At 41.0% G+C, this 114,859-nt stretch overlaps 2 protein-coding genes across 2 annotated transcripts; one reads left to right on the top strand and one right to left on the bottom strand.

Annotated features, from left to right (window-relative positions):
- The first annotated feature begins 660 nt into the window (after positions 1 to 660).
- SLC16A12 (solute carrier family 16 member 12) lies at positions 661 to 21,341 on the top strand. The gene is made up of 6 exons (XM_089507857.1): positions 661 to 851; positions 7,476 to 7,579; positions 8,703 to 8,846; positions 11,965 to 12,553; positions 15,249 to 15,508; positions 20,851 to 21,341. Exons 1-6 carry the CDS (start codon positions 742 to 744, stop codon positions 21,111 to 21,113), a joined length of 1,470 nt encoding a protein of 489 aa, XP_089363983.1. The 5' UTR covers positions 661 to 741; the 3' UTR covers positions 21,114 to 21,341.
- Positions 21,342 to 25,151: 3,810 nt separating this feature from the next.
- Positions 25,152 to 59,116, bottom strand: LOC149318703 (putative neutral ceramidase C). Its single transcript, XM_089510314.1, has 20 exons — positions 58,986 to 59,116; positions 54,284 to 54,354; positions 49,026 to 49,178; positions 48,310 to 48,486; positions 47,714 to 47,841; positions 42,968 to 43,045; positions 42,392 to 42,512; positions 41,060 to 41,185; positions 39,156 to 39,242; positions 37,169 to 37,273; positions 36,989 to 37,070; positions 35,232 to 35,347; positions 34,160 to 34,254; positions 33,142 to 33,181; positions 31,894 to 31,989; positions 31,510 to 31,605; positions 30,671 to 30,817; positions 29,543 to 29,602; positions 28,800 to 28,888; positions 25,152 to 27,646 (listed from the first exon to the last, which is right to left on the bottom strand). Exons 1-20 carry the CDS (start codon positions 59,104 to 59,106, stop codon positions 27,472 to 27,474), a joined length of 2,163 nt encoding a protein of 720 aa, XP_089366440.1. The 5' UTR covers positions 59,107 to 59,116; the 3' UTR covers positions 25,152 to 27,471.
- Positions 59,117 to 114,859: the final 55,743 nt, after the last annotated feature.

A 114,859-nucleotide genomic window follows, 5' to 3' on the forward strand; every position in this document is an offset into this window, starting at 1 on the left:
CAGATGATGCTGAAAGTAGCTTGCCCAAGTCTACCTAGGGTCGGGCAAGTAACTTCTTTGAACTACAACTCTCAGAGTCTACCAAGAACTAGAAGATTGTGGAAGCTGTACTCAAAAAAACCTGTAACTGATAACTGTTCTAAGCTCTGGTTTACAGCAGACCTTATTTTTTGAACAGTGTCCTGTGCATATCTCCTGTCTCTTATCTCCTCATAGGCTACACCAGTTTTTAAGGACTGATTACTTTCTTTGATATATTGAAACACAAGGGCTTTCAATTTTGTCTATTCTCTTTCATTTTGAATTGTTTGTTAGGTGATAGAGGATTTTAAAACTTTCTTATGGTATAAATTCTGCTAGTTATAAAGATTCAGTCTGTCCTTGGTGATGTGAATGCAAAACAAGATCAATGGAGGGACTGGATTAAATCAAAGAATATGGCCCATAGTCAGCTGTTCTGAACAATGCACAGAATTTGCATTCTGGAAGCCTTGAGGTTAAAAATAAAACTTAACTTTAAACAATAAAGCAGAGGCACCATTGAACTATTTGATAGTGACCTTTTGCAGAACAAAGAGCCATTTGCTTTGATATTTTTTCTCCTAATGCTTTTTTTATTTTCTTGTTTCAGATGTCAAATAATCCTTGCACCAGGTAACATTCCATGCATACCTTGCCTGTCAACTGGCATTGGTTTTACAGAGTGACTCTGGACCAAAAGAAAGTTTCCCCATCACAGCCATGGCTGCAGCAAGGAAAGGTTTAAGCGCTTCTCCTCCGGATGGTGGCTGGGGGTGGATGGTTGTGATTGGTTGCTTCCTTGTAACTATCTGCACTAGAGCTGTGACAAGGTAAAACCATTTTGTGTACAATTGTGTATGTCTGTGTGTGTGTAACAAAGTCATTAAAGAAAAGGTCTAATTTGGCTGTCTAATACTTGAACAGCAAGATTGCTTGGCTAAAGCCACACTCAAAATTTGTTATTGTGAAAAAAATCTGCACAATGCCTTTGAAAGCTGCAGAATTTCCTCTATTCGATGAAAAGTCTTTGGTGGGATTCCTTTGGGCTTGTATCAAAAAACGAGGTACCCCTCCAAGTTTGACACCACTAGGCATTCTTACCTGTTTCTTCTGGTGCATCATGGGACACGGAATGGACCTTCCTTTGCATTGGAGTGTGTCCAGAAGAGGGCGACCAGAATGGTGAAAGGTCTGGAAACCATGCCCTTAGGAGGAGCAACTTGGGGAATTGGGTATGCTTAGCCTGGAGAAGAGAAGGTTAAGAGGTGATATGATAGCCCTGTTTAAGAATTTGGGGAAGTGTCATATTGAGGATGGAGCAAGTTTGTATTCTGCAGCTTCAGAGAATAGGACTTGGAGCAATTGATTCAAGCTACAGGAAAAGAGATTCCATCTCAGCATTAGGAGGAACTTTTTGACAGTGAGAGATGTTCAACAGTAGAATACACTTCCTCGTAGAGTGGTGGAGTCTTCTTCTTTGGAGGTTTTTAAACAGAGGCTGGATGGCCATATGTTGGAAGTGCTTTGATTGTGATTTCCTTTATGACAGGGGGTTGGACTGGATGACCCTTGTGGTCTCTTCCAATTCTATGATTCTCTAAATCCAGGGTGGTACAGAGGGAAGAAGAAGACTTTCAGCAAAGTGTTTTCTCTCCAAATGATTTTAAAGGACATGAACAGTACATGAACATATGTAAATAAAGTGTGAATGTGCCTGTTCATAATAATATGTGAGCACACTTAATACTGCTGATTTAAGGAGCTGATTTTCAAGATGCTTCTTTGACACTGAACCCCTTTAAGGATTCATCTTGCCAAGAAGGTACTGCATGTCAATTTAGTAAGGTGTTATATGGCCTGTGTTGCCCTACATTTTGCAAGCTCCTGACGACTGGAGTGACCCCATTTATGTGTGTCACATTTATTGTGCAATCCCATTCACTCATAGTAACCTTTGCAAGAACTCTCCTTAAGGAGAGAGAAGAGTGACCCAAGAAGGCCCCTTCTCTCTATATAAACACTCTCCAAGTATCGTAAGCATTCAGAAAATATTTGATACTCTCTTCCTTCACAATAGAAAGAGAAAAATAGTAAGAGGCCAGTGTTCACTTTTAGTGTAGTTCTGTCTGGAGACAGAACTGTTCTACCCAAATTTGTACATCTGTTAAATTTTTCTTTAAAAAGAAAATTATATCAGGTGTTGTATGTAAAAAGCAACAATGTATACATGTAAAATGTTCATGTAGATCCCTTTTTCATTGCTGTTCTCAAAACTGTCTTGGGAAGTTCCCTCATGTCTAAAGGTAGTTCAGAGGTGGTGGTAAGGGGAGTATCAGCCAGGGATATTGTTGTTGCCTCCTGCATTGCATTGCAGATGCAATGCAACATGCATTACAACATGCAATGCAATCTGCAATGCAATGCAATCAAAAGTTTGACCTTCAAAGCACACTTCCAGTCTATAATTCTATCCCAGTAAAATATATATTTCTTCTCCTGATGATATGTCGACTTGAGGGAATTTCCTAGCACTTAAACCAAAATAAGGAAATATATTTGTTCAAGAAAATGGGACATTCATGCAGCTGTAACTGAGGAAGTATTTTAGTTTTTTCTAATTTAGAGTCACCTTGTAAATTTGGCCTGTGACATGATTTTCTCAATGATTTCTTCCTTTATTTATTAATTCTGTTCTCCACCTCAGATATCAACCTTTATTGATTCTGTGGGTTTCCACAATAGGTTGCTAGGGTTTCTGTGAGACAATAATACTTTTTCGAGCTATAGGTATAATAATTTTTATGTAGTGCCTCCCTGAGGCCTGAAACATTATTTCAAGGGGTTGCTTGAGGGTAAAAAGTTTAACAAACGCTGAACTAGATTGTCTGCCTTTCTTTAAAAAAAGTAAATTAGTCTTGCTAGAGAAAGTAGAATCTAGCTGGTGTGCAGTACATAACCTGATCATGATCTACTAATACTTGTGATTTAATCCATGAGAAGCAACTCTGCCCTTCTTCCTCACTGGTGTCTTCGTTGCTTGAAGACACTTTAAATCTATTTCTTGATAGTAATGGATTGTGCAGTTTGTTACTGATCTGCTGCAAACCAAAAGGGATCATACTCATCATATTTTAAGTAGGAAATACCATGAACCATTGCATCCCTTCTTCTCCACCCAGGCGTTGGCCCTACTTTGTAGGTGAGCGAGGTACCTGCCTTAGCTTGCTAATGCTGTCATGCCATAATGTTCAAGGACAGAGCTGTGTGTGTGTGCTTGCATGGCCTGGATGTTACAAAGCCTGTAAGTAGTGACCTTAGGTAAGTTACATGCTCTCAGCCCTAGGGGAAGACAATAGCAATCATTGAACAAATCTTGACAAGAAAACCCCATGATAGGTTCGCCTTAGGATTGCCATAAGACGGAAATTACTTGAAGGCACACAACAACAACAAAGCCTGCTGTGGTGCAGCTATCATACTGCATTTAGGTGCAGTGGAGGGCACTGCCCCATCATTAATTTGTTGTTTTGTGCCTTCAATTAATTTCCAGCTTAAGGTGAACTTGTCTCAGAGGAGTGGGGTTTTTTTTTGGGCAATATTTGTTCAGTGGGCATTGCCGTTGCCTTCCTCTGAGGTGGGATTTGCCTAAGGCCACCCAGTGGGTTTTCATGGCTGAGCGGGGATTTGAACTCTGATCTCTCAGATCCCTAGTCCAACACTCAAACCATTTCACACATCAATAATATTGAAGTAAAATTCATCTGTCAATTTGCTTCTGTGTGGAAGCATCTTATGCCTTGCGTCAGGTAGCAACATTTCTTGGAACAGCTTTGCCTACTATTTTTGGAACCAATTTATAAAAACTTTCCTCTCCCCCAATCCTCTGTTCTCACCCTACAACTGAATCTGAAATGGCACACACAGTTATTTGTTATCTGAACATCCTCCTGACAAGTGGTTGTTGGGGTTTATTTTTGTTAACCACAAAATCAGTGAGAAGGGCTAAATAAAAAAGGCAATCAACTTTTTTCAGCAGAAAGAACTCAACAGTATAAAAAGTCTCCTGTATAAAGAACAATTTTATTTTCAAATTGTGATTATTATTATTATTATTATTATTATTATTATTATTATTATTATTATTATTATTGCAGAAGGAGATTTAAAGCGACTTGGACAGAAAGACAGCCCCAACTTATTTTGCAGAGAGGAAAACTTTCCAGTGAATGTTGTATCGTGTTGTGGAAGAAACTCTTTCATTAAGCATGAGCAATTGGCCATTTGGAAGAGTAGATTTCTGCAACAGTTGCAGTTCTTCTAGGTGGAATCTTGTTTATTGGTCTAAAATGGAAAGAAACACGCATGGGACTCTACCTCTTTCAGATATGTGCTGGACAGAGTAGTGTAGACTGAAGACAGGCTATATTTTATTGATTGGTTTTATTTTATTTGTATCCCACAATTCAGTGAAAACACTACTGTACTTTCAAAACACTGAAAATTAAAGCCATTAAAACACTTAAAATACACATTACATACTGGAACAACAGTGCACCAAGTTGCACATTGCTTCACCCTGGTCAGCCAAGGCCTTTGCCTTCCGGCTCTCAAAGATGTCACAGAGGCGGGTTACAAACCGCCACTTACAACACGCTCCGTGTGTGCTAAGGTTAGGAAGGGGCGTGTAAGGGTTAGGAAGAGTCGCCCCTTCCTAACCGGCCCTGGCCCCAACACGTGCAGAGCGCGTCGTAAATGGTGGCACCCATCCACATGGGTGCCACCATTTTGATGTCCTGGACGCATAGCGTCCAGACGTTTTGCAGCGGAAGTGACGCCACGAGGGCGCACTTTGCCCATCGCGGCACCACTTCCGCATTTTGAAAAGAAGCGCCATTTTGGCGCTCCTTTTTCACTGCGCCGGGAAGCCTTGCGGTCTGGCCGCTGGGGCTTCCCTCCACAGCGAATGGCGGCGGCGGGGGAACGGCCGCTTGAGGGCGGTCTGTAACCCACCTAAATAGCCTAAATCCAATTGCTAATTCTAGCTATGATATGTCCATTAGATCACTGGGAATTTAGTAAGGCCACACTTAGGTACATTACATTGATGCATTGGAATCTGCAGTGAGGTGTAGAGGGACATATTATTGAACACTAAAGTCAGGATTGTCCATGCCATCCGTATTTCCTGTTTATCTGTATGGTTGTGAAAGCTGGACAATGAAGAAAGCTGATAGGAAGAAAATTGTCTCATTGGAAATGTGCTGGTAGAGAGTTCTGCAGGTAGCATGGATTGCCAAAATGACAAATAAATGGGTCCAAGAGCAAATCAAGGTTGAACTGTCCCTAGAAGTCAAGAAGAATAGCTGTCTTATTTTGAACATACCAATACATAACTTGCTAGAAAAGACAATGATGCTTGGTATGGTAGAAGGCTGCAGGGAAAGAGGAAGAATGCATTCCAGATGGATAGACTCAGGGGCTGTGCAGACTGCCCCTGAAGGGGCGTCCTGCAGCTGCCTCCATCTTCCCCAGATTGGGGCTGCAGCAACTGCATGCTGCAGCCCCAATGTGGCCTTTCCGATAGCGGCTCCTTTTTGTGCCCTGGAAAGGGCATGATAGCCGCAGCTTTGAGGCACTCCTTTGGCACTGCGTGATGCTACACGCCATGTGGAGTGGCATGCCACATCTCGCCACCATGGGGGCAGAGTTGGGGCATGTGTCGTATAGAGGCCATGCCCCAACTCCACCTCCAGGTCCACCTTAATGGCCGGTCTGCACTGCCCCTATATCAGGGAAGAAATGGCCCTAAATTTGCAAGACCTGAGCAGGGCTGTTGATAACAGGATGATGTGGAGGTCTTTCATTCATAGGGTCACCTTAAACTGAAGTCCACCTAATGACATTTAACCACAATAAAGTGAATCTACTCTAGTTGGTAGTTGGAAATGGATTTTGGATGGTGTTTCCTTGTTCTTCCAAACACATAACTGGCTTGTTTCCAGGCACAATCCAAAGTGCTAGTTATGATCTGTAAAACTCTAGTCCAGACTGTCTGAGGAATCATATTCTTCCTTATATGGGTGTTGACTATTTTGTAAGGAAAGGACTTTTAATCCTGTGCTATATTATGTTTATTTTGTGCATATTTAACAGATATATTATAACTTTTAAAACTTCTCTGTAAAGTTTAATTACATTTTAACATTAATTTTTGAGTCTCATCTCTGGGAAGAAGACAGGCAGTAAATAAGATCTAATAAAGTATATTAACAATGCACCTGAACTTAACACATGTCTGGAGTCTCTGCCCTTGAGCTTGCTTCCAGAAGCTTACACTTAGGGCTAAGATAGGGATTGTGAACCTTTCACCTTCTATGGGTTTTTGATTATATCTCCCACAATTAGTGAGCATACTAAGACAAAGCAATTGTGTTGTTAAAAACCAGAGAGAAATCCAGAGAGTAGCAGCTTTCTCTATACCTTACCATATGATATTGTTCTCTTCCCACAGCTGATAGTCACCAAAGTGAGTCTTTTCTCCTAACAAGGAAATCTGTTCAATAAAATACTTGCTTTGATGACCGTCTCCTGCAGGAAGAGAACTGAAGCACTGTGACGTTATATGGTAAGGCAGCAAGCCGTTACTCTCTGGCTCTGTTATGGCTTTGTTTTCTTGTGTGATAAGGCTTTCAGTAACTCTCACAACATGATAATATTCAAAGATATAGCTGTGTTAGTCTGTAGAATCAGTATGTAGTGAGATCTTGTAGCACCTTTGAGACTAAGTAAAGAAAGAAGTTCACAGTATGAGCTTTCCTGGACTGAAGTCTACTTCCTCAGATTCATTTGAGGAAGTAGACTTAAGTCTATGAATGCTCATGCTGCCAACTTCTTTCTTTAGTTAGGCCCTGTGCAGACCAGCCTTAAAGGCTGGCTTGGGAGCAGAGTCAGGGCATAGTGTCCACATGATACATGTCCCAACTCCGCCCCAGGGCAGCATGACACCATGCATTGCTCCACACAGCGTGCGGCATCACAGCACACTTCTGGCACAGCACTGAAGGAGCGGTGTAAAGCCGCAATGCTGCGGCTATCATGCCCTTTGGAGGGCGCAAAAAGAGCTGATTTTGTGGCTCCTTTTTGCGTCCTGCAAAGGCCAGATTGGGGCCGTGGCGTGTGGTTCCTGTGGCCCTGATGTGGCTGTAAAAGGGGACGCTGGAGGCTGCCCCTTAGGAGCTGTTTGCATAGCCCCTAAGTCTCAAAGGTGCCACAATAACATGATAATGTAGTGCTGTCTCCCTGAAGCAACATATCAGGCCTTGGATTCAGATATAGTCCAAGGCAATTCAGTAACTGAGGAGCAAAAATATTTATGTTGGACACTTCTTAAAAGACTCTCAGGAAAGTGTCTGTCATATCAATGGATCTATAGATCTAATGTCTTTCTTTTCCAGGTGTATTTCTATTTTTTTCGTAGAGTTCCAGACTTACTTTGCTCAAGATTATGCCCGGACAGCTTGGATCCATTCCATTGTAGACTGTGCTACAATGCTTTGTGGTGAGCATTCAAATCATTTGTATGTGTGAAACTGCTTTTAAGCTGTTGTTGTTGTTGTTGTGTATAAGTCATTTCCAGCTTATAGCAACCCTAAGGTGAACTTATCACTGGGTTTTCTTGGCAATATTTGTTTGGGGGAGGGGGGGAGTTGCCTTTACCTTCCTCCGAAGATGAATGAGTGTGATTTGCCCCAGGTCGCTCAGTGGGCTTCCATAGCCAAGCAGGACTTGAACCCTGATCTCCTAGTGTCCTAAAGTCCAGCGCTCAAACCACTGCACTACACTGGCTTTCAAGTTGTAATTGTATAATTTTTTAAAGAGAGCAAGTCTCTTTAAAATTGTTGGGACTTGCTTCTGATTAAGCATGTGCACAATATATTGTACATTTTCTTTTATATTGTACTACATAGTCACCATTAATCAGAACTTAATGGATATATCTTCTGGTTTTGGGTTGTCGGAAGCAATACTAGTCTGACCAAACCTCTTCTCCCAAACATTTGACTTAATTGCATGTCCCACAGTTTTGTTAGGTAAAGAGGTTTCTTGTGGAATATCTCTGGATGTGGGGAGTCCCTATCAGATCTTCATGTTGCTTCTGCTCTCATCTCTGATCAGTGAATGGAGATCACAGATAAGAGGCTCTTTAAAACTCAGAAATCCATTTCATGGAAACAAGCTCTGCCTTGTAGTTGCGGAAGCTACTGAATGGAACTTTACAAGGAAAGCGCTTATCATCAATTTACAAATGAGGGGTTTAAGGTTCTCACAGATTGTCAAATTAGGAACAGTGAATGACACTTCAGATATTTTGGACTACCACTCCCATTATCCTTTATGAGTGACCATGCTGGTCAGGGCTTCTGGGAGTTGAAGCCCCAAACATTTGGAGAAAATGGGTGCATCTAAATTTTAGCTGCCCATAGCTGGACCTTAATTGTGTGGTAAAGCAAGACTGAAAGATATATGGAGAATGGCAGAGTCCATTGCAGTATTCTGTGAATCCTCATTCTGAAATTTCAGAACAATCAGCATTTTCTTGTGGGGTATAGATACTTGTGGGTCAACTTGGCCATGTGAAAGTATACATATGCAATACCAATTTCTTTCATTTTCATTTTAAGCTCCACTTGGAAGTTTTATCAGCAATCATCTATCATGCCAAGTGGGCATCATGCTGGGAGGATTGCTTGCATCTGCGGGACTTATCTTGAGTTCTTTTGCCACGAGCCTGGAGCATCTTTATCTTTCTCTAGGAGTTCTTACAGGTAATAGTATCACTACTGGTGTTAACACTGTTGTTCTGTTCAACCAGTCTTCTCTAAGCATTACACATTCTGAAATGACCAAGTTCTTTGTCTATGTTTTGAGAAATAGGCCCCACTGAATTCAATAAAAATAAGTCATATATAAATAGGCATATGATTGTACAGTGAGCCTGCCATATTTGCTGGAGTTACAGGTGAAGGATCCCAGTGAATGTGGAAAACCTCAGATAAAAAACGCTCATCTTTTTACCTAAAAGAATACCTCTCTAGAATACCTCCAGGTCCTCCAGTACAACTCTGTGGTCAACATCTGCCTGAGGTTGATCATAGAATCATGCTGGAGGACCTACAAATGCCTAGAGAAGTGTTTTCTCTATTATTATTATTATTATTATTATTATTATTATTGTTAACCTTTATTTATAAAGTGCTGTAAATTTACACAGCGCTGTACATACAGTCTTTTTAATTAGATGGTTCCCTGCCCTCAGGCTTACAGTCTAAAAAGACACCACACAAAAGGAGAAGGGACTAGTGGTGGGGAAGGGGATGAGGTCCAGCAGTTCCTCTCTACCTCCAAGGCCTGGACCAAGGCAGGTGGACTGGAGGGAGGGCTTGGCTTCATAATGGATGGTTAATCTTCATCCAGGGAGGCAAGTGACAATTAAGCAATGCCTGGGAACGCTTCTCTGAACAGGATGGTCTTCAACTCCATTTTGAAGCTGGTTAAAGAAGTGATGGCTCTTGCTTGTGGGGGAAGAAGGTTCCAGGAGTGAGGGGCAGCAAGTGAAAAGGGGCGAATCTGGGATGGGGCAGAGCTGAGACAGCAGACCTTGACTACCAGAACGGAGGGTCCTAGTGGGAAGGTGAGGAGAAATAAGGTCTGATAAGTAAGGAGGGGCCAGTCCATGGAGGGCTTTAAACGTCGACAGCAGGAGCTTATACTGAATGCGGAAAGGGAGGGGGAGCCATGAAGGGATGCCAGCAAAGGAGAGATATGGTCAGAGCGGTGGGCAGATGTGATAATGCGTGCAGCTGAATGTTGGACAGAAATTAAAGGACGGAGGTGAGAAAGAAGAAGCCCTGCCAGAAGGATGTTACAGTAATCAAGTCGTGAGATCACTAAGGCATGGACCAGGATCTTGGCAGTAGAGGCGGAGAGAAATGGTCAGATTTTGGCAGTATTGTACAAAAAGAATCTACAAGCCTTGGCTGTGGTCTGGATCTGAGAGATACACGACAGAGAAGAATCAAAGATAAAACCAAGACTCTAGGAACCTCTAGGTTCTCCATGGTCAGCTGACAACTTCTGGCAAAGTTGTGTTGGAGGAACTAGAGATTCCTAGAGAGAACATGTTAATAAAAACCGCAAATAATCAAATCCGCAAAAGTCAAAGCTGCAAATTTGGAGAGCCAACTGTAGTCTTATTATGGCATGTCCCAGGCATATTAAGGCTGAATCTAGCATGAGGTTCACATACGTCAACTCACAGGAGTTCCTACCTTCTCCCCTTATCTTCAGCCCCTGGTCCCTCCCCAATACTGGCTGTGGAGGATTTCCCAAAACTCTGGAGTAGGTTGGTTGGGATTCTCCAACAATGCGAATAGGATGGCAGACTGCCAGCTGTCAAGTTGACTGAAGTAAACATTGGAGTGAGCGTCCACTTTTATTAAATTCACATAAGTGAAGAACAACTTTAAGGAAGAAGTTATAACAACAAATTATTTTCTTCTTCTTCTTCTTCTTCTTCTTCTTATTATTATTATTATTACTAGTGAAGCTTTGAGAATTTCCACAAATCACTTTTAGCCAATCACATTCATGGAGGAAATAATTATCTACTTAGTGATGCCCATTTGACTTTTCTATATAACTATGCAACAAAGTTTTCTATGTAACTTTGAGAAAATAAGGAAGGAAGATGGAGACTTGTTCAAAGCCATATACTGAAAAATGTATTTAAGGTGATGTTTGGAGGAACAAGGAAGGAAATATCTTGGACCATAGCCAACCCAAAGGAGATAACAGGAATAAAACTAAGATTAATTTTGGAAAACAATAATTCTGACTCAGAATCCTAAACTATTAAATTTGATTGCAGATTATTCAAAACTCAATAGATTGTTTACTTGGTTCATGTGACTGTTTAAATGTTGGTGTTTAAATCGGAGTTTTGACTAATGATTATATGTATTTTTGTACACTGAAACCAATTTTTCTCATGAATTCTCACTCACATTTTGAGGCCTGCAGATAGAATTCTGCCTCTGAAAATACTATTTTCATTTTTAGGCTATACTCACCTTTCTGTCTTGTGAAGTAGTTGTACCAGTAACCTTGCAAGTTTAAATGAAGTTACATATGAACTAGAATTCTCTGCTGATTGCATTGCCCTGATTCCTTTCCAGAGAATTTAGTCATCCCTTTAATAAAACAAAAACATTCTATTGTTGTTCTCTAGTTCATTTCCCAAAAGATGAGGGGTGGAAATGTTTATGCTGAAACTGCTGACTTATTAAAACTGGCATTGTAGCTATGGTGATGTGAGCTTAGTACTTAGACCCCTGCAGTTTCATAATAGTTTTGTAGACATGCCGCCAATAGATTGTTTGCTAAAGCAAAAAAGATCAATTTTTATAGCTTGCGTGTGCCAGAACATCAGATTCAGACTTAGTATCTGTATTTCATAAGTAAGAATCCAGTTATTCACTACATCACCAGAAAATGACCACAAAGGTTTCCTGAATGATAATTACTTAATAAACTCACTGGTCATTCTGGTTAGGGGATTCTGGGATCTATATTCCAAAACTTTTCGAAACAGTGATTCAAAAAACCCCTTTCCAAATGCAATAATTGCAATTAATGTGGAAGTGGGACAGAACAGTGTTAGGAATGAACCCATATAAAAGCATCACAAACTAGAAATGAACTATTCTATTCCTCCCTCCTAGTAGCTTTGATAGATCTCAGGTATTGAGAGTATGGCATTTTTCTCTCTCCATATGCTTTTGAAAGTGAATGTTACAATTCATATCATATTCTGCAAACTCTATTGATTTGCTGCTAACCTATATTTTGTGTGTGTGTGTGTGTGTGGTTTTGTCTCACTTCCAGGGTTGGGCTTTGCACTTTCTTATTCCCCAGCCATAGCAATGGTGGGCAACTATTTCAACAAGCGGAAAGCTCTAGCTTATGGGATTGCCATGTCAGGCAGTGGCATTGGTACCTTCATCCTCGCCCCTGTGGTCCAGCTTCTGATTGAACAGTTTTCCTGGCGTGGAGCCTTACTCATCCTTGGAGGCTTTGTTTTAAATCTCTGTGTTTGTGGTGCCTTGATGAGACCTGTTGCAGGGAAGGACCTCAAAAATGTTCCAGAATACTCTGAACAGGAGTTTGAGCCAGAAGGACAAAAGCAGGACTTCAAGAAGTGGTCTGTCTGCTCCCCTCTCATCAAAGTCTGGTCTCACAAATATCTATGCCCGTGTTCATGGCAAGAATACAACTTTCTACTGATGCCAGATTTTGTGGTGCTAGCAGGGTCTGTCTTATTTATGGCGTATGGCTGCAGCCCTCTCTTTGTTTACCTGGTGCCTTATGCGTTGAGAGTCGGAGTGAGTCACCAGCAGGCGGCTTTCCTCATGTCCATTCTTGGGGTCGTCGACATTATCGGCAACATCACTTTTGGGTGGCTCACGGACAGAAGGTAACACCTGAGTGCTGTGTAAAAAGGCAGGATAATGTGCAGGAGTGTATGGCTTGCAGACCCAGAGCTTGGAAGCAACATGTTACAAAATAAGGTAGTTACCTGTAATGAGGCACTCTTCTGGAAAATTAGGGTGTAACCAAGTTATATTTCAAAAGCAATGTAATGAGTTGGAATAAAGTTTTTGTACAGTCAGCTTTCCACATTTGCAGCTTTGACTTTTGCAGTTTTGAATATTCATGAATTTGATTAATATGCTCTCTCTAGGAATCTCTAAGTCTTCCAGTTTGACTCTTCTGGAAGCTGACCATAGATTCGCACTGGAGGACCTAGAGATTCCTAAAGAAAACACTTTTCTAGAACATGGCCACATAGCCTGAAAAACCCACAAAAAACTATGGATGCCGGCCATGAAAGCCTTCGACTTCACATTTTTCTAGTCATTTGTAGGGTCCTCCAGTACAATTCTCTGGACAGCATCTAGCAGATGTTGTCCTTCCAGTCACACTGGAAGTCCTAGAGATTCATAGAGAGGTGTTCTCTCAGGTTATTTGAGTTTTTCTAGTTACACTAGGATCCTGTGCAGTTTTTCCTCTTGCACTAGGTCCCCAACAAATGTGGAGGGCTCACTGTATAACTTGATTATACCTTGTTGCATTTGCATAACACTTATACAAATTTGTATAACTGGTATATTGGTATGATTTGTATAAAAAGTCACTTTTTACTTTTAAAGCTATTTTTTAGAGTCATTTTGAGAGTTTTCTCCCATTCCTCTTATTAAAGTTAGTTCCCCCCCAAAAAAAACCAGACAAAAAGTCAAAGAAAAGTAATAAGAAGTGTGACAATTTATCACAGTGAGTTATTTTTGAAAAATTATAACAAGTAGAAGCTGTTAATTAATTTTATGTGCTATAACAGGGATAAATTATTTTTAAAAACTATCTTTCCATGTAGACCTTTAGGAAAACACTTCCCCCCATTTTTTCAAGTAGGATTTTTAAAGAATTTGTAAAGGTATATCACTGGGCCTATTGACAGTACACAAAAATAGCACCATATTCCACTTTAACTGCCATGGCAACATCTTATGGAATCATGAAGTTTGTAGTCTGGTGAGGCACTAGAGCTTTCTTGCTGTCAGTTCTAAATTTGTTGTTGATGTTGTGTGCCTTCAAGTCATTTCTGGCATGGCAACCCTAAGGCGTTTTCTTGGCAAGATTTGTTCAGAGGAGGGTTGCCTTTGCCTTTTCCTGATGCTAAGAAGATGTGACTGTCCAAGGTCACCCAGTGGGTCTCGTGACTGACTTGGATGTACCTGGTCTTCAGAGTTTAGTCCAAGGCCCTTATCACATGAGCAAAATTTGAAGTTATCCCAGGGTCAATGTGAAAGCAATGTGAAGGCAATGGAAGGACAATCACGGGGTTTCAAGTTTGTTTATCACATGACGCCAAACACGATCAGGAGCCATCTTAAACACAATCAGGGGTCATTCCGGGGTCACTCCAGGGTTACGTAAAGTTTGAAGTTTGTTTATCACACAACACCAAACACAACCAGGAGCTATCCTAAACACAATTGGGGGTCATTCCAGGGTTAGGTAAATTCGGGGGGGGGGGGGAAGACCCTGGAATGACCCCCCGATTGTGTTTAAGATGGTTCCTGATTGAAACCCCCTGATTGGCCCTGTATTGCCTTCACATTGACCCTGGGATAACTTCAAATTTTGCTCGTGTGATAAGGGCCCAACACTCAAACTACTATATCCTCCCTAAACTGCTAATTCCAGGATGCCATAGGATGTTGCCAAGTCTGTTAAAGTGAAATATAGCACTGTAATTGTGTAGTGTGGCCCATTGTTGTTGATTCTGAGTCAGCTTAAAAGTAACAGATGATAAATATGAAATCTTCAGAAATCAAACATATATACACAACCCAGCAGTTTCCCCTTGAGTAGCAAAGCAGATAAGACAAAGAGAGAGAATCCACCAGGGAATCCTAACTGGAACCCTTACATCTATTGCCCCTCTAGAGATAGATGGTAGAGCTGATATTTTATTTTTAATGATGACAGCATTGCAGGTTGCATTTGGCCCTCAGTAAGCCACATTCAGCACATCTTTTCCATGTATTTCCCCACTCATGTTTTAACCAAATAAAACAATAAAAGAAAAGTAAATACAACCTTGTGGAAGCCAATAATGGAAGTGTGCAGGTGCAGACATTTGAGCAGTACTGCCACCACTGTTTTTGTACTGCCACTACCTTTAAAGTTTTAAAAGTTTATTAAACAATTTTGGATCAGCTACTTAGAAGATTGAGGAAGAAATTGGATCACTCCTTAATTTCTGAAAAGAGCAATTGGTTTCCAGGTCTATAAGGGAATCCTCTTGTGGTACTTTTGTCAGTCCTGCTTTTTCAATCTGACAGTGTAATGGGGAGGCTATGACTTCTTAAATGGAAAGGAAATATCCTCTTTGGGAGGCGGATACAAAACAAGGGTGCTCAGAGGTGCTTTTCTGTTCCACATCTTTTTAAAAGGGGTGGGAACCACCCTAAAAAGGAAGTTAAGGAAGCAAGGGTAGCTACCAGGTCAGCACTACCTGCAGGATGCTGATAACAAATGAAGAAGAATGAAGAGGAATCTATCATGACTCATTTTCTTTGTTTCCTATCTTCCTTAATGCCTTGCAGGTGTTTGAAAAAGTACCGTTACTTTTGCTACCTCTTTGCAGTAGGAATGGATGGCCTCTGCTGTCTTTTCCTTCCAGTTCTCCAAAACTTTCCACTCCTTGTGCCTTTTTCATTCACCTTTGGGTATTTTGATGGAGCCTATGTCACCTTAATCCCAGTGGTGACAGCGGATGTGGTGGGCACCTCTTCCTTATCATCAGCTCTTGGAATGGTGTACTTCCTCCATGCAATACCATACCTAATTAGCCCTCCTGTTGCAGGTCAGTTTTTGTATGAATCAATGTAATACACAAGGATGTTGACACAGAAATCTAATTTATGGCTTTTCCTGTTTCTTTCAAGTCTTTGCCAGTGTATGCTTATTTTTGTTGCTGTGTCCATTTGAATAATTTCTAACTTATGGTGACCCTAAAACAAACCTATCATGGAGTTATCTTGGCATGATTTGTTTGGGGGGAGGGTTGAACGAATGCTGATACAGAGGGTGAATAAATATAAGTAATTTAATTTTCTTTTTCTGTAAAAAAATCTATTGGTTTTTATTTAAATTGGATTTTAAAAAATTAGATTAAAAGAAATTGTAAATACCATATTTCCCTTTCTCTTGGTTAATACTAAGTAATATTAACCTGATTGGTTGATATTAAGTAGTCCGAATATAAGTTTGTTACCCACCTCCCCCCAGTTAACTTTTCAGCAAAATCAATGATTTCTAGCAGAGACATTCATTTCAAGGAGACTTTTTAGTGTATACGAAGAACTGATGTGATCATTTCTCATGCCTGGGCTGGAATTCTGTATCTAAGTAGCTGATATTAATTATCGTGGGTGCTTGGTATCCACTGGGGTTAGGCTCCAGGACCCCCCCCCCCCCCCATGGAAATCCAAATCTGTGGATGCTCAAGTTATATACAATGGCATAGTAAAATGGTGTCCCTTACATTAAATAGAAAAATCAAGGTTTGCTGTTTGGAATTTATATATTTTTGGAATTTTTTAAGCCGTGGATAGATGTACACATGGATAAAGAATCCTTGGCTATGGAAGGCTGACTCTATACTTTCTCCAGTATTTGGTTATTTTAGCTAGGGCGCATTCCGGACGGGCCCTAATGGGTGCCGTCATTACGCGCGAGGGGTGCACTTCCTGACGCGCCTTGCCCCTCGAACGTAACGAGGGTGACAAAATAGTGGCACCCTATACAGATGGGCGCCACCATTTTGACATGACGGATGCCTAGCGTCTGCACATCTCGGCGCCCTTGTGTGCCTTGCAAGGGCGCCATTGGTGCCTTGCGACATCACAACAGCTTTTTGCAGGTTCTTCTTGCTGCGCTGGGGAACTGCGTGGTTTGTCCGCTGCGATTCCCTCGCGCAGCAAACACGGGTGCCAGCAGACTGCCCTTTTGGGTGGTTTGTAAAGCGCCATGGGCTGCTAACAATTGCAGTTTAACAGTAGCTGGAGGGGTGTACAATTCCCATCCCACTTAGAAGAAGACGGAGAAGAGGGAAAATTAACAGGAGGCTCCTGCCAGCAGTTGTATATTAAGGTATGTCATTACTTGTCCACAATGAAAGGCTCAGTGTCAGCATTCATACTTTTAAAGTTGATGGTCCCAGTATCTCCAGATAAATGCCTGGAGAGTCACTGCCAATCATTGGTTTACGGATATATAAGAATATGAGCAAAGTCCTACTAGGATCAAACTAAAAGCTTGTCTAGTTCTTCATGGTATTTCTCATAGGAGGCAATGGAGAATCTGTTCTCAGTACATTCTGATACAGAATGATGTACTGGGTTTGAGTATTGGGCTATGACTAATTTTTACACAAAATTGTAGGCCATATTACATTTGAGGTGTCACAATGCGTTTTAAGCTATATATTTAAATACTGTAAAATTTAAAATGTATTTATTTATTAAATAAACACATTTTAAATTAAAGTTTTTGTAGTATAACAATCATGGGTTTATGCAACGAGAGGATGGAACACATTTATGAATGACTGCAAAATTGACAGGCCAGAAATTGACTCATTCATCCATCTCAGCTTGAGTGGAATGAATGAAAAGCCTCCTTTCTTTTACACCAAACACAAGGGGGCAGCATATCCTTTATAATTGGTACTGAAAACCAGGAGACTGTAGAAAGAGGAACTAGGAGAGAGCCAATGAAATATAGAAAGGTATTTGAAGTGTCTGAAAGAATCAATAGCCCCTATCTTTGCCTTCTTGTTACTGCCAAAGAATGCCTCTTGCGTTTTGTCTTGTTACTATAAAATCCTTAATGATCCCCCGTTATCCAGACTCACACAATGGACTGAATCCTGTTGGGGATTAATGTATATAAATATCCTAAAGCCACCAGATCCTGTCTGATCTTAGAAGTTAAGCTGGGTCAGCCATGGTTAGTAATTGGATGGGAGACCACCAAGAAATACTGTGTGCGGGAGGCTATATTTCAGAGGAAGAGGCAGGCCTTTCCTGAATAGACACCCGGCTACCAAAAGAAGACCCAACTAATTGACCTCTGATTGGCTACAGTTACTGTCTATCTGTTATTATTGCTACTGTTTTTAAGTATGCTTTAATTGTTATTGGTTTAATTTATTTTAAGGGGTGGGTGGATTTGGAGGGTTATATTATGGAATGTATATTGCTGTAAGCCACCCAGGTTGCATTGCGCAGAGGGGTGGGATAAAAATAAATTTTATTCATTTATTTATTATTAAGGCATATGCACACAGGTACTATGCAGTGAATCCCTTTCTGATCCTACCAAACTTCACTCAGTAGTAGCTGTTGGGATTGATGAGGTTCACTCAAGAAGCAACTGGCTGTCATTTCGGCCCCCTCCTGTGAGCTGTCTCAGGACCCTGTCACAATTCCTCTTCATGCCAGAGCTATCAGTCATCTCCTTACCAATTGACAGGGGAACAGACTCTCATTGGTTACAGCAACTGCTTCTCAGTAAGTGGAGACTTGGGAACTTTCACAGTACCTATGTGGCCTATAAACTAGGGGTACCTAGGGATTGTGAATATGAAACAGCCACAAGTGTGTAAATCTAGATAATAGATTTGTAGTTGGATTCCAACAGGATTCCAGCTAAAGTTTTCTGTGCCATAATGTCTAGACTTGCTGTGTACAATTGGCTCTCTACCCACAGATTCTGTATCCATGGATTCAACTATCTATTCTATGGCTTGAATTTGTGTGTGTATCCTAAAAGCAAATCTTGATTTTGCTATTTTATGTAAGGGACACCATTTTACTATTCCACTGTATATGATGGGACTTGAGCATCCACAGATTTTGATATCCACTGGGGGATCCTGGAATCAAACCCCAGCAGATAGCAAGGGCCCACTATATTATACTCGTGTGATAATAAAAAAAGAGCAACAGCAGCAATCCCTGCCAGCCCTCTTTAATGGGGCAACCCAAAATCTATGACAAGAAAGTCAGAATTATTTGACTCGTGTAATTTCATGGAAATTAAACAGATTAGCATAGTTTTATTTTATTTTGCTTATTTTGTATGCAAGTATACTCAAGTGTAATTCAGCCCTCGCGGCCTCTAGGTTTAAAGTTTTGGTATTGAAATCTCAGGACCCAGGATAGTCTGGCCTGACAACCCTAACTTGATCAGATGTACAGACTGATAGCCAGACTTTTAGATATTCATACAGTACATACAGTATGGGATTAAAGACAGAGGTGCAGTTTAAATATAAACAGTGACAATTACATTATTAATACAGACCTCTGTCATTTAGTAGAATGTTCCTGATAATAACACAAACATCCTGTCACTTACTAAGGGAATTAACATATACAATGTGATAAGATTCATATCTCTGGTAATAGACTTGAACTTCCTAATTAAGTGCATTTCACCTATCTCTTCCTCTAATTGACATTCCATTGGCCCACAATGAACATTTATAAAATTAATATCCTGGTACATTGAAGGATTTTTTTTGCATATTGTCATTTCTATCTAATATTAGATTTATATCCTTTTTTCCTTTCATGTAGAGACTGGGCTATTGGCTCTGTGTAGAATGCAGAAGGTCATTGCTGATGTAAGATGGTCCCATCCTGGGAGAGGGGGAGGATATAAATTCAATAAATGAATCTGGAAAATGTGCCCCTAATTTGTGGTTGATACTATTGGAGCCTATAATATTTCCATAGTAGATGTGGGTACAGAATTGGCATCCTGCATTTGTTGCAAGATATGGTTTCCCAACTTTGTGTAACTGTATATTTCTATCTGAAATTTTGGACAAATTCTGCATCTGATGAAGTGGACTAAAGTGCAGAAAACTCATGGTATTATGAATATGTTAGACTTTAAGATATGCAGGACTCTGTGCTGTAATATTGCAATGTATTGTATTGTAATGCAGTGGATTGACTAACTTGGCTACCCCCTTAGAAAGCATCACAGGTTTGTAGGGCTCCTCTGAGAGAATATGTTAGACATCATGTCCAGAATCATATAGATGAATACAGCTGCCTCTTGAGAATTTTTGACTCAAATAGAATGCACAGTGTGCTAGCAGACTTTTCTTAGATTTTCTAGTTAGATGAGCAATTTTGCATGCATGCACCTGTTAACAAGACTGTACTACTCAACAAGATTACATCAGTGTAATTCTAGGTTATGTATTTGTAACTGCCATAGAGAATTCTGACCATCATTTCCAAGATGTGGTTTTGCACAAATGGGATTATGCTGTTCAATACTGTTCTTTGGGATATTAGTAGTTGAATGATATCTGAGTATTCAAGAACTCAGATTTCTGAGTGCTATGAAACAAGAAGACAGGAAATGTCATCCTTATACAATTTGCAGTGAATTGTCAGTCAGTAAAATAGTACACAAAGGGATCTTGCACCGCCTTTGAGACTAATTAAAAGGTAGAAGTTAGTAGCATGAGCTTTTGTAGACTTGAGCTTACTTCCTCAAATGCTTGGTGCAATGGAAAGCCCAGGGACAAATCTGTATAGGGCTTTCCATTCCACCATATGCATCTGAGAAAATAGGCTCAAGTCTGTGAAAGCTCATGCTACTAACTTTGGCCTGGTACATACCGGCACATCGTACAGGCCTGAGCACGAAATTAGAGTTAGGTAGGGCTGGGTGTCCACATGCACCTAGCCTTACTATCAGCATGTGGATGCCATCTTGCCATGCCCCCATCCACACGGGGCGCATGACGATGACGTCCACATGGTGCATTGATCAAACGGCACCACGCCATGTGGACATCATGATCGCACATGAGCGCGCCATGTGCGCACATGGAGCGGGTTTTTTCTAGGCCTCCTGGAGGCCTCACTGCGTGTCTGCTATGGCCTCCATCCAGGGCAGAAAGGAGCGGTGTCTCGCCGCCCCTTTCTGCCAATCTGTACATCCCTTAGTCTCAAAGGTGTTGCAAGATCTCTTTGCATACTGATTTTCCAGAGGAACACAGCTACGTCTTTGAATCTGTAAAATAGCTTACCAGTGAGGGCGTGGAAGAATAAGTCCAGAGTAAGGCTGAGTGAAAAATCACATGGTATCTTAACAGAGATGTATGCTTTTCTCCAGGTTGGCTTGTGGATACAACGGGTAACTACACTGCATCATTCCTGCTCTGTGGATTTTCCATGATGTTTAGCTCAACGTTACTCTGCTGTGCAAGGCTAGCAAAGAAAGTCAAACGGACTCCCTGGAGGTCTCCTGGCAGAGATACTGATACCCAGCAACCAAGATGGACAAACGGAGCAATACTTTATTCTGTGACTGGAGAATTAGATCACAAAAATGTGGAACATCTGGGTAGTGAGGCAAACAGCGATAGCAAGAGATGACACCATACCAAGAATTCATCCACTTTAAACTTTTCCCAAGATAGATTTTGCTACATACACTATGCTATTAAAGATTCCTGCCCTAGTAGAAGAAATGATGGAAGTCTCCTACCTTCAACCAAACTATTTCAACAAATTGCTATCCTTAAAACAGGCTAGAAAAACTAATAAGGATAGAAGAAAAGAAAAAGGAGGAAGTTCCTTTTTTAAAAAATCAAAAAATATGTAATTAAGGTAACTTTCAGTACAGTTCTAGGAATCTGAACATGGATATACTCATAATCAAAAATAAGCTGTTTTCATGAAGAAGGAAAGCTGGATATTCATATAGACAATGAAACTGTTTTTAATATAATGTCAGTAGTCCAGTAAGTCTTTTAATGTTGCACTTGACTTCTCTTGCCTGGAATATCCTAACAGTGGATAAACATGTATATTTTATATGATCTTTGGTTAACTCAAAAAAGGGTCTTCATCATTTGCAAAGAGACTCTACTGAAGACCTGTTTTGTACTGTTGCTAATTTTATCTTAAATATCACAGAATCAGCTTTAATGATATGATGTACCTAGATTTGATAAACAACTAAGATATAACTTTGGAAGAATTTTGTTGTCAACTGCTCTTGAGTCAATTTTGACTCATGGCAACCCCATGGATGAAACATCTCCAGCAAAAGAATAATGACTCCCAGTTAATGTCCTCCAAAGCATCTAAAAAACAATTCATAGTATAAGAGCAATACAAAGGCTGTTCTCAGCTGAAAGATTTTAGAAATGAGATTTCTGTTTAAAATGCCAGTGTGTTTCAACAATGTTGAAGTAAGGATTTATGTGGCACAAAGGAAGTATAATGACAGTTTTCCCTAAACATGGAACAATCATAAACTTCTGCTACTTTATTTCAGTTGTAATTTGGTCTCGTACATCAAAGCTAGTAGTAGATGAATATTCTGAGTCATTCATGGGAGATTGTGCAATTCATAGAAGCATCCATCCAGTGGATGCATTCTTGTTGAGTGACCTCATGGGCAATTTATGGCAAGCTTCACATTCTTGCTTGGGAAATCTGGAACAGTAGGCATTTTTAAAGAGATAATCAGTAAATTTAATTGGCAAGGTGTATACCCTGTCTGCTTTTCTGAAAAGCTTACCAAATATTAACTGTTTCCAGTCATATTCTTCAGAAGTCAGTTTTTAGTGCAGATGTTTTTTCATATTTAATTCTGTTTGATACATTTTCATTAATATTCAGTCTATTTATATACCTCCCCTCTCAAGCAGAAAAAGTCTAATCCAACAATGACTTTGGAAATAAAACACTGGTCTTCTATACTATTTACACTACCAGCCTGGAAGGGAGTAAACTGCCTATCACTTGGTACCTGCAGACTTATCAACTTCTGAAGTTACTACAGAAGGAATTTACCTTTGTTGGAGAAAGCAGATATTGTAAATGCATCCTAGTGAACTGTAGGCAATTATACAATGTGTGCCAGGGTTTTGCTAATCCTAATCCTCTGCATTTGTTGGAAATGTGAAGTAGAAATAATGATGTTTCAATCTGAAGCTGGATTTTAGAAGAGAAGCTGTCTGGAACCCTGTATTCCAATTATAAATGTGTAATCTGGAGTTATGGACTCATGACTATGTGTAGTCATAGTCCTTCCATTGCCCCTAGTTTAGGGGCTACATGGGAACCATTAATGGCCACCAGTCTCCACTTACCAGGCAGCAGCTGCTGTGATTGATGGTGGTCCATTCCCCTGTTGCTTGGGAAGCAGTTGGCTGTTGTTCTAACCTCTCTGTCCCATGCAAACAATCTCCAGCGCAAGAGGTAATTGAGACAAAGATCCTATTTGGGACTATCACAATGGAATCACAGGAAGGTATGAAAATGGCAGCCAGCTGGTTTCCATGCAGCTGGGGAACAGACCTCCATTGATTGCAGAGGCTTCTGCCTGGTAGGTTGGGATGAACAATTTGAGTCAGAATTCAGGCCATAGCACTGTAACTACAGTACTTTTCTATAAATCAAGTCCACGCTGGATTCTGCTTGCCTTGTAATCTTACTTAAATGGTCAGTCAGTTGAGGAAGTAAATAGACAATTTTATTCAGCCCCATTTCTTGCTGAGTATCTCCAGGCATGCATAGGCCACTAGGATTCAGTTCACACATGTGCCTATCCAGGTAAGTGCTTGCTTGTGATGTAGGTGCAGTTGCCTAGCATGACCTCTCTATGCAGGTGTGGTAACTACAGACTTCTTTTAAGGGATGTAAATCTTTGACTCTTTCATTTTTGCATGTGAGGACAAATAATGATAATAGTTTCCTATCTATGATGGGAGAAAACCTTCACAGTATTTTCCCCATATTTGAATATCCTGAAGTGTTGTGGAGGAATTATTCTGTGCAGAAAAATGGGCAGAATTTCTGTGCAAAACACCCACTTTTTGTGCAGAAAAAAATGGTTTTCCTGTGCAGGAAACAGGGCTTTCTACTGAGAAAACTGAGTTTTTGTGCAAACATACTTTTTTTTTATGAAGAATTATTTTTGTGCATACTTTGGCATATTTGACTAGTGAGTGAAAATTGTGAAAATTCTCATGTTATTTTTCCTGACAGGGTTTCCTAATTATTAGGAAATCCATTTAATCAACCTAGTGGGGAAAAATAATGAAAATTCTTCCCGTTCCTATATCCCTCTTACCAATATGCCTTCCATGTGACAGGATTCAAACCAGAGCTTGGAAGTCGTGAGTAATGTAGCTACCAATAGTAAGTATTTTGTTTGTAACAAGGAAAGTGTAATTTGAAAAGGGAAAGAAGTGGGAAAGAAGTTACCTTTATGTTGCAATGAGCAATGTTTCTAGTTACTTTAAAAATAATTTAAGAGGTGTTGAAACAGATTTTTCTGAAATTTCATGCATTCCCGTATCAATCCTAAATACTATTTTAAAATAATAAATAACAAAGTGATGAGTAATGTGACAGATTTTGAATGTTGTCTGGAATAATCACAATGAAGTACCCTTTAAAAATACAGTGGACCCTTCCCATCCACAAGAGGTAAGTTCCACCGCACCCACAGATAAGAAAAAATGCAAATAGCTGTGCACCTATTATTTAATGTTGAAACTCCACAAGGCACCGAGAGCAGTCTTTGTGGTCCCCATTGCCCTTAGGTGTCAATTTTTTAAAACTTTTGTTTTTGTTCTCAAATGCCCTTTAGAGGGTGTGGGGACATTTTTGCCACGTCCCCCCCCCCCCCGGCTCTATTTTAGGCCTGGAAGAGGCCTTTAAAAAAAGAGAGAGAAAGTAAATAGGAAATGTTCCTAGGCTTAGTATGATCCAGGGGGGCTAAAACTATGGCAAAAATGCCCCCACACTCCTTAGAAGAGTTTGGAGGCATTTGAAAAATGGATTTCTGCTGGTGGGTAGGTGGCCAAAATACCCTAAAGCCAACAGATCTCATCTTACTTTGGAAGCTAAGCAGAGTCAGCTGTGGTTAGTATTTAAATAAGAGACTTCTAAACAATATCAGGTGCTGTGGGCTATATTTCAGATAAAGGAACTGGCAAATCCACCTCTGGGGATTCTTTGCCTGCTTGGGGTTGCCATAAGACAACAGGAAACTTGAAGGCACATACATACACAGTGCGGGAGATGTGACCCTCCACACTTTCCTGGAGGGCTAATATGGCCCCCTAGCCTCCCACGGTTGCCCACTCCTGGACTAAGCCTATCTGAAATTGAGTGTGAATGGTGCTATCACCTAATTTGAGGGGCAAAACCCTTGTTGTTGTTGTTGTTTAAATGCCAAACACTGATATTTCACATGTTCTTTGGACCTGTTACCATTTACCATTCCAGCACATTATTTAGCAGTCTCATCCTCCATAAACTTAAGAAGATCATTAGTCATTAGGATAGACTTCAGTGGTAATTTAATTGCAGAGTTAAAATTCTTTCATCAGCTTTAACACAAGCAAAGCCAAACTACCAATGATTTGACAGATGCAGTTTTCCATACATATCTTGTTTTATTCATTTTTCTATTACAGTGAATTACTGAGTAGCAATTAAGTGGGGTTATTTCCTGCAAGTCTTGGACAACAAAGAGATTCTCTCCTAGTTAGAGAGAAAGTTCCTTCTTCATAGTTTCCCAGACCTCACAACACACAAGCCTGTGGTTTCTGGGACTGGATAATGAAATCCTAATGCTGATTCAAGGATATAGCTTATTGTTTTTCCCCACAGTATATTTCTCCAGCATGTTTCACAGTATGTTCCCCCAGAAGCTTGCTAAATCTTAATGGGGTTGGGATGAAATCTGGGACAGCTAGAATGATCCAGGGTGCATGTAGTTGTTGTTAACTGCCAGTCAAGCCGACTTGGATTTATGGCGATTCCATGAAGATGAGACCTCTTTCACCCTATTATCAACAGCCCTGCTCAGGTTTCAAACTCAGAGCTATGGCTTCCTTGATTGAGTCTATCCATTTGTAATGTAGTCTTCCTCTTTTCCTACTGCCTTCTACTTTGCAAAACATTATTGTCTTTTCTAGTTAGTCATGTATTCCTAGGATATGTCCAAAGTACAACAGTTTCAGTTTAGTCATCTTGACTTCTAAGGAGAGTTCAGGCTTGATTTACTCTAGGACCCATTTAGTTATCTTTTTAGCAGACCACTGTATCCATAGAACTCCTCTCCAGCATCACATTCAAATTAGTTGACCCCCCCCCCCCATCTTCACTTTTCAGGTCTCGCAACCATACATAGAAATGGGAAATATGATGGGTTGAACAATCCTAACTTTGGTATTTAATGATAATATCTTTACCCTTCAGGATCTTGTCTAGTTCCTTCATAGCTGCCCTTCCAAGTCCTAGACTTTCCAGGGCACATGGTATTATTGTAAATGTATACAGTACTTCATTTTTGAGACAATGGGGTGAAGCAGACGGATGGATGGCTTGGAGTGGTCTCTGGCCATTCCAGCCCCAATTGGCCCTGATCAGCCTGGGACTATAGAGAACAGACTGCCCACTTTGAAAGCCAGCTGTTGCTGCGGTCCCAAACGAGCAGCCATCTAGGAGCAGTTTTTCAACACTCCTTTTGCTGGTGGCTTCAGGCCACCTTAGGTGTTCTCAGAGCAACTTCCAACTGAATCATATGCATGCCACACCCCCCATAGGGGCCGGAAGCCACTCCTTTTGGCCTGTCTGTTTTGGGCTTGGCACCATCTGATTTGACAACACTTTGCAAGTTTCAAAGATTGGTTTAGCTTTAGCAGTACAGATCTTTGTTTACCTACAGCTGCCATTCTTCATAAACCTGCTACCTTGTCTGCCTAACTAAATGAAATATCCTGGCTTGATCCCACCTCTAACCAACTTAAGACCCTGCTACTAGATTGGGTGAACATGGAAGTCTGTACAGCTTCTGATTTTCTACCCACCTTTACCAGTGAGCAAGGATGGAACAAGAACTTGGAACAGGCATCCTTTTTTCCTCATTGTCACAGGTTCGCTCACTGGTAGAAGTGGGGTAGAAACATTGTCTTTCTTGTGCCCATCAGAAGCTAAACAGATCTCCTTAGCCCAATCTGGCAACTGGCTTCTAAGGTGGACTTGGATGACACAGGTTTTCAGTAAGACTTCACAGCCTTATTGAATACAGACCAATTACAAATCTGTAGGTCTAGATTACAAATCCATTAACTGAAATACTGAATACCAGTCCAATCTGTAAGCAGTACTAACATCAATGACTCTCACCACATCACCAAAATACACTAACAATCTACTGTGGCAAATAGTTCCGCAAACAGAAACTGTAGACCTGCATGGGGTGAAATGCTAAACAAAGTAGGGAGTAATCTCCACTGGACACACTGAGACTTACTTCTGAATAGATACACATAGGTTGTCTACTAGACATGGATAGATATGCACTGTTAAAGCCTGCTATGAGTCACTCTTTGGAGTGGGAGAGCAGAGTCTTCATTTTAAAAACCCAAAGGCATGCACTTTTGCAGAGATGGAAGTCAGTTGTCCTTTAAATGTACCTCTGTGGGCAAGCAGCCAATGGGATGTACATTGCACTTGGCATCTGGCTCATGTCTACTGCACACTAGTGGGCCAGGTAGCAAAATGTGAGAACTGAAAGTACTATCACAGTAGTAGGCAGAGAGAATGATTTCTACTGGATTTCTCTTTGGCAGCATTTTTAAGTTGGAGTGAAACATGCCATAGACTGGTGCCAAGGTAGATGTGCTACATAATTATCTCCCATTCATTCAAAATTAAAAAAATTAAAAATTGAACAAAACCACAAATGCTACAATTTCACATTTCAGTCTGAAACTTCGAATTGTGAAGAAGAGCCACTGAATGCACGAATTGAGCCCAGTAATTCTTTGTTGTGGCCAAAATATTGTATTCTGTAGGTTCCTGATTCAGTGTTGTTTGGGATGTTCCATTCAACTATAGCTGTGCTGCGGCCGAAGTTGCCCTTTTGCCAGATAAACCTTGAGGGAGAAACAAATAACATGGATTAAACCAGTGAATCAGTAGTATGGAGAGTAAGCCGGCGAACTAATATGAGAGGAATCAGTGCTCTGACTCAGTTTGACATGGATACATGTAGATGTTAAAATATGAAAGATGACAGAATATTGATTTTTAAAAACTGGAAAATATATTAGGTGAAATCCCGAGGAGATCAAGAGAAAACGTGAGATTTATCACTTTCTTTCCAAAGTCCTAGCTCCAGGTCTGTGTGTAAACATATTAAACGAGGATGAGAAAATTCATAATTTCTTGGAGCCAATTTTTCTCTCCTCCAAGGACCTACCACAGACTGTACTCCACCACCAATATTTAGCAGAAAAATGGGAACATCCCAGTATAAACCATTTAGAATAAGCGAAAGATTAACAAGTAAAATGGGTTTTTCCAGTTTGCCACCAGAATTTTGCTGTAAACTGCTTACAAGCCATGGAAAGTAAAGAAAACGCTAGCCTTAGATGTGTTCCTGCTTTGCTGTTGAAATTTGGTGCCTTTTGGTAAACATTTCCCCCCTTCCCAAGGTCAGAAAGTGATTTTGAAATGGGATTCCACCATATTATAAGGAATAGGGAAAGGCATTCCCACTTAAAGATTGTGGCCAGAATTCTGTGACAGCTACCTAATGCATCATTAAATGTTGTTCTGATTGCCAGCAGATGCTTAGAAAAGTAGGTTGTGTGTGGGAGTTATGATAATGGCAACAGAGTCACCATCGTGAATAAGTAGCAACCATGAATACGAAACAATTATCTAAATTTACTGACCCATAATTCTTTTGTATTCATGATTGTGACTTAGTCACAACTGTGACACTATTGTCATGATTGTAACCGCCCGCTCCCAACCTATTTTACTGGGCATCAGCTATATAGGGAGAAGGACATCCATTCTGCTGACAATCAGAGCATCAGTGAAGTATGCTTCCACCAGGTTTGGGGGAGTCAGGCTAGGAGAGGTTACTTAGTTAATTATACTGAATTAGTTTATTTAACCACATAGGTGATACAGAATTCTGGGTCACAAATCCCAGTAAATCTTCTGGATAGTTCTGAAAAGAGGGTCATTGTTTTTGTTTTCTTAACAAACATCTGCAATATTGGTAGAATTGCTCACCTAGTGTCCCATGAGGCATCATCATACAGCACTTTCCAACTTTCAGAAGTATTGTCATATTTTTCTACTGTAAGGAAAGTGAAGGTAGTCTAGAAGGAAGTGTTCAAATAATTAGAGATTAAACAGATGCATTAAATAGATGCATTTAATAACAGTGACCTTCCTTGCCTCTATTGTGATGTGATTTTTAAAGAATTTGCTTTTGTAGATCAAGATCCTATTGGTTGTCATAGTGAGAGCAGACCTCTGAATCAGTTGCTGTATAGATATAAATTATACACACACACGTGTGCGCACACATATACATGTTATTGTTGTGCACCTTCAAATTGTTTTCCGGTTTATGGTGACCCTAAGGCGACCCTATTATGGGGTTTTCTTGGCAAGATTTGTTCAGAGGTGGTTTGCCATTGCCTTTCCCTGGGGCTGAGAGCATGTGACTTGCCCAAGGTCACCCAGTGGGTTTCATGGCTGAGCTGGGAATCGAACCCTGGTCTCCAGAGCCCTAATCCAATACTAAAACCACTAGGCCATGCTGGTTCTCTCATATACATAATTCCATTTAATTCAGTGGGTCTACTCTAACTAGGAACTAATACAATTTAGGCCATAATTTCCAGTCTTACACTGAGCTTCTGTTTCCTCCTCTCTACTCTCATGTTCATATTTCTTGCACTTCAGAACGCTACAAGTAAATGTGGGGGCCCTAAACTTTACAAATATTTGTTCTTTAACATTCTTACCATATTTTCGGCAGAATTCCTTGGATTTGCACCAACAAAATGCACTTGAGCAATCTCTCCCTGCAAGTGTGAGAGAATATATTATGTCAAAATACACTAGTTCCTGCATAAATACAAGCATGCAAATCATCAAATGTTGCTCCTACTCACACCTTATAAAATCAGGTATTTATCTTTTGGTTGAATTTGGTGACTTATGCCTGAGTGCCATTGTCATGTTAGCTCCATATCTACAAGGATAGTGATACCACCATACAAATACAAGTTCAGCTGGAAACATTATTCCTGTCAGCACCATCAACAGAACCCCCTTTTAATTTCAAGAAGGGTCTGTATTCTGGGGCAATTATGAGATCTTAAACAAAAATCTCCTTCCACATGACATCAGGAGTCAGCCACAGCCAAAACCACTCCACTAGATTCTGGGATTTACATAACACATACATGCACACATACAAACGCAGAGAGAGGGAGAGAGAGAGATTGAGAGAGAATTGTCAGGAGGGTGATGTCTGCAGCATGGAAGAATACATGGGATCTTTCCCAGTATATCACAGTGACCAGGTTGTTGCCTGAGAAGACCTCTTTCAGGATACTCCTTCTCTACTACACTGATTTTCCATGTTATCTCCTCACATATCCAGTCCATAGTTGCTTAATGGCTATATGACAATGAGCATTTGGAAAAAGAGTTTAGTAATACAGGTTGAGTTTAATTTATCTGAAATAAAAATCTAAAATGCTTCAAAATATAAAACTTTTCTCATGGGTAGCTGAGATAGCAACACCTTCGCTTTCTGATGGCTTAATGTATGCAAAGTTTCTTTCTTGCATAAAATTATTAACTATATTGCATAAAATTACCTTCACACTGTGTATAAGGTGCATATGAAACAAAATTATTTTTGTGTTTAGACCTGGGTCCCATCTCCAGGACACCTCATTATTTATGAAAAACTTGGAGGGGGGAGAATCAGAAATCCCAAACACTTCTGGTCCCAGGCATTTCAGATAAGATACTCAACCTGTCATATACTGGATGCCTTAAGAAACGGAACAAATTATCTCCTATTGAAAATGTAGAGCATGAAGTAGTATAGTATTATAAAGCAGCAACAGTATACCTACCACTCGGTATTTGGGCTGCACATCTTGCAGTACATCACCATACTTAGAACCCAACGGCTTTGCATCAATAATAAGAGGTAGGAAGTTCAGATTTGTTACATTGAAAATAGGTGGCGCTGGGATTTTTGGTAAGTCTCTCACTGTGCCCTGAAATAAATAGTATTCACTTTGAAATGAAAATGGTCAATTTCATCTTTATGTAATAGAGTAACAGGAAACAACTCCATGGCAGAACAAAACATGGGGGTACATATAACAGAATATGGGGGGGGGGGGAGGGAAGTTGGCTGTTCTGAGTTGGAAAACCCTCTGGAGCAGGTTTTCAGTGCAACTGGGGTCTAAAGGGGAAAGAGAAAAGGGATAAAGTCCCAATTGCTGCAGCATGCAGTGGAAGTATACTATTATCATCTGGCCTATAGCAACAATTCAAAATTATATTTGTTAAACCCACATAGTGTCTGCTTGCCAAAAAATGGCACTCAAGGCAGGGTGAATCAAAAAGAATGGTGCAAAAGTAAAGCTGTTCTTATTTGCTTTTGCACCATTCCTTTTTAATCATCTTGTACAATGAAAACATTAAAAATGTTTATGGCACAATTAAGACACATCAATAAGCACAATATACAAAACTTTCATAAAAATTCTTCTTAAATGCCAAAACATCATCTTAATAAAAATTGGAGGTTCTTCAGAAACCAAGGTTGCCTAATCACAATCATTCTACTATTTTTTGAAAGGGAATAGTAAGTAGCCACACTTCTGATTCCATTTAAATAGGAAGTCAGAAATCTCTTATGGGTCCCAGTTCTCAATTGTGCATCTGTACACCTTTTTATTACCTCAGCAACAGCCTTGGCCAGGCCTCGGAATAACTGAATATAAGCAGAAAGAGTGTGTGGTCCATAAATGGTGGATGCTCCTTCATATCGTTGGACCTATGGAGTGAAATACAGGAACATTTGAAGTATCCAGCATCAACTGGTCCAAACAGATTACTAGGCATTAGACTGACCATAGAGATGTCACAAACAGCACACATATACATAAAGCATTTTAGGCTTCCAAACTGACCCACATTTAGTCTTGGGAGCAGTTAATTATAATTTTTCACTTTCCAGAAAACCAAGTATTTTAGTAAGTATGTGACCGCAATGGAAAATTGACATTAAAAATGTATTGGATATTAAAAGTAACCTTTGGCTCAGTGCTGTTATTTTACGTACCTGATATTCTTCATAAGTAGTTATATAATGGGTATAAATGTTGCACAGCCCTGACAGTATAACATTCATTTCTGTTGTCCTGTGAGTTTCAAATTCCTAAGAAATGAGTATACAGTCAGTTAATCCAATCAGCATTTAGTAGAAATACCATTCCCAATTCAGAGTAAGCACAGTAGTTCTTCAGTCAATCATTTGGCGGGTTTGTATACAATTTCCATTTTGCCCCTATAGCATAACATTGTGTTCATATGCTGTCAACAATATGCATACTGTGTAATATAAAAAACATTGAACAATACACACACACACACACACACACACACACAACACAGGTGTAAAAGACTATTTACACACAAAATAAAAATTGAAAATCTGCTCCAAAATTAAAATTCTAAAATAATTGGAGAACAGAACATTTTGACCTGGTACCCAAAAGATGATAATGTGAGCATCAGGCAGGCCTCACCACAAAGGGCATTTCAGAGTGAGGAACCCCACTGAAAAGGTTGTCTCTCTGGTCATCTACTTCTCTCATGTTTCAAATTGTAGGGCTACCCAGAAGAAGGCCTCAAGTGATGACCTCTGTGGATGGCTGGATTAGTATGGGAGAAGGCAGACTTGTTCTGTGTATTGTGAAAGGGAGAGCTTGGAGAAGCTACTTTGTGGAGTAAGGTTCCCTGATGCCTACAGCAATGGGCCACATTAGCTGCAGAATTTTGGAAGTTGTAGTGCACAGAAGTCATGTTTCCATGGTCTGATTAAAACATGTAATAGAATAATAGGTTTCGGCATGCATTTCCTCTTCCCATTTATTCAACTAACAGAAACCCCCTTTGGATTTAACGTATCATGTTAACATACTTTCTGATGTTCACTCAAATTCCAAAGTATTAGGAACTGCTAAGATTATTTAGGCAATATTGATAGGATGTGGCAGTGGCATCACTACAGCAGTGACACTCTATGGGGAGGTGACACCACTGTTCCTCGAACACCTACTTTTTTGCAGAAAAGGGCTGTGGCCTTCACCTGCTTCCCTCTAAAATGCTTTAAAAGATGGTGGGAGTGGGCTGAAGCTCAGTTGTGCTTGTGTATGATGACCATCCCCATTCGGATTTGTTTTTCTGGGATGCTAGCAGTTTGACCATTTTCGGGTTGGTAGCACATAGGCCTTCATGTGATAACGTTCTAAGAGAACAACCCCTGTGTTCTAGTGATTCCCATCTAATTCTGGAGCTGCTAACTTACATTTTTTATTGCTTCACGTAGTCTTCGTCCAGCCATTGTCCTGAGAGCCAAAAGAAAAGAGAGAGTATTATTAGTACCTCCTTACAGTTTGATGAGCAATAGAAGTTCCTTCAATGCTATCAGGAGACCTTTTAGGTTTGTAGGTCACTAGTTTAACAGAAAGTCAAAGTCAGTCCTGCACATTACACAAAAAATTAGAAATGGCATATTTCCTCTGACCATGGTAAATCCTATTGAAGCAAACTAACAAGAACAGGATGGGGGACTATTTTCAGTGGAGCGAGCCAGATCCCCTCATAGCCTTTTGCAGTCTGGATGCCATAGGGGTATAGGCCCACTCCCCCGAGCACTGGATCCTTGGCCAAAGAACTAGTTGGAGCTCCTCCACCCAGTGCTTTGGATAGGAATAAACTTTGCTCTTTGTCATTGTTCCTTAGATAGGGAAGGCAGGAGTGGGTTCAATCTGCAATGCTGGCTTTGCACCTTGTGTTTCCACTGAAATGGGAGGGGGAGAGATGCACGAAGAAAACTGCATTATCTTTGTTATTGGTTGGAGAGAATGGTGGGGATTCTTCCCCTCCTCTTCTCACTTCACCCCACCCAGGTCGATGTGACCCAAATGCTCAATCCTGACCCTACATATACCACAAGTCTGCTCCTAATTAAATTAGGACACATTATAGTTCCAGTGTAGTTTGTAGGGTAGTTCAACAGAGCTTACTCCCAGAGAAGTGTTCACAGCTTTTCAGCCACAGTCATAACTAACTTTTGATGGGCTGGGCCCACTGTATCCTATGCGTGCTGTAAAGTAAAATAGGGACTAAATTGTCCTTCATTGACTAGTTTGGTGCTGGCCTGTTTTATTTCCCCAGTTCTCCTCTATACCATTCCCAAATGAGCAAATCCAGAGCAGTTCTAAAACTAGTCCTTTCCTTAATAAGCAGAAAATTCAGCACAAATAGACAAATGTATTTGTTTGTTTTGCAAAAATAAGTAAGTGCAGAAACGGAATACATACGTAAACTCTCCTGGAAGAGCCACTATTACCAAAGATCCAATGGTAACGATTTGAATATCAATTATTTCTGGATGCCATGGATAAGGTTTGGAAAGCTTAAGAAATTCAAGAAAGAAGGAAAGTCCTATTTTAGTCTTTTTTTTTAGTAGTAGTTTAAAAATATAGCCACGTTCTTCCTCATCAGTGTTCCCCAAGGAGCTTGTGACTGATTACAGTATTAAGGGAAAGTAATACAAGCATAATTTTAGTATTGCATTAGGACTCCAGCAGACCAGGGTTCAAATCCCTGCTCAGTCCTTGGGCGAGTTACATTCTCTCAGCCTCAGAGAAAGCCAATGGCAAACCCTCTCTGAACAAATCTTGCCAGGAAAACTCCATGATATGGATGCCTAAGGGTTGCCATTAGTAAAAAATGACTTGAAGATGTTCAACAACAATGATTAGAGGGTTATAAGGAGATGGCCTATCATCATGTAAGGCATGGGTAAAGGACTAGTGGCTTTGCAGATCCATCCATAACCACTGACTGCAGGCCATGCTGGCTGGGGCTGATGGGAGTTAGGATCCAACATCTGGAGGACCATAGTTGCTTACTTCTAATTTAAGGGCACACAAGAAAAAAAATAAACAAACCTCTGCATGATGACTACTGGAACACTCCAAATACACATTTTGCTTTCTGTTCAATAAATGCAACTATATATTGGGATCTAATTAAAAAGAAAGCATAGGCCTGTTACAGACTGCCAAAATAAAGCTGCTTCGGGTCTCTTTGGAGGTATGCTATTTAAATGATGCATGGGTCCTAAGAGTCCAGAGGTCGCGCCAAAGCCACACTCCACTCCTAAGCGCTGGAGTGCAGCTTTGGTGCAGCTTCAGGATTCTTAGGGTGCATGCATCATTTAAATAGCATACCTCCAAAGAGACCCGAAGCAGCTTTATTTTGGCAGTCTGTAACAGGCCATAAACTCCAAGTGTTCTTTGCCAGTTTGCTGACAGTCTACCAACAAGCAACCTCTCCATTAGAGCTGAAATGAATATACCCTTGGCAGTGAGAGTAAATGTTTCATACCTGTCCTGTCGGAAGGAGAATAGGTTTAGGTTTGTGGCATTCTTCTATTTCCTTAGATGGTTGAATCAGGAATGCATTACGAACAGCATCCCAGAATGGATCTCCTTCTATCATGCCTGTTGACAAATGCACATCAATAGAATGCTTCCTATCCTTTAGTATATGAGATGAAGTATTAATAGTGGGGAAAGCCTATGGTAGTTCTAGCAGATGGACACTTTAAAAATTCATATGCTAAAATCTTTAAATGAAATTTTGAATGAAGAATATGCCTTTAAAATCTGTTGCCTCAAAAACAGTAATACTGTCATGCTGAAGTCCCTTTGTCTTTGGGAAACATTTATAGTGGTAATTACTAGTTTATACTGTTGGTGAGTATTGATTTTTAAGCCAAAGAAGGTTATTAATGGACCATTGTTACTGGTTTTATCTTGTTTTTATTTTGTGTTGTTTTATTCATTGTTTAAATGTTATGGCCAGTGTTCTACATCAGCTATTTAATTAAGTAGCACTATTGTCACAATTATACCCCCAGCCTGTTTTCTTTTTGGCAATAGCAATAGCAGCTTCCTTTACTGTATATACTGCTTCATACAGCACTAAGCAGTCTCTAAGCGGTTTACAAATGTAAGCTAATTGCCCCCAACAAGCTGGGTACTCATTTTAGTGACCTTCTGCACCACAAGTTTCTTCAGCACCAATATCATTTGCCAACACCATGTTTGCCCTGCCTTGTGATTTATTTCCTTTATTTTTTTTAAAAAATCCATAATAGCACCATTAGAGCATGATGTCATAGAACTATTAAATTAATGACTTTAATAATTTACTAACAATTAAAAATATTTTAAAAACGTAACAATGTGGTGCACAGCACAGCAGGAAAGCAGCAGAGTGATCTTTGGAAACATCAGGTGCAGTAAACATGTCTGAATAGTGACTTCCAAATGTTAACAGTTATTGTGCCACAACAACAATCTATTTATATATTTTAAAAATAGGGGGAGCATCTCAAAAGGTTTTCAAGAACATAGAGCATATAATACAGGCAAAGAAGACTTCTCTTGGGAAGTCTTCTCCTCTCAGCTCAAGCAGTCATTTGAGACTTCCCTACTGGAAATTTCTTTGATAATCCACAAGGGAGGGCAACCAGACCACATCCACACCACATTCTTGCAATGAAGCAAAATGAGACAGGACTCTAACTTGCTTTTCACCATAGTGGGAAAGGAAGTTATTAATAGATTATTATCAGCATGAAAAAAAACCCCAAATTCCAAACAATATTGCAGCACAACAACACTGGGGACACAGCAACATTGTGTAATAAGGTTAAGGGAGAAGTGAGATTAATCCACTACTATAATTGTATGGCAGCAGTGTGTGATAAGCACCTTAGACCCAGAGAATCAAGAACCTGGGTCTGGTCTTAGGAAGAAGTAGCTGGAGGTCATACAACTGGTAATTAAGGCTACATCCGCACTGCACAAATAATCTGGTTTGACACCAGTTTAACTGTCATGGCTCAATGCTATGGAATTCTGGGAATTGTAGTCTGTTGTGCCAACAGACACTGGATTATTTCTGCCATGTGAATGCAGCCTGGAAGATATACTGAACTTGGATTTGTTTCCAGGTGTCCTCTTGGCATATGAATCACACCAGCAGATTTCAAGGTCAATATTGAAGATTAAATAATACATATATTCAACACTAACAATACCAAATATAACCTGGAAGTACTTATCTCCACTTGCCTTGAGTGAAATTGAACATCCCTGGCCCATCCATGGTGCCTGCAGCAAAGCTGTACCCCAAGGCTGGTTTGCATGTTTTACCCTTTAGGAAAGTATGTTGAAAAGTTAAGTTATGCATTTTATGTACACTACTTGTATGTTGTTATTCCTACCTAAAATACAGCATTGAATGTACTTTACCGTATGTGTAGCATTGAGTTGAACAGTAACATTAGTCATGTCCACCCACTGATGAGCTGAACTAATGGGACCATTTATCTCTTCATAGGCTGTGTTATATAGTTCCTGAAATGCAAATGATAGTCATTTGAAATGTAGCTTCAGTCTCATTCTTTCTATCTTCAGTGGCTCCATCACATCTGTCATGCCTTGTTCCCAGGTTTGGAATCTGACACAGACAGGGAAATGGACAGAGGTGTGTGACTCATTCAGACTCTGACACAGACAGTGAAGCAGAAGGTCAAGGGGATGTGTCTTGTGCAGGCTACGATTTAGACAGGGGAAGAGAAGGAGAGGGGAACATACCAGTGCTTGAGACAATAACCCTCTTCAGCAGCCGCAGCACATAGGCATGGACTTGATAATATGTACCGTAATGGAATGTAGAGGAGAGAAGGAAGGTTTGAGATGCTCAGAGCATTTATATAGGATATGCTTATTATTCAGGCAACAGCTGCAAGAGGCTGCCAATCCATAAATAATACAGTAACACCCTTGGGAGGCTGTTGCTGACAACCAACTATGTAGGAGGTAGCAACACTCTCGTCTCTTGATTCCTGGCTTGTGTTTTCGAAGAACCTTGGACTTTGCATAGTAAATTGACCACACTATCACATACTCCCTTGAACTTATGCTTTTGTGCTGACTTGGAATGCCTGAACACTGAGACTGACTAGTAAGTTTCCGTATACAGTGGACCCTTGTTATACGCTGTGGTTTGGTTCCAAGATCCCCTGTGTATAACAAAATCCGTGTATGCTCAAGTCCCATTAAATTTAATGACATAGCAAAATGATGTCCCTTATAAAAAATGGAATATCAAGGTAAATTTATACTTTGTTGGAACATTTTCAAACCGTGTATGCTGGAATCCGTGTATAAAAAATCCATGTATAAGAAGGGCCAACTGTACAAATGAGTCTGTTACTGTCTTGTCTCTAATGGCCTTTGCCAAGCACTTTGTACCTGGCTGGTCTCCAAGACAAGACACCATCTACTGTTGTTTAGGGCAGAAAAGGATGGAGAAACATGAAGCAATCTTGAGCTCCTGAGACCTTGGGGGCCCAGCAAGAGCTGGCTCAAGACAGTTCATTGTCTGAGGTGAAAGACAAGATGGCACCTTCCCCTGCCAACCATTCCATGTACAAAAGCTGGCCAGAGTGGCTGTGAAATCTAACTTCAGAAATGGTGACAACATAGAATGGATCCTCTGCTGCATCTACCAACAGGATAAATCAGAGGTTCTGGACAGCCCATATGGCACCCCTCAGTATCTGCTCTTCTATAGCTGCCTCATTCTGTTTCATGTTATAGCTGGCCCTGGTTCCAGACATGTTATTCATTTGGCACAGAGAAGGAACTGTCATCCATGGCAGCGTTTTTTGTTTTAGCCTCTCTTCTGACATTATCTTATATGCAGCCCATTTTCCTTAATAATCAGTAAGTGAAAGTTAGAAAATTGCCCACATAAGAAGTGGTACTGGAGGAAAAAAAGAAATCCAAGATAAACGTATCTCTTGCCAGTCTCAGGAATAGACTTACTTTTCTTTCTTAAATATCCATATTAATCCTTATTTATACAAATCATTTTTGGCAGCCTTTTAGGGTCAAGCCCTTGAGAAGCAGTTTTCACTATACAAAACACAAAATATAGTGTGCCCGAGAATCATGAACAATAGAATGAATCCATAGTGATAAAACAACAATGATAACTGAAGCAATGCTTAAATAATAGATAGATTGCTTCTGACTCAAGCTGGCATGGACTGGGAAAAGAAATCTAAAGAAATATATATGTATTCATTTATTTATTAGTGGGAACTAATATCCAGAACATTTTTTTCTTTATCAAATATCAAGATGAGCACTTGTTTAAAACAAAGAAACAACAATAAAAATACATCAAACCATTTGAATCTACTTATACAAGTGAAGTCAGAAATTGTACCTTTGCTTTCAAGTAGATGTTTCTCCCAATTATTTTGGTGCTCTCAAACATGTCTCTCCCAGGACCTTTAGCTATACACATCTGGGCCTGAGGTGAATGGTAGAAGAACAAATGAAAACGGGAAAGTAAGCAATTGGTTACAGTTACACACTTTAATAAAGAGAAGCAAAAGTGGCTATACTCAGTTTTTATGATGGCTGCCTCCTTTCTAATTCTATGAATTCTGTCCTATTTAAGAAATCTCACACATTTCCCGAACAACATCAACTTTCATGATGCTATAATAACATGAGAATTGGTCCTAAGAACAATTTTATTACATTCTGGCTCAAAGTAATAAAAATGCAATGAGAACATTTTGTAAGCTATGTTATTGTATGTCAGAACATGGAGAGGTTACATTTTATCCCCAGCCAGTCCAAAAATAATATGCTATATGATTTTTATTTATTTTTGGAAATAAAATAATGAATATTAATTTACAAGAAGCTCCTTCCCTCCCTTCTTACATCAAAATATACAATATATCTCCTGCCTATGATTCTTTACGCCTCCAGCTCCATCATTTCCACCATCTAAGGATCTTCTGCTCTCTTGAAAATGATATTCTTTCTTCCATAAAACTGGAACAGCGACTATCTACCAGAATACTTGCATGATGATTATTTCACTTCTGCTTCCTCCAAAACCATAAAGACTTCAGCAGCCTCTCCTAGCTTCATTGCCCTAGAACTGCATAACTGAAACAATGTCACATTCCTTCCATGCCCATCTCTATTTCATAGGGCTGTAATTCTTCACTAAGTTTCTTCTCAAAAGTAGCAACAAGTAATTTCAGCAATTTTTTTTTTCATTGTGAGAAAATCTTCAAAAGCTACACTGTTTTCAAAGGCTATTTGCAATTTGGAACTGATTCTGGGGAGGGGGGGGAATTCCATGTTATTTTGTACAGAAACCAATTTTCTGCAAAGCAAACAGCCCCTTTTGTCTGGAAAATAGTATTTCGGTGCAGAAATATTAATTCTGGAGCAGAGAATGGTTTTCTGTGCGGTAAATGTTATAATTCAGGATTTATTCTGTGTAAAATTCACACATGGCTGATTTGCAAAGCAAACTGCACAGGAATTAATATTTCTGCATTGAAATATTATTTTCCACACATAACAGACTGTTTCTGCACAGAAAATGCTGATTTCTGTGCAAAACAACCATGTGTGAATCTTGCAGAGAATAACTCCTGAACTGTGATGATTCTTGTCAGTCTGGGATTCTTCTTGTCACAGTTTCTCAGTACTCAAAAAACATGAATCTATACCAGTGGAAGAAAAGTGTGTGTGTGTGTTTGTGTGTGTGTGTGAGAGAGAGAGAGAGTGTGTGTGTATGCACATGCACAGAGGTACCATATATATCTGGGATATATACCAAATAAACTCTAAGTATACATCTGTCAAGTTTAAAATAGATTACAAAATTAATATAATTCTATTTTAAAGAATTAAAATCTACCTGTAACCAGGAGTAGCATATTTCTTAGGTATCCCATATCTTCTCTGGAGAGAAGACCAGAGACAGGCCTGAGAGATTCATTTTTTCACAGGGCCTCAGACATCTCCATATTCACAGTCCCTCTTCAGGGACCAGAATTTTTCAAATAGCAGAGCGGGAATGAGGGAGACAGACAGACAGAATATATTCCTTTCCCCTGCCATATATTGGGGAGGAAAGGTGAAGAGAGGTACAGGCTGAATGAGCACCATAGAATGGGAGAAGAGAAAAACCACTGATAAAAGTGGAAAAAGAAAAGCAGAATCCATGGATGTCTTCTTGGATGAGATGGAGGCAGTAGAATCCCTATGGTTTCAAAAGCACAGAGGTCAAACCTTTGATCTAGATGTAATACTTACCCCACCTATGGGACAGTAATTGTTAAGATTTTCACATGAATCCCCTGTGTTTATGCAGTGCGGACCCCTTACGTTGGGAGATACATCTCCTAAGTTAGAAGATGCAAAAGCTGCTACATATGGCCCCTGAAAGAGGAAGGCAGTCATGTCAGTGATATCACTAACTTTCTGTTCTAAACCTACTTCTCTGCCTCATGGAAAATGCTTGTAGATTTATGGATGTAAATTCATTATATACGCCTCACATAATATTAAAGTTATGGTGACAAATTCTGAAATGATAGTTCCTATAGCCATGCTGCCCAGGTAAGCCCAGCAACATATACATCTGCATTGCTCCATGTCAAAACATCATTTCAAGCAGCTTTCATGTTCATCGGCAGCATGTCTTTTGTAAACCTAATGGATTTTAATTGTCCATTTCAAGACCTAGCCATTCTAATATGTTCTGCATTACAACAGGGATAGCTCATAGCAATATATGGTTGCTGGGGACACTAATTTTGCCCTGTACAGCTACTGCAGCCAAGTGCATGGGGAGGCAGAAAGTAAGGAAAAATGATGCAGTTGTGCTTGCTAACCAAAGGTCCAAGCAGCTTAACTACATGGGTCCTGACTCTACAACATCACAGAAAAGCATATTTAACACACAGTCTCCCATCCGCCAGGGCAAATTTCAGCAAGAGATTATTTGAACAAGTGTCAGAAATCATTCTTTATCATCTTTCACTCATTGTGTGAAAAATGGCTTTTACCCCTCCTGTTTTCAAGCTAAATGATACTTGGGGCTGGGGTAGATTTTTAATGTAAACATTTAGGGCACTTAGCTAAAGCTAAGTGTTGCTATACTCCATTGATTTCAATGAGAGAGATGACATTTCTTTACAGTTTCAACCAGACGCATAGCACCAAAAATGTTTAGCTTTAGCTGGCTTGTAACCAATGGTTTTTTGTGGAGTTTTTTTTTTTTTTTTTGGGGGGGGGGGAGAATTTGGTCATAATTTTTGGGCTGGAATTCTGTTTGGGAGAAACAACAGAAAGAAAAAAAGTGGGAAATACCAAATGGTTCTCATGAGGGATTTTTTTTAAACAGCAGAGGATATGATGCCTACTACAATTACATGATGCTTAATTATTCCCTGCAGTTAGAAGTTACTATTTTGTAATGTATTGCTAACATCAGAAATACTGACAGCATGGGTTCAAACGGTGCAACATATTAAAGCAAGGCATTGGTAAAATCTTTGGGGGTTGGAGTAGATGGCTTGCATGGTCCCTTCCAACTCTCCAATTCTATGACATGTTAGGATGATTACCATAAATTGTTCACACCTTTCCTGTCAAGTATCCTTCATTCTTCTCTTGTTCAAAGAGATAAGCTGCATAACCAACATTGTCACTACTTGTAAGGCAATTGGTATTGTTCATACTGACTGGATGAACTGCAAACCAGCTAGTAAAAAGAATCAGAAGATAAAAATATGGGTTAGATTTCTACTTATCTGGGAGTTGCTGAATTCATTGGGGCCTACTTCTTAATAGACATATGTAAGTTAAGAATTTTAATGTTAAAATATAATCTTTTAAAGTGATCTAATTCATTTTTCCCACCAGAAATGATTCAGCTCAGTGCACCTTGAGTTTCATTTTAGAAGAAAAGGGAGACATCAGTCCAATCCAATCTAATTATTCTTTCTTCCATTTTGTGGTCCCTTCCCCATTCTACATCTCACTGCAAAAAAGCATACCCAAGTCTCAATTACCTCCTTTACTTGTATTTCCACACCCACTACAGTTCCATCTCTCTCATTTCCCGTACTTTTATTAAAACATGGAATGAAGAAATGCATTGTGAAATGGTGCATTCTTTTATCATCTTCTTTTCAGTGGCACTTTGAGAATCCTTACCTCAACATTCCTATTTCTTGACCACTATCAGCAACCATTTTTAGCAACACCATTTCTTTATCTGTGTTTGATGCATATCTGGACAATGAAGAAAAAAAGAGAAAGAAGCTTTCACACCTGGAATAATCAGTCAACTGGAGAGTTGTAAATAGATAAGACAGAAGGTGAGTTGCACTGGGAATGACCAATCAGAAAGTTCTCCAGTGCAAAGGCCCTTCACATTAGTAGGTGCTATGTGAGGGCATTAATGTAGTGTTGTGCACAGGGCCAGCATCAGAGATAGGAACTGGGTGGTTTGCAAATATCCATGGCCCAAGGACTACAAAATCCTTGAGTCTTTTGGACTTGCTTTTCCTCCTCCCTGCCACTGCTGCCTGTTCTCCTACCTAGGAACGTAAATATCTAACATATTTTGTCCTTGCAAGTGAAAACTAATAAACATATATTTCTAAGTATTTGGGGAAATTATTCTGTGCAGAAATACATATGGGTGGTTGCAACTGGTTTTGTTTTGTTTTGGTTTGGTTTTTTTGCATAAGAATTGTGGTTTCTGTGTGTGTGTGTGCAGTTGTCCTCACCACACTCTGGACAGCCACATGTGTTCTTATGCAAGATGGTTGGGTTTTTTTCCTCCTTTTTTGGCAGAAAACAGTTAACTATGCAAGAAAAATAGCTGCATGTTTTCTCTCTATGTGTATATGTGTGTGTGCACCCACAGGACTGTTGTTTTTATACTGAGAACAACAATTTCTTGCATAAACATCCATATAGCTATATGGAAACACTGTTTTTAACAAAATAATATGATTTTTTGCTCACATGCTTGTGTAGATCAGAAAATCATGATTGCTGACCGCATATATTTCTGCACAGATTAATTTGCCAATATACAAATACCAGGGGAAAACTGCACAAAAGTCTGTATAATTGTTTTTCATTCCTATGTTTACCATTCTCCAAATTAGCAATCAGCAAATGGACTGAGGAGAGAAATGACTTCTGTATGTCTTATTATCACCGAGCCGGGGGGGGGGGGAGGTCATCCTTGTCCCATCCCTTGCCTTGTCTTTCCTGTGTGATCAGGAAGAGATTTTCAGACATATCGTCATTATCCTGTTCTTAGCCCATTCTTCCTGTGCGACTGCGATAAGATTTTCATATGACTTTGCCCTTATCCCATCCTTCTCTTGTCCCTGAAGTGGCATGGCCCTGGCAGTTTTGTATTAATGAAAATTCCTGTTAATACAATGACGAGTGCCACTGACGGGAGAAGGATGGGATAAGCAGGGATGCGATAAGGACAGGTAAGGATGGGAACGATCCTTCCTGCCCTGTGTGATAATCTCCTTAGGGTCTCCAGCATATCCACAGGGATATGGTGCCTAACGGACCCCAAGGGAGAAGCAAATGATAGATAGTAACAAAACTGCAAACAAGAGCAGCAGGGACGTAGCCAAGGGGGGGTGTTCTTGGGGTCCGGACCCCCCCTTCCATTAGAAAAATGAATGGTGTGTGCTGCTGCGCCGCCACACTCAAGCCCCATTATAATGGTGGCACTTAGTCTGCACCCCCTCCCCCTTCCTAAAATCCTAGCTACGTCCCTGAGAGCAGGTTCAGGGAAGATAATCATGTCCAGTTTTCCCTCCCACCAAAGAACTAGCACTAGCTGAGCATTTACAAGACAGTGTCCTCTTGGATTGTGCCCAATAATATCAGTGACAGAATAGCACTAAAGGGTAAGAGTCAAAAACAATTCCTCAAGAAGTGCTTAAAAGTATTGAACTGCAGTACTGGTAATGGTAATGTAATCTATATGTTGTATATGGATTCAACAAAAGTAGAACAAAGTAAATGCAATTAATAAAATGCGAAACACAGAGAACATTATAATAAATGCCAACAACATGAAAGAATGATCTATATAAAATGCTTGATTAAATTAAATAACTAATTAAATAACATTATAAAATTTGACTAATAGCAATACGTTATGGCAGAGATGCTGACAGGATTTTTAGAAGCACTCATGTTTTGACTTGTCTTCTTCAAGGAAGGTGGAATTTCTTGGTAAACTGCAATCTAAATTGCTTTCTGTTACTAACAATCTCTTGTCATTAGTCCAATTTCAAGGTGGTATTTAATTAGTTGGTTCTCATTGGTCCTATATTGATCATTACTTGATGTTGTTGGCATTTATTGCCATGTTCTCTTGTAATGTTCTCTGTTGGACAATATCACATGGGAGGAATGTCTCTCAATTTCAAAAAAGAAAAAAGAAAAAAAGAAAGTAGGGCCAATTCGAAAATGAATGCTATTACGCAAATGGTTGTCAACACACAGAAGAACACAGCACCCACCCCAAAGCCAAAGTAGTGTGAATGCAAAAGAGGTTATCCTATGAGTATGTACCCTTCGTAGTCTAGAATTCGAATTAGCATCCCTGCACATGTGCAGTGAGGGCAGAATCAGATTGTGACTTTTTTGCACTTTTGGCAGGGTTTGCATCCGGTTCCCATGGTTTTGCCTTGTTTCTCGTTATTTGTTCATTCATTATCCCTTATTTCACGTTATTTGGGCAATTCACGTTATTTAGTCATTCATTATCCTTTATTTCATGTTATTTAGGCAATGCACTTTATTTGTGCATTCATTACCCCTCATTTCACGTTATGAAGGCAATTCACCAATTCAAAACCAGTCGAAAGCAACCTTGTACTTGGTTTGAGCACTGGATTACGATTCTAGAAGGGAGGGATCGAATCCCACTGGGTGACCTGGTGCAAGTCACACTCTCTCAGCCTCCCCAGAAAATGGCAATGGCAAGCCCCATATGAATAAATTTGTCAAGAAAACCCAAAAAGTGGGGTGGGGGTCTCCAGATGGTTGTGTGTGTGTGTGTGTCTGTGTGTGTGTGTGTGTGTGTGTGTGAGAGAGAGAGAGAGACTGTGTCTGTGCCTTTAAGTCTCCAGCTATGGGGGGAATGGGGGTGGGGAGAGAAGGAATCCCTCCCATTTGGAAGGACTTTGCTGCAGTCAGGTTGTGGGGGGCCTGGGTCCTCTCTGCCCTGTTGGGAGTCCCATTGAAGGCAATGGCACTTGGCACTGCCTCCTCGCCATGAGTCGGAGGAGGAAGGGAAATGGGGAGGGGAGAAATAACCCAGTGTGGCACCGCTTTAATTCTTTGTGGCTCAAAGCTATGGAATTCTGGGAGCTGGAGTTTGTTGTGAGCCCAGAGTGATGCCCCTGAGGAGAGGAAAACAGACCCCCATTCCCTAGGCTGCCTCACTCCATCATCCCCCAAAGGAAGAGGAATGAAGGAAGAACAACAACTCTTTCGGGCTAATAAAAAGGGGGGATTTTTCTTTCTTTTTGAAGCCCCCTGGCCTTGGAGGAAGGGAGGGAGGGAGGCAAAAAGGTCCCTGAGGGGCACAAGGGACCAGGAGCATGGCAAGTCCCAAGCCCACCATTTTGGGCAGAGAGAGCTTGCAGGACACCTCATGGAGAGCCACTCTTTCCTGTCAAAAACAGCTGCTTTTCTTCCTGGCTGCCGGGGAAGACCTAGGAGCCCCAGAAGCCAAAACAAAATGGAGGATCATGGGAACTGATGCAGGGGAATACTAGGAACACAGCAGACATGCATATCACACCAAAAGACATCACACTGAATGCGAAGTAGCCTGGGAATAGGATTTGTGAATTCCTTAGTTCACCAAATTTACTTAAGGGTGGATTGATGTGTGAGTGTGTTCGGAGTGCATTCAGAATGCGAGCGAATGAGTCTGATAACCTTTTGTGCAATAACGTGAATACGCATGATTGCGTTCAGGATGACACTGGATTATACTTCCAATTTCAGTCATGTGATATCCATTATTTCTTATTTGATAATTACATTTATGTTTTGTTAGATTTGTTGAATCCAAATACAGTATATTGATTTTTTGCATTCACCAGGGATGGGCAAAGTAATCCAGTGTCTGAAATCTAGTTGGGACTACCAACAGGATTCAGTTCGGAATCCCCCATTCCATGTGGAGATTGATTAAGATGGACGGGTGGGGGTTCTGGAAATTGTCCAAGCTATGATCCTCACCTCCCTCTCCAGAATAAGTGACTGGTGCACCAACAGCTTTTGAAGGAGTCTGGGCATGCAACCTCAGTTAATAAACTGGGTAGACTTATGCCCACAACATATGCTGTACAGTGAATTCCTCATTCACCTTCATCAGTGATTCCCAACCTTTCAGTCTCCACACATTTTGAACTTCAGCTGCTAGAATTTTCAAGCATAGACCATGCTGCCTGAGACATCCGGGAACTGAAGTCCAAAACACAGGAAAGACTGAAGGTTGAAAAAATAGACAAACAGAATTTGCACAACATTTGTAATTACTGACCTCAGGCAGCCTGCCTCAACCCAGTTACCTTCAGATGTGTTGGAGTGCAACTCTCATCATTCCCAGTGGTTACAAAATTAGGGAAGGCTGACCTAGAAACACACCTCTGGAAAGTTCATTGAATTAGGGGAAGTATAATTTTAAGATATAAAACCCAAACATTATGACTGCTAATGCCAAACAAGCATGAATTTCACCAGCTTTCACTGGTAAGATTAAAGTCATACTATTGTCACAGGACATATAGCAAGTAAACAAATAAAACATGGCTCATTAGGTAAGCACACTGTAAGCACATAAGTGAGTTGCTAAACTCTGTCTTTGTTGAATGAGAACATTTTCCTCTTTACCTGAGCCTTTCAGACTCTGGATTATTAAGATAAGATAAAGGACTTCTGTTGATCTGAGTGTTGTGGACCAAACCTTTATTGATCAAAATCCGCCCTTTAATCATATTTTGATGAGCCATTTCAATACTCTGAAAATTAGAAAATATTAATAGAATCAGCAGTTTCCAAACAACTTACATAAGCCTACTTATCTACAAAAATCTCTTTCAGAGAACTGAAGATATTTTCATTGCAACCCTAAGCATATCTATATGGATGCAAGGGTCACTACGTTCAGTGATACATGTTTTCAAATCCAATTAATTCAACTGTAGCCTTTTTTATCTATTCAGCATATTTCATGATAAGTAGATTAGAAGTACATTCATATTTTTAAGCATACCATTTTAAATCAGTCTTAATTCCTTAAAGAATGAATGCACTGCTTTGATGATCTCTTTTTAATTTACTGCTGAAAGTATATTCAAAGCTAAGGAACCACAAGATAATGTTACAAAATCTAAAAGCCACATTCATGTTAACTACCACACTGTTTTCCTATAATAGCAATAAACATAAGCAAGGCAGTTAAAGCAACAGGTTGAACTTGCTCTTACCTCTAGGATCCCATTGACAATGGCATTACGGGTTGGCTTTATAAACCCCTTACTTGTTATCATATAAATTGTGTATTGAAAGTAGCCTCCAGGTCCTGAATGGGTATGAGTTCCACTCAGTATAACATTATCTGGGCGGTAAAGATCTCCATACCTGTTTTTCAATTGCTGTATGACCTAAAAAGAAGAATCATGCCATTATTAGGGCTGCACAAGGTTATGACTTATCAGAGTGTCCCTTTTCATTGATGGGGAAAACTCATTAATAACCTCCCAATTGTGTTGTTGTTCCACAGGTGCAATACAATCAGCCTTTTCTGTCACATGCTTGCTGTCTGTGGATTGGAGCATGCGTGGATGGCCCTGCCTCATTCTCTCCAATAGTGGCACATGCACATGGCTGTGCCAACATGGCTGCACTCATGGTACTCCACCATTGAACATGATGGGACTTGAGGTCCCGTGGTTTTTGGCATATGTGGGGGGTCACCCCACGGATATGAAAGGCTGACTGTACATCACTTCTGTGGCATTTCTAATATTGGCAGTCGTGTAGTGTCAGTGTCTCCTCCTCCCCCATGTCCCTGTCCCCCTTCCCCCTAGCTATTCTCCTTGCTTTAAGTTAAACTGTATTAGCATAGCTCCTAAATTGTGTTAAAAATAAATAAATTTTATTACAAAATCAGAAAAAGGCACCTACTAGTTTTCCCACTTACCTCTAGTCTAACTCTTTGAGACATCATTCCAATTTCAGCCACAAGATGTACTATCCGCTGGGTTGAGTTACTGGGGTTTGCAATGATGAACGCTCTACAATACTGTCGTGAGATCATCCCCGCACCATTCTGGTCCATATTGGCATAGCCCATCTAAAGAGGAAGATGGTATTTCTTCAGCTACACATGAGGTACATTGCAGCCATAGTCATGTGTATTCAGAAGTAAGTCTCACTGAATTCAGTCAAGAAAATGAGGAACCTGTCTATTGTTGACATCTCTTTCACAAGGTTTAACACACAAATCTCGTCTGTTCACTTTCTACATAATACAGCTTGAGACTCCCTTATCCAAAATGCTTGGGACCAGAAGTGTTTTGGATTATGTTTTTTTTTTTTTTGAATTTTGGAATATTTGCATATACATAATAAGGTATCTTGCAGATGGGACCCAAGTCTAAACATGAAATTCATTTATGTTTCATATACACCTTATGAACATAACTTGAAGGTAATTTTATAGATAATATTCTTCATAATTTTGTGCATGAAATAAAGTTTGTGCACACTGAAGCACAGAAAGCAAAGGTGTCACTATTTAAGCCTGCAATATTAATGATTTTGGAGTATTTCAGATTTGGGAATTCTGGAAAAGGGATACTCAACCTGTAAATGCCTGCCTTTCTCAACTGAGTATCCTTCATACTACAAACAGTTAATTTAAAAATGACTACTGTATATACTCATGTACAAGTGGATATCATGTATAAGTCGAGGGAAGGTTTTAGGGCCAAAATCATGCATTTTGATATGACCTGTGGATGATTCGAGGGTAAAACTTAGGGGAGGAGAAGGTTTTGACATTGGATTCAGAAGGAAGGAACAGGAGGGAAATGTGGTGTTTGGTGGGAAGGGGAGAGAGAGAGAGGAAAAGGATGGGGAGAGAAAGTTTTAAGATTGGTTTCAGAAGGGAATCACCTCTTTCACATATGCTTATACACACACACACACTCCTGCCTTGGCAGCACTTTCATACATCACTGCCAAAGCATGGAGAGTGGGGAATTGGGCAGTGCTTCTTATAGCATCTTTCTAAGCTGTATTACTGTATTGACCCATATATAAATTGACCCAGGATTTTAGGGTCAGTTTTTGGGCATAATTTATTTTTGACATATGGTTTAGTATATATGGTAAATGTCATTATAATTTTTATTTTATTTTATTTTTTAAAAATACTTCTATCTCACTCTGTATCATGAGACCTCAGGGTAGCATACAACAAGAACAACAGAAACAGTTTTAATTAATTCATATAAAAACAACAGAATAATTTAAGTAAGATAAAAGCTTATAAAATAACTCCCCAGGTTAAAACAGCCGAAAAGGCTAAATTAGTTAAAACTATGTATATGCACACTTTTAAAGAGTAATAAGATTAAACTCCAAAGGCTTTCATGAGTAGCCATGTTTTAACACGGCACCTAAAAGAGATCAAAGTTGGCACCAACTGGGCTTCCAAGGGAACAGCATTCCATAAATGGGGTGTCACAGCAGAAAAGGCCATGTCACTGTGTGTTGTATTGTTCCCACTAGGTGGGAATAAGCTTTATTCCTGTTTTAGACTGCAGTTCCTAGAAGCCCCAATCATCATGAGCAATGGCCAGGAATTCTGGGGGTTAAAATCCAAAACAACTGGAGAACAAAAGGTGGAGAAACACGGCACTAACGGAAAACAAAGGAGGGTCCTACAAGAAGATCTGTTCTCAAACAAACAGATAGAGTGAGAGGTGCTCCTTCAGGTATCAAGATCCCAAGTCATTTAGGGCTTTGAAAGACGCCACCAATACCTTGAATTCAGATGGGAAGCAAACCGGATCTTACTGTACAAAAGGAGTGAAATTACTCCTTGTTATATTCCTATTAGAATGTAACTCAGTTGTGTATTAGGTATATCATCAGGGAATTGCTTACAAGAAACTTGTCAGGTGTAAATAGTTACTTCCAAACCAAAGATACCAGCTCTTCCTCCTTTTCACCTTTCCCTGCTCTTCTCTCTCTCTGGAATGATGCTGTGTCCTGGCTGGCAAACTTATGTTGAAAGAGGAGGGGTTAGCACAGAAGTTAATGAAACAGAAATTCCTCTTTGGCTCATAAATTGGGTTATAATGCTCAGCTGGCCTTGGAAATGGATTTTTCTGAGCTCTGCAAAGCTATGCCTGACCCAAAGCTTTTAGAGACTCCACCAGCATCTCTTACAGCAAATTAAGTCCTCTGACCTTAGCATATTTTTTAACATTGCACACCCTCTTTTCTCTTCTTTTAGAAAGACAATTCTGAAGGCTAGAATAAGTTATTCTTATTCTGTAGGAGTGTTTTACAAATAGCACCAATTGAAAAAAAAAAGATGAATGAGTCTTAGAGCAAATCAGGCCTGACCTATCACTAGAAGTGAAGATATTTAAACTAAGCTGGCCATTTGTAGTTTATTGTTAATGGCCCTCAAGTTGATCTTGACCCATGGAGACCCTGTGGATGAGACATCTCCAAGACCTCCTGTCCTCCACTCCCCTGATTAATTCCTGCAAATTCATGCCTGTGACCTCCTTAATAGAGTCCATCCATCTACCATGATGCCTTTCTCTTTTTCTACTTCCCTCCACCTTTCCTAGCATTATTGTTTTTCCCAGTGAGTTATGCCTTCTCATGATGTGTCCAAAGTATGACAGTCAAAGCTTTGTCACCTTGGCTTCTAGGGAGATTTCTGGCTTGATCTGCTCTAGGGCCCATTTGTCTGCCTTTTTGGCAGTCCATGGCATCCTCAGCGCTCTTATCCAGCACATTTTGAATGCAGTGATTTTCGTCCTATCTTCTTCCTTAACTGTCCAGCCCTCCCATCCATACAGGGTAATAGCAAATGCAATGGCTTATATGATTCCAATTTTTGTGCTCAGTTGTATATCTTTGCATTTTAGGATCTTTACTAGTTCTTTCATAGCCGTCCTCCCCATTCTTAATCTTCTTCTGATTTCCTGGCTGTAGTCCCTGTTCATATCACTGTTTTCTACTTTTTCATTGCCTGAGTTGTATTTGTCTAGATTCTCCATGGTCATTATTTTTAACTATCATACTTTTGATATATTATAGCATGCTTAACAGGAAAAGAGACTAATGCTTGATAAACTGGAAGGGAGTAGGAAAAGAGATGGATTGATTCAGTTAATAAAACTGCAGCCCTGTGTTTGCCATATCTAAACAAGGTAGTTGATGACTGGGCTTTTGGAGGTTGCTCATTCATAGGGTTGCCATTGTCAAAGCTGCCTTGATGACAAATAACAACAAAAGATAAGTGTTACAATAGATGGCTTCAAGGAGAAGCTGTTTAACGTCTTCAGTGATTTAGCTCTGACCATGTGTACATCTACACAGTATAAATAAAACATCTTGACACCACTTTAAGTACTATACCTTCATCCTATGGAATCCTGGGATTTGTAGTTTTACAAGGTCTTTATCCTACTTTCCACAGCATGCTGCTGTCTCACAAAATTATAAATCCCAGGATTCTGTGAGATGGAACCATGGCAGTTAAAATGGGGTCAAATTATATTATTTCTACAGAGTAGATGCACCCCATCTTTGATGTGAGAGAAGTGACTATGGAGGCATACAGATGGGAAAGGATTGCCTGTAGTTATTTCCAGAATATTAAAATGCACCAGGACAACAGTTTTCAGGCACACAAGAGAGAATCCATTTACTGAGAAGTAAGCTGCAGATGTGGACTTTAAAACATGAGCTCTGCATTCCCCACCTACTTGTGGAACCAGTTTAGATACCTTGCAAAACCAGTTTAAAGGTATTTAAAGTTTAAAGTGCACACTATTTAAATTTTAAATCCCTTTATCTCTAATCAGATATAAACATATAAGAAGAACAATGCTGGATAAGACTAAAAGTCTGTCTAGCCCACTATTATGTTCACACAGTTGCTAACCAGTTGTCTATGAGAGGCCCGCAAATGCAACATCGTGGAACAGCTTTCTTCAGCTTTGTGTGCCACAGCAACTGAATATTTAGACACATTCCATCTCAGGAGCTGGAAGGAATATATATCCATCCTGTCTGGTAGTAGCTTTTGATAACCTTGTCCTCCATGAATTTGTTCAATACCCTTTCAAAGCTGTCTAGAGCTGCTACCACTACAAAGCAGAATTAAAGCAGTTTATGCTTTAACTGTCATGGCTCCACCCTATGGAATCCCAGGATTTGTAATTTGTTGTGGTTTCACCCCTAAGGACCTTATTGCACTGCTTTAAAAAGATATTTACTGTTCCCAGATTGAAATCTAATTCAGGCTGCATCCAGGTCCTATCGCATGGCTTTTGTCTCCATCCAAGTACAGCCTGGCTGCAGCCTGGATCCCTTAATGCATTTTGGCAGCCATTTTTCAAAGTCAGATAATGGCTGCCAAAGCACGTTAAGGAATCCGGACTCCGGATGGTGGACCAGGATGCAGCCCGAATTAGAATTCAGTTTGGGAGCAGCAAGTCGCTTTTTAAAGTGATGTGATAAGCTCCTTAGGGGCAAAACAGAACAGCAAGAAGGGGGTGGCTTGAAGCCATCCCTTCTGAAGACAGATTGGGGCCACAGCAACCACACACCGTGGCCCCAATCTGTCTTGAAGTTGGCCCAAAAAGGAACAGCAAAGATCCACTCCTTTTTGGGCCATGGAAAAGCAGCCTTTAGCGGCTTCTCTACTCCGCCATAGCGGCTTCAAGACACTCTGGCAGCATACAGCATGTAAATGCCACAACACTAAAGCATTTTGAAGCTGCCCACATCTGTGCGGCCTCCGAGCTTCTGGTCAGTTTCAGGGCATCATCAAACTATGTAAACACCACATTCTGATCATGCCCTGAAGGCATCTTTTAAGGGCTGTCTGTTCCGGGGCTATTAAACAGTAATCTAATTACTCAACAGGAAGTAACAAAAAAAATTACCTACAAGGAATGTTGTTTTAACTGAGGTTACATTATTATTATTGTCTTATTCACCTGAAATAATTAATAGCAGATTTAATTTGACCACATACAGACATTTAAAAACGACAACAGAATGCAATTATATAACTGAATCAAGAAATACAATTCAGTTCAAATAACCTTGAACATAGCCTTTTACCAGTTAAATCAAAAGGATAATAAAGCCAGGAGATACAATGGCAAAAAGAAAGGATGCTAGTAGTCAGGTACTTACAAAAGGTACTTCTGCCACAGGGCCTGTGCAGTCTGCCCGGCCAACACCAATTAGGTAACCATCTAGAGAACCTACAAGAATAACACAAATTAGAAAGGATAAAAATGGAACAGTCTTTTCAACACTGGAACCCAGGAACAGTATTTCAGATATAACTAGTACAGGCTAGTTATGCATCTCATACTGCCAACTACTTTTTTTCAGTTTGTCATAAAGGTGCTACAAGATCCCTTTACATGCTGATTTTACAGACTAACATGGCTATATCTTTGAATAGTACAGGTTAGGTTCCTTCTCTCTGGTATCTAGCATTTTACATAGAAGGCTGATTTGTTTCCTTGTTTTTTTTTTTGGTGGAGAGAGGGTCATGGCTGAAGTGGTACAATCTAAACAAGGATTCAAAGACATAGCCATGTTAATTTGCAAAATCAGTATGAAAAGGGATCTTGTAGTACCTTTGAGACTAAGGCCTTATACAGATTGGTCTGAAAAGCCTGTCATGGGTGAGGTCAGGGTGCAGTGTCCTGACGACGTACACTCTTACTCAATCCCCAGGGTGCCATGATGTCATGTGCTGCTCCAGAAAGTGTGTGGCATCATACGCACCCCCGGCACTGCGTCTGGATGACACAGTGCTGAAGGAGTGCCATACAGCTGTGCTGCAGCTATGGCATCCTTTGGAGAGTGCAAAAAGGAGCCACTTTTTGCGGCTCCTTTTTGTGCCCTCAAAAGGCCAGATCAAGGCCATGGCGTGAGGTTGCCGCAGTCCAATCCAGCCAGGAAAGGGGTGGCATCCTGCCACCCCTTAGGGGTGGTCTGGAGAGCTCCTAACTGGAAAAAAAAGAAGCTGGTGGCATGAATCTATTTCTCCAGATGCATGGGGACAAGGTTCACTGGCCACCCACCCACCCACCTTCTGTCTGGACAGAATTAGTCCTAAGTATAAAACAATTAGCTATGAATATTTGTTAAATTTTGTAGCCACTTTGACTTTACCTGTTATAAACCAAATAGATTTTTGTACATATGCAGTAGTTTTTGACTGGATTTAAACCCATCATTCAACCATTCATTTTACAATGTTGGTAGCAGGGTTGCTGGAGAAAGCCAAATATTCTCCTGGATTAAGCGTAAACGGGAAATCTCCAGTTGCCTCCAGGGCACAGCACCTTCAAAGCAGTAAGTACTCATTTAGGTGGCTTTCAAAAGCAGTTATTGTTCATTGTCACAGTGTGATAATCCCCTTATCGTGCATTGTTTGGAAAATTAGAAGAGATATAGTGCTCATGTTTACATTATTACATGCAGGTTTAGGTTCTATAACAGCATCACTTAAGGATGGTGCAAGTCTCCTCTGAATAAATCCCTGGAGGAGATAATGGACTGAATGAAGAAAAGCCAGCTGACGCTGAATCAAGATAAGACAGAGATGCTTACTGTCAGTAGTCCTCTTAGTTCAGAGATGTGTCAGCTAGTCCCAGACTTGGATGCACTCCTCCCATCAATGCTTTTGGACCCATCACTCCAAATTACAGCCCAGACAGATGTACTGGCCAGAAATGCTTACTATCAGTTATGGCTGTTATGCTAATTGTGGCCTTTCCTATAGTTAGAAGACCTAAAGATGGTAGTGTATGTGCTGGTATCCTCAAGGGTGGAATTCTACAATGTGTTGTACATTGGGCTACCTCACTACTGAGGATGGAAATTTTGATAGGCATTGATCTACGAAATGATAGGCATTGATCTACACCTTTTTAATATATCTAAATTATAATCCCTGGCCTGCATCTTGATATAAAAAGTGCATCTTGACCTAAGTAGCCAAATGGCCCTAGCATGTGATCTCCCACTGAAACAAGGGAAGCCATGAGTTTTTGATATGTAAACGAATTTCCTTTCCCAGCTTGGATGAGATTATGCAAGGAGCTGCTAAGTGCTGTCAGGAAAGATGCTATCAAATGTCTTAAGGAAGTTTCTCTCTTTGTGATTGAGGGGGAACCATTTGAATCAAAGGAATGGCATTTGTAGCCATTCAGGTCCCTACTCTGGCAGAAACATTTGGGTTAGATCAAAACATTTGGTTAGGATGTGAAATACACTTCAAACAGTTTCCTTTGATTACCCTTTGTCTAGAGACCCTGTTAAACCCTTAAAAAGGTCTCCTAAATTTAGAGAGGGGCTGCGGCCAGCCACTCGCTCCGGCTAGCCATTCACTGGGGCCAGTTAGCCACCCGCTGGGGCCAGTCATTCACTGCTGGTACCTCTAGCTGCTGGTAGCCTCTCTCTGCTGCTGGCAGCACAGCTATCTATGTCAGTTTAAAAGTCAGTCTTTCTCTCTGACTTGTCTGCTTAACCAGACCTGCAAACCCACACACACAAATTGGAAGACAGAACTTCTACATAAGGTGAGTATTTCCATTAGACAGCCTAATACCTATTCTACATTTACTACGTTATTTCCTGAGTCTTGTATGAATGTGTGAGCGTATGTGCCTGTATGTTTGAATCCTTGTTTCCAATAAAAGAGACATTGATTGTACTTAGAGCCTCTGCCTCATTTCTGGATTTCTAGTTCCTGGTATAAAGAGGTGTGGTAACAGGCCTCCTCTTGTGACCTTGAGCTAATTAAATTCCCCATTGATAATTTGGTCACTGTTCACTGTTACAATTTACAGCCAGATTGGTTACTGGTACATATCGGATTGACCATATTATTGCTGTAGTTGTATGCCTTCAAGTCACTTTGGACTTATGACAATCCTAAGGTGACCCTATCACGAGGTTTTCTTGGCAAGTTCGAGTGATGAAGGGAGGCAATGACCTTTCTTGCTTGTCCAGAGGCTGCACCAGACCTGGAAAGGGCTGCTGGGTAACAGCAGCACCCAACTTCCACCAGAAGCTACAGCTCATAAGTGGCAGAGGAACCCTGGTTTGTATAGTGAGGGTGGCAGGGTAATAATAATAATAATAATTTTTATTTATAAACCGCTATTCCGTGTTGATCATAGTGGTATACAGGTAAAAATTGCAATATCAAATACAAAATACAGGATAAAAAATGCAATACATAAATAAAACTTCAATAAAGTATATGTCTTGGGATGGTCCCTTCTCTCTTCCTGCTTTCTTTTTTATCTTCCATTTGTCCCTCTGGACCACTTCACTTCCAAACTGCAGTCCAAGCTACAGTATCGGCTTTTAACCACTGCACCACCAGGACTTCTTATGACAGAGCAACTTCACTGGCATGATGCACCACTATGCCACAAATTGTGATGAGGCACAACAAGGCACTGCACAGATGTCCAGTTGTGCAACAGGGGCTCACATAGTCCAACATGACATGTTGTACATCACATTACACTGTACTTCAGGACATGTTGCAGGTTGGGAATCATTGGATATCAGAACATTTTGAGTATCCTACAAATTGTTCCAGCTCTGCTTGCACAATTTTCCTGATGGCATGGCTGTGTCCTTGCCCGCCTCCTGAGAATATAAATGTTCTAAAATGACACAGTTCAAATATATGTGATTGTAAGTTGTTTTACAATGAGGTAACTCCCCAGCAGGATGCCAGCTTTAGTTGTTTACAAAAGCCTTGAGGCCTAACTGGTTTTACACAAGCCTTCACATGTACACGTTTTAAAGTATTTTGACTGATTTTAATCTAATTTTAACTTTTAAAATTGTTTAATATGTTAATATGGTGACACAGTGGTTACATACCTGTACTGCAGCCACTCGCTCACAAAACACAAAATTGAGTTCGATATCAGCTAGGGGCTTGTTGGGGGCAATTATCTGACACATTGTAAACCGCTTAGGGGGTGCTTAAGTGCACTGATAAGTGAAATAGAAATAGTTATGGATGAGGAAATTTAATTTTATATTCATGACCACTAAAGGCAAAGGTTTCCTCTTTGACAAGGTGCTCAAGTTGTGCCCAACTGTAGGGGGTGGTGCTCATTTCGCCTTGAATCCCATTGTAGGAGAAAGGCGGGATATAAATCCTTGAAATGAAATTGAAATAAATCTCAGTTACTAAGCCAAAGAGCCAGCATTGTCAAAGATGATTCTGTGATCATGTGGCCAGCACATTCCTACCAAAGTGGTACAATACTTCTACTTGCACTTTTACATGCTTTTGAACTGCTAGTTTGTCAGAAGCTTGGATTAGTGACTGGAGCTCACTCTGTCATGCAGCACTTGGGTCTCGAACTTCTGACCTTGTAATTGTCAGAGTTACTGTCTTAACCGCTGAGGCACCACTTGATCACAATTTTGACATTATTGCCACAAAAGGGGAAAGTGTGGAAGGGAAGGGATAAGGGAGAAATTGGGAAAATTTAAAAGGAGCTGGAAAAGTGGGATAGCCAAGGATCAATCATGGGCATCCCTGCCAAAGTAGGGCAGTTAGAAGGTATCTGACTTAAAGCATTGTTAAGCAGCTGTTGTAAACTGCCTTGGTCTTCTGTTGGGAAGAAGATGGAATATAAATTAAACAAATAGCTCCACTAATCATCACTATCATCCCTGCTACATCTGAATCACCTATAAGGACTTCCATCTGCACACGTCTACTCAGAAGATGAACAACATTGTCTAGAATGGATAGTGCGCCCACATGCAGGTATGCACATTGGCAGGACTGCAGCCTTAGTTTTATAACAGAAATATGAGAAGACATAAGACTTACCAGCCTTGGTGCTATCAGGGAGAAAGAGGAGTAGCAAGACTGTCACAGCTCCTGCCACCAGCATCACAACAAGGAAGATGGCAATTGCTATTCTTACAGCAGTTGATAGAGCCTTACTCATTTGAGGCACAACACTACAAGAGAGGGAGAAAAGTAAGCTGTCGCAACCCAAGGAATATGATGATCTTTGCAGATTTGCTACTGTATTTGCATAAGCAAATTCCAAATGGTCACATTAAATTATGGGAAGTTTTAGGGACCATCTCCAAATCATGGTATCTGCCATACCAAAACAGTTATAGTACTATCTTTTTTTTTAAATTATTTTTTATTGGTAAAATGAAATTAATACATGTTATTATAATAAATTGATAAAATATTGATTAAATTCACCTTACAATAATATATAAAAAAGACTTTTACCTTATATTCCCCATACATATAATATATCCCTTTATATTCCATTCTTTACTACTTTATCTAACTTAAATTCATATTTCTTTTCATCATATCTTTTTCATAATTCCCCCCTTCCCCCAAGTGCTCCCCATCACCCGAGCCTGTCTTCTTATTACTCTATCTCCAGAATTGTAACTCTTCCTCTGGTGGTAAAACACCTCCTTCTTTTCCTAAAACTTTTTGTACAAATGTTTTCCATATTGCTTCGAAATCATTTCTCTTGATTATTCCTCTTCTAAACTTAATTTCACTAGTTAACTTATCATTAATTGCTATTTGCCAAATCTCTCTATACCAATGTTGTATTTGTAAATCTCCCTGATCTTTCCACTTTTTTGCTATCATTAATAAATTTGTAATTAGATCCTTTATAACTTGGGTGCAGTTAATTTTATCATATAAAGATAATAACGCTATCTTTGGACTAAATTCTAAATCAATTTTTGTTATTTCTTTTATCTCCTCAAATACAATTTGCCAAAATTTCCTTACGGTTCTACAACCCCACCACATATGCATATAAGTGCCTATCTCTTGACACCCTCTCCAACATAACCTTGAATAATTCTTATTTATATGACTTAACCTTACAGGCGTTAAATACCATTTCCAAATTATTTTGTAATAGTTCTCTTTTATTCGTATAAAATAAAATTTTAAATGGCGTTGGTTCCAAATTTTCCCCCATTCGTGGTCATTTATTTTTTGTACTAAATCATCCTCCCATGTTGTCTTTAAATAATCTTCTTTCTCATTATATTTTAATAATAATTTATATATTTCACTTGTGACCCCTTTCAAAGTTTCATTTGGCTCTATACTTTCTCTTTGCCTAATCAACTGTTCAAATTTTGTGTATTCTCTAATCTCTCCTATATTTTTCTCATACTTCTTTATCCATTGTTCCAATTGAATACAATTATACTAAGTTAATTTTGATCCTTGCAATTTCTCCTTTATTTTCCCTTTCTCCCTCATAGTCTTCATCCATTCTCTTATCCTATATATTTCTTGACCTTTTACTAATTTCCCTACTTCTTCCTTTAAATTTACTGGAAATTTTTTTTAGCATTATAACTGGTGTTAAAGGTGAAATAGCTGGCATTAGTTTTTCTTTATTTTTTTTCCAAATTTCTAATATATTCTTTAAAAAAGGGTTTTCTATTTCCTTCATTTCTTTCATAGTAAGTTCTTTAAAAAATATATTTTCCAATTTTTCCTCTATTCCTGTTGTTTCCATCTCTAACCAATCTAATTCCCCTTTCTCTATGATTCCATCTATAATATATCTTATTTGGTTTGCATTATAGTACAATTTTAAATTTGGGAGACCCAAACCTCCTTCTTTTTGGGGTTTGTACCAATATCTTTTATTAATCCTTGCTTTTTTATTCCCATTACAATAGTTATTCACTAATACTTGCCAATTTTTAATTTCAACCTCTGATATTTGTATTGGCAACATCCTAAACAAAAAATTAATCTTAGGCAGAATTTTCATTTTTATTAATGCGATTCTACCGAACCATAATAATTTTATATTTTTATATTCTTCTAATTTCCTTTTAATTTCTATTCTTAATTTTTTATAGTTCTGATCCTCTAATTTGTGTAGATTTTTTGTAATTTTTATTCCTAGATATTTAATTGTATCTTTTACCTTTATATCTATCTTTCCATCCTTTTAAAGTACTATCTACAACTCAACTTATTTGCTTGCACAGAAGTCCTTATTGATTGTCATTGAGATAACAGATCTGAGGGATAATCTTGCTATTGGCCAAACCGAGTCAGATACAGTAAATCAAAGATGACTGGAGGCTTATAACCTGCTGTTTAGCAGAGCTTAAAAGTTTTACTTTCCCAGAATCCTGCAGTCAGCAAGGCCAGCATAAGGGACATTAGAGTTATAGCCTGAACTTTTCTGGGTTGTTTTCAAGCTCCAGCTATTCTGAAGAATATTTGTTTGGAGAAGTGAGGGATAGTGTTTAAGCATTTTAAATGACCACAGGAAATTTGGGGAACGTATCTGAGTTTGGTCCTTTCAAGATGGTGCCAAAAGGGCAGGCTGAAAGCTTCCAATCATCTCTGGTTTATTGTTTTTCATCTGGATTTCCGATTTGGAGATGATCCCTAGAATTTTCAGTGTAGTAAACAACATACAATCCAGTGGTATCTCAGATTAACGATTTTATCATAGTATGACCTTTTCCTAGAATAAAGCTCAAATAGTCATCCAGAATGTCAGGTATATATTTAGTACACAGAGAATATGGAAGTACCGAGGTATTGGTAATTCTTACATTTCCCCAACAACTAAGACATAACTGTGTTACATTAAAATTAGAATACAGTGAGACTAACTTCAATGATTTGTGACCTCACAACCTCAAAGTGTTTTGTATCATAAGGCAGCAGTCTGTATCATTCTAGTGGTTTTAAGCAACTTTTTAATAACAAAAAAAGTAAAATACTGTAGTTACTTTATAAATCATAACTATAATATCAACTAAGGAGAGCAAGCATGGTATAGGGCCGTGATGGCAAACCCATGGCACGTGTGCCACATGTGGCACGTGGCGCGGTTTCGCCAGGCACAGGGGCGTGGGAGAAGGCGGAATGGGCGCGTGCCCGTTCCGCCTCCTCCCTGCCATTTTCGGGCCTCCCGCTGTCTCTCAGAGACAGCGGGAAGCCAGAAAATGGCACCTGGGAGGAGGAGACAGAGGCGCGTACGCGTCTGTCTCCTCCTCCCAGCCCTCTTCCCTCCCGGCTTGCCTTGGCTCGCTGGGAAAGGGCTCCCTTTCCCGGCTAGCGAAGGCCGAGGAGGAGGCAGCTGGGACACATGCCCAGCCGCCTCCTCCTCTTCCCAGCTTGGGAGGAAGCCTCGGCCTCCTCTCAGGCCGGGAAAGAGCGCGGGGGCCGCCTGGCATCGTGGCGATCGCCGTGGTGCCAAGGGGCCTCCCCCTCCTCCCGGCTTGGGAGGAAGCCTCAGCCTCCTCTCAGGCCGGGAAAGAGTGCAGGGGCCGCCTGGCATCGCGGCGATCGCCACGGTGCCAAGAGGCCTCCTCCTCCTCCCAGCTTGGGAGGAAGCCTCGGCCTGCTCCCTGGCCGGGAAAGAGCGCGGGGGCCCCCTGGCATCGCGGCGATTGCCGCGGTCTCAAGGGACCTCCCCCTCCTCCCGGCTTGGGAGGAAGCCTCGGCCTCCTCTCAGGCCGGGAAAGAGCGCGGGGGCCCCCTGGCATCGCAGCGATTGCTGTGGTGCCAAGCGGCCTCCTCCTCCTCCTGGCTTGCCTTGGCTCTCCGGGAAAGGGCTCCGCAGGGCCCTTTCCCGGCGAGCTAAGGATGAGGAGTAGGCGGCTGGGACACGTCCCAGCTGCCGCCTCCTCCTCCTCCCGGCTTGCCTTCGCTCGCCGGGAAAGGGCTCTGCGGAGCCCTTTCCTGGCGAGTCACGGAAGGGCGAGGGCCGTTTTGCCGGCCTCTGACGGCCCCAGGAGGGACCCTCAGGGGCCGGCAAACGGCGGGGGAGGAGCCAGAGGCTCCCTCCCTCTGAAAAGGGGGTGGAAGCCCCGCCCCCTGGAGGGCAGAAGACCCAGCCCAGCACCCACCCCCCATCCTGGGGGTAGAAGCCCCACCCCCGGCACGCGACCTCATAAAGGTTCGCCATCACTGGTATAGGGGTTTCAGCATTGAACTATGACTCTGGAGATCAGAGTTTGATTCTCCACTCAGCCATGGAAACTCAGGCGGTGACTCTTGGTGAGTCCCACACACACTCTCCACCCCAGAAAATCCTGTAATAGGCTCTCCTTAGTGTCACCATAAGTTGGAGAATACCTGAAGGCACACACAACAACAACATTAACTAATGTTGCTAATTGAGCCCTGGTGGCGCAGTGGTTAAATGCTTATACTGCAGCCATTCACTCAAAACCACAAGGTTGCGAGTTCAAGACCAGCAAAAGGGCCCAAGCTCGACTCAGGCTTGCATCCTTCCGAGGTCGCTAAAATGAGTACCCAGGCTGTTGGGGGCAAATTAGCTTACTTGCTAATTAGCTTACTTGCTGTTCACCGCTATGATCTTTGGAATAGCGGTATATAAATAAAACAAATTATTATTATTATTATTATTATTATTATTAATGCCTTGGGCTCTATCTTTTCATGCTACAATGATACATGTTTGAGGATGGGACTGTCGAATCTGTCAGAGGAAACTTAATGCAGAAATTTTTGACTGCACAATTACATTCTCAATAGGATGTATTTTCTAGAGACCTCTGAGTAAACAAGTATGTTGATTTGAAGATGGTGCTTAAAAACAACTAATATTTATGTATGATAAGCATTTTGGTTTGGAGATGGTTTCTTAACTGGTCCAATTATTTCCTATGGCCATTCCTATGGATCAAATTCATCTCAGTAGTATCCTCCTTTAATGTTTCCAAGGCTGGATAAGAAATGCTTATGCAAATACATATGGCCTTCATTCCAAAGCACATCCTGCTGGTGATGTTATAATCACCAGCAGTCAGGAACTGTATATTTGGGAGGATTGATAAGGCATGCTCAATCAATTAGGCAAGAGATAGCTAAGCACAATCAAATCTCACTTTATCCTTGAACTTATCAGATTCTGCATTTATTGCATTTCAGTTGCAAAGTTCAGTAATGTATAGATAACGATTGCCTTTATACTACAGAATTAATGGTGTACATGGCTTTAACCATAGCTCAATGCTATGGAATTCTGGGATTTGCAGTTTTGTGGGATATTTAGCCTTCTCTGGTGGCAGAACAAACTACAAATCCCAGAATCCCATAGGATGTAGCCATGACAGTTAAAGCAGTATCAAACTGCATTAACTCTGCCATGTGGCAGCAGCCACTGATAATTCTTCAGCTTATAATAAAACAGGAACAAATCATTTACTCTGGTTTTTCCTTACTTTTGCTCTTCCTACCCCAACATCTTAAAGCATTCAATAGGCCCTGCCTGTTTCCTTTTCCTTAATGCTGAGCATTCGTCAAGTACTGAGAAATTTCCAGAACAGTGGTTTCTGCTGCATGGCACAGAGCATTCAGCGTATGCCACTTATGGGGTGGGAAAAATTGCTTTCTTTATGAAGTTAAGTTTTGAGCAAACAAACAACAAACAGTGTAAGTATTGATGAGCTTGATCAATACTTTGGAGTCCTTGATAAAGAACAAGATGGAACCCATGCAGCCAATTCCACATAGAGAAGGCTTTGCTGATCCCGGCTAGGCTCTGAGGAGAGAGGCCATGGCTGCGGCTTCTCTCCTTGGAGCCCAGCTCAGCGGCAAGCCTTCTCGGAGGCAGAACCACACAGGGCCTAGCCAGTGGGCTGGGCTCCAGAGGAGGAATGTATGGCCGAAACCTCTGCTGTATTCCTATGGTGTTCAACTGCAATATGTCCTATTGGAATATGAGAATGGGCAAGATGGAGCAGAAGAAATGGGAGTAGAGGCAGAGATGTAGCAAGACACTCTTCATTGGAGGAAGCAGACACAAATATGCAGAAATGAGAAGGGCTGGTGGCAGCGGTTTTGTTGTGGGGAGGTAAATTGAGAGTGTTGCTCCCCACAAGAAGGTTTCCTTCTTCACCAGGGAAAATGTTCTCCTTTTGCACCCTTGGAAGCAGCAACCGAGCAGCTGGTCAGCAGCAACCAAGAAGCCTCTTGCTTGCTCCAACCTTTGCCATTACAAACAATCATAGACACTCTATGCTTCCTTGACTGCTGAGCTATTCCATTTTACTTTTAATCTAAACATCCACTAACTCTTAATTAACTTTATCTTAAACCATAAAATTAATTATTATTACATATGAACTTATGACTAATCAAATTTATTCTTTTTTTCTCTATATATTTTTCAACCTTTATAACCATTTCTATATCTTACTTAAAACTAAGCATGACTTAACTGATTTCCTTTAATTAATAATTTACCTTTATTCCTCTAATGAAACAATATAGACATCCAACCAAAGATCCCAATCTGTATAAAACTCCTTTAGTGAAATCTCTTTCAGCAAAGAAGTTAACTTATCCATTTCATAAAAGTCAAGTACTTTAAGCTTCCATTCTTCCACTTTAAGAATTTCTTCTTTCCTCCAGTATTTTGCAAATATTCTTGCAGCCACAATTGTATGGAATAATAATTTTCCCTATTTTTTTCCAGTGTTTGATTTTCAATTATGTTCAAAAGATACATTTTGAGGTCTGCCCGTTCTTTAAACTTAAATATTTTTTCATCTCAATATGAATATTCTTCCAAAACATTTTAGCTTTCTCACAGTTTCACCAACTGCAAATAAGAACCTACCTCTTTTTGACATTTCCAACATATGTTTTTATTATTTTAAAACATTTTTGACAATTTATAGGGGGTTAAGAACCACCTATATTGTGATTTATAAACATTTTCTTTTAAATCCACATTCAAGGTTTGTTTGATTCTAATTTTCCAAATTCTCTCCCATTATTCCAATCCAATAGGTTTGTTCAAATCCTTTGCCCATAATTTATCATAAACTCTTTAATTGTTTCTTCCTCTAATTCAAATTTCATTATTAATATATACAGTTTAGATATTTGTTTTTAGAACCTTTTATGATGTTTTCTAGCTCTGGCTCTACTAAACCAATTCCATTTATTTTATTATCCATCAGGAATCTTTCTTTTAATTGCCTGTAGGCAAACCAATTACAATTAAAACTTTCACTTATTAGCTCTTTTTTTGTTTTCATTTCCATTTTACCCTGATTCAATTTTGTAATTTCTGCATATATAAACCAGGAGTTCTTATGAAATTCCTCTGTCACATATAATGCTTTATTTGTGGATGCCCTTAGTGGCATTTTATATTTTATATTTTAGTCAAATTCATAAAAGTGACTTCATAATACAACCCCCCTCCCTTAATCTCACCCACTCCATTAGCCAATCCAGGGCACATGCATGATAATGCCATTTTAAATTGAGTAAAGCCAAACCACCTCTGTCTATTGAGTCTTGAAGAGCTTTCATTTTTATTCTGTTTTTTTTAATATTTCAAATAAATGCTGTTAAATTTCTGTCCCAATTTATAAACGACAAATCATTAGTAATTATAAGCAGATTTTGAAAAAGAAAGATCATTCTTGGTAATACTAACATCTTTATTGTAGCAATTTTTACCAACTAAGAAATATTTAAATTTTGCCATCGTTTCAAATCTAATTTAATGTTTTTCCAAATTTTCTTATAATTATTACTAAAAAGTTCCATATTTTTGAAGAGATAGTAATGCCCAAGTATTTCATGGATTTTTTTACTTGGAAACCTGTTTTTTCTTTCAATCTTTTAATTTCTTTTCCTGATAAATTCATAGTCAACATCGTTGTTTTATTTTTATTAATCTGATATCCTGCTACTTCTCCATATTTCTTGAATGTTTGCATCATATATTCACTATTCTAAATTGGGTTTGTTAAAGTCAAAACAAGATCATCAAAGTCATAAACAATTAAGTCATAAACATAAAGTCAAAACAATTAAGGCCCTTAATTTGTATACCTCTTTCTTCATTTTAAAACCTTCAATTAATTGATTGTCTCTAATATTTCCCAACAGAATCTCTAATGTTAGAATAAATAATAGAGGAGAGAAGGGACAGCCCTGTCTCATCCCCTTATATATTCTACACGTGTAACACCAATCTTGAGGCAATTACTTCTTGAAGCCAAAGAATTGTTCTGATGTCATCCTATGACATGCCAGAAAAAAAAACTTTAATAAGTTTTACTTTATAATTACATTAAAAGATGTGAACACCACTTTGAACAAGCCAGTGTTTGTTGGCATGTCTCATAGGCTATTAGACATCCCTTTCAATTACAGGTAGTATAATTGTTCAATGATAACATCACTGCTCCACAAAAGGCTGCAGGCCAGCCAGCTAACCCTATTGGATTTGCTCCATCAGTAAAATTGACAGCCTTGTGCCTAGAATGCTTCCCATCTAGTTTATCATCAAACCAGTGGCAAACCGGGGCGGGACCTCTGGGGTGGGACTTTGGTCTTGGACTTCCAGTGGAGTTTCTGGGGTGGGGGTGCCCGAAAAAGCCCCCCGTGGAGCTGGGGCACCAGAAAAAGCCCCTCCGTGGGACCTGGGCACTGGGGAAAGCCCCTCTGCAGGGCCTGAGGGCCTGAAAAGCCCTTCTGCGCAGACCAAACAGCATCCGTGGGGGGCAGGGAGCCGACATGTCATCCCCCTTCTTGGGTGTCGCCCCTCTTCTGGGGTGCAGTCCACACCCCCTGACCCCCCCCTCCCAGTGAAGCTACTGCTTCAAACCTTTTTTTGAAGAGGAAAATGCAGTGATTCAAGGCCCTTCCGTGTATGAAACAAGACATTAATGCTAAATTATTACTTAGTTAAATACACACTATTTTAATAAGCAGTATAATTTTACAGTGAGAAGCACATATAATGTGTGGAAAGGCAAACAAGTAACTTGCTTGGAATATATAAGAAGACCTGAAACAGCCTGCTCACTCATCTTTATACTTCTTAGACCTTGCCCTGAATTCCTCCAGGCTCCTGCACTGTAGCGTTGCCATGCAAAAATTAAAGCTAGTTCCTATATTCTGATTGTGATAAGACTGCACATCCAGGCAACAAGGAACACCTGCTTATATTTACTCTTCACTATAACTATTAAAGGTACACTAGCTCTCCAATTTTCAGTCTGGCAACCATATGTCTAGGATCCTGAAAGTCTAACCACCTACAGGGATTGGCTGAGCATACAGATAAAGATACTTTGAAGATGGCAAGAACAGTACATTCCTCCAAACAGAAACCAATTTAAGTTTGTCAGCTTGCTTATCTGTCAAGATCTTTGTTCACATCTATTCATTTGAATGAGGCTATTCCCTATTTTTTCACTACATTGTCTGTTCTCCTGTAGTAGTCTTGTCTGTTTTCTTGCCCCAGTTCTGGGATCATGGATAAAACCTATGAAGGACTTTGTGCTCTCACAGTTGGTGTTGTGCTTGGAGCAAAGGCATGCAGTCTCCACCTCCTCTTACAAACAACCTGATCTTCTACTTTGACATGTTGCTGTGGGATACAAGAGCTTTGCCACTGAACTAATAGAACTTTGGGCTGGTGAAAATGACTTTGCGGTATACAAGAAGTGGAAGTTGCAGCTGAGACTGAGGACACATAAATCAGGGCATTCTTACTGCCTCTCACCTTGCTCAGATATCACCTTTTCTCCCTGAGTTCAGTGGTGAGGTGTGATCAACCTAGACCAGTTGCTTTACAGAAACAGATAATGCTACTTGAAAGCTTTATGAAGAAGATAACAGAAGGAACATCTGGTCCTGTGACTATAAACAGAACCTTGTTAAGATCAAGGCCTTCACATGTCCCTTATGTTACCCGGGTGAAAGCCCACTAACATATGTTAAGAAAAATTGCAGCTTCAATTATTCCAGCGCCATCAACAGTGGTGTGTGGGTGATGGAAGTGGGTGATTGTGGCTTTGGAAAAACTGATGAAGACAAGTTTTGAGGCATGTGTTGTTGTTGTGTGTCTTCAAGTCATTTCCCAACGTATGGTGACCCTAAGGCAGCCCTATCACAGGATTTTCTTGGCAAAATTTGTTCAGAAGCAATTTACCCAAGCCTTCCATGAGGCAAAGAAAGTGGGACAGGTGTGACTTATGAGGCATGTGACAAGATGACATATCAGAAAAGGCAAGCATCACAACGGGACACAGTACAGGGATTTTTTTTAAAAAAATCCAAATTTGCAGCACAAGGAACCGAAGCTGGTAAAATAAATTTGTATCTTTTGTGAAGTGAGTTCTGTAATGTTTAGTTGCCTTGGGCAAAGTAAGCTGCTTTTATTTATTTTTTTCAAGGCTACAATGACACACAACATAAAGAGAAACCCAAACTTAGCAACACCAGGGACCAAAGCCGAGAGAAGACATAATTATCCCTCATATAAATGAGTTCTGTAATGTTAAGATGCCTTAACCAAAGCTAGCCAAGTTTTTATTTCGTTTGGTCTGGGATTTTTTTTTTTTTTTTTTTTTTTTTTTTGCAAGATCACAATACTGCACAGCTTATGGAATAAACCAAAAGTTGGCAACATAAAGAGCACAAGCCAGAGGAAATAAATTGCTAAACTGCAATGCATTCTGTAATTTGAGAAGGCATATTGGGCAAAGTGTTTGGGATTTTTTTTAATGTGAGATCAGAAAATTACATGACAATATGAGATCCTATGTGAACTGAATTTGGGGCCTTTGGATTGGTCAATTATCCCCACATGGTCATCCCTGGGGTCAAAGGGGATTAAAGGATCCACTTTTGTCCTTGGTCTTACTGCATAGCATGCATGACACATGTGTGTGCATACCCTCCACTTGTTCAAATTCAATAGGGAAAATCCTGTTTATTCCTCTTTCATCCCACTTTTTTCCATTGTTTTTAAAAGTCCCAATTTCACTTCCTGCCACTTTCCTCTTTTATCCTCATTTTACTTCCATTGCTGCAAACTCAAAAATGCAAAACTAGTTTGCATTCAATTAACTCAACAAGCAGGAGAAACAGGAGGAGGCAGAATCATATTCTTCCCAACAGGATCAGGCAAAAGCAAACTGCTGCTTGTGAGTTCTTCCTGTTTAATAATTTGCCATCTTGAAAACACTCTGATGGTAAAAACCGCCTTCTGATACTCAGGATTCTCTGAACAGTCTGGAATACATCTTTGGTCCAATCCACTCTGCAGAAATATTGGGAAAAGGAGTTTGCTGGTAACTAGGGTCCTGAAGGTTCTTTAGTTTTGAAGAATGTAAGCAAGTAAATAGTAGAGGTGAGAGAGGCAGCATCTACACTGTAGAAATAATCCGGTTGGACATCACTTTAACTGCCATGGCTTAACACTATGGAATTCTGGATATTGTAGCTTGTTGTGGCATGAGAGTGAAGCTCTGGTGCCCCTGGTTATTTCTGCAGTGCTGATGCAGCCAGAGTGATATAGTAGTTTGGGCATTGGACTGTGGCTCTGGACCTCATTCAGCCATGGAAACCCACTGGGTGACATTGGGCAAGTCACACTCTCTCACCCTTAGACAACAGCAAGAGCAAATCCCTCAGAATAAATTATAGTTCTTAAGGTCACTATATATTGAAGTGACTTGAAGGCACAATAAAACAAAAACATACCAAAACACACAACCACAACTGTAGAATACGTTTGAATCTCCAATCAGCCATAGAAACCCATTGGGTGACCTTGGACAAGTCATACTCTCTCACCCTCAGAGGAAGGCAAAAGCAAACCCCCGCTGTGCAAATCTTGCCAAGAAAGCAAACCCTATGACAGTGTCACCAAAATGACTTGAAGGCACACAACAGCAGCAACAAAGCGTAAATCTACAGCGCTATATAAATAAGATATAATAATAATAAAGTGAGGTGAAGAAGTAAACAGAAAGAGAAATATTAAGGCTGGATAAATTTTTCACAACCACAGTTGATGACAAGAACTCCATAAGCAATGGAAGCAATAGGCTTAGGAATGCATGAATATTTATTTATTTTTAAAAATTAAATAGTTAAATCTATTTAAAATTATTTTTGTCATTTGTAGTTTAGTTTTTAAGGGCTAAACCCTCTCAAGGCAGTGAAACCTCCCATGTCTTAAACTTTCAGGGCAGTTCGATGTAAATTCAGTGATACTGTTCTTCTAAACTATAGCTTCAGCAATGTAAACTCTACTGAAGATTACATCAAGTAATCTATTCTAATAACAACAATACTGGTTCAAGGACAGGCAATTGCAAAGATAAGATCCACACATCCACACTCATAGAAAACAGCACTACAGTATATTCTTGAAGGCAGACGTTGTTCATTAGAACAAGATGATTTTGATAATAACTTAAGCAATAACAGGCAGGATTTACTTGCAGTCATCCCCTTTAAGAGTAAAATATAACTACTAATAAATACAACATAAAACAGGAATTTGAACAATTCATTGTGTAAGAGTATATATGCTTTTTCCATCTCCCCCAATAATACAGGTAAACTAGCCTAGTGATATTAAAGACAATGTGACCTAGTAATTTGCATCCACCGTGTTCCATCAGACTCCAAATGGGAACCTTGTGTCCTCCCAGCCTTACTCGGTGATCCTGTTTGCACCCTGTGGGCAGGTGGGCAGAGATCCCTACCCTTGGGCAGTGCATCAGAGTCTCCTTGTCTGAAGCCTGGGCAATTTCCCAGTTTCCATGGGAAAGATGAGGAAATCATGCAAACCTACCTAACATACTTCCCTATCCGGTCCAATGGAGGAGTTACAAGTGCTCCCCCAGCACAGACTTTGGTCTTCTAGGCAAAATCCCAGTTTAGGAACTCTGGGTCTTGCTACCCCACAATGGATGGGAGAACCTCTCAGTGACTTGCACCCACATGCAGGGACGTAGCCGGGGGGGGGGAGTTCTTGGGGTCTGGACCCCCCTTCCTTTAGAAAAATGAATGGTGCGTGCTGCTGTGCCGCCGCACCCAAGCCCCAATATAATGGTGGCACTTAATCTGGACCCCCCCTTCCTAAAATCTTGGCTATGTCGCTACCACATGGATCCCACCTTTGTGGGATCCATGCCCCATCACCAAGCAAGGAAAACAGGTAGTGGTTTTTACATCTGTTGCCAGACAAGTTTTCTGATGCTTGGGTTCACATATCCCATGCTAGGCCAAACCTTTTTAGCTGTAACCAATAACACTGAGGGTTAAACATCCAGTTCCTTATTTTGTCTGAGTGCCTTAAGTCAGAAACTACTTCAAGGCATACCAGCACCACAACAAACAGCTAGCTAAACATGTACATAATAGTTAATCCAGAGCATGGAAAGTTATTCTTCAAAGATAATTAGTCTTCAAAAAGTAACCCTAACCTGTTATTCATTACAATGACTTTTTTAAAAAATTATAATAACATGTTACTTGCTGTGCTATTTGCTCCTTTTTCATTATATTCTGTTACCCCTAAATATGTGCTGTTCCTAAAGCCTAAGTAGGATGTACATTGTACAAATGAAGAGGAATTGTGCATTATGTTTAAAAAGGGTTTGAAGAAGTGTTATAATGGGAAGACAGCTGTACAATGGTATCAGAATCTGATATAAATGATATTAAAGCATTCTGGCAAAACATAACAAATCAAAATACCAAACTATACAGGGAGAGAAATCCAAGAATTTTCAAGAAAAGAAAGGACAAATTATGAATGTTGCTGCCACTTTTGGAAGTATGTTTATAGTTACTTTGATATAACAAAATAGGTCCTCTTGGACATGTATGGCCTCTATCTATAGATCAGGGATGGGCAACTGTGGAAGACTAGGAGTCCACATTAGCCCCTCAGCTAGGGTTGCCATAAGTCTGGACCTCCAAACCGGGACAAATGTAGGACAAATGTAGGACAAAATTTTCACATGTAGGGCACATTTTTTAAAAATGGAGGACACACGAAAGATATTGATGGTTTTTAAAAAATGTTAATATAAATTCATGTTTCTTAGGCATGATCAAAATGGAGGACATTTGGGCATTATTCCTAGACAGATGACAGAAATGTACTTTCCTTTTTGGCCAACCCCCCCTCCCCCCATGTCAAACAGCACATTTGGGCATTGAACATGGCTTTACTTAACATGGTCAATTCCATGGTCAGAAATACTAAAAGATAAAGGAGTTCAGGACGGATGGGACTTTCTCAAAAGGGAGATACTGAAGGCACAATTTCAAACAGTTCCAGTGAGAAAGAAAAACGGGAGGTGTCTCAAGAAACCAGGATGGATGACTAAGGAACTTTCAACGGAGCTAAGTTTGAAACGGAACATGTATAAGAAATGGAAAAAGGAGGAAATCACGAAAAAGGAATTCAAAGAAATAGCAGGCATGTGTAGGGGTAAAGTCAGAAAAGCTAAAGCGCAGAATGAACTCAGGCTTGCTAGAGAGGTTAAGAACAATAAAAAGGGCTTTTTTGGATATGTCCGCAGCAAGAGGAAGAAGAAGGAAACGGTAGGGTCACTGCGAGGAGAAGATGGCAAAATGCTAACAGGAGATAGAGAAAAGGCAGAATTACTCAACACCTTCTTTGCCTCAGTCTTCTCAGAAAAGGCAAAGGGTGCTCAACCTGAGGATAATGGAGCAGAGGACAGAATAGGGGAATTTCAGCACAGAATAAGTAAAGAGATAGTAGAGGAACACCTTGTTAATCTAAATGAATTTAAGTCTCCGGGACCAGATGAACTCCATCCAAGGGTATTAAAAGAACTGGCAAATGTAATATCAGAGCCATTGGCAATCATATTTGAAAACTCCTGGAGAACAGGAGAGATCCCAGCAGACTGGAGGAGGGCAAACGTTGTCCCCATCTTCAAAAAGGGGAAAAAAGAGGATCCCAACAATTATCGTCCAGTTAGTCTGACATCAGTACTAGGAAAGATTCTGGAGCAGATCATTAAACAGAGAGTCTGTGAACATCTAGAAGGCAATGCCATAATCACAAAAAGTCAACATGGGTTTCAGAGAAACAAGTCATGCCAGACAAATCTAATCTCTTTCTTTGACAAAATTACCAGCTTGGTAGATGAAGGGAATGCTGTGGATATAGTATATCTTGATTTCAGTAAGGCCTTTGACAAGGTTTCCCATGACATACTTGCAAACAAGCTTGTAAAATGTGGGCTAGACAAAGGAACTGTTAAATGGATCTGTAATTGGTTGACCGGCCGAACCCAAAGGGTGCTCAACAATGGCTCCTTTTCATCCTGGAGAGAATTGACCAGTGGGGTCCCACAGGGCTCTGTCCTGGGCCCAGTGCTATTCAACATCTTTATCAATGACCTGGATGACAGAATTGGGAGCATACTTATCAAATTTGCAGATGACACCAAATTAGGGGGGAATAGCTAATACCCCAGAGGACAGGATCAAGATTCAAAATGACCTGAATAGACTAGAAAGCTGGGCCAAAGCTAACAAAATGAAATTCAACACAGAGAAATGTAAGGTATTGCACTTAGGGCGGAAAAATAAAATGCACAGATATAGGATGGGTGACACCTGGCTGAATGAAACTACGTGTGAAAGGGATCTAGGAGTCCAAGTAGACCACAAGTTGAACATGAGTGAACAGTGTGATGCGGCAGCTAAAAAGGCCAATGCTATTTTAGGCTGCATCAATAGAAGTATAGTGTCTAGATCAAGAGAAGTAATAGTGCCACTGTATTCTGCTTTGGTCAGGCCCCACCTAGAATATTGTGTCCAGTTCTGGGCGCCACAATTCAGAAAGGACATTGAGAAACTGGAGCGTGTCCAAAGGAGGGCGACAAAAATGGTGAAGGGTCTGGAAACCATGCCCGATGAGGAATGACTTAGGGAGCTGGGGATGTTTAGCCTGGAGAAAAGAAGGTTAAGAGGTGATATGATAGCCCTGTTTAAATATTTGAAGGGATGTCATATTGAGGAGGGAGCAAGCTTGTTTTCTTCTGCTCCAGAGAACAAAACCCGGAACAATGGATGCAAGCTACAGGAAAAGAGATTCCACCTGAACATTAGGAGGAACTTCCTGACAGTAAGGGCTGTTCGACAGTGGAATGCACTCCCTCGGAGGGTGATAGAGTCTCCTTCCTTGGAGGTCTTTAAACAAAGGCTGGATGGCCATCTGTCAGGGATGCTTTGATTTGGATTTCCTGCATGGCAGGGGGTTGGACTGGATGGCCCTAGTGGTCTCTTCCAACTCTACGATTCTATGATTCTATGATTCTATGATTCTATGGCAATCTCTTGCATATTTCAGAGGCTTATTTGATAACCAAACTCTTTGGGTTTCACACTGAACATGCTATGCATACTGAATATGTCAAGGTGGTTTAACAAGAAGTGGGTTTGCCCTCGGATTCAACTGTACTTCTCAGAAGTGTGTACTTGGTCAAGGGACTTTGGTTTTCCCCCCACTGTGCATGAGTTTGTAAAAATCAGAGCAACTTACATTGGTCGTGCCTCAGAAGCTGGCTCATTTCATCATCATCATCATCATCATCATCATCATCATCATCATCATCACTATCCTCTTCCTCCTCCTCCTCTTCTTCCTCCTTGTCTTTCCTCCTTCCTCCCTCCTTCCTCCTTCCTTCCTCCTTCCTCCCTCCCTCCCCCTCCTTCCTCCCTCCTCCCTCCCTCCTCCTTCCTTCCTCCCTCCTCCCTCCCTCCTCCCTCCTCCTACTTCCTTCCTTCCTCCCTCCTCCTCCTCTGCCTCCCAGGCCCAAGCGGAGGAGGAGGTGGGTGGCTGCCTTGGCGCGCTCCCCCCTGCCTGCGCGCCAAGGCAGCAGGCAGGCAGCCACCCACCTCTGCCTCGCGCGCCTCCGTGCGACCGTGCTAGGCGCTTGCCTTGGGCCCGGCAGGCGGAGGCAGAGGCAGAAGAGGAGGCAGAGGTGCCTGCCTGGCTTGGTGCTCTCCGCCCGCCGCGCACCAAGGCAGCAGGCAGGCAGCCACCCACCTCTGCCTCCGCCTCCCGGGCCCAAGGAAGTGCCCAGTGCGGAGGCGCACGAGGCGGAGGAGATGGTGGGTGGCTGCCTGCCTGCTGCCTTGGCGCACGCGCAGGCGGGGAGCACCAAGCCAGGCAGGCACCTCTGCCTCCTCCTCCGCTTGGCGCGGCCTGGAACGGAGGAGGAGGAGGAGGTGCGCCTCCTGCGCGCCCCCTCCCCGCCTCCCTGCCACCTTCCCCCGCCTCCCCGCGCGGCCGTGCCAACCACCTCCTCCTCCATTCCAGGCCACGCAGCCGTGCGCAGGAGGCACACCGCCTCCTCCTTCACCTCCTCCTTCACTTCCTCCACGTGGCTGCGCGGCCTGGAACAGAGGAGGAGGAGGAGGTGGGTGGGGCGGCCGGGTGGGGAGGCGGGGGAAGGTGGGTTGGCGCTGCGTGGGCCCCGAACCAGGGGCTGGGGGCCAAACCGGACTGGGACTGGGCCCCCAAAAGCGGATTTGTCCCGGGGGCCGCCGGGATATGGCATCCCTACCCGCAGCAGACCTTGGCGGGTTGCACCCCTCAGCACATCTGCTGCCATTAAAAATATCAATTTTTTAGTTTTTTGTGGCGTTTTCAGACTATGTGGCCATGTTGTAGAAGAGTATCAAATTTTTGTTCCCTCCAAATGCCCACAAAACAGCCCTAGGGGCTTGCATGTGGCCTGTGGGCCACACTTTGCCCACAAAAAAAACCCAAAAACAACTCCTAGACTTCCACAGTTGCCTGTCCTTGCTCTATAGAAAGATGCCATACATGTGCAACAGGACTTACTTTGTTATACCTCTACTTCATAAAGCTTTTATTTGAAATCACAGAAACCAAAAACACAAGAATACCACAAAACCATTAAGCTAACAGAAAATCTACCCCCCACACACACACACACTGACACACACTGCTGCAACCTAGCCCAAAGGCAAGGGCACATGGGTCTTTGATGTTCTCAAAGGAAAACAGTTGAGCTTTTGCTCATATTTCATGGAATGTGGTAAGATGTGGTAAACTGTAAGGCCCAGTTACACTGAATACAAAACATGTGCTTTGAGCTCAATACTGCCATTCTTGGTCTGCTGCCAGGTTTTCCTGGTGGCCAGAGCACCTGTCACCACAAAAATAATTTTTTACCCACCTGCCCCCAAGGCTCAAGGCAGGGCACAACATAGATTAAAACACTATTTAAACACATAAATTAAAACACACAAACACAGGAGACAATACACGTTAAATAATCTAACATAACATTTAAAATTTAAATTTAAAAGTTTAAAATATACTGATTTAAAATATACCAATTTAAAATTGACTGGGTGGGCCTTCCAGATGTTTAATGCTGTTTTTAAATTCAGATAGCATGTTTACTATTGAATCTCTCCCAATAGGTCATTCCACAGTTTAGGGATGGCCAGTGAAAATATCCTCTTGATGACCATAACCAAGTTGAAATAAATGTGTCCCAGAGACCTGAGCACTCAAGGCAGATAGACAGGATGATACACAATCACAGTGGTCTCCACTCATAACTTTGCAATGAATGTGTTTGAGATCACTCAATTAGAGCCATAATAATGTCACAAGTACATATTCAGGAAGAAGACCCACTGTTTATGCTCAGGAGTGTGCAAATTATTTCAGCCTTAGGTGCCTCATATTATAGAACTGTGCTAATGTGTATTTAGTCGTTCAGGATTGAAGTATGCCATGAAGAAAACCCAAACACAATTTCTTTCTGTAAAGCAGGAAGTGATGTTTGGAATGGGAAGCCATCTGGCACGAGTGTGCACATGTGTGGGTTGGTATTGCTTTACTGTTTCCCAGCCACTCAAAACCTTTGATTAATTAGTCAATAACATTTAAGTTAAGCTTCCTGGGAACGGAAGAACTGGAATATGGCAACCCTACCCAAAAGTAATATGGTGATAAAAATATGGTTGCAAAATACACCACCATGCCACTTTGCAGCTAGGAGAGGAGACTGAAATGCTGATCCCCACTGCCATTTTTCCACATTCTTAATTTATTGCCTCCCAATAAAACGGGATGTTTACCAGGGTATCATGCTTGTGCCAGTGCATCATTTCAAATGTCTGACATAGAGCCGCTCATTACCATAACAATCTCCAGCATGATTGCTACTTCCTTGGGCGTTTGCTGGCCGGCCACAATCACAAGGGTGACAACTCCTGTCATCCTGAAGGAAGCTTTTTGCCCACACCTGGCTTCTGCTAAAGGACTGTAAAAAGGATTTTTCTCTCAAGGGTCAAGCCATTACCACCCAGGTCCAGTCAATCAGAGTTCTCCCCTGAAGTCTCACAGAACTAAATAAGTATAGCTAGACAGGGGACTGGTTTAATATCATAGAACATTGTGGAGATCTAGGGGTAGAAAGGATAAAAAAAATCAGCATTTAAGATCATAATCATAATTATAAAAATGAGGGAAGGAACAGAATAGTTGCATTCCAGCTAAAGCTCTGCCAGAATGTGTGGACAGGAGAAGCTCCTCTTCACCAGCAGAGGAATTCCTTTTTCCACTGTGAAGAGTGAAAATGGGAAAATTGGCTATGTCCCATGTTTTGTGCACGGTAGGGGTATCATTATGGGGTTGTGGACCACATCAGGTGACATCTTAAGGGGGGGAGGGTTACACCACTGCTCCCCAGACATCTGTTTTTTGGCAGCAACGGGCTGTGGCATACACCTGAGTCCCTTTAAAACATTTAATAGATAAAGTGAGTGGGGTGAGGCTCATTGGGAGGAGAAAGGAAAGGCCCAGGTTTAAATAATAAAATAAAATTACAATTTAATTTTTTTAATTTTAAAATAATTATTTTAAAATTTTCTTTAAAAACATCAAGTCTTACCAAATTTTCACTTTAATACCATGAAACTATGTACATGCAAATGCTAGTGCATATGGTATTGTAATTTAAAAGTATAATTTTAATTTTCCTAGTTGTTTTATGTCACAACTATTACATTCAGTGATATATGGGAATTCCAATTTATGAATAACCTTTGCACAAAAAACATTACTAAGAATTCTGTATGGTTTAGTATGAAAGGAGGGCATTCATGGTGGGGGTGACACCATGAGTTAAAGCACTAGGTGACACCAACCCTTGTAACACCACTGGTGTGTGGTGTTGTAGCTTTGAATCCAGCAGATCCAAAGCAAGCTGTTTTCTTTCCTGTCCTTGGCCTACCCAGTGTCAGGGTTTTCCATTGGCTTCTAGTTGTAACTGAAAATGGTAGCTGTCTGCCCGATTGATGGAGGGCTCTGGAGAAGACCTATTGATAGCCAATCCTTATCTCTGCCTGCCATCAATATCAGGTGGTCTTAATAAATGGTGCTTCTAATAAATGCCCAGGACTCTAAATATAGAGATACCCAGAAGCTTATCGCACACCTCCCCCCACATTATGGGAACTGGAAGGGACGCTTGGGGATGTGTGCAACCGTGAAAAATGGATTTTATTGCACAGCAACTCGTCCTCAAAAGAGCCCTATTCCATCCCCCAGCACCAAGCCGTCCCCATTCAGTGCTGAGGAGCATTAAATGTTCTGGTCAGAAGACTTCTGACCGAGGAAAATTGCGCCCCTCAGCACTGAATGGAGACGGCTTGGTGCCAGGGGATGGAACAGGGCCCTTTTGAAGATGATTTGTTGTGCGATAAAATGCAATTTTTGCAGGTTGCACGTGGCCCCGAGCGTCCCCTTCCAGTTCCCATAATGGGGGGGAGGTGTGCGATAAGCTCCCCAGTGTTATACTTTGAGTATTGTACTACAACACTTGAGACCAGAGTTTGATTCTCTGCTTGGACATGGAAACCGACTGAGTGACCTTGGCTGAGTCACACTCAGGCCCAGAAAACCCCATGACAAGGATACTGTAAGGTCACCATCAGCTTAAAAAAATGAAAGCACATAACATCAAATTGCTGAAAGGTACCAGATTCCATCAGGCTCAGACCTGGCTAGTACTATTGGCGGGGGGCTGCCCAAGGAATCAACAGGTGCTGTAGGCTATATTTCAGGGGAAGGAACTGGCAAAACCACCTCTGAGTTCTCTTCCTTACCTAAGAAGCTTTGTGGAGTTTCATAAATGTGCCATTGAAAATCTGACGCAAGCGAAGGAGCTGCAGTACCTTGCGAACTTTGAGACTAACACCGTTAATTCCTCTGATCCTGATCACAAATGCCAGTTTGGGTTCTGCAGGTACATAGTAATTGCCAGCTTTACGGGCCATGCAGGCCATGATAAGTTGACAGGTGACATGAAGGCACATACAGATACATACTTTTGAAACAAACATAAAAATTTGAGCTTTTGGATTCATAATATGGCTGAACTACAACTACTTTTGTGCAGGAATAAAAAAATATTAGAACTACCTAACCACAGTGATGCTTATCTTAATGGTCTGATTTTCAAATAATTGCATTATGTCATCTTTGGAGATCTGGAGTGGTTCTCTCCCTCTAAAGGGAATCCAAACTTTCTACTAGATATACTGAATTCATGTCTATAATATTCATTTTAAAGGACCTGATTTCATTGTTTAAAAAGAATTGAATCCCCCCCTCCCGCTTACTAAGAAATAAACCTGAAACAATTCTCAAATACAAATATTTTGGTGACTAATCATTCCCACAATTCTCCAGCCAGCAGGCTTATTGGAAAATGCTAATACAGTGTGCCCGTGCCATATGCAGGTGCGCCATATGTGGCTTTCAGCTTATGCTGAAGCCACCCCATGGGAAAAACAATGGAACGTGCAGCCATGGCACGCAGGCCGCATTGCATGCACATGCTCCACTGTTTTCAATGGGACTTAAGCATATGCGTTTTTCCCATATGGATGTGTGTGTGCGAAACGGATCCCCCACATAAAGAAAGAGCCACTTTAAAAATATTTTTCCTGCGTTCTCTTTACCCTCAACCTACTAAATTATCAGTTGAAAATAAACTGCTTGCGAAATACCTATTAGAATTTTCTTCAATGTATCATCACGAGCATTTATTTTTTGTTTTCTGTTTTATTCACAAGGGTTGACGAGGAACAAAGGCAGAATGAGGCAGAAAAGAGAAAGAGCAGAAAATAATGAAACAAAGGGATGCAATGAGGGGCTTGACTGCAAGAATAAAACCACAGTGTAAATAATAATCCTCTCTTATGTAAAATCATTTGGCTCTGATGGTCATATTTGGATTATCTTTTAGGAGATGTATGATGAAATATCAATAGGAAACTTGTGCCAGCCTTTAAAATAAATACTGGTTGCAAGAGGCTTTATAAATAACCATCCTAGGAATGGTTGTGTCATTCTGTCGCTCAGCATGCTTTCAGGACAGCCTAATCTCTCCATCTCCAGATTGTCACTGCAAAGATCACTCAAAGGCTTTCTTCCCTACTTTAACAACTTTTTTCGTCCCGGTTCAAGATGTCCAAATAGCATTTAGATTTAAATAGTAATCATATCCAGCACCTTCTTTGCTTCATATTATTTTTCTTCTTCCCCCACCACCCATAACAAGTTAAATTACAGTAGCTTTTCCAGGCATCTTTCCAGTTTAAATTAAAAGCAAAGCTGTGAATGAGGCATACTCACATATTGGTATATCCCCTTGAGTAGGTCGGTGCTCCTTGTGAGTTGCCTCCTGCCTTCTCATAAGTATTTGGCTGTTTGCTACTATAAGTAGCTATTACAAGGACTCTGACCCTCCCAGCAGTTTATGCCAAGTGGCCTTGTCCATGACTCATTGCTTCCCGGCACAGCATTCCAAAAGATTCAGGTTTTGCCCTCACTGAGGTGGTAAACCTGTGCCAGAAAAATTAAAGAGAGGCCCATCTACTAGAGACAGAGCTCTTCACACATCCTAAGGGCTCTCTAATCCAACCCTCTACCAGCTGAAGGAACCCAGTGCAAAAAAACAAAACATAACACATTTAAGAAGTGACTATTAATTTGTGTTTTAAAACCGCCATGGAAGGTTTTAAAATTCTCACCTCCACCTGATCTATCTCATGGGATTGTAGTGGGGAGAAAGTGGAAAAGACTAACTGTGTACAGTGGCTTAAATTCTTTGGGAGAAGGCAGCGTGTAAAGATAGCAATTTCAATGTAAATCTTAGGCTGCCTGCCCCAAGGGTGTTACAGTTTCATGATTCAGCACTGAGAAAATTTATAGCGAATGGAATAGGAAGCAAGACAAGGTAAGTATAGTTCCATTCAGTTCCTGTACTACTGGGTTAGGCAGGATCCCTCACAGCTGAACAGTGACCCTGGGTCTCTCTCTTTTTCTCTGTTTCTCACACAAGACACAGACACACACTCACAACCTGTCCTACTTCATTTCCATATCAAATCCCCCAGAACTCTGCACAGAAAATTAGATGTGAGTTCTAACCCAGCCTCTTTCTTTTTGACAGGAGAGGGTTAAAGGAGCCAGTTTCACATAACAAAAACAGAGGAGATAAATCATTCCCACTCCCACAAGAAGGGAGGCTTGCTGGCTTTCTCTTTCTCTTTTTTCTTTTCTTTTTGCAGATTTGTATTTAGAGCTGCTTATGTAGAAATAATTACTATAATTTAAAGAGCTATAGAATTATTTCCCCAGAACAGGGGAAACTGTGGGCAGGAGGCAAGGTTAACTTACTGCCCAGAAGCTTCCGGTGGAGTGGTAATTCCACAGCCCCAGCTTTGCCTTCATATGTTTTGTTAAACTGGATTTAGACAGAAAACTGTTCACTGTGTAAAGGAGGACCCATGGAGGGCTGCCAGAGTGAAAACTGGAGTGGGCTCCTATACCTTTAATGGCTGTGCAGAAGAGGGCATTTTATCATCTCAAGTAGATATGATGGCCAAGAGTGCTTGGTACCAACTTCGGTTGATATGCCAACTGCGTCCCTACCTGGACCAAAACGACCTTGAAGTAGTGGTACATGCATTGGTAATCTCTCATCTTGATTTCTGTAACACGCTCTACCTGGGGCTAACCTTGTACCAAGTTCGGAAGCTTCAATTGGTCCAAAATGTGGCAGCCACTTTGGTCACTGGTTCATCCAGGTTTGACCGGTTTTAAAATCTCTTCACTGGCTGCCAATTAGCTTCCGGGTGCAATACAAAGTGTTGGTCATTACCTTTAAAGCCCTACATGGCTTGGGTCCGAGTTACTTGCGGGAATGCCTCTCCATACATAATCCGCCACGTACTCTCAGAACAACTGGGAAGAATCTATTAGAACAGGGGTAGGCAACCTGCGGCCCGCAGGCCAGATGCGGCCTGGCAAGGCCTTGGGACCGGCCCCAGCCCGGTCCTGCCACCGATTGCCGCCAGGGCCTTTGGCCTCTTGCACGCAGGGGCAAGGGGGGCAATTGTCTATAGACGCCTCAGAAACATGCATTTATATTAACATTTTTTTAAAAATCAGCATTTTTTTTGCATGTCCTCCACTTTTTTAAAATAAGTGTCCACCATTTGAAAATGTTGTCCTACATTTGTCCCGGTTTATTTGTTTATTTAAATTTTCAAAAAAAAATATTTATTTATTTTTTGGCTTTGGCCCCCCAGTTGTCTGAGGGACAGCAACCTGGCCCCCGGCTCAAAAAGGTTGCCTACCCCTGTATTAGAACATCAACCAACCAGATTTGTAATGACTTCCCAAAGAGCTTTTACTGTGGCTGCTCCGAAATTATGGAATAGTTTCCCAGAAGAGATCTGTCTTATTGCCTCCCTGGAAACCTTCAAGAGGACCCTTAAGATGGGTAAGCTTCTGGCGAGCTTACCCATTTGGCCTCATGTAAGAAATACTGTTCCACTTTCTGATCACTGTATTATTTATTTATTTATGCTATGTATACCCCACCCTTCAGCCCTAAAGGCTATCAGAGCGGCTTACAATTATTAATTGTATTGCTGTATGATGATGAGCTAGTTTTAATGTAATTATTTTTATTGTATTTTATTTGATGTGTTCTTGTATGTATTTTATGGGTTGTAATCCAACCTTGATCCATTCGAGAGAGGTGGGAAATATAAATAAATTTATTGTTATTATTATTATTACGCAACCATTAGAGGCAGAGAAGCCCTCTCCAGTTTTCAGTTTGGTAATCCTGGACACTTAGATTTGAATAACCTGTTTGTTATTCCCATCTGGATCAGTCTCACTGAACCTACTGTTAAAATATGATAGAATTAAAAGATATAGCTGTGTTACTCTGTAAAATCAGTATGTAGAAGATCTTGTAGCACCTTTGAGACTAACTGAAAGAAAGAAATTGGCAGCATGAGCTTTTGTAGACTTCAGTCTACTCCTAGACTGAAAGCTACGAAAGCTCATGCTGCCAATTTCTTTCTTTCAGTTACTCTCAAAGGTGCTACAAGATCTTCTACATACTGATTTTACAGAGCGACGAGCGCGTACTAGGGTTATAAATGGGTGTCACTTCTTGACGCCCCTAACCCTAGTACGAATCGAGTCCATACAAAATGGCGGCGCCCGTTCCACATGGGGGCCACCATGACTACGTCAGCACTGCACCGCCTCCAAACGAGGCGGCACGGTTGTGACGTCGTCGCGCTGTGTGAGGGCGCCTAGAGCGCCCTTTCCGTGGCGCGAGGAGGAGCTCCGAAACAGAGGTTTCTCCTCCTCCCCGCCGCCATCGGGTGTCCTTGGGGCATGAAGCCCCAAGGACACCCCTTTCCAGGCCACGGGGAAGTGGCCTTTTGCCGCTTCCCCCGGCCTGGAAAGCGGCGGATCGGGACCTCAGAGGCTGCCATTGTGGCAGCTGAGGCCCCGATAGAGCAGGGAAAGGGCCGGTTACAGGCTTCCCCAAAGGGGTGGTCTGTAACATGCCTTAGTCTCAAAGGTGCTACAAGAGCTCTTTACATACTGTTTAAAGGTGAGTTAACATTTATATAAAATGCATTCATTCAGTGGGTTTATTCTAGTTTGGACAACATATAGGATTCAATAAGGAGTCAACGGTGTAGTTGTTTGAGTGTTCAACTGTGTTGGACTGTGAAGACCTGGGTTCGATTCTTGGCTCTGCAATGAAACCCACTGGGTGACCTTGGGCAATTCACATGCTCTCAGCCTCAAGGGAAGACAATGGTAAACTTCCTCTGAACAAATCTTAGCAAGAAAACCCCATGATAGGTTTACCTTAAAAAGATAAAGGTATCCCACTTCAGGGACGTAGCTAAGGGGGGGGGGTTTCTGGGGTCTGGACCCCCCCCCCTTAGCAGGAGGAGAGAAAAAGGCGCTCAGCCCCAAACAAACGCCAGGGAGTGCGCTACTTGCTCTCCTCTAGGCTTCAGGAGGAGCAGAAGTGGCTCCCTGGCGTTTGTTTGGGGCTGAGTCCAACAAGTGCCCTTTTCTCTCCTTCTGGCCCTGGCAAAGCCAGGAGGAGTGCCCTTTTGCAGGTCCTGAGGAGGAGGTGCCTGAGGAGGAAGCCCTGGAGGAGAGGGAGGGAGGGAGGAGAGGCTGCATCAGGCTGCATCCACACTAAAGAAATAACCAGGTTGGGCAGTGCTTTAACTCTTTTCTAGCTCATAGCTATGGAATTCTGGGAGTTAGAGTCTGTTCTGGGGTCCAGATATCAAGGTTGGCTCTTTTCTGGCTCCTGGCTATGGAATTCTGGGAGTTAGAGTATGTTCTGAGGTCCAGATATTGAGGCTTGGCTCTTTTCTGGCTCATGACTATGGAATTCTGGGAGTTAGAGTATGTTCTGGGGTCCAGATATCAAGGCTTGGCTCTTTTCTGGCTCCTGGCTATGGAATTCTGGGAGTTAGAGTATGTTTTGGGGTCCAGATATTGAGGCTTGGCTCTTTTCTTGCCTCCTTTTATAGGACACAGCCTACATTTCAGACTTCTGCCCAGAAGGAATTTCAAAAGTCCTCATTTTTTGTAAGGTGAGCAGATGTCCTCCTTTTCTAGGTCGTGTCCTATGTTTCAACCTTCTGGCCTGGATGAATGTAAAAATGTCTTCCATTTTTGGTAGGATAACACACGTCCTCCTTTATCCAGGATACGGCACACATTTCAGCCCAGGAGCAATGTCAAAACATCCTCCATTTTATCAGGTTGACCAGACATCCTCCTTTATCAAGGACACGTCCTACATTTCTGCCCAGGAGGAATTTCAAAACATCCTGGTTTGTTCAGAAGTGTGCCTTTGCCAGCCTTTCCTTGAGACTGAGAGACTGTGACTTACTTGCCTAGTGGGTTTTCTTGGTTTGTTCAGAATGTGCCTTTGCCAGCCTTTCCTTGAGGCTGAGAGTGTGTGACTTCCTTGCCTAGTGGGTTTGTTCATAGAGTCTGTGGTGACTTGGGTGTGTGCGAATGTGCGCCTTCAAGAGGTTTTCTTGGGAGGTTTGTTCAGAGAGGGTTTGACTTTGCCATCATCTGAGGCTGAGAGAGTGTGACTTGCCCAATGGTTTTCTTGGAAGATTTGTTCAAAGGAGATTTGCCTTCACCTTCCCTTAAGGCTGAGAGAGTGTGACAAGCGCTGTGATGTCCCTTGTGCGCCGCACCATTTGGACATGATGCATGAGCCACGTCATTGACATGTAAGATATTTAGCCTTCTCTGTTGGAGAGAATCAGATTTTCATTGAATCCTGGTCTCCAGCGTCATAGAATCGTAGAGTTGGAAGAGACTGCAAGGGCCACCCTTTATTCTGCCATGCAGGAACTCTCAATCAATCAAAACATCCCCATTGACAGATGGCCATCCAGCCTCTGCTTAAAGACAGCCCCCAAAGAAGGAGACTCCGCTGCACTCTGAGGAAGGAGTGTGGTCCACTGTTGAACAGCCCTTACTCTCAGGAAGTTCCTCCTAGTCTAACACACAAAGCTATTTCCCAACCTCCTATCCAGGAAGAATGTCAAAATGTTCTTCATTTTGAGCATGACTGAGAAACATGAATTTATATTGTTTTTTATTAATGTTTTTGGCTTTTAGTTGGGTGTGTTCTCCATTTTTGAACGTCCTACAATTTATCCTACATTTTATCGTGCATTATGTCCTACATTTTTCCTACACTTTGTGTTTGGGGGGGCTCTTAGCCTCTCAAAATGGTGGCACTTAGTCTGGACCCCCCCCCTTCCCAAAATCCTGGCTACGTCCCTGCCCACTTTGACAAGGTTGTCATGTCATCTCTGACCATAGGGGGTGGTATCTCCATTACTAAGCCAAAGAGCCAGTGTTGTCAATGACTACTCTGTGAGTCATGTGGTCAGAATGACTGCAGGGAATGCTGCTATCTTCCCACCAACGTGAGACGATAACAGCATTTATCTACTTGTATTTGCATACTTTCAAATGGCAAGATTGGCAGAAGCTGGGAATATTGATGGGAGCTCACCCCATCACACAGTGCTTGGGCTTCGAACTGCCAACTTGCCAATCTTGCAATCAACAGAGTCACCGTCTTCATTGCTGAGCCACCACATCCCCAGGAGATTTACCTTAGGGTCACCATAAAATGGAAGCGACTTAAAAGCAGATAACAACAACAACAGGCTTCAAGCCCATGTGTCCTACTTTACATCAGGCCATGGCCACTCTAGCTAGTATAGGCTGGAATGCTGTTGGTGTCGGAAGGCACCACAGTAGTGGTGGGGGAAGGCAGACAAATACTGTTAGTTCTGCAAAGGGATCTTATAGCACCTTTGAGACCAACTGTGCAAAAGATGTTCTTGCATAAGCTTTTGTAGACAGACTTGGTCTATTTCCTCAGATGCATGGAGTGAACTGGTGCTCAGGAAGGACCTTTATCATCAGATTGTATGAATAGCCACAGAAATGCAAAACTCGTGGGTATGGTGAAAAGGTGACAGATTCAACTTTAATTATGGTTAAGGATCCCTTTGCATATTGATATTCCAGACTAACATGACTATGTCTCTGAATTATACTGTAATTATTACTGCAGTGTGTTTTTGGCAATAGTTAACATCTTTCTTCACATCCATTCCTTCAGCATCAGGAGTCTCACCCCCATTCAGTTCTGCATCCACCTTCAGTCTAGAAGCAAGTAGGCTAGTTTAAGGGTTCCTTATCCTATTTCCTCAACTAAACAAGAAAGAATAATCCCTTTTCACCTTGATCTATCAGCCCTTCATTTTAGCTATCATTTCTGTTTTAATTTCCAACCAGGAAAATATGAGGTGCTTGTGTATGCTTGAATGACAGGCTGTGAGCAACTATGATCGGTACATAATATTTAATGGCATTACTGGGATCCTCCCTAGGACTACGTTTTGACATGGAAATCTCAGGGTGGGAATATTGTGAACTGTCAATCCCAGCCCAAACATATGGTGAACGTGAACATAGTGGGGCATTTGGGGTCAAAAAATGGTCCAGAGCAGCTAAACATTTCTCTCTACACTTGTATTTGCATGGTTTACTGCTTTAATAAGAACACACATGATCGATGTGGAGTTTTTTTCCAGGCTCTGTGTTGTTGCTGTGGTTTGTGGAAGGCTCATTTAATAGGGTTTTTTTTTTTCCTGCGTCATTCACTGCTGCTGCCAAGATTTGTGGAACAAGAAAGCTCATTCATTGTGGCTGTATCCTTCTACTCCGCCTTGCTCCAAATGGCAGAATGGTCTCATGGACATGCATCTCAGTGCTCTTCTTACACCATGGCATTTGGAGCTGAAAAACAACATAAGAGTTCTGTAGTGTAAATCTCTGTGGAGTTACATAATAATTGTGCTGCATATCCTTCGCTGTTGTTGTTGTGTGCCTTCAAGTCATTTCTGACATATGACAATCCTAAGGTGGGGTTTTCTTGGCAAGTTTCTTCAGAGAGTTTTATATTCCCCAGAGGCTGAGAGAGTGTGACTTACCCATGGTCACCCAGTGGGCTTCATGGCTGAGCAGGCAACTGAACCCTGGTCTCCAGAGCCATAGTCTAACACTCAAACTACTATGCCATGCTGGTTCTCATTCAGTACACCCCTTGTATTGAATTTCAATGTTATGCAACTGAATGAACCCTCAATTGCATTACCAAATGTGTAACCAATGCACTACCAAATTTGTGACTAAAGAATTACTACTGCCAATTTCAGCTTGGGCAGAGTGATATGTGTTGGCTGCAAAAGCACACACACACACGGAGAAGGACATCAAATGCACAACTCCAGTCTTGCAGCCTTGATCTGTATTTAGACATTGCCCCTTGGTCAAAAATGTCCAACCACTTCCATAAGAGAATTTATGCATGTATGAGACATCAAGAGGATTTTTGCGTTGGTATACCCGTGTTGGCTCAGATTCAACACACATACAAATATACTTTTACTGAGCCAGACAGCCTGCTGTCAGATGAGAATGGGTGGAGATTGGCATCGTGCTTTAAAGCTACCTCACATTCAAAAATCAAACTTTCTCTTCTTTCAAGTCTACTTACCCTGAGATTTGTCTCCCTGCCAAGAAACCTGGGAAATGTTCCTTTGGCAGCACACGTTTGTTTGCTTTTGTGTTTTATTAATTTTTGTGTCGTAATTTATAGCTCCTGTTTTATGATTCATCATTGTGAATAAACACTTCACTGTTTTACTGTTCATCCCCATAAATACTTTTCAGTGTAGGAAGATGGGATAAAAAAACTTTTTAAACAAATAATAATTTAATTATAATAAATAAACAATGTCTATTGAGTCAGGTAGTGCAGACTTGACTTGGTGCCCTACCCAGGCTTCCATGCTCTAGTTTCTACAGACTATGCCACTTGTAGTATCTGGACTAGTATATTTTTTTTATCCTGTCACTGCTTACATTTTATATTATTATTATTACATGTATTTCATATTTTATTCCCAAATCTGGTAGCTAGAAAATTTCATGCTCATATTCTATTGCTCAGCTAATAATTTATGGTCTCTTTTCACACCACACAATTATACCATTTTGATGCCACTTTAACAGCCATGTCTGCATCTCACAGAACCTTGTAGTTTCACAAGGCACTAGAGTTTTCTGGTAGATAATTCTTAGTACTTTAACATACCAAACTATAGATTCCAGGATTCCATAGCATGGAGCCATGGCACTTAAAGTAGTGGAAAATTAACAAAACTGTAGTGCGAATGAAATTTATATTTGTTGTGCATAATCCATTATTTTTTGTTTTGTTTTTGCTTCAATCTCTCATGTTACATGTTATTAATATACAGCTGGCCCTCTATATCCACAGATTGAATCATCCATGGCTTGAAAATTTTCTAAATTTCCCCCCGAAAAGGGAAAACTTGATTTTGCCATATTATATAAGGGACACAATTTTACTATGCCATTGCATATAATGAAACTTGAGCATCCACTGATTTTGGTATCTGTGTGTGTGTCCTAGAAAGAAATGCCAGTGGATACCAAGGGCCCACTGTATATTCAATATTTTTTTCCTTAACACCTATATTTCTTGGGTGAGCTTTTTGGTTTAAGATTATCACTATCCCCATCCTCCCCATGCACACATCAAGAAAGAGAAGACAGTCTTGTTCAAAAGCCTTCTATGAATTGCAAAAGCAATAAAGAGTCTTGTGGCATCTTACAGCCTAACAAGTTTTATTTGGCACAAGCTTCCATGGACTGCAGCAGACTTCATCAGACGCTTGGCATGCTGCCTCAGTTGGCTGATTTTGATACAGATGCTTGAGTGGGCAGATGAATGGGTTTGGGATGTAATGAGTGGGAAAGAATGACCTGAAATGCAACATTTTACAACTAGCGATTATTACCATAACAGTAGTTATTAACAAAATAATAGTGGAATGACATTACTGATATCTTTGCCTACTAAGGTTTCTAGTACCAACTCAGATGTACAGTTTGAATAGTTACTTGTCACCAGAGTAGATAAACTTGAGAATGATATCCTACACATGGTTATCATGTACAATTAAATTCAGGGTGGCTGGCTTGCAGGTGAATACGTAGAAGGATTGGGTTGTTCAGTTGCATTCCTATGCCCACAATAAGTTCCATCTAAAACAGTGTGGTTTATTTCCAAGCAAATATGTGCAGAATTGCTGTGGGAGTGTCCTGTGGTTTTGATGCCAGCGATAACTGATGTATTCTTAATTTGATTAAGCTGATAGGTTAGGAGTTGCCTTCTCACCTGACTTCCAAATAGGCGCAAAGGTACAAACTCAAAACATAATCTGCTTGATGAAAATAACTCTTATTAATTGTGCACTGGGTTTAGAAGGTTGGGACGGAACTCGAGTCAAAGAAACTCTCTCCGGGACAGGTGGAGCAGGGATGGGAGCCACGGTTGTCTCGGCCACCAAGGGGTGATCAGGATAGCATCTGAGCAGTCTGTTGTCATCTTGGACGCTACCCTGGTGATCAGTGGGAATGGAGGAAAGGCGTAAAGCATCTCTCCTGACCAAATGAAGAGGAACACATCTTTGAGGGAGTTGTTCCTGCGCGACCAGGAGCAGAACTGGGGACAGTGGCTGTTGAGAACGGTCGCGAAGAGGTCCGTCTGTGGAGTTCCCCACTGATTGAAGAGGTCGGGCATCATTTTGTGATGGAGCATCCACTTGTGGCAAGTGGTGGAAGACCTGCTGAGCTGGTTGGCCAGGTCGTTTTCCTCTCCTGGCAAGCACGCAGTGGCCCTTCAGGATCTCATCTTGCCCTGGTATCCTGTTTATGATAGTTCTTTCAGTACTGAGCAGGGGGCTGGCGGCAGCCAGAAGAAGAAGAGGATTGGGACGGGTAGCGCTGCCTCTGGTGCTCCTGTTGGTGGTAGTGGCGGTCTTATTGAACGGGATGTTGGCCCTGGCCATACCGCTGTTGCTGACCTCCAAACCGCTTTTGAAAGGTGGGCTGAGATGGCGTGGACATACCGTGTTTCTTTGCAGCTGCCTTCATGCAGTACTTGAAACTGAGGCATTCATCTGTCTCACGATTGAAAAGGCCGGCATCATCGAATGGCATGTCTTCAATGGTAGCCTTCACGTTTGGGTTCAAGTCTGAAGAACGAAGCCACAAGTGTCTCCTCAAAGCGATGGCAGCCGCCATAGGTTTAGCTGCACAGTCAGTGGAGTATCGGGCTGAGGTTATTAACCAGCCCCCAATAGAATGTGCCCCATGTGGATACCAAAATCTGTGGATGCTCAAGTCCAATTAAATACAAGACATAGTGAAATGGTGTCCCTTCTATAAAATGGCCAAAAAAGGCTTGTTTTTGGAATTTATATTATTTTTGAATATTTTTAATCCATGGATGATTGAATCCATGAATGGTTGAATCCATTGATGCAGAGGACCAACTGTACACTGCATTACCATAATTGCACGATTGAATTTAAATTAAAAATAAAAGTTTTAAAAAAAACAGAACAGCACACTGGACAAAAGCATAAGGCAGGAAGGTGAAGTTGCGTGAAGGCTGTGTGGAAGAGGGCGTGGGGGACCACAGATCACCAAAACAGCACCTTCCATGTTATTATAGAGGAGTGCGATCATGAATACTCCCAAACTGTTATGTTTCCACTTACCTGTAGATTGTTGTTGTTGCTATGTGCCTTCAAGTCTTTTCCAAGTATGGAGACCCTAAGGAAAACCATGAGGTTTTATTGGCAAGTTTCATCAGAGAGGGTTTGCCATTGCCTTCCTCTAATGCTGAGAAAGTGGGTTTACATGGCTGAGTTGGGATTCAAACCCTGGTCTGCAGAGTCCTGGTCCAATGCTCAAACCAAGACATCACACTGGCTCTCTAAAGCAATTATGGCAAGACAAAAGGCTGGTATAATAAAGATGTCAAGATCATGTAGCATCTTTAACCTGCTTCTTTGCTTAGAAGAGGCAGCAGTGATGACAATGCCACCTGAGAGAGTGAGAGAGCGCATTTCACTGCATGTACAGGGACAAAGTATGGTCCTCTGGCTATGCATGCCTCCCATGGCTGTTGTGTGTGGTCCTCAGCTCTTCTAGAATGCCTCAACCACCCTTTCTCAGTACAAAAAGAGGATGCATTGTCCTTTGTGGAAAACATAAGGAGCAACTATTCATCTTTTAATTAGGTTGCAGGACCTGCTGCACTGTTTAACATCCAAATATAATCATGTATTGAAACCACAAGCAGATGTCTGGCCACTTCTGCCTTTTAGGAACTTGTTTTTTGGGTACTGTGTGTGTGGGCCCTTCAGGGGTTCATGCTGCATTGTCCACTTCTGCTGTATACCAAAGTAGGCACTGGCAAATAGCAGTATTATTATTCTGCACCCCACAATCCCTTGAATATTTGATTTGATTGGTTGACATGGGGCTCTTAGTAAGGAATAATTTACTATTCTCCACTACAGGGTTGTTTCTGCCAGTCTGTCTTCAGGCCACAAGGAGGCTGGCTGGATCTGAGACACAAATGGGCACACCATAGCTGTGACTCACAGAAATTGTTGTCCAGAAATAGTCTAGCCTAGATCTTGTTTTATGAATGGGAAAGGAAATGATGTTGTCATGGGCAGTGGAGTAAACCTAACAGCATACAGCCCCATTAGGGAATCATTCATCAGCCATCCTGAGCCATTAATCTGCCCAGAGTTTAGGAGATTTGCTTTTTAATTTTTAATATTTTTTTTACAAATCATTTGTTTTGTAATTAAATTCAAAGCCTCCAAATTAATTTATTACTGTGAACATTAAATTTCAAAATACAGTCATTGCATTTGTTTTTACCCCCAAATTACTTTTTCACTAAAAACAACAACAACAAACACTTTAGGAATGGGAAAGGAATGGCATAAAATGTAGTTTGTGTGTGTGTGTGTGTGTGTGTGTGTGTGTGTAGATTGTTGGTTATTCCCACATGGAGTAGACTGATACAACCAATGGCTAATTGGTCATAAGTAAATCCCATTGATTCAATGAGTCTATTCTAGACAGGACTAACATCAGGATTTAGGACATGATTTTTATTAAAACACACTTATTACCAAAGAGAAAGCAAAGTAATAGCTATACCAGGATGAGCAAAGTGTGGCCCCCTAGGGCCATTATGATAACCAAGGGTAAGTTTTTGCTCTCAAATGTCATCTAGGGGACGTGAAGGCACTTTTTGCCACATTTTGCAGTTCTTTGGGCACTATTAGGCCTTTAAAAAAACAGGAAGCGAGTTTGGTCACTTTCTGTTGTTGTAAAAGGCCTATGTGTGCGCAAGCATGTGTGCATGCCTTCATGTCATCTGTCAACTTATGGTGATCGCATAAATTTCATAAGGTTTTCATAGTCAAGGGATACTCAGAAGTGGTTTCACCAGTTCCTTCCTCTGAAATATAGCCCATAGCACCTAGTACAATATTCTTTGGCAGTTTCCCATCCAAGCACCAACCAAGGCTGACCCTTCCAAGATCAAATAGAATCTGGTACCTTTAGAGTATTTAGGCCTTTAAAATGGTCTAGGGGAGCCTAAAAATAAGGCAAAATGTTCTTCAAACAACATAGAGGGAGTTGGGGGGCATTTGGAGGCCAGTTTCTTTTTGCAGAGGAGTGTGGTGTGGGAGGTGTGGACTTTCTAAGGTTTCATGAGGGAGATAATACAGCCCTTCACCTCCCACAGTTGGCCATAGCTGATCTACCATATCCCATCTTCCTATATCTTTACAGTCTCAAACATAGGAATGTTTTACATCCATGTGTTAAAGTTAAATTGGTTTCCATACCAGTGCTCAAGGCAGTGGGTGGTGATGGCTCTAGTGTCAGTAGGATGATGTGTCTGCTGTGAGCTAGTCTGAAGAGTAAAGGCATTGAAGTCCAGCACTTTAGATCTAGCATTAAATCTGAAATAAAACCAGGAGTGGATTCACCGCCTCCCAACTGACATGGGAGCCACCAGACACTCTCAGCTGATTATCCACCTGAAAGAAACACATGTTGTAACTGATGTGTTGAATCACACTGCTCATTCAGTTTCTTCTTATGTATTATCTGGGTACTTAGACAAATTTTGGTTTCATTGTTTATTTATTGGATGTATTTATATCCCATCTTATACCTAATAAGCCAAAACTGCTGTTGATGATACTCTTCCATCCTCACTTTTCTTCTTATGATCTTATTGCTTGGGCCTACTTACCTCGTCTGGCTTCAATTCTGGATCTGGGATGCCCCCGGATGTTATCATAGTTAAATTGCCATCAGTCTAGCCGGGATGTCGCTGCCCGGTTGCATCCCGGGTCGAAGCCTTGCTCAGCCAGCCAATTTTTCTAAGACTTCAAAAAAGTGCTCGCTGAGCAAGGGTTCAGCCTGGGATGCATCCGGATGGCATCATCCTGCCTAGATCAGTGGCATCTAGGAGCATCCTGGATCCAGGATGCCCAAGCAAATCCTTAGTGTTTGACTTTAGGTGACATTTATGAGGCTTCCTCTTGTTTAGAGACAACTACTGAAACATATTGGCTGAATGACTAATGTTATCAGAGATCGGCCTCATGTGTGTAGGTTGCTCCTACTGCTAGTTTCTGCCAGAGCTGGAGTTACCAGAATTGCCAAGGTAAGCTTGGCTGCTCCCGCAATTTCTGTCAGAGCAAAAATTGCATCACATTATGCTGTACAACCCACAATATAGGCTGTTCCATAAGTTACATATTTATCTTACACAGGGAACAGAGAAGCTATAAATAGGCAACAGAGCATTAATGTTCTCAGGTTTAAAATAGGATGCATACTGCTATAGGTCTCACAAGGGTGTGTGTGTATGTATACGTGTGCTTCCAAGTTGCTTGCTGACTTATAGTGCGCCCATGAATTTCACAGGGTTTTAAAGCAAGGAATACTCAGAGGTGGTTCTTTCAGTTCCTGCCTCTGAAATACATTATCCTATAGCACCTGGGACCCCTTGGCAGTCTCCCATCCAAATACTAACTAGGGCTGACCATGCTTAGCTTCCAAAATCAGGTGTAAATACTTGGCAGAATATCACTAATATGGGTGGGGGAAGAAAAGGAATGAGCAATCATATGATAGCAAAACCCATGGCTTCAGAAGCATCTGCAGCTGGAACTAATGTAAATGTTTTCTTTAAACATAGAAAAAACTGCTGGTGATGATGAGAATGGTTACCAGGAATACCAGTATACTTTTTGGAATTTAGAGAACATACTATAGAAAACGTGGTCACCCTATGCAATAATTGCAAGAAAACAGAAAGCTCACTGTGCTGTACCCTTTACCACTTCATAAACTGACTATTTCTACCCCACAAGCAGATAGTTTTCACAGTGCAGGAAAGTCAACATTGGAGGAAAGTTTGTAAAATTAATTTTTAAGAGGTACTGCTACTGCTGCACATCACAGTTTTGAATAGTACATCATTACTGTTGCTTATTGCAGTGCTGGAGATAATAGCCCAAATGCTATACAGAGAACAAAGCAAATAATACAATTCAAAGTCCTGGCTACAGCCTAGAACCAGGCTGAGCTCGGACTAGCTGACAGACTGTTATATCATCTGTGCATCATTGGTGACATTTGCGGCAGCCCAGCTTGGTAACTTTTTTAAAAAATTGATAGAAGATTTGATTCATTGGTTTGCAACTACAGTACTTGCCTCACTGAGCTGCCGATTGCTCAGCTTACTACCAAAATAATTGCAAATAGTTGCAAAATCAAAGAGTTGAATCTTCTATATGCACCCAAAGGTCACACCACAAGCACAAAGGCAGCACTGAGGGGGGGAATCAATTTTTTTCAAAAGAACCACCTAAAAACTATTGTCAGGAAAGAGCAGGATTTTTTTTATTTTGCGTTTGCCTTGCTTCATTGTGATTGAAACCGATCACAGTTGGATCAGAACCGGTTTCAAATGGGAACGATGGTCATATAATCCGATCAGCAATTTGTTTTAAATCATAATGGGAATGTGGCCGCCGTAAAATGGTTGGATTGCTATGAAGCTAGAATCTTGCTTGATGTTCTGTATAGGAAATGGGAATGAACACCTCTCCCTGAAACTGCACATTTTCCAACAGCATCTTGCTTAAAAAGTCACATCCGTTATATTATCTCTCCATGGGGAACAAAAACAGAGTAAGGCATTTTTAAGGTCAAAAGAAACTATCAAAATGAGTTTCCCCCCAAGGATAAAAATGGAGGTGGATACAGAGAGCTGTCCTTTTCTTCTCATTTCTTTTATAATTTTATTCATTTTCCAAGCACAATATCAATACAATTTTTTAAAAAATCCATGATCCTTCAGTACCATAATACTAAAATATCATGGTATCACAATATCTCAATAATCCAGTTCCTCAGTAAATAATAATCATAAATCATTTGTCTACTATTATTCATATCATTCATCATAGCTTACTATAACCTATTTTTAATTCTCTATCAACCATTTCCCTCTGTTATTAGCATTCTATTTCTTTATTCCTCTTTTATCAATACTTCTATCCATTCATGTTCAATTCGATTTCCTTGTTGGTTTATCTCCCTTATCTTTTCTTTATATCTTGTTTCCCCTTCTGATTCATCTTCCTTATATTTTCTTTTGCCTTCTTGCCTTTATTCCCTTCTGTTTCTGTCTTTCTTACTTAGATCCTGCTTTCCCCCCTCTTTCCATTCTTCATTTTTTTATCCCACTTAATTTCTCTCTCTTTATTCCTTTTACCCCATGGCTTTCCTTCACTCGCTCTTACCTTCTCCGACTTACTTCAACCTTTCTGTTAATAAACTATCATTCTTTCCTCCTTCAGAATTCTATGTATCATGAATGGATATATTTTCTAATCCTCATTTACAGTATTTCTATAATAGATTATACCCAGATCCTTTAATTTTCTATTATTGTTTTATCTTTCCCCCCTTTTAATGTATCATCCTCTAGGTTTACTATTTTTAATCAATGACTTGTAAATTGTATCATTTCGTTTCATTAATTATTTTATATCCTAGTTCCATATTTTATGTTAATTTCATCACTTTTCTCTGCTTGTCTATTTCCAATTTTATTTCTGTTCTCACTATAATTTATAACTATTAATCTGTCAATAAACCTTCTTCTAATGAGATTATTTGCCCCCATTCTGTTATACACTGTTTTATTGATTTTCCTTTTCTTTTATCTGTCAGGATGCCCATTTCTGCAATATCGTATAATTTTTTTTACCGGTCTTCTAATGTCCTTTTCCTTAAATCTGAGTTTTGGTATTCAAAAGTCCCTACACATCCCTCACTCCCAGTGATGGTGGGAATCATTCAGCCTGCTAGATGATGTTTGACTGCAGCTCCCAGCATTCTTCCCAGCTGTCAAAGTCCATTTTGCAGGATAAAGTGGAAGTTAACAGACATATCTGTGGCTGCATCTACACTGTAGAAATAATTCAGATTGACAACACTTTAAGTGCTGTAGCTCCATTCTATGGAATCCTAGGACTTGTAGTTTTACAAGATCTTTAGCCTGTTCTGCAAAAATCTGCTGGAGCCTCACAAAACTACAAATCTCAGGATTCTGTACAATAAAGACATGGAAGTTAAAAATGACGTCAAACTGCATTATTTCTACACTATGGATGCACCATGTGATTTCCATTCTAAGTTAGTGCATCTAGACTATAGAAATAATACAGTTCAACACCACTTTAAGTGGTGTAGCTCCATCCTGTGAAATCCTGGGATCTGCAATTTTACAAGTTCTTTAGTCATTTCGACCAAAGACTGCTTGTTCCTCACAAAACTAAACATCCTGGGATTCTGTAAGATGAAGCCATGAACGTTAAAGTGGTGTCAAGCTATATTATTTCCAAGGTGTAGATGCATGCTATAGCTGCCTCATACACCAGCGAAACCATATTTCTTCATTTTCCTCCCAATCTACTTATATCATCCTAGGAAAAAGGTGGGGCATACTTGCATACATACATACATTCTGGTTAGTAAGAAGTATTTTGGGCTTCTCATTGTGCTACACTCATGTGTGTATGTCTTCAAGTTGCCTGCTGATTTATGGAGACCCCATAAATTTCACAGGATTTTCTTGGGCAAGGAATCCTCAGAGGGGTTTGGCAGATCCTCTGAAATCTAGCCTATAGCACCTAGTATTAGTTGGTGGTCTCCCATCCAAGTAAGACCAGGTGGGATCTGGTGCCTTTGTCTGGTAGAGTGAAGGGAAGGGTAGGTGTCTACAAAGATATCAACCAATAGATATGCTAGGGTTTGCTTGCAGTTGAACAGGGACGTAGCTAGGATTTTAGGAAGGGGGGGGGGGTCCAGACTAAGTGCCACCATTATAATGGGGCTTGAGTGTGGCGGCGCAGCAGCACACACCATTCATTTTTCTAATGGAAGGGGGGGTCCGGACCCCAAGAACCTCCCCCCTTGGCTACGTCCCTGAGTTGAACACAATTCTCCTGTTCATGGGACTGAGTTGCAGCGCTTAAGTGTTGTTATTATAATTAGGGAAGAAGAAGGAAACCAAACTAGATTATTTGAGCTTTGATCTGACTGCCAATGGCTCTGGGATCCTTTGAATTTTTGGCTCCAGTTCTGCCTAGCATTTTGTTTGTCTTCGGCCAAGATGCATCTTAAGAAATCCACCATCACTTGACTTGTTTCCTAGGCCAGACCAGTGGCGTCACTAGGGTTGGCATCACCCAGTGCGGCAATTCATGGTGTCATCCATCCCATTGACCTCCTTCCATACTACACCATACCAAATCCTTAGTAATGCTTTTTGCACTAATGTTACTCACAAATTGTAATTCCTGTATATCACTCGCTGTAATGGCCATAATTGTGAGATAAACAACTAGCAAAATTAACAATTATACTTTTAAATTATCATACACACCGCCTAAATGTATTTATGTGTACATTGCTTCATGTTGTTAAAGTGAAAATTTGATAAGATGTGGTTTAAAAAAAAAAAGAAAATGTAAAAAGGCTTAAAAAGAATTTATTTTTTATTCTTTAAAAAACCTGGGGCCTCTCCTTTTTCTTCCCACTGAGCCTCACCAAACCCACACTATTTCTTCAGCGTTTTAAAGGGACGCAGGCAAACGCCACAGCCCATTTCTGTTTAAAGGCAGATATTGGGGAAGCAGTGGTGTCATCTCCCTTCGGGTGTCACCCAGGGCAATGCATACCCCCATCCCCCTAATGATACCCCTAACGATAATGGATAGTGATGTAGTCAAAGAAATAAATTAAAAGGTGTACTAGAGAACTAGCTCAGAGGGGGAGAGGAAGGCATACGTTATTAGGTAAAACTTGTAGTAAGATGTATACTTGATATAGATTACTACTTTATTTTTATGATATCTTAATCTTTTTTTTTGTATAGTGTTGAAGACGTTTTCTATAATTTTGTTGATAACTATTTTTAAATAATTTTTTTTTTAAATTGTATAGAAAAGAGAATTTCAGCCAGTGTTGCTTGTGTCATGGTTGTGTGATAAGGAATGCCTTCTGAAATTCTTTCTTCTGTGCAACCCTTAAAAGTACAGAACTCTCTCCTGTTTTCACACTGGCAATCCTAAAAAATAACATTTATGTAACTCTGTTTGCTCTATCTCCTGTCCTATCAATGGTTTAAAAAGCAAAACAAAAAACAATAAGAGCAGCAACAACAGGAAACCATAATTGTACAATTATACAATGATGCTTATGCCATGAAGACAAACACACCATGCCATTTCCACTGTTTTTTCTTTGCCTTTCTCTGAAAACTAGCATTTGCCCTTTTTTACACTTCTGTCTTCTTTCATTTGGCAAATGTTAGTAATTTTGGGAGAGACCATTGCAAAATATGTCTAGAACATCAATACAAAATATAAAACAGATTAAAATAAAAATAAATTAAAACAGTGCCTTTAAAAAACATCACGGGTTTTAAGCTGCTTCTGCATTAACAAGTTATCAGTGCAGACGATGGATTCAGTTTATCCAGTTCAGCCTGTTCTTTAATGTATGACTGTGGTTCTGATTTACAGTGCTCTGTTTTACTCATACCTCAAGAAACACATTCCATCCTTCTCATATGCTTAAGCATTGTGACAAACATGATTTAGGTTTCATATAGGTTTGCCTTGTTTTTGCCTCGCCTTGTAAGCGCTCATCCATTATATCATTTGGATTAAATACAGGCTATGTAAACAGAGTGAGCATGGCATAGTGGTTTGAGCATTGGACTATGACTGAAAACCAGGGTTGGATTGCTGCTTGGCCATGAAACCCACTGGGTGACCTTGGGCAAGTCACATGCTCTCAGCCTCAGGGGAAGGCAATGGCAAACATTATATGAACAAATCTTGCCACAAAAATCCCATGGTAGGGTCGGCATAAGTCTGAAATGACTTGAAAGCACATAACATGTAAACAGAAGAGCAGGTAACTGATAAAGTGGTTTTTTTTTCTATAACAAATGTTCAAAATTGGCCTTTCTGGAAGGTGATGTGAATCACAGTGCCTCAGATGGCAGAATAGTACAGTTGGTGAAAAGCTCTCATCAAATTTGGACTCCTCACTGCTGCCTCACTGGAGCAAAATCATAGTACAGCAGTTGATCTGTAGTGAATTGTTGTGTATGTTGTGTGCCTTCAAGTTGTTTCCGACTTACCGCGGCCGTAATGCAAACCTATCATTGGGTTTTCTTAGCAAGATTTGTTCAGAGGGGGGTTGCCTTTGGGGAGCCTGGTGGCACACTGGTTAACTGCCAGTACTGCAGCCTTTCACAGCCACAAGGGTGTGAGTTTGATCCCAGGGACCCCAAGGCCCACTCAGTCTTGCATCCTTCCATAGGTCATTAAAATGAGTACCCAGCTTGTTGGGGGCAATTGGCTTACACATTGTAAACTGCTTAGGGAGTGTTTAAGTGCACTGATAAGTGGTATAGAAATGTACTTGCAATTGTTATTGCCTCTGCCTTCCCTGAAGCTGAGAGTATGTGACTCAATCAAGGTCATATATGAAGGCTCCAGCATAAAAGCAACCAGTGAGGCTCCCTGAACTAATCCCATCCCCCCTGTTTTGCTCTAGAGGGTGATACAGAGATAGGGGAAACTTTCTGGAGCGGTCACCCCACTTTTTAGAGCAGAGTTTCACGGGCTTTGGTGTGGGGAACTAACCATCCCAACCCCAACCTAATATGCCAGGTAACAGCATATTTTCTAATATGCTGCTTCTTTCTTTCCTTGAAATATTTTGTGGAGTGGCAGCCAGTGGCTCACAGACTGGCACTGGTCCAAGAACCACCTACTTTGAGTGTTTAAAACATAAAAAACAAAGTAAAAGGAATATCAGAGCTTACACAACACTAGTACTCACGGTGCCTTTTTTCCCAGCCCTTATCTGTGCAGTATATATTGTTCAACTACAAAAACACACACACATCTGAATATGCTCTTTGGCTGCTGCACAAGCAGCTTTGAGTACCACTGCTCTAGAAGTCTTGCCCTGAAAATCATAGATTCATAGAATCCTGGAGTTGGAAGAGACCACAAGGGCCATCCAGTCCAACCCCTTGCCATGCAGGAAATCTCAAAGCATCCCTGACAGATGGCCATCCAGCCTCTCCTTACAGACCTCCAAAGAAGGAGACTCCACTACACTCCGAGGGAGTGTGTTCCGCTGTCGAACAGCCCTTACTGTCAGGAAGTTCCTCCTAATGTTGAGGTGGAATCTCTTTTCATGTAGCTTGCATCCATCGTTCCGGGTCCTGTTCTCTGGAGCAGCAGAATACAAGCTTGCTCCTTCCTCAATATGACATCCCTTCAAATATTTAAACAGGGCTATCATATCATCCCTTAACCTTCTCTTCTCCAGGCTAAACATCCCCAGCTACCTAAGTCATTCCTCATCGGACATGGTTTCCAGACCCTTCACCATTTTAGTCGTCCTCCTTTGGACACGCTCCAGTTTCTCAACATCCTTTTTAAATTGTGATGCCCAGAACTGGACACAATATTCCAGGTGGGGCCTTACCAAAGCAGACTATAGTGGCACTATTACTTCCCCTGATCTAGACACTATACTTTTATTGATGCAGCCTAAAATTGCATTGGCCTTTTAAGCTGCTGCATCACACTGTTGACTCATGTTCAACTTGTGGTCTACTTGGACTCCTAGATCCCTTTCACATGTAGTCACATTCAGCCAGGTGTCTCCCATCCTATATCTGTGCATGCTATTTTTCTGCCCTAAGTGCAGTACCTTACATTTCTCCATGTTGAATTTCATTTTGTTATTCAAAATCTAGAGCAAGGCTGAGGATTAGTGGGTTCTCAGGAAAATCACACGGTCCCCATAAAGCAATCAATGTGGTTATCCAGAGCAGTTCTTCTTAAGCTGCCTAAAGTGGAGAGCTGATAATTCCCTCCTCCCCATGTGCCAGACACTGGTGCCATATTTTGCCATTCTTGGCTTCAACTGTTTCTTTCTTTCCAAGGACCAGCAGCAGATGGATCATGAACTGGCACCAATCCAGGGATTGGCACTGAATAATACTGTCACCCTCTGAAGAAATTTTCCAGGAAAATCCTGTGATAGGTTCACCTTAGGTTTGCCATAAATTGGAAATGAGTTGAAGGCACACAATAACGACACTGTTCCAGAGAGTTCAGCTGGACTGGAATGTCTGGCTGTAAGGCAGAAACTGGAAAGTTCCCCCGATTCCAATAATTAATTTCTTTACTGCCGTGTTCAAAGTGTAAACCATTGTCATTAGTCATTCCAAAGTTAAAAAGTAACTTGCCGCTTGACCTGGTGCTTAGCTTATCATTTTTTCATTATTTTGTTATAATTTTAAAGGATTTTAGGATTAAAAGGGAATAGCATAAAACTTGAAGATTTCTGTCAAAATTCCTCCCAAATGATCTTTCACAGTCACCTTTAAACTTACCTCTATTTCTGCTTTTGAGCCATGCTTACAAAAATCACCTGAAGGTAGTAAAATGTAACAGTCACTATGACTAAGTATTTGTTTATCATGTATATACATGAGTATGATGCAAGAAAGCTGATTCATGTGCAGATATTTGTAGGGCATGGAAACTAGTTGGCACTGTCACTGATTCCTATCTGCTTGCATGCCAAAGGATTACTCCAGATATCAGTTCTACTCAGGGAAATCTCTTGCTGTAGCTTTATGAGCTCTGCTGGGAATGATCTACTGCTGGATAGCCATGGAGAGAGATGAGATGGACTTATCACATGGGGACCTATGTGCTTGCATCCCGAAAATGTGTTGGCATCCTGGAAAACACACAAATGTGCAACTGATTATCATACACAGAGCACAACAATGCATTAAAAACACATTACAATTGTGAGAAAATGGGTTGAAAGCACATTTGTTTTTCAGACAGATGTGGAAAAATCCCATTGATGGCTTGGAAATAAGTGTTTTGAGCATGTGCACAGGAGCAGTAATTGAGTCACCAGAAGTCACCTAGCAAAATAAATAATTTTATTTACACAAATTTCTTTATAAAACGTCCCTGCCTCTCCTAATGGCTAATGGGAAAGGCTTAAGGAGGAGGCACATTCACACAGAGAAAGACGCGGGAGGGAGGGAGGGAGGGAGGGCAGCAAGCCATTTCTGTGTGTGTGTGTGTGTGTGTGTGTGTGCCTGCTTGTCCCTTTAAGAACAAGGCTGCCTCCCTCTCAGCACAACCAAGGAACCATGGGAACAGGGAGAATCCCACAGATGGGTATCAGACTGCAGCAATTGCACAAAGAAAGCAAATTTGTGAATGAAATGGAAATGAAAACACAGTATTTTACCGAAAACACCTATTCCCTGATTCGTGTCACTTTCTGTTTGGATTCATGCAGAGCGTCTGAAAAGCAATTGCAAAAGCATGCCTAATACCTTGGATAACCCTAGGTTCTGTCCAGTTTAAACTTCCAATTTTCCCCATGTGATAAAGTCCTATGTCCCACAACCTTTCTTGATGTCTAACAGAAAGAGAAAGAAAGAGAGAAAGAGAAAGAAAGAAGGATTTTAACCCTTTTCCTTCTGAAACAAAAAAGTCCTTTACTCTTTTCCCTTTGCCTCTCCCCTGGGCAGCTTAGAAAGTATTACGACTCCTATTTCTGACTATCTGGACCTTTTAACTGGAGCATTCTCTTCAGGTAATGAGGACAGTTTGTACCAAGTCCTCCTTAGGGCCCCAGACTCACCACGTAAAGGCCATCGTTGCCCTCTACCAGTAATTCTTCCATCCTCTGGACATCTGCTCCACTGTCTCTTCCCAGGAATCTGTTCTCCTCCTTCCCTATCTTGCGTCACAGAATAATATGAGTCAGGAGATATCACACAACACCAAGCCACAATGTTTGTTTTCATATGTGAGGTAAGACAGTTTAGGAAAACACCATCTAAAATAACATGGGAGGAGACCACAGAGATAACAAGACTGAAGTCAGTTTTAAAATGATTTAAAGAGTTGGACTGGTTTCTCTTCAAGCAAACATCTAGAAGGTTGTGTCTCATATCTTCTCATGTGGGAGACTTCACTTCTTTCTATCTAGGAGCAGTTGCTATTCTGTCTAGGAACAATTCATTTACAAGGCATTTAAATTCTGGATAATCCCCAACCTTGGAAAAGTTATCTTCTTTGGACAACACCCAGAATCCCCACCAGCATGGACAATGAAAAGATACCGGGAACTGAAAAGTGCTCTCTGAAAAAGGGGCTGCTTTTCCAGAGTAAAAAATGCAGAACAAAAAGCCTTTTAGGACCATGTCACTATAGTATGAAAGTAATGCACGTATACTGCCAAGAATTATGCCTTACCACATAACAACGTTGGTGACCTGGTGTCATCCTGTCATAGCGCTGTTACCAATGTGCATATTTCATGCTGGAAATAATCTGTTAATCACTCCCTTTCTCCCTAGTACAGAACCTTCTGTACTGCAAAACTCCTATTGCCCTTCTCTTCATGAAAATTAAATTAGTGGGTGGGATCAGCTTATTCTTTTGTTGACGATCCCCTGGGAAATCTGTGCAGGGAATCCACAGTGCTTGGGTTGCAATGACAACTTTTGTGCCATTATTAATTTAATTTAATTTTAAAACCCATATTTTGTTCTGCCATTGTTAACATCATAATATTATAGTGCCTTAACGTTTCAGCATCACAATTTAACATTTCATAGAACTTTCCACCAGGAAAATGCATGCCTGGGTTTTCTTTCCCAAGCGCGCACATGCCAGGGCAAGGACAGAGTTATGCTAGAGGACACAAGAAGACCCTACCACACAAAAGGCAAAACACAGTCATACATTTAACAGAAAAAACTGGCACGGTGGAAAAGTCAGAGCAGTTTAATCAACATAGAATGGAAAGAAATGGCAGGGGGTTGTGTAGCCGCTTTCTTTTCGTCTATGACCTCCTGCAAAAAAAAAAGGTCTCATCCATTGCAAAGTGTTATCATGACATCATAGGAGGCTATGACACTGGTACTGTGGGAAAGAAATTCATTTGTGGAACCTGCTAATGGCAAGAATATTTCAGAAAGGTGGGAAGGTTAGTGCAGTTAATCTACAATCAGAAATGCTACTGCAAATGGATGGAGTGCGTTAACACGGTATAAAGGAAACGTGGGGTGAGGCCCTGTCAGACATGATGCTAGGAAGATCTACTCCAGAAATCCTGGAAATATGTCCACACACAAGCCATAAAAAAGAAGTGTCCTGCCCTCCAGAACAACTGCTCCAGGGCAGCAGTACTACCCAGATGCCTTTCTCCCTGATCCTAAATGCGAAGGATAACGGGACAGTCTCTACGCAAGAGGATAAATGGAATCAAGTCAGGCATTAGAAATGGTAATACACATAAACCTGAACCAGAACACTTCAGTTTGCAAGGACACTCAGTGCTTGTCCACACAGGCTTAAAGAAATGGCCCTACCCCATTTGGGAACTCACCTGTGCAAACAGTGCACATGGCTGAAATGGTAGGAAATTGGGTCCAAGCCACATTACAGGAGTTATGGGAGCCAGCGGTGTGGTCAGCATGTTCTCACTGAGAAATGGGAAACCCCAAGTGTGAGTCGCCTTTCCCCCTCCATCTGCTTTTGGCCTCAGTCACTGACTTCAGAGTGGTTGTTAAAGGCATTTCAAGGGAAGATTGGAAAGTGAAAGAGCTGAACTGAGATGCATTTACAAAATCCAACCCGTTAAGCAGAAAATGGAACAGAGACAATAGCTCTGCTCCAACAAAAACATATATTAATAAGCTGATTTTAATTATCGTTTGTGTAACAAGAATAAAAATCCCCTTTATGAAGACTCTGCCTTCAACAGAACTAACTTTCCTGAAAGCTGAATGTACTGTATTCAAATAACACTTTGGAGATTATTAACTGCCCACAGCCCTGTCTCTTAGCACATAAACACTAAGATGTTTACATTAAACTGGCACTTTGAAGATTTATAAGCACTGTTACAGCAATTTTTTTTAGTATCCCATTTCAATCTGATCCCATGCTCAAAACTATGCACCAGTGCTTACATCATTGTGGCTTGAATATTGTATTCCATCAGTTCCTCTGAAGAAGGATTGAAAACCACAACATAATGTGAAAATAGATGATGTACTCTAAATGATATTACAAGATTCCTTTCTCCCTCCCATCCTGCCTATCTTTTAATAATGATGGTGGTGGTGGCAGGAGTGGTGATGATCATTCAAATAAAAAGGAAAGGGAGCCAGGATATTTTAAATGCAGATTTGTCTTGAAATACTGTCCTGTCAGCCACAGCGAAACATGTTAATTGCTAGAAGACCAAAACTTCTATTTAATAAAAAGGAGAACATGTGGCCCTCCAAATGTGGTTCATTTTTAGTTCCCAACATCCCTCACTCATGCTTGGTTATATCAGCTAGGACTGATAGGAGTTGTAGGCTGAGGATCACACATTGTTGTTAACTGTCCTCGAGTTGGTCCCAACTCATGGTGATCCTGTGGATGACACATCTCCAAGATCCTCTGTCCTATAGATTCAGGCCTGTGACCTCCCTGATTGAGTCTATCCCTCTGGTGTGTGGTCTTCCTCTCTTTCTATTGCCTTCTACCATCATATGTTTGCAATTAACCATCCATTAACCATCATACGTTTGCAATGTGGTCTCTAGTGCCTCCTCCTTTTCTGAACCCCACTTGCACCTTTGGGATTTTTCTCTCGGTGTATGATTGGAGTTCATGCTGCAGAATTTTGACCACATCATATTCTTCAACCCTAATCTAATCCCATCCCACACAAGAGGAAATTTCAAAGTTGTTTGTGATATCTGAATGGCTGCCATGTCCCACACATCCACAGGATCCTCCCTGCAGTTTCCCTTTGGGAGAGAATAAATGCCCACAGCTGTCCATATTCCCAGAGGACTGCCTGAGAGTTTCTTGTATGGCAGTGTGGGCAACTTTTAATTCCTTGTAGATCTATCAGACTCATCCCATTGAAAAGGTGTTTCCTATTTCGTGAGACCAAACTATGCTTGCCATCATAGCCGAAGATGTTGGGAGTTGCTGTGTAGCAACATCTAGAAGGTAACAAGTCCGCCCGCTCATTCTGAGATGTCATCTAAGCAAGGTGATACCTTTGAAAATATTTAATAGCTATAATTATTCCTTCTCATTTATCTCTGGTGTGGTTGTAAGCTATTGACAAAAACATTTATTTATTGGGTTTGTATCTTAACTTAATCCCATAATTTTATTTATTTTTATTTCATTTTGTTATTATTATTATTTTTAAAAATAATCATTCCAGAATTGGGAAAGAATGCAACATGATTAACACTAAACAACTAAAACAGGGGTTTCTTTCTTTCTTTTATTCAAAAGCATAAAGATAAAGAATCTAAAGCACAAACTAATTTAAAAAATAGTATCTAACAACCAGGAAGTCTAATCCATACAATTATACAAATTATCGTAACGTAGTTACATAAGACAAAATCTACAGTATGATATTTAACAACATTGTTGTTAAAGGCACCAGAAAACCTCTTCTTTTTCAGAAGTCAAACTTTCAATATTAAAATTTGTAAAGAAACTTCCTAAACACTCAGTATCAGGTGTTTCTCCCATGTTTAAAAACAGATTGTTGGGTTTTTCTTTTAAAGTGCAAGTAAATACTGATATAAAAGTTAGAGGGCTAAATCTAACTACTGTACTGTACTATATTAGCCTTGACTGGAATTCAAATTCTTATGGATTTGGTGTACCTTCTCCAGTTGGGACTATTTGGCCCATCATGTTAAAACACTGTTCTGTTGTACTGGATTAAAAATTAAATGTAAACATTTCAATAAAAGAGTAGCCATCTATTAAAACTATTTCCTCACTTGCCAGTCAGTTGCCAAAAAGCTCATCTGAACCAGAAGGTCTATTCCTCAGCTGGAAGGATAAGAGGGAGAGAATTAGCTAGGCTGTCCTGCAAGAGAAAGGAAATCCACAGGTAAGAAGCAGCCAACAGGAAAGCCTTCTTATGTGGCTTTTCATACTTTTAATACTGTATTAGTTGCCATGAGAGCTAGCATAGCGTAGTGGCTTGAGTATTGGACTATGGCTCTGGAGACCAGGGTTCGATTACCAGCTGGGCCATGAAACCCACTGGGTGATCTTGGGCAAGTCACAGTCTCTCAGGCGCGTTACAGACTGCCCCTTTGGGGTGCCCTTTAGGCGCTCCTTTCCCCGGTGTATCGGGGCCTCAGCTGCCACAACGGCAGCCTCCGAGGCCCCAATCCACCGCTTTCCAGGCCGCTTCCCCATGGCCTGGAAAGGGGTGTCCGTGGGGCTTCAAGCCCCAAGGACACCTGATGGCGGCGGGGAGGAGGAGAAAGGGGCCGCTTGGCCCCTTTCTCCTCTGCGTCACTGGGCGCAGCCATGTAAAGGCTGCCCCTAGCGACGCAAACCTGGAAGGAGCTCCGAAACGGAGCTCCTTCCGGGGCCCCAGAACGGGCGCTCTAGGCACCCTCACGCAGCCCCACTACGTCACAACCGCGCCGCCCCGTTTAGAGGCGGCACGGCCGTGACATAATGGCGGCAGCCGTGTGGAACGCCCGCCGCCATTTTGTGCGCGCTCCGCGCGTCCTAGGGTTGGGGATGTCTGGAAAGGATGCCCCTTTCTAACCCTAGCACGCGCGGAGCACACACTTTTAGGCCCTTCTGTAACGGGTCTCAGGGGAAGGCAATCACAAACCTTCTTTGCACAAATCTTACCAAGAAAACCCCAATAGGTTTGCGTTAGGGTTGCCATAGGTTGGAAATGATTTGAAGGCGCACAACAACAAATTAATTGCCTTAAACATAAAGGAGGTGGGTGGGGAGGATGTGAGCAGAATAATAACATCTTTCCTTGATGGCCCGATTAGGCATGATAAAGGAACTCCATAAAACATGCCTTGTGCTTCCTGCATTTCTAGAACTCTTAATAACAGCAGTGACTGGCCCTGAATTGGATGGAGACTGTAGGATGGGGAAGAAATTTTAAAACTCTTTTCTACCAGTTCCTTTTTTCATTACATTGATCCATCCAAAATTGCTATCTGCTCCACAGAGCAAATTGTGGTGAAGTGGTTGCGGTTCTATTCCCTCTCAACTATGAAAACCTGCTGGGTGAGCCTGAGTGAGTCACACCCTCTCAGCCCTAGAAAACCCCATAATAGCTTCACCTTAGAGTTGCCATAAGCTGGAAATGACATGAAGACAAACAACAACAACAATTGTATATAATGAAAAGTGCATATTTCCCCCCATGAGTGTGTTCAATGCATGAGTACTCACTGGAAAAATGGTATGGAAGAGACCCCCCACACACTTTATGCCACAGCCTTGAACCAAATTAGACCCCATAAGCAGTTGCTAATAATTGTTGGTACCATGTCAACATGCAATAAATACATTAGCAATAAGCTGTAAGACATTGATGGTGTCTGATAGTCACAATGTCATAAGCTAGGCCTATGACCTTGTAACTCTTCCTTATTCACATTTATGATCATGGCATAAGGTTAACAGCCCCCTCCTACCAGTGAGTGGCAATGCAAAGATGAGTTGCAACAGGACTGCACAGGGGACCCTGCTTCTGCTGGTCACACCACTGCTTGTTAATGGGAGAGGGCTGGATGTGTTATCCTGGGCACCACAATTCAAAAAGGATGTTGACAAATTGGAGCAGATCCACAGGAGGGCACCCAAAATGTTGACTGGTCTGGAAACCATGCCTTATGAGGAATGACTAAGGGAGCTGGGTATGTTTAGCCTGGAGAAGAGACAGTTAAGGGATTATATGATAGCCCTGTTTAAGTATTTGAAGGGGTATCACATTGAAGAAGAAGCAAGCTTGTTTTCTGCTGCTCCAGAGACAAGAACACGAAAGAATGAATGCAAGCAAGAGATTTCACCTCAACATTAGGAGGAACTTTCTGAAGGTAAGAGCTGTTCAACAGTGGAAAATACTCCTTCAGAGTGTGGTGGAGTCTCCTTCCTTGGAGTTCTTTAAACAGAGACTGGATGGCTATCTGTTGGGTATGCTTTGATTGTGATTTTCTGCATGGCAGGGGTTGACTGGATGGCCCTTCCAACTCTATGATTCTATGATTCTGTGATCCTTCAGCACCCCACCTGCCAGCACTGCAGAACTCAGTCCCTTGGTAGAGCTGCCTAGATTGTAAAGTAGGTTTGCAATCATATTGGGAGATTAAACTGACACAAGATCCCAGCCATTGTATTTAAGAACATATGTGGCCTGGAACTGGGAAGAAAAAAAATCATAATGTGAAATGTATGCAGGAGTGACAACATTAGATTTATATCCTCTCTACAACAATTAGATCCAGACTATTGTGCTTGGGATGATTATCTGTGCACTACACTTGAGCATAAGAATATGATGTCACTGCTAGCACACAGCTGCATTGGACACAGAAAACATGGACATATGCACAACAGCTAACAACAATGACTGCATTCATGCAATATGCACACTACACCCTCCAGATTTCCATACAAAGCAGTCTAAATCCTATGAATAGTCCAAATTAGACCCATTGAATCAATAGGGCTGACATCACTGCTGACTCATAATCCACCAGTTTATTCAATGGACCTACCCTGTTTGGGATTACCAATAAGATCCAGCATATCATTTCTGTCATGTCATGTACTGTGAAAGGGAATGGGAGAGGTTTCACTACAGAGATAATAGGATTTAAGCAATGGGAACTGATGGCTTCCAGCTCAATAGGGTGTTGAATCCACTCTGGACATTAATGCAGGTTTTAAAGGAGCTATTCAAATCGTCCTGCAAACAGGTTCAGCATCCAGCTCCTTTCAAGTTTAGAGTAAAACAGAGAGCGGATGCCCTATCCCACTGACAGGGGAGTCAGTCACCACATGAAAGAAATTTTAGAATAAAGTCAGAGGATAGGGTTGCAGCTACAGGTGCATGCCATTGCATGGCCAAACTGGCACCTGCAGTCTTAGAGCTACTTTTTTTTTTTTAATGGTTCTGTTCAGGGAAAAGGAACCTCCAGCCAGTGGAGTTGATCCAGCCTAGGATGTCTGTCCAGTAGTGTCCCTAAGGTTGGCATCACCCAGTGCAATAACTCATGGTTTCACCACCACCACCCCATTGACCTCCTTCCATACCACACCATACAAAATCCTTAGTACAGTTGGCCCTCCACATTTGTGGCTTTGACTTTTGCAGATTTGATTAATATGTTCTCTTTAGGAATCTCTAGGTCCTCCAACATAACTCTCTTGTCAACTTCTGCCAAAAGTCATGCTGGATGACCTAGAGATTCTTAGAGAGAACACTTCTCTAGGCATTTGTAGGTCCTCCAGCACAATTTCATGGCGAACATCTGGCAAACCTTGACCACAGAATTGTGCTGGAAAATCTAGATTCCTACAGATTTTTTAAATTTACATTTTTTCCAGTTCCTCAGGGGTCCTGTGCCACTTACCCCAACAAATATGGAAGGTCCACTGTAAAGTTTTTTGTACTAATGTTATTCATAAATCGTAATTCCTGTATATCACTGAATGCAATGGTAATAAGTGTGACATAAATTACCAGAATTAAAATTATAACTTTAAATTACAGTATCATATGCACATGTACATAGTATTTACATGTACATAGTTTCATGTGGTTAAAGTAATTGTTTTCTAAGATATGTTTTTGAAGAAAATTTTAAAATATTTGTATTAATTAATTTTTAATTTTAATTTTAAATGGATGCAAGTGAACACCACAGCCCATGTCTGCCAAAAGGCATATGTTTGGGGAGCAGTGGTGTCACCCTGCATTTGGGTGTCACCTGGTGTAGTCTGAATCCTCTGTGTGTGTGTAGATTCAAACTGTGGAAAATTGAGACTTCCTTTATATCCCAAAGTGGGGAGATTTCTGCATGTGTTGTCTGTTCAAGTTGTTATGTATTGCTACTCACAATAAGCAGTGCATGGGAGAGCCTCATGGTTAACTCCACTTTGATTGGAAATAATAAAGGCATTCTCCACTTGGAGAGATCTGTAACTCTGTGATTATCTTTGCATGAAGTAAAAAGAAAACAGAAGTAGGGGGCAGCCGCACGAAGCCAGGGCTGGCTTAGGACATATCATCGGATGTCCTCCTTTTCCAGGACATGTCCTACATTTCAACCGCCATCCAGGAGGAATTTCAAACTGTCCACCATTTTGAGCATGACTAAGAAGCATGGATTTATATTAGTGTTTTTAGCTTTATTTTGTTCTACATTTTGCAGTGCCTTGTCATCCTTTGCAGTTATGACATCTGCTCACTCTGGCTCTTTAAGATGTCATCCAACCCACTGAGTTGGTCAAAGGGTGGGCAATCTGGTGCCTGATGCCAGTGCAGTTCCCAGCCCTGCTTTAATAACTGGGAAAACACAAGACACTTTTCAAAGAATGAAATGAGAAGGAGTGGATATATCCCCTCATAAGCATCTATGCAGTGGCAGGGAAAAGTGGATAATGTATTGATATTCCTGAATGGAGAGTCAGCATAGTGCAGTGGTTTGAGCACTGGACTATAACTCTTTAGACCAGGGTTGGAATCCCCGATGGACCGCAGAAACCCACTGGTTGATTTTGACAAGTCCTACACTCTCAGACGCAGAGGAAGTCAAAGACAAGCCTCCTCTGAACAAATTATGCCAAGAAAACCCATGTTATAGGTTTGTCTTATAGCTGCCATAAGTCTGAAACAATGTGAAGACACACAACAATTCTAGAAGAAGAAAAGGAGGAGGAAGAATTTGTTGCTGTTGTTACTATCACTGCTACTACAACTACTGTACTATTTAAGCTTTGAATGAATTCCAGAAGGAGGAAGAATTTGTTGTTGTTGTTACTATTACTGCTACTACAACTACTATTTAAACTTTGAATGAAATCCCCGAGGAAGTTCAACTACACGAGAGGTTTAATCCCCCCCAGTTTAGTCATATTGCCAGTTAATGATGGGGGAACTCGAAGACCCTCTGTCCTTCTGTACCAGGGTCCATGTAAAGCCAGCTCTTCCCATTGTGATTTGGGATATGTACTTAAAAACAGATACAACTATGAGCTATGATATACAGAAAGCTGAAGAATGGACTTCTGTGCAGAAAGCTAAAGAATGGACTTCATGCTGTGTGACGCGAAAGGCTTTCATGGTCGGCATCCATAGTTTTGTGTGGTTTTTTCGGGCTAGAAGAGTTTATTCCTGACATTTTCCCAACAGCTGTGGCTGGTATCTTCAGAGAAAGGACCTCATCCTACTTAATAACTCTACCTAGACA

Source organism: Sceloporus occidentalis, unplaced genomic scaffold (genome assembly GCF_023333645.1).
Source record: "Sceloporus occidentalis isolate IW3139 unplaced genomic scaffold, rSceOcc1.0.p SCAF_2, whole genome shotgun sequence".
NCBI classification, from domain to species: domain Eukaryota; kingdom Metazoa; phylum Chordata; class Lepidosauria; order Squamata; family Phrynosomatidae; genus Sceloporus; species Sceloporus occidentalis.

Excerpts from the sequence above, each read along its gene's own strand:
- LOC149318703 (XM_089510314.1), bottom strand. The coding sequence starts at position 59,106 with ATGAGTAAGGCTCTATCAACTGCTGTAAGAATAGCAATTGCCATCTTC. Across the intron at positions 39,243-41,059 it reads ATTACTGTCCCATAGGTGGG|GCCCAGATGTGTATAGCTAA; the intron begins GTAAGTATTACA and ends CATTCACCTCAG. Across the intron at positions 27,647-28,799 it reads GATGCCTCATGGGACACTAG|GTTTATCTGGCAAAAGGGCA; the intron begins GTGAGCAATTCT and ends TTCTCCCTCAAG.
- SLC16A12 (XM_089507857.1), top strand. The coding sequence starts at position 742 with ATGGCTGCAGCAAGGAAAGGTTTAAGCGCTTCTCCTCCGGATGGTGGC. Across the intron at positions 7,580-8,702 it reads CTGTGCTACAATGCTTTGTG|CTCCACTTGGAAGTTTTATC; the intron begins GTGAGCATTCAA and ends TTTCATTTTAAG. Across the intron at positions 8,847-11,964 it reads TTCTCTAGGAGTTCTTACAG|GGTTGGGCTTTGCACTTTCT; the intron begins GTAATAGTATCA and ends TCTCACTTCCAG.